The sequence below is a fragment of the Lissotriton vulgaris genome, chromosome 12 (genome assembly GCF_964263255.1).
Source record: "Lissotriton vulgaris chromosome 12, aLisVul1.2, whole genome shotgun sequence".
NCBI classification, from domain to species: domain Eukaryota; kingdom Metazoa; phylum Chordata; class Amphibia; order Caudata; family Salamandridae; genus Lissotriton; species Lissotriton vulgaris.
The window spans coordinates 132,088,620-132,232,798 of NC_141700.1; the positions used below are offsets into that span (position 1 = coordinate 132,088,620).

Consider the following 144,179-nt stretch of genomic DNA (forward strand, 5'->3'; position numbering starts at 1 on the left):
TGCATAAATAAGAAACGCCGATTTCAGCTCAAAGCATCAAAAGGCCAAGTAATTTACCAGTGCTACATTAAAAAGTGTGGGGTAATTTAGAATAGAGCCTCGTTATTCATGATGCCTGAATAATGCATATGCAGATCTAAAACAGATTCAGTAAAAAAAAAAGTAAATCACATGCCCCAAAAACAGCTTTCCATCCATGCAAGTCATGAACTACACAACAACTGACTAACATATTGAAACTCTGATTCAATTTATTTTTTTCCCACATGAATAAGATGGACTTCAGGGACAGTGGTTTCTGAAAAAATGTAACACAGGACAGACTTATTTCTCTGACCAAAAACATAGCAATCATGCAACTCGACAGTGATGGTTAGCTATGAGAGGACAGAGCCTCAGTTTTCCACCACGCAACAAAAATACTTCTGATCACATGTACAATGATGGAAAACATGTATCAATTTAAGAAGAATTTCTTTGTTATAAACCAGGAACTCAAATGAGAATATTAAAAGGTTACAGAATGGTCAAACTATTGAACTCAGTGAAGCTCTCCTGACTGTCAAACGCTAACAACCAGACCCCACATTGGGAACCTAGCTGGATACCATCAAAGGGTACTGAAATATAATGGTCAGGGTAAAAAAAAAAAACCATAACAAAAAAGGGGATTGGGGATAAGTCATTCAAGATTCACAAATCCTTCAATTTTCTAAATATGTTTAACACAAAGCCATAGCCCCACTGCCAGGTTGTGAGAGAATAGTGCCTTTGGCGTTAGTTACTCCTTGATCATAATCCAAAGAAGTCAAGGAAATGAAGTCCTGCAAATGCAATAAAAATAACTGTCACAGAACGGTCGCCTCCCAAAATAGGAAAGGAAGGAAAATGCTGCAATCATCTTGGTGATGTTACACCTGGACAGGGCTGGGGTTCAGTTATGTCGATTGCAATAAAAACAAAAATCATAATTCAAGTCAAAATGTATTATTAAACGGAAAACTCTGGTTTAAAAAACAAACAAAAAAAATGCTGCATTTCCAGTACTAGCGTGCACTTCCCAGAAGCACCACAGCTGCATTGCTCGGGTCAAGCTTCCAGGGAACCCCAGTCGTAGTGGAATTAAACTGTTCCAATGTCTCCGAACCGAATGGGAAAATAAAGCTTCCAGGTATTACAGATGGGCATCATCCAACACTGTTACAACAGTCGAAGGGTTTGGTTTAAGAAAAATATATATATTAAAAAAAAAAAAGAATGTCTCAAACATACAGTATCAAAATACAGGGACAACACTAAAACCCGAGTGGTAGAATAAAAAGCCACATGTATGTGTGCTGACCCTTCCAGCACACATAAGAAGGTGGATGGCTACCTACAGTTTTAGTTTTGTCTTAATTAACTTCAAGGCGAACAGCTCAGTCATTGGCATCGGGGTCCGTTTGAGACATATAAGCGTCCAGCTCAGCATCCAAATACCCCTTTGTTTTAGACATGTAAGCATCCAACTGGTTGTCTAGCTGCTCTCTTGTCAGTATAGGGCGAACAGCTCCTCTTCCACGTCCTCTTCCTCTGCCACGACCACCAAATCCACCCCTTCCACGGCCCGCCAAGCCACCTCGACCTGTAAACAGGAACATTTAATTCATTTTTGTAATACAAACCAATGATTACCAAGTCAGACTGCAGTCACAGACTTATCATACCCACAAAAACTGGGAAAGCACCAACAGACCTAGATACCCTAGCACGAGTGCCAACAAATTAACACGATAATGGTTAGCAAACGTTACAAACTATCACTCAGTTAATCAACTATGCAACGTTCCGCTAGTTTTTTTGATAAAAGTAATAAGTACATTCAATCTTGCTAATTATTGTTCAATGATCTACATTTAAAAATAAATTGAAAACAAATGAGCAGTTTCATTTCGAGTAGTACCGTACACAGTTGTTATGCTTTGGAACTCTCCATCACAGTGGTTCGGAGTGGTTCGAATGGCCCTGGTGGAGCTCAGACGAACAACAATGTATTTTTGCTGAGATTAGAGGAAAAAGTGCTCTACTAGGTGAACCAGACAAAATCGAACAAGTTGCCATCTGCACAGTCTTCTTCCATGCTAGAAGGAAAACCTGTTTTCCTAAAGCACTGTTCACTGAGTTTTTCAAGTGATCCTTTATTCAGGAGCCTGCCTTCTTTTACTTTCTGCCTCACACTTCTTTTGTTGCACTGTAAACCGGTTTTATTCCCGAGCCTCAGCCCACTTGCACCACTCTTGTAATGTATACCTACAGTGCAGGAAAGGAAAGGACCATCGTGTACATGGTCCTTCATTTCTTGCGCTGGTGGTTGAGACTGTTTTTTGTTATGCTCTGTGTACATATACTGAAGTTCACATTTTGCACAGATCCCCAATTTTTTTCCTTCTCATCTGCGTGTCCCTTGGTCCCAGAATTCCACTCATGCCACATGCTCAGACAGGTTCTGTTTATAGAGACAGGGACCTAACAATCCTTCATGCATATAAATAACTTTGAAAAATCTGCCCTGTATTTGTATGATCGTATTGCACGCAAAATGGGAATAATCCTCAGAGGCCTACAGTCCTGATATGTACTTTCTAGATAGCAGAGGAGTGGAGTTGCTAGGCCCAGAGTAACACAGCAGACATTAACGAAAGATTTAAGCGGAGGAGCTAAATGTACAAGCCCCTGTAAAAAAGTAAAGAGCCAGTCACTGTGGATTTCTCTTAGGATATTAAAATCCCAAAGAGCATATGGCTCCTTGCTGGGGTACAGAACTATGCATCTGCGCCTTAGAAATGAGTCAGACACGGTTTGTATCCTTTTCCTAAGGCTAGCAACGTCACATGTATTTTAAGGAAGCACACAGCAGCATGCCAGTGTCCATAAGGGATCAGACACTGGCTTGTTTTTCCAACAACCACGAGGAAGTAAAGAAAAGTGTCCCAATTCGTATAGTTTTATTAGCTCTTAAAATTCGGATTCCTTTCAGTACTTTATAGAACCAAAACGTTTGAGAAGATGCAGTGAATGACCCACTTCTGAGCGTTTTTAATCCATAGTCAAGTAAAAGGAAAATGCTACCTACCCAGTATGCACCTGTTCTTGGCATGTAAAGCTGTAGATTCACATGCTTTGCATAGCCTGCCGTCTCTCCTTTCGGTGATAGTGTGCATGGGCATCAACTCTATTGTTAGATTGTTTTCCCTCACAGGGTGATAATGGAGTTAGTAAGAGTAGTAGAATAGAGAGATGTCCATGTGTATGTATCTAAGTAAGATATCACTGCAACAGGTATAGGTACCCGAGTGGGCGCATGTGAATCTGCAGCTCTACATGCCAAGAATAGATGTATACTGGGTAAGTATCATTTTCCGTTCGAGGCATGTGAGCTGTAGATCATATGCTTTGCATAGACTATATAGCAGTAACCTCGCAAAGCGGTGGCTAACCCGTAGCTGTTGCAGTAGTTTGAAATAGTGCACGTAAAAGAGCATTACTCTATTATATAGAAAGGACAAAACCTTTCCGTATGACGAAAAAAAATGTCTTTCGCTCCACTTCATAAAGGCAATCCCATATCAAAATCGGGTATTGGACAGAGGATAGTCAAATGCATTCAGACATGTTATGCAAAAGCAAAACAATCATTAACAATTGCCCCTAGAACGCACTCCACCCGCTAACTAGGGGCTTCTTAGGAAATATCCCCATAGAGGACATCTGAAAAGCTGCGACATGGGTCTACACCTCACACATTCACAAAACACTATTGTGTAGATGTGTTAGCAAGACAGCAAGCTAGTGTGGCCAAGCAGTTTTAACGTCTGGTGTGTAGAGCACGTCCTGCCACATAATCTGGTTGAGGGAAGAACACAGGCAACTCAACAGATTGGTTGATATGAAAGGCAGAAATTACCTTGGGTAGAAATGTAGGGTTAGGCCAAAGAACCACTTTGTTTTGGTGTACTTGTAAAAATAGTTCTTCTATGGTTAGTGCCTGAAGCTCACCTTCTCTCTTCAGTAATGTGATAGTTATGAGAAAAACTACCTTCCAAGTGAGAAATTGCAGGTCCCATCTGTGCAATGGCTCAAAGGGTGGACCCATCATTCTGGTGAGGACAATATTGAGATTCCACACTGGAGCAGGTGCAAGTCTTGGGGAATGACTCTTAAGTCCTTCCATAAGTGCCTTAATGACAGGCACTCAGAAGAGAGACTTTTATTTTGAAGTATGCAGCTATTGCAGCAAGATGTAAGCATCTGGATGTGTACACTAAATTTGAACGCTGTAGATGTAGTAAATAGCATATAATGTTGTGAACTGAAGCATCAAGCGGGTTGATTGGATTGTTATTACAATAAATCACAAATCGCTTTCACTTTGCTGCATAGCAAGCCCTTGTGGTAGGACGTCTAGCCTCTCTGATAATGTTCATGCAGTCTGGCGGAAGACTGAGGTAGCCAAACTAAGACTTCCGGTGTCAGATTGCAAGGTTGAGATAACTGGGATCTGGATGTCTTATTTCTCTACTGCTCGGCGTGAAAAGATTGGGTGCAAGATGTAGTTTTTGGTGAGGAACTAATGAGAGCTCCAACAGGGTGGTGAATCAGGGTTGATGGGCCCATGTGGGAGCAACTAGGATTAGTGTCAGGGACGCCTGTCTGAGCTTTCGAACCACTCATGGAATGAGTGGTAGAGGCGGAAAAGCATAGGCAAATATCCCTGATCAATTCATCCATAGTGCATTGCCTCGGGACAATGGGTATGGATAACAATGTGAAGCTTGGACATTTTGCGTTTAGGTGTGTGGCGAACAGATCTATGTGCAAGAAGCCCCACATCTGAAAGAATGGGAGGAAAACTCTAGGGCGGAGTTCCCACTTGTGGATCTGTTGTCTTTGTCGACTGAGTAGATCGGCTATTTGATGGTCTACTTCTGGAAGGCTTTCTGAGAGGAGATACATTTTGTGACTTTTGGCCCACCTCCAGATGGTCAGTGCTAGTTGTGACAGCTGGGGAGAATGTGTCCCCCCCTTTCTGTATGTAGTACATTGCTGTCATGTTGTCTGTATGTATCAGGACAGCTTTGCCTACTAGATGAACTTGAAATGCTTTGAGCGCTAGAAAAAAAATCGCTAGAAGCTCTAGATGATTGTGAAGATGCTTTTGCGGCAGGCTCCACATGCCCTGAATTGAGAGAGTTTGGAGAGGAGCTCCCCAACCAGAGAGCGATGCGCCTGCTGCTAGCACTGTCTGTGGAACCGGGTCGATGAAGGGCTGCCCTTTGAAAAGGTTTTGTGGATTCCATGACTGCAGAGAGCGATGAGTGCGGCCTTCCACCAACACTAGATCTGATAACTGACGCAGAGACTGGTTACACTGACGTGCTAAGCATCCCTGAAGGGGATGCATTTGAAGTCTTGCATAAGGTACTATTAGGATGCAAGACGCCATCATCCCTAGTAACTGCATGAACACTGGAGCTGGCAAGGAGTGTTGACGCTGAAACTGACATAGTAGAGTCTGTATGTTGAGGATTCTGGCTGGATTGGGGTAGGCCAGAGCCTTGTGTATCTAGAGTGGCTCCTAAGTACGCTTGTGTGTTGGAGGGTTGGAGATGGAACTTGGACAGATTTACTGTGAATCCAAGATTGTGAAGCAGCTTCACTGTTTTTAGAGTGTGTCGTAGGCCGCTTTGTTGCGAGCTGGCTTTTATAAGCCAGTCGTCTAAGTATGGGAAGCCATGATCGTGTTGTCTTCGTAGATGAGCTGCGACTACTGCCAGGCATTTGGTGAAAACCCTTGGTGCGGTAGAGACTGCGAATGGGAGCACCTTGAATTGATAAAGTTGGACCGCTATCACAAACCTGAGGTATTTGCAGTGATCAGGGTGTATAGAGATGTGGAAGTAGGCGTCCTTTAAGTCCAGAAAGTCGCCTTGTTGAAGGAGCGGGAGCACTTGTTGGAGTATTACCATATGAAAGTGATTCGATTGAATGTATAGATTCAGGTCTCGGAGGTCTAGTATAGGCCTGAGAGGGCAGTCTTTCTTGGGAATTAAGAAGTACAGGGAGTATACACCAGCCCCTTGATATTGTAATGGGGCTGGTTCTATAGCTTCTTTTTCTAACAGGGAGAGAACTTCTCAATTGCGAAGGTTGAGAGGTTCTTGCGACATTGCGTGTGACCTTGGAGAAATGTTTGGGGGAGTGTTTAAGTTCCAGGCCGTAACCATATTGGATAATTTGTAGAACTCATATGTCTGAGGTGATTGTATTCCAGACGGGTAGAAATTGGAAGAGACGTCCCCAGACAGGAGTGGAATGATCAGGGGTAGCAGAAGGAAGTCACTGTTTGGTGTTTGCAGGGGAAGTGCGTATTGAGTTGCCTCTGCCTCTTCCCTTACTGTTACCTCTAAATCCACTTCTAAAGTAACCTGGGAGATTCATTATTGTCCTTGTAAGAGGAGGAGGGATTTTCTTGTGAAATGTTTTTGGAGCCACCCCTGTAAAAGGAGTGACAAAAGGATCCCCTATTGTAAGGTAATTGCAAAGCCCCCATGGACTTGGCGACCTCAGTGTCTTTATTAGTGATTCATTTACCCCCCCCCCCCGAATGAGGTCATTGGCCTTTGTTTTGTGCTCGTCGGGCAGAAACTGCATTAATTTTTCTAGCTCATCGTAATTAGCTCTGTCATAGCGAGCTAATTGAGCTGTACATTTGCAATTCACCAATAATTGGCTGCTTGTGATGCTACTCCTTTGCCCGAGGCTTCAATTAATTTTGATTCTTTATCAAGAGGAGGGGCCTCACCTGTGGTTTGTGAATTTGCTTTCTTGCGAATGTTGGAAACTACAAGATGGAAATGGAAGCTGACCCTGCGGAGAAGTGTGGCTCAATGGTTAGAGCGGCAGACCCTGATGCAGAGGTCTAGCCTGGGACCAGGGTTCAATTCCCCGCCTCGGCGGGTCTTGGGCTCAAAATTCCACGGACCTGATAATTCTCGCCTCGGTGCCTATTCTAATCATAGAGTCCCACTCTGCAACTCTGAGCAATAGCTTGCTTAATCTCTACAACGGCCCCCACAACGCTAAGGATGCCTGGCCTCCACCCTGGGGGTGCCCAGGAGTGGACGCCTCACAGGGAAAGCCAGGACGGGTTCCACAGCGGTATTCGTACAAGCACCTTGAGACCCTTGCGGGTGAGTAGTGCGCTATACAAGTATCAATTTACATTTACCCTTGATGTAAGTGGGGTCAGTAGGTGCTGGCTTGTACTTTCTCTACCCTGGGCATAATCATTCTTGCCCACACAGGGTCTTTAAAAATGTTGTCCGCATGTTTAAGCATAGGTAATGTTTGAGTAGATCTCTGAGAGGAACTTAAAGTTTCGAACAAGAAATCCTCCTCAAGAGCCGCCTTGTGTAATTCAACCCAATGGTAATGAGCAGCCTATTAAGTAGTTCTATATACCCTATGTTGTCGTTGGGTGGTGAGGGTTTGGAAGGGTATAGATCCGGATCATTGTCAGTGTTAGGATCTGTGTCCTAGTCCTCCCATGGGTCATTAATGTCCTGTGGCCTATCTTCACCCCCATCCCCCTCATCTTGTGGATCAGGCGATAGTGGTTGTGGAGAATTTGTGAGTGTGATAAGCAAATTTGGGTTAGTGGGTGAAAGAGGTGCAATGTAAGGAGGGGAAGGGTTAGTAGCAACATTCTTGCGCTTTAAAGGAATGTGGTAGTCCTCCTGTAGGCCCATTCTCTTTTCTGGTAGTTTAACGTGAATATGGCCAGTGTCTAGACGGATGAGCAGTTCTTTTGGTTTCGGATCTGTGTTTGCAGGCAGAACATCAAAACGAGGTTCTTTTGATGGTAGTTTTTTCCTTTAGGCACCGTAGTTGCCAATTCAATTCAAATAATTTATATAGCGCGCTACATACCCAGAGGGTCTCAAGGCGCTTGAGGAAGGGAGGGGAATTATTTGTCGAATATCCAGGTTTTAAGTTGCTTTCTGATTGCTGGGTGGTTCTGAGTGAGGCGAAGGTGAATGGGAAGTGAGTTCCAGGTTTTCGCTGCCAGGTAGGAGAAGGATCTTCCTCCCATGGTGGTTTTGTTGATGCGAGGTACAGCAGCAAGGGCTTGGCTGGAAGAGCGTAGCTGGCGGGAGGGGGTGTAGAAGGAAAGTCGTGTGTTGAGGCATTCGGGGCCAAGTTCGTAAAGTGCTTTGTGTGCGTGGGTTAGGAGGCGGAATGTTATCCTCTTATTGACGGGAAGCCAGTGGTGGTTTTTCAGGTGACCAGAAATGTGTTCTTTACGCGGGATGTCTAGTACGAGTCTGGCTGATGCGTTCTGGATGCGTTGGAGTTTTTTCTGAAGTTTTGCGGTCGTACCGGCGTATAGGGTGTTTCCGCAGTCCAGGCGGCTTGTAACCAGTGCGTGGGTGACCGTTTTTCTAGTTTCGGTGGGGATCCAGCGGAATGTTTTTTTGAGCATGCGAAGAATGTTGAAGCAAGATGATGAAACGGCGTTGACTTGTCTGGTCATCGAGAGTGATGAGTCCAGGATGACGCCCAGGTTCCGTGCGTGGTCCGTCGGGATGGGTGCTTTTCCAAGGGCCTCTGGCCACCAAGAGTCGTCCCAGGCGGAGGTACCTAAGATAAGGACTTCTGTTTTGTCTGAATTCAGTTTCAGACGGCTGTGCTTCATCCACTGAGCTACTTCTTTCATTCCTTCATGTAGGTTGGTTTTGGCGGTGTTAGGGTCTTTGGTGAGAGAGAGGATTAGTTGAGTGTCATCAGCGTAGGAGATGATGTTGAGGTTGTGTTGGCGTGCGATGGCCGCGAGGGGGCTCATGTATACGTTGAAGAGGGTGGGGCTGAGTGAAAAATCCTTGTGGCACGCCGCAAATGACTCAGTGGCCTCAGACTTGAATGGTGGGAGGCGGACTCTCCGAGTTCTTCCGGCAAGGAACGAGGTGATCCATTCCAGTGCTTTTCCTTGGATTCCGATGTTTCTGAGGCGTTGTAATAGGGTGCTATGACAGACTGTGTCGAAGGCTGCGGAGAGGTCGAGGAGGATGAGGGCGACTGTGTCTCCATTGTCCAGTAGAGTTTGAATGTTGTCTGTTGCTGCGATGAGTGCGGTCTCAGTGCTGTGTTTGGCTCGGAAGCCGGACTGTGAGGAGTCGAGGGATTTGTTGGTTTCGAGGAAGGCGACGAGCTGGTTGTTGACAGCTTTCTCGATGACTTTGGCCGGGAATGGAAGGAGCGAGATGGGGCGGTAGTTTTTGAGTTTGGTGGGGTCAGCTGTGGGTTTTTTCAGAAGGGCGCTGAGTTCGGCGTGTTTCCAGCTTTCCGGGAAGGTGGCGGAGTTGAGGGAGCAGTTGATGACGTCTCGGAGGTGTGGTGCTATGATGGAATCTGCTTTGTTGAAGATGTGGTGAGGGCATGGGTCTGTGGGGGATCCTGAGTGGATGGAGTTCATCAGGCGGATGGTGTCCTCAGTGGAGATTGGGTTCCAGTCATTAAGGATGTTCAGCGTAAATAAATTTGGCTCCGAAGTTTTCGGCTCCGAAAAGTTACTCTTCGGAAGCGAGGGGATGGCAACAACAACATTCTTCGACGACTGTTTCTGTTTGGCACCGGCATGTGTCCGACTCGATCCTGAGCAGGAAGGCTTTGCATTGTGTTTGGGCACCAGGACAGAGTGCGGGGCGTCCGAAACTTTTCCTCAGTGCCGACCTTGGTCCAAGGGCAGAGGAAGGACTGGAGCCTTTTTCTTTGGCAAGTGCTGGGACAAGGGGGTATCTGTAATCACGGTACGCTGACCCGATGTAACTTGCTCCTGTTCTTCCATGACGGAGTCAGCCTTGGCCTCAGACACGGAGATGTGTTCTGCTTACTCTTCAGCTCCTTGAGCGTGAAACTATTCTGGAAAGGAATCTTCACCTGAAGATGTCCAGTGTGGAGCCACTTTGTTGTTGCATTTCGCGACGTCAAGCCTGGCTATCATGGAGCGTCTTATTAGATTGAAATGATCGGCACGCGTCGCAGTCCTGTTCGTCATGTTACAAGCACACAAGTTGCACACTTCGTGCAAGTCAGTGGGTGGAAACTTAGCACGAAACCTGGGACAGAGTTTGAATGGAGTCCGTTCCATTGACTGCTAGCGAGCCAGACGCGGGTAGGCCCAATGGCCCTCCACGAGTTTTGTGATCAAAGACTTTGAATCCAAACAATATGCGGAGAATGGATAACGCGATGGAGAAACAATACCATTGAGGGTAGTGGATTGTGTGTCGAGGGGAACCCGATAAACTGTTGAACCGGAGCGCCGCAATTCACACAATCGAGTTGATGCCCATGCGCACTATCACCCAAAGGAGGAGAGATGGCAGGCTATGCAAAGCATGTGATCTACAGCTCACATGCCTCGAACAGATAGTTTTACACCAAAAGGCAGTTTGCATAATTTACCAGTAGCTTCACCAAAACAAGCATTGCAATGCAATAGGTCTCGCATTAACGAGAGTTTAAGATATTGGCAATGCAACAGCTTAAACTCCTGTAAATGCAAGACCTTTTGCACTGCAATTAATTTTTTTTTTATTTTTAAAATCGGTGCCCATGGGGCACTTTCACATTTATGAAGGCTGTGACCCTTCCTTAAAACAAGCCACGTTTAAAGAAAGGGGCATGTCTGACATTTAAGTGAAACCATGACATAGGGGCTTTGACAAAAAGAAAACTATCTGTTTATCAAGTTGACAAACAGATTTCTTTTTAGTAAAAGTGCCCATGCCACTCATTTTAATATTGGCTGCGTACGGTTTGTGTAAAGAAAGGGGCGAAGCCTCTATGAATGTGTAAGTGCCACATGGGTGCTAGTAGACTAAATACCGTCCGCGCTGCTAAAATAAATAAAAAAACAGCAGCCACTATAGTTAAAGCCGACCGCCATTAGCAGAAATTAAAACAAAAATTGGCTTCGTGCGGCTAGGTGGAGGCTGGAATAGGGGAAGCGCATTGAATAAAATAGTGCTCACCGACTTATAAAGCAGTGCATGTAACACCTGTATAAGGTCCAGTCGTTATGGAAGGTAAATGCAAACAAAGCGGTAACAAGGAGGGACTAACAAGAACACTAACTACTCTAAAGCCAGTGTTTACGAAGGACAATGACCCAAGTCAGTTAAAAATATGGGCAGAGAGTGGGCAAGGCTTCAAAGCCATACTCCACTACTGCATGCCCTGCAGTAGCGCATGCGCTGCCCAGGCTAAACCTAAAAAGGCATTCCATCCAGGATTGTCTCACATCCTCACATGTGGACAGGACCCCCACATGACATGCCTAAATCTGCTGTTTATATTATCACGTTTTCCAAAGCGGACATGCCAAGCAGAGCATTGCCAATACAAGACCATTATTATCTTGCAGTTTTTGCCAAGAAAGATTCAAGGATAAAGACAAATGTATTTAAGGATTCCAAAAATTCTCTATTAGGAATTGTTGTAGTCCGAGGTATCAAGGCAACGTTCGTTCTGTATTAGCAGTGACACTGGTAACTGCACTATAGAGATAATATTTGAAGGCACACATCTGCTCCTCTTACGATGCTCTAAACTGTTTGGTCACCTAATTATTCTGTCATTATAAAGTATTCTCCTGGAGCATGCCACCATGATGTTGCTGCCTTCATTTGCTCCGGTTTTATACCTACCTTAGGCAGAATTGGATAAATAGAAAAAAGTGAATGCCAGATTTGATTTTTTTGATGGGCATTAAATGTTTATAGGCAGTTCATGGCAATATCATTCAGCATACAGCCGCTGCATCTGAAGTTCACTTGGCTGTAAAGTTTACCTCTTTGTTTATGGCCCAAGAACATTTCTAATACCATTCCTTACAAAGTTCATGTAAGAATCGAATGGCATTTAAAAAGATCATTCCCATCTAGCTACCACTATTGATACATTATCGATTTGGCTAGTTTTTGTATAGGGTAGAGGAAAAGTATGAAAATGTTGTTAAGTATATGTACCTCTTCTTCACTTCCAATACATTCGGAGAGTAGTGTGCTGGGAGTGCATACAATAATGATGGATCTTGATTCATAGGACAGTTGTTTGAGTAGATTAGGTGGTGGCTGCATTTGTTACCATACAAGGATGAAGAGGTCCATCACAGGCTTTACAGACCAGGGAGAAGAAGCATACGTGGTCAAAAGGTGCTCTAGGTTTAAGGATTTTAAAGGAAACCAATGACTTTGGGCAAGGGATTTTGAAGAGAAAACACACATCCACCCACACCAATACATATCTATATGCTTGTTGCCCTTCACACACAATTCAGTTGTGGGAGTTAAAGCTAAGATGCCATGTTAACTGCTGCCATTTACTTTTAGAGGTTGTGTTTGTTGTAAGCACTATTCGATGTCAGACAAACTAAAATTATCCATTAACTAGCACCATTGGACCCTCCCACCCTTATTTTATTGAATCTCTGGTATTTTGGCATTTGGTGGTCCAATGTCAAAGCATCAATGGACTTGAACCTTGAGGAGGATCTATGCCCCCGATAGGAATGAGTACGCTTATCCCCATGAATGATAGCCAACACATTAACAGTACCTCACTGTGAGAATCAACTGGCCCACCCAGTAAAGATCCCGAAAGACTGCACACATTAATAAGCATGAATAGCCAAAGCATGTAAAGAGTTACAATAGCATAATACATTAATAAGCAACAATTGGGTCAATTAAAAAGCATCTAAACTGGCTAGTGAGAAAAATCAATACTGTAAGCACGTAATGAGGCTCCAAACCAACATGGTAAAAAAGTGTCAAAGGTCCTATGCACTCATGCTTAAGTATCAACTAAGACAAATTGAAGTGATCAAATTCATTAAGTAGCACAGAACTGACCCAGCTGTAGTGGCCATTTATGGTCCGATGGATCCACAACAATCAATTCCGTCTGCCATACATCAGCATTAACTGTTCTTTGAATGCTGGGTTTAGCCAGACAGCTGAAAAAGAATATGTCTACCTCGGATATATTCCATATATTATAAACAAAGTGTCTTTACAACTGGGAACCTAGAACCTACCCTTGCACCTCCAGGTCAATGGATGGCAACCTTTTCCCTCTACACATCTTTTTTCTATCAATCACATAGCAAAACTATATTTGTGCCGAGCACAGACCACCAGGCAGATAAATGAAATGTATCAACACATCCCAATGCAACTCCAAAGAAGAAAATAAGCTACTTACAGTTACAGGTAGCTCTCCACTATTGGAATCTTTCATAGATTTATATGCTTGGATCAAGGCCAGTCGTTGAGATGGGAGTCTCTGGCACCACACAATAGTAATGCAATGTTAATACCAGAGCGTGAAGGACCTAGGCACTTGAATTTTGCAACCAATCATTCTATTTAAACAAGAGACCAAACTTCGATTACTCTCAATCAGGCTGCTTTGCCCCCTAGAACACTCCAGAGGCAAGCTCCAGTCCCTCAGTGTTTTTTGTCTCCTTTTTGGAAGAAAACTTGTATTTGTGAGGAGATTCTGAAGAATTGTGGCCCTTGTAAGTCCATGAGAGGTCTTTTTTGAGGCTTCTTAGGCTGCTCAATGGACTATCAGGAATGGGGTGTCTCCCTCTTATGAAATCTTCTAGAGGACGGAGAGGAATCTTCACTAACAGTCAGAAACTGACTCTTTTCTGGTCTTGAGCTTCTGAAGCCAAATCAGCATCCTTTCTTTCTCCTTCAAAGTTTTGGTTGAAAAGGTATGCCATACCTAATAGTCCTTGGCAGAATGATCTGGGTAAAGGCAATAAATGCAGCCTTGGTGAGTGTCTTCAGAGTGAAGTCTCTTTTTACTGCAGGTATTGCAGCCTAAGAAGAGACTTCTTTTCCTTGTCGGACATGAGGTTTAAAATGAAGACAGTCAGATTTAGGAGGAAAAACATGGGCAAAAAGGTAAATACTTTCACAGCACCAAGATATTAAAATATTTCTTGAAAGTATTCAAGTAGGAAATAACTGAGGAGAGGGAGTGTTCTAGAGCACAAAGCTGCCTCATTGGAGGAAGTCTTAGTTTGGTGTCTTTTTAAATGGACTAGGATAGGTTGCAGAATTGAAGGGCCTAGGACCTTCATACATCTTTAACATTGCATTGCTATTGTATGGTACCGGGGACTCCAATCTCGATGACTGGAATGATTGAAGGAAGTGAACCTAAGGAAGTTGCAATACTGGAGTAAAAAATGCTCATCGCAGTATTGGCACACGTTTTACCTCAAAGTGGCAGACAGACAGTGAGAGAATCTGACTTTGAATAACTCACTTAGGGAACAAAGATGATCCTATCTCTCTACTCTCCTTTTTCTTCATGGTTAACCTTGAAATGCATTGTTACCTGCCATATTCACAACTCTGATCATAGAATTGATCTCTTCTTCCACAGTGATTAAATATCCACACTAACCCTGTCTAAAACCTTATGTTCTTGTTGTTCTGCCTGCTCTCTACAGTAAATACACAATATCCTTTCTCCACACTAAAATTTGAAAGAACAAGGAGGGATGAGCAAGTCTCCCAATCCTTGCGAGCTTTTCTAGTTGCCGATTGCAATAGATCCTTCAACCTCTAGCCTCACTCTAAAGAAACAATGCAGATGTATGCGTTCCAAACACCCAAATGGTGGCAGAGATTTAGACATCATTAAAGCAGAAATGTAACAGTAAATGAATTCTGGAAAATAAAATGTTGTTCCGATAACAAGGAGACTTGTTTATACCCAATGCTTGTTATTAATGCTATATTTGGAAAGTACACAGCCCTGAAAACAGCATCATGTAGAATATTGCACAACAATGCATATTTGCATTCAATAAGTTTATGAAACACTTTCACCAGAATATTTATGTGTGGGTTTAGAATAGCAGGATGCCCTTCAGATTTAGTTCTGCAATCCCCCTCTTCAGAGGTTCCATAGAAGAATTTTGAAGCGGAGGTATTTTACTCCCAATGCAAGAAGATGGATGAAAAAGGAATTCCTTTTATGTATTTCGAAGCAATTGCATTTTAACCATTAATTTACGTGATTCATGCTCTATTTGCAAGCAGACGTTAAAGCAACTGAAACAAACGCACTTTCCCTTTAAAACGCCTCCTAAGATCGGACAGCAACATTGGTAGCACACCTTAGTGGATTGTAACTATGGAAGCCACTGATCTGGATACCCGATAGTGTAGTAAGGTTTGGATGAAGTTAAGTATATGTCCGTTTGCGTTTGGGGGTATTAATATTGCTCAAAGTAAAACAAGCCATTGCAAGGCTCACCTACTTGGGCTGTGTTAGTTATTCAAAACCTAATACAGTCACGTGGTGGCAGTTTGCCAGATTATTAGTTGTCGTTTGTGAATTTACAGATACAAGACTATGATGGTAAGACCAAACAATAAAAAAAGAAAAAAAGAGAAAAGAACATTAGAACAGTAATGCCTCATTATTGGTTGATTAGACATGTTGAATTATGCAGCAAAGTAACTATTCTACATGAACATCCATTGGTGTTATTACGTTCTCACGCTGCAGATTCTCTTACGGTGGGCTCTTAATTATTTGAAACCCCCCTCCTATAGGTCCATATTTTTTTATACAAAGCCATTCCCCCAAATGGTGCATACCTGTATCAATGCACTGAGCGCAAGAGATGAGCCAAAAACGTGCATGTTTTAATAAAGCAGCCCATCCTAGCATCCACTCTAAGATCTTTATTTTACATGCGTTTGGAAGTAGTCACGGTGTCAAGCTAGTAAACAGCACCATTTCTTTCAAAACTAGGATTATATGTAAACATGGTTCCTAGGTTTCAAAGTTCAAAGTGGGACTGGCTGTACCTTGCAGTCTAAAGGGCCTATGACATCCTTGGATAGTAAACATTAGTGGGATCACAACTACACAGTTTATAAATCCTGAAGTAATGCAAGATCGTATATTGACAACCTGTATAATTCACCTTCTTGATCTATGAACAGCTCCTCAGAACTAACTTCCATAAACTACAACATCCAGGGTTTTGGTGATAAGAACCATAGCAGTGGGCACCGTCAGCCCTCAGACAGCTAGCATCAGATGCTACTGCTTCACAATAAACCTTTGTAGCACCCTATACTGCACAACTGAATCTTCAGCATGACAGACAGCATATAAAAGCCAATTTAAGCAGCCACAGAACATGCAAGCAGCCTTGAAGCTACATGTTGTGCACATAATGCAATTCACCTTCTAAAGGAGAGAAAGTCTTAATACCAACCTCTTCCTCCAATTCCTCCACGCCCAGCAGGACCTCCTCTACCAAGTGTACCTCGGCCAGGGCCTCCACGACCACGGACGCCACCTCTTCTCAGGCCCATCCTGGGGGCACCCCCACGACCCCGGATCATATTCTGTCCTGGGAAGGGGAATGAAGGCAAACCTATGCACATAAGTCAAACGTTAACAGGCTCATTTGGAAAATGAGATGCACCAGATCAACAAGTGGGTTTAAGTGTTCAGGATTTGACTTACAAAGCTGTTCAGATCTAAATGGAATTCCAACTAAATCTGTTTTCTAAACAACTCCAGTTACACAATCCTAAGTGAAAAGCCCGAGTTACAGTAACACGAAACAGTACTCAAAGAACCTGTAAAGACTGCTTTATTTTTTACAAGACATTTAATTGCATATCCTGCAAAATCTCCTTCAACCTCACATCTACCTTCAACTTAAAGTATTTACATAGCTAATGCATTACTAGAAGTTCACTTGTTCTAGCTTTCACGTAACCAGGCAACATTCTTTTACTCTTTGTATCTCAATTTCAGAGCCACTGTGAACAAACTGACTAAATAAATTCCATGAAAAGTCGTTTTAATTACTCTTGGTGGTCAACCCGAAAACTGTCACGTTCTCTGCTGCCATCTGCACAACACCACGATGAGGTCAATGATTCAGATATTCATACAATAATGCAGATTCCCTGTTAAAATGATTTTAGATCACATTTTTAAGATGGGCCAGATTAGTCTGGTGTTATTTTTAACAATCATGCATTCTGGGAGAAGCATATAGAAACTGGAGGCCTAAGAAACACTATAGTACAATTTCCCATGGAAAGAAACACACATTTCTTGTATGGTGCACATGTAAATGTTGCTTTTAAACTGCCATCAAAGGGAACCACAGAAGATAGAAATACTAGTTTGCCGATGAAACAGTCCAAAATATATGGACACGGTTACTGTCCTACCCTTATATTTAGACTGAAGGGAATCAATTTCAACAGTTCCAATGCAATACAAAAGAAGGGTACAGAACGGTGAATGGGGGTCTATGCTATCCATACTCTGCACAGAACTCTCCTGCAACATGTCGTAAATCTTATTCTGGATTTGGAATGTATTATCCACCGTTAACTTGCACCTGTTCAACAGGATTGCATTAAATAATTACCAAGACAAAGTGGTGTTAGTGGGCAAACCCACAAGTTTCGAGACTTTCAGTAGGTGTTTAGGTCAATCAAAAGAGAAACAATCTGGAGGAAGACATCATAAGCTCTACAAATTAAACAAAACAGTTTGGCTGGCTGAAACCACAGAATAGCACAAATATTTTTTACTGTCAATAAATGTTATTCAAAGTATTAAATCCAGTACTCCTACTCAGATAGTCCCTTTATTCTTTTATGTCTAAAGAGTGGACATAGGCGTGGTCAAGATGGTGTAGTGAGTAGACTCACTCGCCAGAAGCTCCTCCGAGCCTGGGCCCTTAAGTCGCAGGAACTACGCTGATCTCCCCCCAAGTTGAAGCAAATCGGCAGGGCGAAGACGAGGGACCCTAGTGCCACTGCCCAGGGGGACAAAAGCGCCTGTGGCTGCGGTCGAGCGATCCCGGTGGCATTGCTGGGAGCGAGGGCGGGTTTGGACGCCGGCCGGAGGCGGAGCCGGGACTCGCCTCGCGGCGGCAACTCAGCCCAGTGGGTGTCTCGGAGCTACAGGACCTGCCTGACGGTATCGGCACCTCCTGCCCGATACTACGAGAGATCCCGGTGGTCCGGGCCGCCTGGCCCACGGGGGCGGAGAGCTGAGGTACAGGCCCCGCAGCGGGGCGCTACGTGAGGCCGGGGTTGCGGCCTGCACACCGGACCTTAGCGTTGCTGGGGGGCGCCCTCGACCAGCCGGGCCCCGCTGGAGGTGCCGCTGTGGAGCCACGCTGCATCCCTGAGGAGCCGAGTAACCCCGAAGGAGAGGTGGAGACCCGGGGGGAAGGGACATCATGCGACGCCGCGGCTGCACCTCCGGCGGCGCCCTGGAGGCAGATTCGGAGCTGGCGGACCTCCCTGACTGCTGCGGGGGTCTCGTTTTACTTGCCCTGCATTGAAGGCAGCCCTGATCGCTGTGCTAGCGTACAAGCAAAAGGGGCCTGGGTGACGTTCAGACTCGGCGCAGACTGTATAGCACACGCCCGCCCTGATTCAGCAGGGGTGCAGAGACATATTGAACAGCACGGACTAAGCGACCCCTCCTGTGCGAGGGCAACGAGAGTACAGGCAGGTTACTCGTGTGTGGCCTGAAGAACTGGAAATCCTATACTCGCTGTGCCTTATCAAGAGGTGACCTCCCCGCAGGGAGGGAAGCGCTGGTTGCGATCGCCCTGTTTGTTGGGTGCCTGGAAGACCTGGGGGGCTCACGCCTATTATACCGACTGCAGAGGAGGTACGGCCAATGCTAGCCGTGTGCCTAGATTGAAGGGCCCGCTGAGGCCGAACTCTGGGGTGAACGGACCATAGATAGCGGCGCGGAAATGCTAGGGGGTCTGGCCGGTGGTGAGGGCCGACCCGCTGGTTCTCTGGAGGTGAGGTGAGAGGACGCGGCTGCTCGGAGCGAGGAGAGTGCCAGCGGTTGCCCAGCGGCGCCACAGACCACCCAGGAGTGCACCCCCACGTGCAGAATGGCAGGCAACAGGGGGAACAAGAAGGGAGAGCGTACTTTGCCGGACATGTTGAGCAGGAGCAATGCGAGGCAAGATCGGGGGCAGCAATCTCCGAACCAGCCAGGTGGCTCCCAGTGGGCGAGCGGAGGGGAACCACCGGTTACCAAATCCTTCCTTGAGTCCCTCTTCGGCTCCCTGCGGGAGGATTTTCAAACACTAAAGCAGGAGGTGGCTGGAGAGGTCCGAGAGATGCGGAGGGAGGTTGATGGCCTCGGTGAGAGGGTAACCACGGTGGAGGAGGCTGGCCACGCCAGGGACGAAGAAATCACGCAGTTGCAACAAGAGGTGCTACGGCTACGGGACCAGCATCTTGATCTTCAGGCACATGCCGAGGACCTTGAGAACCGGTCCCGGAGAAACAACATACGGGTCCGGGGAGTTCCTTCCAGGGAGGAGGGGGGAGGATGTGGCTGGCTACCTGGGGGACTTATTCAGAGAGATTCTGGAGAATAGGCTGCCTTCCCCATCCGAATAGACAGGGCACATAGAGTGGGCCTACAACGCCGGTCGTCAGCGCCCCCTCCCAATATCCTAGCCTTCATGCCGGACTATCCTCTGAAGGAAAGGATCCTCCGCGAAGCGCGAAAAGGCCATCCTTGGAATTTCAGGGTCATCGGGTGGCTCTCTACCAGGGTCTGTCGGCAACCACGTTGCAGAAACGGAAAGCCTTCAAGATAGCAACTGACTTCCTGGGGGAGCATGGCACGCAGTACTTGTGGGGACACCCCTTCCGCCTCATTTTCCGTTGGAACGGGACTCTGCATCAGCTGCGTTCCCTTCAGGACACTTGCGGGGTGCTGGGCATCACTGCGACGGATGACGAGGCACGCACACCGCCGGCGCATCACTAGAGATGGCTGGCATTCGGTCCCTGGTCGACGGTCTTCTACTTCCTCGGCGCGACCAGACTCTCCTACTGCCCGAGCAGACATGGACGGTGCAGTGCGGGATGCGGCCAGTGACTCAGCAGCTAGTGAAGTTGCATTGACAGCATGAGAAATCTTCGGGGGGAGAACGATATCGCTTCAACTGTAATGCAGGTTTGAGGGTCCGGGGGAACGAGGCGAGCAGTGCTTTCTCTACTGGAGAGTACCTGGGCGGACATATGTCTTCTCCAGGAGACGCATCTACTGCCACAGGACACACATAGGCTGCGCTCTCATAAGTTCCCGTCACAGTTCTTCTCCTCTTGTACCACTAAGACAGTGGCGGTGGCGATACTGGTGGCCAGACACTTCAAGGGGGAAATCCTCCACAAATTCACCGAACAGAAAGGCAGATTGTTGGCATACCGGTTCAAGATAGGGGGTCTTCCTTTTACGATCGGGTCCCTGTATAGCCCTAATGAACGGCAGGATCGTTTCCTACAGGTAGCGGTCGAGGACATTACTGCCTCGCAGGATAGACCTATTATTCTCGGGGGCGATTTTAACATGGTTTTTGATGCAACAATGGACAGGTCGGCGCAGCGCTCCCGCAGGTCAGGGAATTCTCCGCTGACTGCAAGGCTCAGTTAGCAGAGGTGGACCTCCTTGATCTCTGGCGACACCTGCACCCCGCGGATAGGGACTATTCGTATTATTCCCACGCACATAAGACGTATGCGAGGCTGGACCACCTTTTGGTCACATCTCCGGTGCAGGCGCTGGCCTCGGGGTCGGCAATAGGTGTGCTGTCCCTTTTGGATCATGCCCCGGTCGAGGCCACGTTGTGTTTGCCTCCAGCAGTTCTCCCCCCAGGACGTGGCGCCTCTGCGACACGTTGCTGCATAGGAAAGAGGTGGTGGCCCGTATTGAGGGCGCGATCCGGGAATATCTAACCCACAATGACAATTCCGACACCAGCCGGGCCACACAGTGGGCAGCCCTGAAGGCTGTCCTCCGAGGGGAATTTCTAGCGATCTCCTCTACCGACAATAAGGAACGGCGGGCCAAGAGGGAGGAACTCACAGATAGGGTCCACGAGCTTGAGCAGATACTCCGTAGGACAGGGGCTCCCAGGATTTGGCGGCAGCTCAAGGAGGCGAAAAAAAACTCCTGGCGGCCCTAGACATGGACCGGGCGGAGTATGCTGCACTCCGGCTGCGCCATACCTTTTACACTGGGAGGGTCCGTTGTGGCAAATTGCTGGCTAATAGGCTCCGGGTGACACGCCAGAACCAACTGGTGAAGGAGATCTCCGACCCTACGGGGGAGGTGGAGACTGAGGACGCTCACATTGCAGCTGTCTTGCGCAGGTTTTACGTGGATCTTTACACTGGTGAACCACCAGATGAGACGGCCATGGCCGCCTACCTGGATTCGGTCACCCTGCCTTCTCCGGACCCCTGCAGGCGGAACACTTGAATCGAGACATCGGGATAGAGGAGGTGATTTCCGCCATTGCCAGGCTTAAACATGGCAAAGCGCCAGGCCCGGATGGATACACCGCGCTCTATTACAAGACGTTCTGCGCGACGTTGGCCCCTATCCTTACTCGCCTCTTCAACTAGTTTGCTGAACCGGGAGCCATTCCACCTGATCTTCTGCGGGCCTCTATCACGGTCATCCCCAAGCTTGGAAAGGACCCAAGACATTGTGGATATTACAGGCCGATATCTCTTCCGAATATTGATTTGAAGTTATACACGGGGATCTTAGCCGCCCGATTAGCTCCTCACTTACCCGGTTTCATAGAGTCTGACCAGGCTGGTTTTGTCCCGGGGAGACAGAGGGTTGACAATACGAAACGGATCGTCCACCTACTGGAGAAGGCCTCCCGGATCCCGGGAGAACGAATGATGCTGGCGGTGGACGCGGAGAAGGCCTTTGACCGGGTGCACTGGCCTCATCTGGAACGAGTTCTGGTGAAGGCAGGCATAGGGGATAAGTTCCGCTCCATGATTTTTAATTGCTACAAACTGCCGACTGCAGTTGTTCGCGTTAATGGGTATAACTCTGGGACCTTTGATATCGAACGAGGTACTCGGCAGGGATGCCCGCTCTCGCCCCTGCTCTTCGCTCTTTACATGGAGCCGTTTGCTCAGCGGGTGCGCGACAACCAAGCGGTGACTGGAGTACGGATGGGAGGGTTCACACACGCTATAAGCCTTTATGCTGACGATGTCATCTTATCGATTGATGAACCCCGGACGGCTCTGCCGGCCTGCATAGAGGAGCTGGACTCGTTTGGCAAGGTCGCGGGGTTCAAAATTAACATGGGAAAGTCGGTGGCTTTGGATATCTCCCTCGAGCCGGCTACTAGAACTTGTTTGCAACACCGGTTCCCCATGCTTTGGTCATCGGAGGCGGTACCCTATCTGGGGATCCAGATTGGCCCTACTTTACCGGCTATGGTATCGGCCAACTACCTGGCCCTGGGTACCAAGATCAGGGAAGAAATGGGCCGGTGGAACCGTGGAACCTTCTCTTGGCTGGGCAGGATAGCCGCCATCAAAATGACGGTCTTACCTCAGGTACTTTATTTGTTCCGAGCCCTACCGCTCCAACCGCCGGTCGGGTGGATCCCGCAACTTCAGGCGGATGTCTCGCGCTTTGTCTGGCAGGGGAAGAAACCCAGAATGCGCAGAGCCCTCTCGCTTCTGGCTCCTGAGGCAGGAGGTTTGGGAATACCTGATTTCCGTAAGTACTTCCAGGCAGCGCAGTTGCGTTATCTTGTGGAATGGAGTAGGTGGGAGTCCGATAAGCACTGGCTCTTCCAAGACCAGGCGGTGGCGGGGAGACCCTTGCAAGAAATCCCATTTCTGCGCCGACCTCACCGGCCCAAGAACTTATACGCCTCCTTTATTACAAGAGTGCCCCTGCGGGTGTGGGATGCCACTAGCATTATATATGGACTCACCACATTCCCGTCGCCGCTCACTCCGTTGGTGGACAATCCGGACTTTACCCCGGGAATGGAGAAGGGAGAGTTCACACACTGGAGACAGGCGGGGTGTAGGGCCCTGTGTCACTTGTATGGCCCTGAAGGAGTTGTCCCCTTCCTGCAATTTCGCCAGGAGTTCTTACTCCCGGAGACCGAGCGGCACCGCTATATGCAAGCTCGCCATTGGGCCCTCAGGTGAGAGAGAGGGCCGATAGGCATCTTCTTCCATATGAAAAGTGGTTACTGTCGCAGACATCGGACTCAAAATTGATCACGGATCTTTATAAGCTGCTGCAACCGCCTTCGACGCACCTTTATCACCCTGGGAGGGAGCGCTGGGAACGGGAATTGGGGAGGACACTGAGCCCTAAGGATTGGGAACACATCTCCTATAGAGCAAGGCACTCAGCATACCACATGGGTCTCACTGACACATTGACCAAGATTTCCACCTATTGGTACTACACACCAGAACGGGTCCATGAGTTTGATCATAGCAAGGAGGACACATGTTGGCGAGGGTGCGGACACCGGGGTACGCTCACACACATTCTGTGGGATTGCCCATTGCTGGCACCTTACTGGAAGGAAGTGCTGGATGAAATCGACTCATTTTAGCATTGAATTGCCACGCTTTCCCGCTTACACCTTGCTGGGGCTCCCGAATGGACTGATGTACCCCCTTAGATCCCGTAGAGGCAGGCAGATAACTATAGCACTAGGATCAGCAGTCCAAAACATTCTGATACACTGGCACACTGCTACGATACCCTCCATCACAGGTTGGCTCCATAGGCTATGGCATGTGCTAGGCATGGAGAAATTGTCTATCACAGTGGCGGGTGATATAGAGCAATTTAATGAGCTTTGGCAACCATTTCATTCCTTATTGCTCGCGGAACTTAAGGAGCTTACCTGTCCCAAATACCTCTGCCTCTTGCGGCTTACGAGCCCGGTAGCGCCTGCCCAGTGATTTGCTGGGGGACTCGTTCTTCCTGTAGGAGGCAGCTTTGATGTACATTTTGGATGGGGGCTGTGCCCTGGACGTGGGGTGGGGAGGGGGGGTTGGGAACGGGGAGTTGGGGTTTTGGGAGGGGTTGGCAATAAAAATGTCATTTCATGCTGAGACGGAGCGCACCACGTATCATTGTGATGGCATAGCCCAGGGGAACTACACCTGCTAATTCATCGCTGGGGATGGGGCCTGCCCGCCCTACTGTAACGCTTAATGGTGTTATGTCTTTGTCCTAGTATATTGTGCTGAATAAAAATACTTTAAACCTAAAGAGTGGACATAACTTTCAAGAGATGCCACCCAAAGGGGTACCCATAAGAGATAAATGCCCGAAATTTAATGCCACTAGAAGAAGATTGGATCAATCATCGCTCAAAGGGGAAAAGAAAAGCCTAGTAAGCAAGGCTTCATTTTGGATGAGAAGTTTTTTTCTCACTTATCTGAAAAGTCTATAAATGGGGACAATTAGAAAATTACATTTATCGAGATCGGTAACAACCACCACTGGCTGGTTGGCGCGATTTTTAGCTACAGCTTTTAGGGCACAAGTGCAGAGGATTTTCCTGCCACTTGGAAAGAGACAATAAGAGCAATTCTGATACAGGATGATCCTGTAGACCCAAAATACTATCGCCTTATTAGCCCGGGGTAAAAATTTACTCTAAAGCTATACTGGAATACCGGAAAGTTTGAATTGGGGCGTAGGATCCAATACCAATTGAACAAGGAGAGTTTAAAGAAGGGCACTCTACGATCGACATGGTTTCGGTCTTTGGGCGATGGCTCCAAAATCTATGGTAATCAGAGGGGGCTAATTTTGCTGGATTTCCGTGCAGACTTTAATTTAACTGACAGGGCCACTCTTTGAGGAAAAACAAAATAGTATGAAAACTCCAAGTACCTTGATGGCGATCTTGCAAGAGCTAAACCAAGGAAACTGTGTTAGAGTAGTGTTAGATAACAAGCATCTGCAATGCAAAATGTCTCGCCTTTACGCGAGTTTAAGCTATTGGCATTGGATATGACAATGCATTTTATTTATGTTTTAAAAGCCAAAACTTCAATAAAAGGCATAGTCATTTACAATGCCATTAGCTCAAACTGGCTTAAATGTGAGACCTATCGCATTGCAAATGCAAGCCACTGACGCCAGTGGGCTGGGGTTGGCTAAAGGCATAGACAACGGGAGATGGGGCACCAGGCACCAAAGCACGTCCTGCATGCAGTAAAAGAAAGTGAAGAAAATAGTGCTCACAGTCTAAATAACACGCACCCTTTAACAAACAAAAGTATAGGGGCCAGTCGCAATGGGAGGTGACAAATGAGGAGGCGGCGTTACTAAGGAGACTAACAATCCTATTTTCGAATCAGAAGTCAGCATTTCAGACGGACTGACACAAGCCAATGGCAACAAGATGAATGATGCTTTCTCCTTCAAGTCTGAGACACAAAAGAGATGCAAGGAAGTGTGTATGAGAGTGGTATTTTTTTTAAAGATCACAACGAAACAGAGCGAACAGGGAAAAAGAAGATGAAATGAGGAGGTAGTAAACCTGTGGATTGTAGGAAGAATGACGAAAGAGGCGAACAAAGAGAAGGAGTGAGAATGAGAGGAAGGGTGGGAGTGGAGACAGCAAGAAAGAAATGGAACAAGGAAGGGGTGAAGAGGAACAATGTAGGGAAATATGGCATAAAAGAGAAAAGTAAGAACAAAGAAAGATAAATACATAAAGAATATTGGAAAGAAAGAACCACAGAAATATATAGAGATAAAGTACATGTAAAAGAAAGGACGAGACCAAGATTGAAAAGTAAACTAAGGAAAAGGAAAGATAGAAGAAAGAACGGGAGGGCGACAGACAGGAAGAAAGAGACACAGGAAGAGCTGCCTTTAGCATTTTATGTCGGGCGCTTTGTCTCGGCCCCCGTCAGTTCCTGCTTTCGCCCGGACAATGCCCCAGACTGAGGTGTAAAGTCCCTGGCAGGATGAAAGGAAAGGCCGGGGTGCAGAGCAGGAGGAAATCGTCACCGGAGCCCAACTCAGATACCGGGCAGCCTCCCAGTCTCTGGAGGTGGAGGGGACAGTGGCCCCTCTGAGGACAAGAAGTAGAACCTGCCTGGCCGGGAGGGCCGTGGGGGCGCACAGACAATGCAAGCAGTTCAGGAGATGGCGCGCAGAAGCTCGCTCCACCACAGTCCAGACAGTGGCCTGTGTCGTAGATGTAACGCATTCATCTATCTGAAAGCACGTCATTAGTTAACTATTAGGATGAACCCCTCAAAAGACGAGCTTTAGCATTTGATCCCTTCGGCTAAAACAACCACATTCGAGCACTCATCAAACAGTGATTTCAGAAGTATTGCAGCTTCTAAAACACGGCCAAAATCAGTTTTAAAAATCTCTTAATCTGCGCCAACGTCAATGCAGTTGACAACAGCATACTGAAGACATGCCATGTACAATGATGACATCCATGACTGTGAAGTTTTCACCTGTGTACCTTTCGTGCAGATCACTACGCGATGCTGATGTTTCTAACCGCTACACATAAACGTTCCTAACTAAACAAGTAGAAGCACACCCTCCTACGTCACAGGAACAAAGATGTCATTGGTGTGTCGAAATGTTGGAAGGCAGTTGACCTTAAATCTGGGGGAATCGGGTTCCAGTCTCGGCACCCACGCTCAACGTCCTGTGATTCTGGGCAAATCACTTAATCTCCCTGTGCCTAACAAAAACAAGAAGAACCATCATATAAAAGCACTGCACGACTAACAAGGGTGAAATACAACCTAACTGACGTCGCTCTGGAGCCTGCAGTGGAGCCCGCCCTTCCTCTCCATGACCACGGTGCGGGACGTGCGGCGTCTTGACGGCCAGCTTCGCGCCCGCCCTTTCATCCTTCTCGGACGACTACAACCCAAACAAGTCGGCCTGGAGCATGCCTTGGAAGAGACGCGGGAGGGCAGGAGCGTGACGCCGTGAGCGTTGGCGTTCCCTGCGGCTCGCGCGTTCACAGACAAGTGTCTGCTCGTGCACCGGTCTGTACCACTTGGGGAGGCAACACAACAAGGCTCGCTAGCGGCATCGCGCTGCAACGCCAGGCGAGCCCTAAAAAGGGTTCACTTTCCCAGAAAATACCGAATAATAATGGGTATGGTAGGATTGTTTGCGGTCCCCCACCCTTTTTGTATTGCACCTTGCAGACCTTTCAGCAACTTTACAGTCTAATCGCTCGTTCTCCCCTAGAATGGGAGGGAGGCATATATCAGATCAACTCTACGATGAGGATTTAGTTATAGATGTAATTCAGGTAGACTTACAAAGGAAATTAAATGCTTTCAATAAATATTGTATTTTACCCTTTAAGACCACTGCTTGCGCCAACTGACGAAAACCTGTGGAGGCAATGTCGAGCGGGCTTTGCCTTCATGTCTTTGCGGATTAAATCAGACACCACCGGAAAATCCGCTCATGGTCTAACGCTCTCTATCACGCCATACCAAGTTTTCCCAGGCAAGGCCACCATCACCATCTACAACAACGGGATCATCCTACTCCAATCCACAGATGGGAACCTTGACCTACTCGACAACCTGTTCCCCACCTTCATTGAACATATCTCCAACCTGCGGTCCCCCTTTCCTAACACCTCAGACTATTCAACACCCTCTACTTCCAATCATGCCGGGGTTATCTCACAGGGGAATACCAGGACGGGTTCCCTAAGCAAGCGCTTAGAGACCGGTTGGTGATTTGCGCTATATAAATTCATTTACATTACATTTACAATCATCAATCTAACTGATCCCAACATCTGAACGACACACCTCTCCTCTCCTCTCAGCGCTGTAGTCAGTCACCCACTTGAGGTAACTTCTCCACTCTCCTCACTCACTGGCGAAGTTCACTCCTACACCCTCCCTAGCCCACACCTCACACCTTCTTCGAGTCCCGCAGAACCTACCTCCCCCCTGATCCTATCTCCCCCGCCCCGTGACAGGACCATCTCCCACTCACTCGCCGAGGAAGATCACTCCCCGTCATACACCCTCCATACCCCAACCCTCCCTACCCCCCACCTCTCACCTCCCACAAATCACGCAGAACTCACCACCGCCCTCTTTTCTCCCCTACCCTGCCACAGGTCCATCTCCCCCCCCATTCTTACTCCCCACTACCCCACTCTCCCAACTAGTCTCACAGAACACACCTCCACCGCCCTGAGCATATCTCCCACGTCCCGCAACATGACCAACTCTCACCCTATCTCCCCCCACCATTCTCACTCCCCACTACCCCACTCTCCCGGCCAGACTCACGGAACACACCACCTCCCTTATCCTAACCCCTTATCCTCTAGCCCCCCCCCATTCTTAGCCCCCACTATCCTACTGTCAGTCCCACCTTCTCCAGCCTACACTCATCCCTCAACTCACCTGCGCCGCCTTCCACCAGCGCCATCACCTACGCTACCAACCTCCCCCTTCCTCATCCACGCCCCTTACTCACAAACTCTCTCATCCATCGAATGCCACCCCACCTACTACGGCCGCTGAGCCCTGCACCGTTGCGTGCACATCCCGCCCCAATCGATCCATTGCCCACCCCATTGCCCCACTCAATCACTCACCCACTGCTCTCAGTCCCAATACCATCCCCAATCCAACCCTGGACATGATCAAATCCACCCTCCTACAAGTCAAAGAAGATCTTCACACCATCAAAGAACTTCTTTTCGCACACCCCAGACACCCCCTACCCACCACTTCCGCGCCCAACAAGTACACCACCCGCCCCTCTAACCATTTCACTCATCACTCCCCACGCTGGCCCTCTATCCCCGATCGCAAGGCCACCGGCCGCACCCGTCTCACCCTAACCCCCCTCTCTGATCGAGACTTATACACTCTACTCCGTTCATATGGCCCAGGTCCCACAGAACACCGACCCACCACACACCTTCCCATACCCACGATTCTCATAAATCCCCTCAGGCCCCCCACACTGAACAACAGAAGCTCCATCCCCAGTAATCTCAGAAAAGTCCCCCTCTCCCTAGAACACTCGTCCACTCTCCTCACCCCCAGACTAAATTGTATCCTGCTCAACTGCAGATCGGCCCCGAGACACTCCTCCGGCATCGCGGATCTCATCTTATCAATGGACCTCGATCTAGCCATTCTGACTGAAACGTGGCTAACTGAAGCCTCCACACCTATAATGGACATACTAGTCCCTCCCAACTATCACATTATTAGACTCGACAGAAATGGCAAGACGGGCGGGGAATCGCATGCATCTATAGGAGCAACCCCGCTGTTACTAAAAGGTCCCGCCCCCCTCCCTCACCTCCTGCGAACTCATCTGCCTCGATATTACTAGCGAGGGCAAACCTGTATGCTCCCTACATGTCATCTACCACCCACCCGGGGACAACCTCACCTTCTCCCAACAACTCATGGACACGATAACCGCCAACGCCGGTCGACAGATCACTCAAATCTACTTGGGAGACTTCAACCTCCACTGGAACGACCAGAAAGACGCTGTGGTGAATAGCCTTAAAACTTTCCTCAACGCGCTTGACCTCACCCAAATCTGCAACCATCCGACACATGAAAAAGGCTCTATCCTCGACCTTATCATCACCAAAGAAGACTCTACCCAGCTGGAGGCAATCCAACCCTGTGACTGGTCAAACCACCACATTATCACCTTCATCAACGAAAAGGTCAAACTTAACCCGGCTCAACCTACCAAAACCAAGATCTGGAAGAGGGACATGAAGAATCTTAACCCAAACTCCTTGCCTGCCCACACAGGCAGTCTCCTACTTCCCCCGACGGGCGTCTCTGATGTTCATTCTTTGACCGACCTCTACCTAGACACTATGACTTCAATAATCAATGAAGCCGCACCCCTGCAACTGAAGAGTCTCCACCAAGAACTCGAACCCATGGTATGATGGTAGACTCAATGAAGAAAGACGTGCTATGCGCATGGCAGAGCGCACGTGGAGATCTGACCCCTCAGCACTGCACCTTAAAACGCTTAAGAATAAGAGAAACGCCTACTTCAGAAAAATCAAACGCTCGAAATCAGTCTTCTTTAGCCAACAGCTAGACCAAGCAAAAAACCGACCAAGAAAACTGTTCGAGTTAGTCAAAACCCAAACCAAGACGCAACCTCTACAACCTAACAGCTCAACAAATGATATTCCAAGCTGTGAAGACTTTTCTGCTTTCTTCAAGCAAAAGACCGACAATATAAGAACTGATCTCCTCAAGGATGTAAGTCGATACTCCTGCTCCATCTGCACAACTAACACTCAACCTAAAAACAACGCTGCATGGACGACCTTCGACACCTATTCTGAAGAATCAATTCACAAACTGCTCGGCACCTTGAAGCCCGCTAATCACCTCACAGACCCCCTACCTGCCAATGCTGTTAAAGCCCTCACCCCCCTGCTCCTCCCACTCTGGACTAAAATCATCAACGGTTCCCTTCAACAAGGACTCATCTCAGACTCCCTCAAGATAGGGCAAGTCAATCCTATACTCAAGAAACCCACAGCTGACCCGGCCGACCTAAACAATTACCGCCCTATCACCAATATCCCCACTCTGGCCAAATTGCTAGAAAAATGCGTACAACTCCAATTGACAAAACACATTGATCAGTTTGACCTCCTCAACCCTCACCAATCAGGATTCAGAGCAAAACATAGCACGGAAACGGCTATGACACACAGAATTGATGACGCCCTCCAAATCCTTGATCACAATGAGTCCTGCCTCCTCATCCTTCTTGATCTCTCCTCAGCATTTGATACGGTCAAACACGAGAATCTACTGGAGCTGTTAAATACCAGAATGGGCATATCCGGGACTGTTCTCAAATGGTTCACGTCCTTTCTACACAACCGGTCTCAGAAGTTCAAGATCAACAATGCATTGTCCTCACCTGTGCCCGTAACACTAGGCGTCCCTCAAGGTTCCTCCCTATCCCCCACATTGTTCAACCTCGTCATGGAACCACTCACTACCTTGCTTCAAGCATCAAATGTACACTTCCATATGTACGCCGATGACACTCAACTCTACCTCAAGCTACAATCCCCGGAAGACATCAAACTTTTGAACGCCACACTAAGAAACACCCAAGCATGGCTGGCCGATAATCACCTCAAACTAAATGCTCTGAAAACTGAGTTCCTTCTGATCTCACCTCCTGCGAAAAAGGCCATCACCCAAACCTGGCTCAATCATCTAACCGCACTCAATGTCCAGCCCACCATCGTGGACTCTGCGAAATCCCTTGGCATCACACTTGAGTCCAATCTTAACATGCAGCAGCATATTAGCAAAGCAACTAAAGGAGCCAACTTCCAAATCAACACTCTGAGAAAACTCAAACCCTTCCTACCACCCAAGGACTTCCAAACTGTTGTACAAGCCCTAGTCATTCCTCGCATAGACTACGGAATTGTGGCTCTCAGCGGGCTCACCCCAACAACAACGGCACCACTAAGAGCCTCTCTGAACGTGGCCGCGAGACTCATCACTGGCTCCAGAAAACACTCGCATATATCCCCTGACTTAAAAGCCCTGAACTGGCTGCCTTTTGAAGCCAGAGTTCAGCTGAAAATTGCCTGTATGACACACTCGGCCGTACACCACAAGTCACCCAACTACCTCACTCACAAGCTGACTATATCAGGAGGCTCAAGATCCAACAGAAGCACAAAAAACCTCCTCCTGAAACCTCGTAGATTCCGGAAGGAAAATACATACAAACGCTCCTTCTCAGGAATGGCACCTAGGATCTGGAATGCACTCCCGCCAGAAACTAGGCTTATCCCCTCCACTGTACTCTTCAAGAAAGAGGTAAAAGCCATCCTTATGGCTAAGTTCACCTGAACCCTATTGTTACTGGAACAATGACATTACACGGCTCCTATATTATCGGCTACCTGAGTGTTTATCTGTGTTATACTCTTGTTTGATTGCTACTGGATCAAAGTCATTGCACGGATTCTATAATATTGGTTTTCAGATTGTTTATTAGGGTTTACACTACGATTTGATTGCTATACTAACTTGCAATCCACTTACTACTGACTACTATACTGTTTTCAACATTGTGTTTACTTACCCTCTGGGGTGCTATAATCTTATTCGATCGCTACTGGAGCAAAGACATTGCACGGCTTCTATATTATTGGTTTCCTGATTGTTATTAGTGTGTATACTCTTATGCGATTGCTACCCTACCTTGCAACTCACTCACTACCGAATATTATATTGTTTTCAAGAGTTTGTCTACCCTACCTCCTGTTTCTGTAAAGCGCTCTGATATCTGCAAAGATCTTGTCCGCGCTATATAAAACCTTAAAAATAAATAAATAAACAAACAAACATCTTACCACATCTGGCTGTCGCAACGCCCCAGGATCGGTAGTGAGTTGGCTGCTCAGACAGGAATAGCAAATTTGAGGGACAATCTCTTCCCTATATTGTCCAAGCGCCTACCCTCCTTTTCTGGCGGCGCAGAGGAATTTTCGGAGTGCCATTGCGCTGCTTGAGAGATGACAGACTCAGGCATGGGATGACTGATGAGGCAAGCGGGGGAATCATCTGTGGCCTTATATTTCTAGGCAAGGTGGTAGTGTTGCTATCATAGCCGATTTTTCATCATGTTTATCTTTTCATTCCAGATATCTATAATGGGAATGGATCTTTCAAAATCTCTGGCTTGCTCTTTAAAATTGTGTGGAGATAAGAGTCGGACTTCTTGACAGAAGTTGGCAGATGAAATTGTACTGCAGCTCGGTCCATCAGATTATGAAAACCCCAGATGTCCTCTGGGGGAAAATCTGCAGGATGAGGTGGCGGAGGGGGATGGAGTAGGGACCATGTAATCTTCCCTTTAGTCTCGTAATTGTTGCAGATCAGGGATCTCTCCTTCTCATTGTCTGACTAGTGGTCTACACCTGGTGCGATATTGGACGCAGGTGTTATCCTGGGCGTTACTGGTAAAGGGACGTTTCTTGGTGTAGTAGAAGAAACAGGCCGGGGTGAAACGGTTTGCTGGTCATGTGGAGGATCCGGAAATCCTCTTGTAATCCTGCGCGGGCATGTACATTTCGTCATGTCTAGGCTGCTGACGCAGGTGATATTCGTAGTATTGCTCTTCATCATCCAAGTTTTCCTCCTGGTATTTCACCTGGAGCTCTGAAGTACTGTATACATCCCCAGAAGGCTGTTCATTATGCGAATCGTCCACATCCAGCAAATGGATAGGAAGTAAAGGTGAGATCTTACTCAAGAGAGGTCACTTCACGTTTTAAAATGCAATCTTGGCTATTTTGGTAATTTTATCGTAATTTATCGTCGCCGGTACTGCCAATGACTTAAAAGTAAACTGGGGCGTAGGTGGTAAGAATTCCCTCGAAGGTACCATTGTCAACAGTGATTTAGTCAATGATGCAGTCCCCACCAGTATCACAGTTGACGGAAGGCAATTCCGCCGGTGGCTGCGATTTAGAGGAGATCACCTTGTTCGACGAGATGGGAGCATTAATTGTTGCCGTAGTCCAAGTTCTCGACGACTATGGTTTCGTTGATGAGACCGGTTACAGTCGTCATTGTTGATACGTCAACGGCGTGATGGTCTGAGGAGGGAGAATGCTTTCTTTCAGATTCCATTGTAGACATAGTAGAAAGTTGGGAAGGGGGCCGCCCCTGTGGAGAGGAGCTCAAGTTTCCCAATTCTTTGGAGGTCTTTATGGTGCGTCTTCAAGGTCTTTCTTCTCCCCTCCAAAGGACCATGGTCAGAGGATCTTGACCTTTTGTGGGGTCTGTCACATGAATCGCTGTCCTCAGATGAGCTGGAATTTTGGGATTCAGACTTCAGTAGCCACAGAAGTGGCCTTCTCTCCTTGGCTCTTAATGTCTTAGAAGAAAGTACAACAAATCTTCCACTCCTTTACCTGATGCTGGGGGTAGAAGCAAGAGTCTTTGTGCGGACCATCCACATGCAGCCTCTTCTTCCCACGGATTTGCAGGATCTGGCTCTGTATATGGTATACCACCAGGTGGTCATATCATGCACAGAGTCCAGAGATTCCCCCAGAAGTGAACAGGGCTAAATGTAAATCCAAAGTGCTCTATTTGTGGTAGTGTGGGAGAGCAGCCTTCGGCCTAACAACGAGGCGTGTAAGACATTTGTTATTCACACGCTGACTAATAAATGATATGTCTCAAAAAGACGATCCATACCAATTTAAGAAAAATATGCTAATTTCAAGATTTATTTTAAGACACAAAGGTTCGCAAAAATGTAAGTACGTTTTTTATGAAAAATACTTTACGCTTTAAAAAGTGGATTTTCAAGCTTTGCATTGTTAACCTATGGGAGGAAAACATGAATGCAGTTTATAGCAGGTTAAGTACTCTACTTACAGATTCAGTTTTCAGAGGCCTTGGTCAACACCAGGTAGGGTTCAAATTAGTTCCAAGAGATCACCACTAGCGGCACAGGGTGGCCGGGTGAGGAGGTCACATTCAAGGTTGGGCCCCCAATGTTAACCAATAGAGACTGGGGGTACTCGAAGAAGAGTTGCTCACAGGTTAGTAAAGCAGTATCAGGGATAGAACTCCTGGAGTTAAGGCAAGTACAAATGGGGCCAGGAGGCAGCACCAAACGTACACCCTCAGCTGCCGGGTGCAGAGTGCCAACAGAGCGTCAAGCGCCCAATGTTAACCAATCGGAGAGATCAGTTTCAAAGGCTGCAAACTCAGGAAAGGAGGCCGTACGTAGAAAACCCACAGCTGCCCAGGTAAAGATGCTAGTGGATGTAGGGACACCTATGGTTGAGGTCCACAGGGTCCAGGGGATTCGGTTGCAAGGGTGTCCTTAGGCATCGGAAAACTCTTACCGGGAAGGTCACAGTCAGAAGGGATAATTCAAGTTAGGCTGCAGGCCAGAGTAGGAGTCTGGCATGGGTCAGCCCACGGTGGACTCTGGATCAGAAGCACTGGAGAAGCTTCGCAGGACTGGTGGGCCACTTGGACAAGGGCCATGGGCATCGGGTGCAGAGAAGGATCCAAAGTAGAGTTTGAAGTTCCTCAAGGAAGAGTTCTTTAGCTTCAGAGTTAGTTTCTTCTTGGGTAGGTCCGCTGTCCACAGGAAATTTAGAAACATTTTTGAGGACAGGCAGTCCTCTCAGTGGTATGGAGGGCGCTGGACCTGCAGGACGAGTCGTCTTTTTGTAGCAGAGGCGAAAAGGCAGCAGACAGGCCGGCAGAGCTAGCACAGAGTGAGTCACTGGTCCTTCTTCTCTTGGGTAGGGGCTCTTCGGTGTCCATGCTTCGTAGGTCATTGACTATCTAATTTCAGGGATTGGTGGAGCCACCCAATTAACAGGGGAGCGACAGGTAGGGACCAATGGGTTCCTTACCTGGGGTGTTTACACCCACTATGCCACCCTCCAAAGGTATAAGGCTCTTTGGATGAAAAGGCTTGAATCGTGTTAATTCTTGTGACTGAGCAGATTTCAACCCATCTGAGGGCATATGTAAGAGAAAGTTCAAAGGTACTAAAGTAACAATACCTTACTTTTTTATTTTAAAGGTATTTTTATTTGGGTTTTCGGTCAAGTACAAAGATAGTAGTACAGAAGCAATATAATAAAACAAGACACTTAGGAACCTCATCACTTTTACATATTAAAAGGAAACAGCTATGGAATAGGAGAGAGAGGTGAGGCAACAGTCCAAGAGTCGCAGTGCTAGGTGACCAGTTAAGAGGGGTTGCAGTGCTGCCTGCCCTGGAGTAATGATTCCTTACTATGAACATCACAGAAAAGGTACCTCATTTCACTCCTGAAAGAGATTACTTCATGCTCCAGATTGTGTATTTAGGGAAGATGCACTGGTTGGCTAATAATGATTTGAGAAACCAGACAATTTAGTAGTCAACAAAGCAGAAGACTACAAGATGGCCTACAGGTGATGAGCACTGGCCGGGAGCTCCCGGCCAGGGATAGCCTTTTTGGGCGTCAATCCCTCGAATTTACCCCCTCCTTGGACCCTTTTCATTCACCTGGATCGTGTGGACAACTGTCTTAGTCTTCTCTAACTCCCGCGATGGAGTCTTGAGTTCCTCCAGATGTACCACGATTGATGTCCTGACGGCGGAGACCCGATCAATATGGCCGATGCCCGATGAGCTACTCGTTTGGTTATAGAGGAGACTGGATTGGGCCGTCACCCACCCAGCCGGTCATGGGGCACAGTTGTAGTCTCTCCACTACTATTTCCTTCCTCATCACCGATGATTTTTTGTCTACGGAGCCAGATACCGCATGGCGCCCCTGACCTTGCTTTTGCCTTCTGAGCCTTGGGAGGCGTGCCCTCCTGGTCCCCGCAGCTACCCCCCAATTTCCTACTCTGCTCGGACTCGCCTCATCTCTGGACTGGAAACTCATTTCTCGCCCCTCCGATTTGTTCTCCTTCTTCCCCTCTCCCCTCCGATAAACGATAAGGGGTTTGCCGCTGGAGGATCCTGTTCATCACTTTGATGCTTGACTGGGCTGCCCGGGATGCCTCTGGTGCGATCATTGGAGAGCAGCCCCCTGGCTGCCGCCTGCCCTCCGGACCTACGACGCGGGTGCCTTGCGTTTTCCCTTTGCCTCTCCTGGACTGCGGTGGGGACGCAGGATGCTCGTCACCCAGACAGAACAACTACGAGGGTGCCGAAATCACTGCCTGCCATTGTCTCCGGGCCTGTTTCTCCTGTTCTTCCTCAGATTAGGTTTGCGCTCCTGATCAGACTGCTGCCTTCCTCCTCCGAGGTTGCTGCCTCTGGGTTTGCTTTTACTGCCTCCGGTCTGCGTCGACCTGAGTACTGTCGGCGTCCTGCACCTTTACCTGCCAGATCTTGTGACAGTCCTCCCCTTCCAGCCATGCTTCAAGGGTAGGTTCTCTTATTGGTTTTTCGAACTAACTGTTTTCTTATCAGTTTTCCTGCTATTTTGTCCCAAAGTTATTTTTTTGAGGTCCTTGACCCAGATCCTCAGACCTGCAGTCTCCATTGACTTAATTCGAATCTTACCGCTGGTCTTCGCCTTGTACCCTCCAGTCTCTTCAACGCCCCAATGTATCCCTTTTTGGAACTCTTCACCCCCTCTTAATTCCCTACGATGTAACCAGTGTAACTAACTGCTTATTTTGTAACTTCTAACTCGCCGTTTCTTATGTAAAGCGCTCCCGATACCTCCAGGTCTAGCCAGCACTATATAAAACTCGTCAAATAAATAAAGAAGATATAACTATTTAAAATCCTCACTAAAGCCTAGCGTCAAACCTTAACACTTTCTTTTTAATTACCTGTTGGTTGTATACCTTCCGGCAGCCAAGATGAACAAATTTTCTTCAGGTGACCAAATATGTATAAGCTAGTTCCTACGGTTCAGCAACACATGCCGATAAGGAATACATTTTTCCAGCGGAACTAACCAATCTGGAAATGGATGAAGAACTGAAAGATGTTCAGCAAGAAGCTTAAGAGTTCTGTGAACTGTATTCACAAAACTCCAAAGAACACATCACATAGAAACAACACGTGCATGTAGGGCTGTAGATTTACATGCTGTGCATACTCCTGCCATCTAGGGTTGGGCCAGGATGTGTGCAAGTTGTTTTTCTTCTAAAAAGTCTTCGAGCCACCAGGTGGTGCAACTCCACATCTTGTTGGTAGTGTGCATGGTCATCTGCTACATTGTATGACTGTTTTCTGCGCAAAGCACAAAGGTTGGACTCTTACTTAAAACAGAGACAAAGCACCAGCACTAACCCTTTTACAAAACAACAATCCAAGAATACTCCGACTCAGCCTTTCCGTTCCTTCAAACACATTTCACACAATGAATTTATGGACCTGGTCAAAGCAAGCAGGCCTGCCGGCAGGATTTCTGACCAGTGTCTACAGCAAACTTTCAAGACAATTCTTTTAAAAACCTCAGCTGCCACTCCAGTAAGAATCATCATCACCAATTCCTTAGCTCCAGGAATATTTCCAGAAGAACTCAAAAAGTCATACATACGCCCTTTATTGAAGAATAACCTGGAAACACTGAACACTGACAACTACAAACCCATTACAAATGGACCTTTCTTGGGCAAACTGATCGAAAGAGCAGCGTTCGTCCAGATGTCAATTCATTGAAGACTATGCCATACTTTCAGGCTTCCAAACAAGATTTTGTCCGGGAAGAGACACAGAATCTGCCCTCCTTGCCATTTGGGATGACCTGAAGAACACAGTTGACCGCAACAGGGTTGCTGCGCTACTGCTCTTGGACCGCTCAGCTGCCTTTCACACAGTTGACCATGACACTCTAATACAAAGACTCTACGAAGCAGTCAAAGAGGGGACTGCTTTAGACTGAAACACGTCCTACCTTCGAAACAGAACTAATGTCATCCATACCCCACTTTTCTCGTCCAAACCGTACTCCACAAAAGCTGGGGTCCCTCAAGGTTCCATCATTTCGCCCATGCTTTACAACATCTGCATTAAGTCATTAAGGGTACTGATCAATCAATTTTAACTTATATGCTATAACTATGCAGATGACACGCAAATACTTCAACTGGAATGCCCCAAAGACATTGGAAACTCACCAATTTTCAGTTGTCTCAGAGCCGTGGATCAATGGATGACTTGGAGCCATCTGAAATTGAATGCTTCCAAAAAGGAAATACTCCTGTGTGGAGATTAGAAACATTACGACCCGATTTGACGCCTGGCCTTTTGAACTGGGATCACCGCCTGAAGTATCGAAGGAAGTAAGAAACCTCGGACTGACCATGGACTCCAAGCTATCGATGAATGCCCAAGTGGACAAACCAGCAAGATCAAGCTTTGTTACTATAAAAACCGTTGCAACAAATCTTCCCCCATTTGGGATTTCCACACAAGGTCCAAGCTACCATCTCCCTTTTTCTGTCCACACTATCACGCCAATAGCCTCTACCATGGATCACCTTAAACCATGATGAAGACTACAACGGATTCAGAACTCGGCTGCCAGACTACTCTAGCATATCAAACCGCGAGAGCACATCTCCCCTGCCTTGGCCCTGCATTGGTTACCGGTTGCCAGAAGATCCATGTTCAAGCTGCTTTGTATCACCAACAAAGTGATACATGAAATGGGAATAAAATCACCAAACACATTTGTCATAGGAACTTCCGCTCTAGAGTGGCACCTCGCCTCAAAATCCCAAGATACAAGAAAAAAAATACATGGGTGGGACATCCTTCTCTATTGAAGCAGCCAAAATATGGAACTCTTAACCCCCACCATCCCAACATTAGATCCACTAACAACCACCTTATCTTCAGAAAACTACTCAAGAATTGGCTCGCCCCCACATTAGCACCATAGACAAACAGAAATATACAGCATATCCCCCTGAATACAAGCATTTATTTGTACTATAGAAATGTACCTAGGTGTATTGCTTTGTATAAACATGTCGAATAATTATGCTTAAAAAAATATATATTTTTTTTTAAGTACAACACTAGAAAAACAGAGTTTATCGAACCAATCTTTAAACTACTTCTACTTCCTTTATGCATTTATATACCTTCCATGTACTTGCATCTATATATTTATTACTTTTCTACCCCCCAAAAAAGCATATTCAATGCACTACAGTATTTCTCACCCTATAACTATCAATATCTTTAATCTACATATACTTACTTCCTTTATGCATCTATAAACTTTCCATGTACTTATGGATCTATATATTTATTACTTTCTTCTAATTTAGCATATCAAATGCACTACCCTATTTCTCCCCCTATACCTCTCAATATATCTTCTACCTAAACTCCGACACATAACAAACCTCTTTCTACTACTCTTTCCAATGCACTACCCCATTTCTCAATATAGATCTCAACCAATATATCCTCTACATCCATTCTCATTCATCTCAAACCCCATACCACTACTATGATCCCCAAAATAGCCCATCTCTACCCCTCCTTGCACCATCTGACACCTCTACTATACTGATGCCCCAAACCAAGCCTTTCTAAACTCTTCACCCTCAACATCCTTTTTTACTCATCTCAAGCCTCCCACTACTGCTATGACCTCCCCATCCCCCAAAAACGTATAAGTCCCTTCTATCCCTTTCAATCAAAATAACAGACCAACATGTCTCTTTCTCAAACTTCATATCGCACAATACTAGTTCACCACTAATCTTTTATGGGTTCCAGAGTGCATTCTTCAACATCCCATCAGGGCTAACAAGCGATAGTGGTAGATATAAACCTTTGTCCCTCTTCTACCCTTCTCAATCCAAATAACTGATTAATGACCACCACTCAAATTACTTTTGCATTTCATTATACTAATTCAACACTAATTCTTTATGAGTTTGGGAGTATTTCTGTACATTTTATAATTTGCACAGGAAAAATGGCTATTACCGATTTTAAAGAAATTAGATTTAAAAAAATGCCGACCTGCGTTTTTAGCATTGCAACTTTTAAATAATGAATTTGTCATATCGTGTCTGATAAATTTTCTGAAAAGTGTGGTGAAACGCAGGAAATCAATACCATGATTGAGTATGATTCTTAAAAATCTGATACTTCTGTGAAAAAATTATATTTTTTAACTGCTAAAATTGTGTATATTAATATATTATTTTGTATGTGCTTTTATGATTTTCGTTTGCAGAAATCGAATAAAGCTTTTCTACTACAACTCTATTTACTACCTTTATAGAACATAGGAGCTCAAATACTTCAAAATTAACAGGTTCAATTCGAAAAAGGTATTGAGAGGTTTCTAGTATTTAAGTGACAGTCCATTTGAGATAGGACAAAGGTTCTTAGACTGCAAGTTATTCTCTTCTACAAGCCTTTCCTCTTAACAATAACCTGGGAACTATACCCTTGCTAAGCAATGCTGTAAATTATCTTACCACTGCGCATTGATACAGAAACAAAATTTTAAAAAGTAGTTTATCACAATTTCCATATTTATTATTGAACACAAAATGCATCGCGGAGGTAATAGAGGTATTCAGATAGCCAGATACATTCTAACAGTAAATAAGAACTTAGGAGTACCTTATTGATGGCTGGATGGGGATGAGCAGGTGAGAGGATGGAAAAAATAAACAAAAACTATGTGCTTTCAGAAAAGCAAGACATCTGGAGCTTTTCAAATCTCTTCAGGGTGCCGGCTCAAATTTGTGGCTAAAAGCAGGTAAATATTTTAAAGGTTTGCTTCTTTGTATCCTAATCCTTGTAAGGCGGATGTTGACAAAACACCAGATTTACTGCAGAAACAGAATGGTTGCCCAAAAAGTGCTAAATACAATAAAATGCAGTATGGTCACTTTTACAACGCAAGCTACTGTAAAGATAGAATTTATTCGACAAAGCAGATTTAGGAAACCGTGTCGAAAATAGCATTTGCCCTTTTAACCAAAATACATCATCATATGGTAATATAGACTAAACTACTGACGCTAGGTCATCAATTTAGACCTTGCAAAGAGGAGCAGCTGATTGATAGTTACTAAATTTGTAGCACAATGCTGAAGATCTTAAGAAGCAACAGGCTTCTGAAATTAACAGAAGATACAGCAGAGCACAGGAATAGTCTTTAAACGTGGTTAACTCGGAAGTAGGTGTACCAGGAGTTTCCATTACTGGGTCTAGAAGGACCTAAACTTGAAAGAATGGGTTGTGATCCAGTTACTATCTGTACTATCTGATTTCTAGCTTTATCAACATATGGGCAGCGCTTCATAAACAACTGACAAGTACGCAGAGGTTATGAAAGCAGCTACAGGAAACCAATGGTTTAAGTTCTTACACAAATTTGAGAGGCAACTAAAAAACAAATCTGACAACATGATAAAGACCAATGTAAGCCCTCTGTTGGAGTGTGTTCTCTAGTGTTCGTGCTTTATTTCTGTTCAAAATGTTTTTATTGAAGTTTATGCAACACAAGAAAACAAGTACAGTACAAAAAGAATAATTCCTACATATGTAAATGAGTAATTGAGCAGTAGAAACTGCAATAATTCAAAAAAAGAAAAGGAAGGGAAAGGGGGGAGAGAGGAAGGGATGTTGTATATTGTCAGGAGCAAGCATCTGTGTATGCTGAGACATTACTGATGGCTTCTCGACCGAAAGATGTATGGGGTCCTTTTGCAAGTGTATCTCCTGCGGGGGGAGGCTTTGACTGACTCGTCTCTGCTGCAGGTGGAATGATTGACAGAGGGTTGGAATGAGTCGCTCTGACACTGGGGGGGGGGGTCCTTTATTGTCATGACACTGTCTATATAATAAATGTGTACAGGCATCTTCTTTATATGATGTTCTTGCTGATGTGGCACACTGTGTTGACAGATGGAGCATCTCCTTCCTGCCTAATGATCTGCAATATTTTACTACTTCTATGTTGCCATGAAATGGTCCCTAATGTTGTTGTAGTGTTTGCCGAGGCCTGGTTACACCGCTGGAGAGTCCTGTTGGGATGATCTGTCACAGGTATTGCACCTTTTGAGATGATCTAGATAGAACGCCAATGCATGTGATCACTGCTGTCATGCTGTACGGCTTTGTACTTTTGTTATTGCTTGGAAACTTATATAAATAAAAAAATTAAAAATAAATTAATTAATAAAAGAATCTGGTCTCCCCAACCTGTTTGCTGGGCCCATTGGTCTTTCCAGCAGGGGTCTCATGTGGAGACGTGCATTCGGTGAGAGGAATATACAGGATGCCAAAGAGGCGAGGAGACCTTGCCACAGTTGGGTTAGACATTGCCATGAGAACATGAGCCTTTGGAAGGGACGATAAGCGCCTCTCCTCCGAAGGACAAAGTTTACTGTGCGAGTATCAATGGATGCTCTCAGATATTGAAGGCACCGAAGGAGAAGATCGGAGGCCCAACTGAAGTGCATTTGGCCTCCAGAAAACATGGATGCCTTGATTAGCCAATCATCTAGATGGGGATAGATGAACACTGTGTTTCCTCCGATGGGCCGCTACCACTGCGATGCATTTGGAAAAAGTCCCGAGTGCCGACTTCAGGCCAAATGGAAGTACACAGTACTGATAGTGGTTGTTCCCCAGTGAAAACCTCAAGAACTTGCAATGCTTCCTTATAATGGGAAGGTGGAACTATGCACCTTGAAGTTCGATTGTGCAGAACCAATCCCATCGATGTTGAGGAGAGTAAATTTGGTGCAATGCTAGCACCCCGAATCTTTCTTGCTGAATCTACTTGTTGGCCGTCCTTAGGTCAAGAAGGGGTCTGAACCCGTTCTGGTCTTTCTGGAGTATAGCTTGTGCCTCATTGTAAAGGAGGAATGGGTTCAGTCGCCTGTTTCTGTAAGAGAATGTTCGTTTCCAGTTGTAATTGGTGCAGTTGGAATCTGGATCGTTTCAGATGTATTGACAGTGGAGGGCTGATTAATCTGAGAGAATATCCATTGCAAACCATATTCAGCACCCAATTGTCTTGCATGATTTTTTGCCACTCTGACATGTAATGTTGGATGATTCCCTCTACCAGAGCGGGTAACGGAAGAGGGGGGAAGACAGGATTCAGGGTTTTGGCCAAGCTGGCAGCTTACCTCCTTGAGCAGGTTGTTGTCCTGATCTTCCTCTTGCTGATCTTTTCTGATAAGGCTGGTAGAAGCATTGGTACTGTTGTTGCATGCCTGGGGGGTTTGAACCCTCTGTGTAGAATACAGACGTTGAAAAGGTGTGAAAGATTTATGCTGCTCCTTAGGTCTATCCAAGACAACAGCTTTTAGCGTTTCCATTTCTACCTTCATCCTGGCCATCTCCTTATCTGCGTGAGTGCGAAAAAGAGTTTAATCTGAAAACAGGATGCGCTGCTGTGATTCAGGTTTAAGTGACGTAAGGCATAGCCATGAGTGCCGCCGAAGTGCCACGCTGTGGCAATACCCATGCGCAAGAAGAGATGCACTTATGAATTGATTTGAGACCAGAAGACCTTCTGTCAAGATCTCATTAAAGTCCTCTTTTGTCTCTAGGGAGGTAGTCCGCAAACTGTTGGAGCGATTCCCACAGTAACCGGTCATATCTGGCCAGCAAGGCTGTGGCACTAGCAGCTTTCATGGTAGTCGCTGCTGTTTTGTAAACCTTCTTACCCACAGAGTCTATTTGTCTGCTCGCTTTATCTGGTGGCACTGTCAAGGTTGGAGCCATGGCAGGTTGCATTTTCAACGCCACCACAATAACAGAATTGGAAGCTGGTCCATCCGTAGGAAAGTAGGGTCCTGCTCTTTAGGCCGGAACTTCTTCTGCAGCATGGATGGAGCCGACTTAATTGAAGAGGGTGTCAAAAAAAGTTCCATCGCTGGTTCCAAGAGACCCGGCACCAGAGAAAGCAAGAGACGTGAAGCTTGTTTTTGTTGTTGAGTCTCAAATATGATGGAAGGTGTTGGTGTAGGAGAGTACACTGCAATGTTTAATTTGGAAGCACCCTGCACCTGAACCTCTTGAAAGGTCTCAATATTATTAACTGGTGAAATCCGCGGGAGGAGAGTCAGACAGTGTAGGAGAATAGTTCCCAGTGCTAGAAGAGGAGGTGTCCCTGGCACTGTTCCCTCTAGGGCGCGCGCACCACCTTGCGTGGAGCGCGCACACAGGACGTCGCTAGAGAGAGTGTCGCCGCCAGCCGCTTTAAAGAGGCGAGCGGCGCGAACATGGGGCACTTTTCGTGGCGATGGAGCGGGTGTGAGGAGTGCAGGTAAGGAGGCGGGGGGGGGGGGGGGGGGGGGCTAGTGGGGCTTGGGCTATGTGGGAGCACGAGGCAGGGCTTTTGTTATCAAAGCGCGGGGCAGACTGTGGCCTTTAGTTTAAGTATTGCTGTTAATCAGAGTCCCTTCATGGGCTCCGATTGACAACAATACTTAAACAAAAGGCCACAGTCTGCCCCACGCTTTAATAACAATGGCGTAGAGACAGTACACGCTGTGTTTAGAAACTGTCTCTACGCTTTTGTTATTAAAGCGCAGGGCAGACTGTGGCCTTTTGTTTAAGTATTGCTGTCAATCTGAGCACGTGAAGGGGCTCTGATTAACAGCAATACTTAAACAAAAGGCCACAGCGGCTGGGGAAACGAGCGGAACCGAAGGCAAAAGGGGCACAAAAACAAGGAAAAAAACAAGTGGCACAGAGGGCAGAAAGGCACAAAAAACTAGTAGGACAGAGGGCAGAAGGGCACAAAAAACGAGGAGAAAACAAAGTGGATCAGAGGGCAGAAAGGCACAACAAGCATTTGAAATGCAATAGGTCTCGCATTAGGAAAGTTTGAGCTATTGGTCTTGTAAATGACAATTTTTTTATTTATGTGTTGGTTTTGAAAATAGCTAAATTAATAACTTAGATGTATTGATATTACAAATAACAATGGCTTTTAATTTTTTATAAATAATTAATACTTAAATGAAAGGAATTATAATGTATAATGGCAATAGCTTAAACTTTTGTAGATAACTTTTGTGAAGATTATGTTCAGTGTATTTTATTGTAAAGAAAATCCAAGAACACAAGTGAAATCTTAACATCTTTTTGTGAAATTTGTAATAAAGCTTGAAACATTGAGAGAACATATTTGAACCAGTTGTTGTTGAATGTTTGCACAGATTGTTGCAGGGGTGGCGCGTGGTGGTGCTGCAGAGTGATGCTGTGGTGGTGCCGAGTGATGCTGTGGTGGTGCCGAGTGATGCTGTGGTGGTGCCGAGTGATGCTGTGGTGGTGCCGAGTGATGCTGTGGTGGTGCCGAGTGATGCTGTGGTGGTGCCGAGTGATGCTGTGGTGGTGCCGAGTGATGCTGTGGTGGTGCCGAGTGATGCTGTGGTGGTGCCGAGTGATGCTGTGGTGGTGCCGAGTGATGCTGTGGTGGTGCCGAGTGATGCTGTGGTGGTGCCGAGTGATGCTGTGGTGGTGCCGAGTGATGCTGTGGTGGTGCCGAGTGATGCTGTGGTGGTGCCGAGTGATGCTGTGGTGGTGCCGAGTGTTGCTGTGGTGGTGCCGAGTGTTGCTGTGGTGGTGCCGAGTGTTGCTGTGGTGGTGCCGAGTGTTGCTGTGGTGGTGCCGAGTGTTGCTGTGGTGGTGCCGAGTGTTGCTGTGGTGGTGCCGAGTGTTGCTGTGGTGGTGCCGAGTGTTGCTGTGGTGGTGCCGAGTGTTGCTGTGGTGGTGCCGAGTGTTGCTGTGGTGGTGCCGAGTGTTGCTGTGGTGGTGCCGAGTGTTGCTGTGGTGGTGCCGAGTGTTGCTGTGGTGGTGCCGAGTGTTGCTGTGGTGGTGCCGAGTGTTGCTGTGGTGGTGCCGAGTGTTGCTGTGGTGGTGCCGAGTGTTGCTGTGGTGGTGCCGAGTGTTGCTGTGGTGGTGCCGAGTGTTGCTGTGGTGGTGCCGAGTGTTGCTGTGGTGGTGCCGAGTGTTGCTGTGGTGGTGCCGAGTGTTGCTGTGGTGGTGCCGAGTGTTGCCGAGTGTTGCTGTGGTGGTGCCGAGTGTTGCTGTGGTGGTGCCGAGTGTTGCTGTGGTGGTGCCGAGTGTTGCTGTGGTGGTGCCGAGTGTTGCTGTGGTGGTGCCGAGTGTTGCTGTGGTGGTGCCGAGTGTTGCTGTGGTGGTGCCGAGTGATAATGTGGTGGTGTGTGTAAGGAAGAATGTAGCGTGAAAAATAATGTACTGAAAGAGGATAGTGGAAAATTAGAATTAAAAAGTCACCATATCTCAAAATGTGGCGCGTGATACAGAGACAGCAAGACGTGGAATGGAAGTATGTTTTTGAAAGCAACGCAGATAAAGGGGTGAGAGACAGCCTCCAAAATAGTAGTTATTTCAGTATAACGAGAATTAGAGAAGGAAGAGATAGAGAAGCAGAGAGATTATAAGCTATTGCAGTGTGTGATGTTTTAAATCATGAACGGTTTAAAGTTGCTAAATTGAAATGCCATACCTAAAAACTAAATATTGTTAAATGTGCTTTAATGCAGACTTTAATTTCAATATAGTGAAAGGCTGAAAGTATTCCACCATGTTTATAATAAAATGTGACCACACTAACAATACTGTTTAGGGCAGTATCCTTTAAAAAGTACATGTTTTTGCTGGTTCAAAATGTCTGAGTAAAGCGTGAATTAAGGACATCAATAAAGGCGAAGGTCTGTCTAGCTCGTGCTCTCCTGGCGCCTCGGGTCGGTTTATTGTTAACACGTAATTGACAAACCCATCGTCAAGCAGGATGTCTCAGTCTATGTTGTTGCCTGCTGTCGGTTTCAAGCAGAGAGGAAAGAGCTGGATTAGGCGGATACACGCGTTTCTAGGAGAGAAGGGAGGGGATTAATAGGTGAAACGTAAAAATAATTAGAGAGAACACTGGCGCACATCTGCTTGAAAAGAATTATGCTTAGGTTCTTAGGCTGGTTGGACCACCATACCTTATCAACACTTTTTTTCAACTATTTAGTCTTTTTTATTTTCTTGAGTGGTCATTGTGTATTTAAACTCGGTCTTCAGGTTAATACTAATTACAGCCAATAGTACTCTCTTTGTGCCAAAGGGAATTATTTATTAATGTGATGTGCATTAAAACTAAAATGGGTTGCAATATCTATTCAAACTACACCTGCCTTCTAGGAAGCGCTCATAGTGTTCTATTATAATTATGTTCAAAGTAGTTTGTTTTTTTTGTTAGTGGTGCAAGCGGTAGTTAAGCGGTGGCTGCATTAATTTTGGTGCAATATGCTTGAAATAAACTAAAACATTATCCACTTTATCAGGTTGCCATTGCCAACCTGTTGGCTTTGCCAATGCTTATTTGTGAATCCAGTCTGCCCCAGATGTCAGCATTAGAGCTCTTATTTCAACTGCTTGCGAAACGTTGCCAATCAAATCATCACGCAAGTGACATAGAATGTATTTGAGGCAAAGAGCAAACCTATAATTGTCACGTGTATGCACACTGTACACTTGACAGCCAAGGTCTTGTCAGTATTTATCGCATGCGTGATATGCTTTCGCAAGTGTCCAAGAATGCGAATGGCATCGACAGGTAACGCATACATGTACCATGCGAGCTCCTGGGGAAAGAACGAAAGGAAAGCCAATCGGAGAGAAGTGCTACTATTCTAGGAGCTCCTTCAAGAGATGTGATCAGCGCTCTTCCCTTCATAAGACCGCCATTATCGGCTGTTGAGACACTCCCTCATTAGCTCCTGGATCAGGATAGGATGAGACCCTCCTTGTTTATGCGGAATATAATAGACAAGACCTAAAAAACGAGTAGAACAGAGAGTATAAGGGCACAAAAAAACGAGGGGAAAACAGTGGAACAATGCTAAAAAGGCACAAAAACGAGTGGAACAGGGCAGAAGGGCACAAAACACGAGTGGAACAGAGGGCAGAAAGGCACAACAAACGAGTGGAACAGAGGGCAGAAAGGCACAAAAAACGAGTGGAACAGAAGGCAGAAGGGCACAAAAAACGAGGGAAATACGAGTGGAACAGAAGGCAAAAGGGGGACAAAAACTAGTGGCACAAAGGGCAGATGGGCACAAAAAACTAATGGCACAGAGGCAAAATACAGAAATATAGGGGCAGCTAAGAACAGAAGGCAGAATGGGCAGAGAGGCACAGTGGCAGCGAAAGGAACAGAAGGGAAAACTGGGCAGAGACACGGGCAGCGAGGGGTACAGAAGGAAGGACCGGGAAAAGAGAGCACAGGGGAACAGAGGGAAGAACAAGCATTTACAATGCAATAGGTCTGGCATTATTAAAGTTTGAGCTTTTGGCATTGTAAATGACAATGCCCTTTATTCATTTGCATCAATGCGTAAACAAGCACTTTGTACTTATAGTCCAAGCTTATGAGAAGCAAGGCTAGCAGTCTCTTTTACAGCCAGCCTTGCTCATTGTAAGCAAGGACTATACGTTCAGACTATATGTTCCGAGTGCTTGTTTACGCACTGATGCAAATGAATAAAAGGCATTGTCTTTTACAATGCCAAAAGCACAAACCAGGCTTTATCCAGGTTTGTCACAAGTGAAGCCATGCAAGTAGCAGTGCCACCGTGGCACAACACGGGGGCATTGTTTAGGCCGGAAGACCTTTGCCACAGCCGTTCAGTGTTTTTAAACTGCCCACGTCATGGCACAAACCAAGATCCGGGTCCGATACTTGAAATTAAACTGGTCTTTAGCTAAGCTTCAGCAGAACCCTCCTCGGAAAGCACACAACGTGCCACCCCCAGGGAATGTAAGTGTAGCGCGCCACTATGGAGACATTTATACAATTTTGATAGGAAGTGGGGTGAGGGACAGGAGAGAGGGGGGGAGCGGTCACTCCTCTAGAAACCATGTTCCACTCTGCCTGTAACTTAGCAATTGAGCACCTCTCTGCAGAAAAACTGGAGTGCTGCTGGACCTTCCTGAGAGCAGGAGACGACAGTGCACTAAGTGTCGGAGGGGCTGGGGCGGAAAGCACTGGGCAGGACAGGTCTCCCTGCCCTTGTATCGCAGTGCCTGGCGTCGGGGCAGAATGGGAGGCGCACACGCGCACAGTGGTGCAAACATGCAGCATTAAATGCAGTCTTACCTGGGAAGGAGGAGGTGCATGGCTGCCTCGGGGGGAGAGCGGGTTTGTCCGTGGCTGCCCATGATGGAAGAAGAGCCCCTTCTCCTGCGACGGACCCCTGCACAGCCTCTATCCTGCCTCCAATAACGGGAACTACTAGTTCCCATTCACAGAAGGAAGTGGGGCTTCACGTGACTTGGGGGCAAACTTGTGTCACTGTTTGCTAAAATTGAAGTTAATAACATGAACCATATACTTTACATTATTTATACTTGAACCTTCATTTGTGAGAAACTTCTGCTGGAAGTGCCTTGTGCGACATTTTTTATCAATATGACACCCCTAAATAAATATGCGCCTTACGTGTTGATTTATAAACACGTACATCTGGCTCCGTAAAATGTTAAATAGGTCGGTCAAAAGCACTAGGGTAGTTGTATTCCATCAAGCGAGGGAACAGAAGGTCATAAACCGCAGCTGTTTCAGTCCCCAACGGCCAGAGCTGAAAGGGGTCCCATTTGGCCAGAAATGCCAAGCAGTCCCGAAACTTCCATTGAAATGTGCTGGACTGGGTGAAGGGGTGGCAGAACCCTTACAAATGATGGGAAGCGCTTAGAGGTAGAATGCCAGTGTCCCACGTAGAGCGTGGCCGGCCCTGAGGCTGCCAGACGCAGACATAGCGCCACTGTATTCCTGGCACGGCTCTTCCTTCCCTTCTGCCCCGGCTCGGCTGCCCAAACCGCGGTTCTTTCATTTCTACCCCGGCTTGGGTTGAGACAGGGGTGGGGCGAGCGACGGAGTGAAGCCGCCGCCGAGAGATAGAAACTTTCCCAGCCCAGCCTGGGCCGCGGCCTGTTCAGACAAAACAAAGCCTTATCAACAGCCCCCTAGCGACCCCATGTTGGCGCACGGTAACCATGTGATTTTTTTTAGGGTGTTGCTGGGAGCAGCAGCGGGCACAATCAGCAGCGGCGGAGCAAGCTGTGAGGGGGAGCCGCGGGGCCGGGCGCAGAGGCAGGACTAACCAGGCCGACTCAGAGGTTCCAGCGCTCTGCCTGACTTCTACACTCTGCTGAGCCGGGCACGCTGTGCCTCGCAGGCTGCTTCCTTCCTGCTGCCCCGCCTATGATGAGGATACGGGACGGCCCTACCGGCGGCAGTAGCCCCCGGCGGCATGGCAGAATCTACAGAGCTCACCGGGCTTCAGAATTTATTAAAGGTGAGGCGTTTCTCCCCTTGGACATCCTGCGCTCTCTCTCCCAGCTACTGCTACTCCAGCTCTGCCACTCCTACTTCTGTCCACAGCCCCCTGGCTTCTGCTGCACATTCCGTCTCATGGGTTTCAGTCACTTTTGTCTTCAAGAATCTATGCAGCATACCTTCTTTCCAATCACCTCCTGGGGCCCGAAATGCAAGCATGAGCGCATTGAGGAGACGGCGGAGAGAGAAAGTGAAAGCAACTGCCTGAGGCTTGCAAGGGAGACAGGAGATGAACAGCGCGTGACTAAGTCACGTGGTGAACGCGCGCGTCCCGATCCGATGCAGCCTGCGTGTGCCCATCTCCTGTCTCCTTGGAAGCAGAGCCGGTGACTATAGGTGCGAGACCTAAAAAGGGGCACGGACCACGTACAGGCAGCGGGGAAGACAGACAAAACAATGAAAATACAGACAATACATTTGCAAACTGCCCTTAAGACCCTATTTGTGGCTCTGTATTCGTGAAAATGCACCATCTTTTCACTTTTTAAAGTAAATGTTTTCAGTACCTTTTGGATGCCGCAGACACGCGCGGTTTGGTTCCTGGCGCAAATAGCCATGGTTGCAGCGCACAGAGACCCTCCACTGCCGCACACAGAGGACAAAAATTAGAGGGAACATTGGTCCCTGGTATGTCTGGAATGAGACCTTCCTCTGTGACGCAGACAATGTGAATAAGTAGAGGAGCCACTACAACTGTGAGACCAATGCCTCGTGTGAGAACTTGATCTGGTAGGAGGAAGGGAGGGAGGGAGGGAGGAGGAAGCAGTGTCGGAAGTCTTGGTTCCACATCTTGAAGAAGAGGTGGAGACTGCTGCGGAGGAAGCATTGGAGAGGGAACGTTCCTAGATGGAGAACATGTTCTGGAGTACTCCGAATCAAATGCGTAAATAAGAATTCTCTTTTTCCGGGCCTCCTGAAGCCTTGTAGAAGCTGCCAAAGTCCCTGAGGAAGATTTTTCTGTCCCTCTCGACGTCGATCTACTCACAGACCGTGACCTTGGACGTTGCCTCGAATGAGGATCTCGTCTAGACGTTGCATGATGGTGTCTCGACATCTAGTGCCAGCCTCTTGGTGTCGACCGAAAGTGGGAGTGCACCGCCGATAAACGGTGGTGACCAGACGTCGAGCGACTGTGGCGGTGCGATAAGGTCCTGACAGTGACCTGCGAGATATCACTGACTTTCCTGACGCGGACTGAGGTGGAGTCATTTGTGTAAGACGGCTAACAGGTCAGCGATGTACCTTCTCTCGACGTAATCTTCCTCGACCGGGACAGACTCCGTTTTTCAGCCCTTCTTCTTATGCTGAAGACAGATCCCTGGTAGAGGACAGGCGCTCTCCTCGCTCTGAAGTCTCACCTGAAGACCGGGCCTGCTGTTTACGTTGTACTTCTGCTCCTTTAAGTCAAAGCTTCTGTCACGCAGGGGGGCTTAGAGAAAGTTTCACAGAAGTCAGAAACATGAGTAGCAGGTAGACACTCTGTGAAGATCAGTCTTGGCCTTGTTCCTACCACAGTCTGGGCACTTATCAAACAGTGGCATTTTTGAGTGAAAACCGCCAAATTTCCTGGCTGAAAAAAACAAAAATGTAGGGGGAAGACAAAAGACGTTGAGGGAAGTACCTAAATGTTCAATTCAGAAGTGAATTTTTAAGAAAAAAACAAATTTGGTCGAGCTCAATGCTCCAGAGTCCTGATAGCAGGAAAAAAGAACTGAAGTAACTGCCACTAGCTGTGCATGATGGGATACTGGCGAATCCTCTGGATTCTTAAAGGTACAGCTGCTATTTTTAAGACATATAATGGCAGCCTATGGGGCTACTCTGTCCTCTCCTTTAATCTTGTTCATGAAAAATTCAAAAATGATTCAAAATATAGTATACTTGCTCCCTTTTACACTTCAAGAGGAAGATGCGGCCAGTGCAGCCTATTTATTTAGGCTGCAATATGGTCTCTCTCAAGTGTCTTATGCAGATCTTCCTGAAGAAAGGTGAAAAAAATCCCACTTAAGATATCTCTAAAGAAGTCCTCCGTAGTCCCTGCACGTTGGCGGGACTACTCAAGTGCTTATGACTATACATGGAAATCCCCTTCAAGAGAACTATCAGATTCTTCATCACCAGTGATACACATTATCCCCTACTCCCCACCATTACTGTAGCTACTCACATTGAGGCCAACTGAAAGTGGATAGTAGTGCTTGACAAAATCCCTAAATATATTATGCATCATAATTACTGTTCCCGGTTTTATGTTTTTTTTTTATTTCCGTCTGTATTTATCCATATTTATTTTTTGCTCATCTTATTGGTATTTATCCATATTTATTTTGTGAATATATGGAGTCATAAAATAGTATATTTACACACTTATTCAACTGATAAACATGCACTCATACTTTGCTGCTTGTCGTTTTTTATTAAATTAAGCAGCCAAATATAGCAAAACACTACAGCTTCAGGTAAATTTGAGAATTATATATATTACCATAAACCTGAATTTAGGGAAACCTCAACCTATTCTTAACTTCCCATGCTGTCTATCTGCTCAGCTGTTGTCCTAGAAATCACAAAAAACAACATGGAGAGGCACCCTCAAAAAGCACATTTTTCAGCATTTCGACTTTTAAAAATAAATTCAGGCAGGAAGTACTTTGCTTTCTGTCTGTAATTATCTGTAAACATCCGTAAAAATGGAAAACCGGGAGCCTTAATGATAATTACTTGAAAACACCTGTTAGTACATACCTGCATGCATTTATCTAATAGTTACATTGGAAGATTAGTGTGCAGGCACAATCCGGTCATCATATCCTGGCAGCTACTGGGAAATCACAGCAGCACATCTAATGTGCAGTTAAAAAGACTTCACACTGACTGACGTCTTTTGAGTAACAGTGCTACAATGGCAAGGCAAGAGGGGATGAACATCCACAATGAGGAGCTGGGGAACATGTACCCTCATTCTGACATTAGGGTGGCTCATAAATAAAAATCAGCATGGCCAGACAGCAATTGTAGGCTTTTAATCTGGCAAGGTTCCTCCTCATGTCACAGATGTGGAATGATGGTGGGGTTATAGCTAGTGGAAAGTACACATAATTTTAGCATAAGTTGTGCAGCCTGGCTATGTCTTTGGCCAGTCACTTTTTTAAAGTGATGCTTCCTCAAAGGTCTTACATGGACCTTTAGGACGCTGGCTAAGTCAATATTCACTAAACACAAAAGTTACTTCCTACTCCATTCAAAGGTTGTGAATTCAAAACCAGACATACGCTGGGATTTTCAATTATTTATGTGGGAACATGGATAGATTCAGGAGAGCATCACTGGGGCGCCATGTAGGAATAATGTGAGATAGTAACACTGGATACCCCAAACCTATGTTGAACCTTGCTGACAACCAACCCCCATAGGGAACACCAACATGTGCCCGAATACTCATGAGCGCAACAGATACAATCAAGCCCATTTATAACCTACTGTAAAAGTTTACACATGGAGAGCCAGGAGGGGTGGGGGGGGGGGGGGGGGGGGGGGGGGGGGGGGGGGGAGGGGGGGGGGGGAGATAAAGAAACCTCTACCCACTACTGTAACCAGCTGTCACCGTTTAGTATTGTTAGACCTTTAGCTACCAATGTTAAAAGAGGTATAATTTAGTTAATGGTACTTATGGCATAGGTACTAAAGAAGGTCCTAAGGGCTGCAGCATGTATTGTGCATTCCTAAGGAACCCACCTCCAAACTTATGCAGACTGCGTGAAATGGTGCAAAGTGAAAACACGACATGGCACACACCCAGAGTTCCCATGCCCAGTCACTGCATGCAATATGTTATATGTAAGTCACCCCTACAGCAGGCCTTGTCGCCCTTAAGGCAGGGTGCATTACATTATATGTGTAAGCATATCTGCATGAGCAGATATGCCACTGTGCTGTCTAGTTCAATTACTAGGTCATCCAAGTGATAAGGGAAGCCAACTTAAGTATATGTACTGGACACTGGTCATTACGAGTTTCCCAGCTACATGATGGCTTCAATGAAACCTAGGGTGTTTGGTATCAAACACCTTGTCTTGATAAATCCATACTGATGCCAGTAGTTGATTTATGAAGGTGGTCACCTCAGAGGTGCCCCCTGAAAACTTACTATCCTCTAGCGTGCTGGATGACTGGTGTAGCGCAGACTGCCACCACAGACAGATTTCTGGCCCCTGCAGGCGAAAGCTAACAATATGAGGCCAGAAACAATGCCTGCTCGTGAGAAAGGTGTTCACACCTCCAGCAGGATGGCTAGTGGTTTAGCATATCCTTCTGAATCCAAATAACTGACTAACATATCCACCACTCAAATTACTTTCATATACTAATTAACCACTAATCCTTTATGGGTTCCAGAGTAGCGTGCTACTCACCGAAAAAAGCGATTTGATACCTCGTCAGGGGGTAGTAAGCGCTATATAAAGACAATTAAAAGACAATATCAGGGCCAAGGACTTCAAAGGCCCTGCCACCCTTGATATGCAATCCTGGCTTCCCACAGACCTGGAGGATGCCACCCCCTGCCCCGATACCCACTTGGCACCAGGACAAGCGGGAAATTAGATATGCAGGGAGGCGCTGTGCACTACCAGGCCAGTCACTGCCCCAAACGTGGGATGCCTGATGTGACCCACGAAAGAAGGATGCCGCCATCTTGATTTTGGTGGAATTAGGAACTCTGGGACGGGGTTATGCCTACTACCCACAGGATGTGGTTGTGTAGTGACCCCAAGGGTAAGTACACCATTGGCTACTCCCCTTAACGCCACTAAATTCAGTATTTAGGTGGCCCCATAATACAAGGAACTCAGATTCGACTAACTCAAAAAAAATCAGGACCAATAACAGCCATAGAACAAGAACGGTGGACCAGAATTGGTGCCAAACCAAGTCTATTCAGTCAATATGGAACTATAGAGGGTTATAGGAACCAGGTTGCCCTCCTCTCAATAAGTCAACTAACACACAAGACCTGCTCCTTAAGGCTTATTCTTTCTTAGTGTGGGCGTGAACGAATAGTTTCTTACCTGTCGGTGTAGTTTTGCAGCTTGAAGATCTTTCAGGATTCACTATGCTGTGCATTATTCCGCGATCTGGTGGTTGGGTCCGGATTCGTAGTCTTTTTTCTCTTTTTTTTTGTAGCCCAGGTGGGCGTCGACGTCCCACCATTTGGTGCACCTTCGTGACGTCGACACGCTTCCTGCGGAAGCTCCCACCCTTGGGCGCCATTTTCGGATTCTTTTTTCTTTTGTGGTGAATCCATGGCTATGTGTATTAAACTTTCCTTCAACGTAAACTTCTTCACGTATATTTGTCTTTGTTAAACGTTCCTATCTTACTCCATGTCCTTCCACCTTCTCCAGCCTCATCTTTCTGGCGGAGGTGGGTGGGTTCGCTATTGAATCCAGAAAGATCTTCAAGCTGCAAAACTACACCGACAGGTAAGAAACTATTCGTTTTGCAGCGTGAATCTTTCTGGATTCACTACGCTGTGCATAGATTTCGTAGCGGTTTTGTCACTCATGTGGCGGCTGGGTGGAAGATGAGCGTTGGTTGTTAAAAATATGTTGAAGCACTCTTTGGCCCACTTGTGCTTCCTTGTTCATCTGCACATCTTCGCAATAGTGTTTAGTGAAAGTGTGCACTGAAGCCCATGTTGCCGCCAGGCATATGTCGTGGATGGGCGTGTTTGCCAGGAAGGCGATCGTTGCCCCTTTTTTTTCTGGTTGAGTGGGCTCGTGGCCCCTCCGTGAGCTCTTCACCAGCTTGCATGTGGCAGAGCTGTATTGTTTTGGCAATCCATCTTGCTATGGTGTTCTTAGTCACTGGTCTACCCAGGAGACTCCTTGCGAAAGACAAAAAGAACTGTTTCGTCTTCCTGTGTTCTTTCGTCCTTTCTATTTAGTGCATTACTGCCCGCCTTGCGTCCAGAGTGTGGAGCGCCCTCTCCGCGTTTGACGTGGGCTTCTGGAAGAAGCTAGGTATCTGGATACTTTGGTTCATGTGGAATTTAGATACTACCTTGGGCATGAAATGCGGGTCTGTCCTCATCACGACCCTGTCACTGTGTATTTGTATGTACGGTTCTTGCAGCGTCAAAGCTTGTAGCTCGCTCACTCTGCGTAGCGATGTTATTGCTACTAGAAAGGCTGTCTTCATTGTCAGCATTTGTAGTGACGCTTTATGGATGGGTTCAAACGGTGGCTTCATGAGTTCCGTCAGTACCACGTTCAAGTTCCATGCCGGCGGCGGCATCCTCTTGGGTGGCGCTATTCTCTTCGCTCCTTCCAAGAATCTTTTCACTACTCTGGAAGTGAAGAAACTTCTTCCTGTTTCTCCTCTTGTGTATGCCATAATCGCTGCCAGGTGAACCCTCAGGGAGGACGAGCTTAGTTTAGCTTTGATCAGGTGCGTGAGGTATCGGAGTACTGTAGACTCTCGTCAGTTTTCTCTCCAGGTTTTTCCTGTGGCACCACTGCGTGAACCTCTTCCATTTCTCCCCATAGCACTTCCGCGTGCTGGGTCTCCTTGCTTCTCTCAGCAGCCGAAGTGTGCTCTCTGGTAGTTTTAGATGTGCGAACTCTAAGTCCTCAGGAGCCACGCTGACAGGCAGAGGCTTTCTGGTTCTGGGTGTAGAACTTGTCCCCCTTCCATGGAGAGAAGGTCTCTTCTTTTTGGGAACTTGTGTGCTCTGCCCTGCGACATCTCCATAATCTGAGAGTACCAAGTCTGCCTCGCCCATTGGAGAGCCACCAGGATGAGAGTCATGTTGCTCGACCTGCACTTGTTCAGGACTCTGGGGATCAGTGGCGTCGGTGGAAAAGCGTAGGCAAATTTCTTTGACCAGCTTATCCATAGGGCATTCCCATGGGACATTGGTTCCTGTTCCCTCGATGCAAAGTGTTGGCATTTTGCATTCTGGCGTGTTGCAAACAGGTCTATTGTTGGTGTGCCCCACCTCCTGAACAGGTTCTCTGTCTCTTGGTTGTTCAGTTCCCATTCGTGGGACACCGATGCTTGCCTGCTGAGCCAATCCGCTTCCACATTGTCCTTCCCTGGCAGGTGTATGGCAAGCAGGTCTATCCTGAGTGGGATCGCCCATCTCCATATTTCTTGAGCCAAGCTCGACAGAGGGAATGACTGAGTCCCCCGTTTCTTGTTGATGTAAAACATCATTGTGGTGTTGTCTGTCTGTATCATCACCCTTTTGTTGTAAAGGTGCTTTTGGAAGGCCTGGAGGGCCAGCAACACTGTTTTCAGTTCCAAGTAGTTGATGTGCTTGACTGCATCTCCTGGGTTCCACAGACCCCTCACTCTGAGCCTGTTCATGTGTGCGCCCCATCCTTTCTGGGATGCGTCTGTGGTGATGGTCACAGTTGGGTCCGGTGGCGTTAGAGGCTTCCCCATCGTTATATTCTCCTTCGTCCACCATTTCATCTCCTCCTGCACATTGTGCATAACAACCACTAGATCTTCCCAACTTCCTTCTGCTTGTGACCATTGCTGTTGCAGCCACTCCTGTAGTGGTCTCATCTTTAGCCGAACATTGGGGACCAGGTGGATGCATGACGCCATCATCCCCAAGATCTTGCTCACCGTCCTCACTGTCAGAACTTGCCCCTTCTGGTAGTGACGTCTCTCCCTCAGCAGGCTGAGTTCTCTTCTCGCTGGGTGTCACTCTGCACTCAACCGTGTTGATCAGGGCTCCCAGGAAGATTTTCACTTGTTCTGGGTCCATGGAGCACTTTCTCCAGTGGATGGAGAAACCCAGGTTTGTGAGCGTTCTTGTGACCTGTTCTGCGTGAGCTTTGCATCTCGTGTAAGAGCTTGCTTTCACGAGCCAGTCGTCCAGGTAGGGGTACACGTGTATACCCTCCCTTCGTAGGTGTGCGGCCACCGCCGCGAGGCATTTGGTAAAGACCCTTGGCGCTGACTTGAGCCCGAAAGCCAGGGTTGTGAACTGGTAGTGGTCCTTGTTCACCTTGAATCTTAACATGTGTTTGTGTTTCCTGTTCATGGGGATGTGCAGGTATGCGTCTTTTAGGTCTATCGTGGACAAGTAGTCCCCGGGCCTTATTTGTGGGATGACCTCTTGCAGGGAAGTCATCTTGAACTTTTGAGTTTTTACGTAGGTGTTCAGGAACCGTAGGTCCAGGATGGGTCTTCGGCTTTCGTCCGCCTTTGGTACTAGGAAGTAGTTTGAGTACACCCCCTTGTTCCGTTCTCTGTGCGGGACTTGTTCTATGGCCTCTTTGAGGAGCAGTTCTCGAGCTTACTCTTGGAGCAACTGCAGTTCTTTGCCCTTGTGACCCCTTCTCTTTGGCTTTCTGCTTGGTGGATATTTTTCCAACTCTATGCAGTATCCGTGCTGTATAATGTTTAGTATCCACTTGTCTGTGGTTATTTTTCTCCATTCGTGTAGAAAAAATCTCAACCTTCCCCCTACTGGTGTTGTGTGTTCTCTTGAGCCGTGTCTGTGCGAGCCTCCCCTTAGCTGTTGGTGCTCTCCCCCATGAGGCTTTGGGTGGGTGAGCGCCTCTTTCTTCACGGAGTCACTTTTGGGGGGGTTGATCGCCACCTCTCCGTCTCTGGCCCCGTCCGTTTCCTCTCCCTCGAAAGGACTGGCCCCTATTCTGGGAGTTCCAATTCTGCCTCTGTTGACCCTGGTGCCATTGGTTGTCACTCTGTTGCCCATGGTGGTGCGACTGTTGCGAATGTGATTGCTGGTTTCCCCCTCTACCATTTGGTCTCCTTGTGGGGGTGCCTCTCCGCATCCCCCTGAATTGTAGGGCTCCCATTGATTTGGCTGTCTCATTGTCCTTCTTCAGCTGAGCCAGTTTGTCATCTACTGATGCCCCGAACAGCGTCTCCCCGTTGAAGGGGGTGTTCAGGATGTTATTTTGCACTTCTGCCTTGAAGCCTGATATTCTGAGCCAGGCTTGCCTTCTCTCCGTGATGCCTATGGCCATCAGCCTGCTAGATGTTTCTGCCCCATCTAGGGCTGTATTCAGGCATGCGTTTGCTATGTCCTTTCCCCCCTCCACGAGGTGGGCTGCCCTCTGCCTGTACTCCTCAGGCATGTGTTTCAGCAACTGGCTCATCTCATCCCAGTGCTGATATTGGTGTCTATTCAGGAGTGCATTGGAGTTTGCCATCCTCCAATGCATAGCGGCATTTCTTTCAATTTTCCTTCCAGTGAGGTCCATCCTCCTGCTTTCCTTATCAGGTGGTGGCCCAGATGTGGTTAGCATGTTGGCCCTTCTTCTGGCCGTTGCCGCGATTATGGAGTCAGCTGCCACGGTGCCCTGGATACAAGGGGGGTCCTCGTAGGAGAACTTGTATTTCTTCTCCGTCCTCTGGGTCACTGACCTGCATGTGGCCGGTTCCTTGAAGGCTTCAGTCCCTTCGGCCGTGACGCTCTTCAGCATTGGCAGGAAGCTGCTTTTCGTCTGTGAGGGGAGCAAAGTCTCTAGCAGGAAGTCAGCCTTTGTCTGTTCCTCCTCCAACTTCACATTGTAGACTGCTGCAGCCTTCTTAACGACCTCATAGTAAGCCCCGATGTCGTCTGGTGGCGAAGGCCTCGAAGGGTATGTCTCCACAGGTTCCTCGGGGTTATCGGCCTCGAGATCCTGCCATTCTTCCTCTAGCGACGCAGAGGATTCTGAGTAGTAGCTCTCGCGGAGGTAATCTCCTTCCGAGCGGTAGAAATCCTCCTCTTCCTCATCTGTGGGGTTTGGAGTTTTCGGCGGCTCCTCGGCTTCGAAGTCCTCCTGCACCTCTACCTCTTCGGCAGTCGCAGCGGTCTTCGAGGGAGTCGAGTATGTCTTCGAGGGAATCGTATAGTTCTTCATAGTTTCCTCGAAGGCTCTCTTCCTCTGGAGCATACTCTCCATTTCGGCCTCGAGCCTTCTTCTCTTTTTCTCCATCTCTGCCGCTTGCTCGGCGTCAAGCTTTTCGGCAGGTCTCTTCGACGGTACCTTCGACGTCGAGGCCGTTTTGAGCGTCTTCTCGCTCGAGGGTCCCTTCTCGAGGGCCTGCCTCGACGACCTTTGCTTTTCGCTGGTCTTTGCCATCTGGGAGTCCTTTTCAAAGGATCCGCTGGGCCTTTCGGAGGATGCGGCTTTGGACGTCGAAACTTTCGTCGCCGGCGCTCCTTTCGAGGACTTAGCCTCTGCTTTTCGGGGTTCTCCCTCAGGCTTTCTCGGCCCTGTCTGGGTTTTCGGGGTCGTAGACTCTCCTACCTTTTTTGAAGGTCTCACATCGGTCTCTACGACCGTGAAGTCAGCTGGTCCCTCGGCGATGTTCTCCTCTTCGTCGGAGGAGGCACCCAGCTGGTAGAGGCTCGGCGTGGTCCCTTTCCCTTGCATCGTGTGGTGGGCCACCCTCTGTCTCTCTCGAACTCTCAGAGTCTTCGGCGTGAAGATTGAACAGGCGTTGCAATCCTCGCTGGAGTGGTCGATCGGCAGGCAGAGGTTGCAGACCAGATGCTGGTCCTTCTGCGCGTACTTGTGGTGGCAATTACGGCAGAACTTGAATGGGGTGTTGTCCATGTGCTCGCTCAGGGGGCCCCCTGCCCGCGCTTTCTCCTTGGCTGTCCAGTACCACGAGGTTTTCTCCTCTTTCGTCGTTCTGGTTCTAGGAGGTCTTCTTCTCCGACTTCCCTCGGTCCTTTTCCCTCAAAAACTTGGTGTATTTCCTTCTTTTCTCCTGAAACTTCTCCGGAGCTTCATGCGACGATCCAGACCCAACGGCGGAAAAAAGAATCTGAAGATGGCGCCCAAGGGTGGGAGCTTCCGCAGGAAGCGTGCCGACGTCACGAAGGTGCACCAAATGGTGGGACGTCGACGCCCACCTGGGCTACAAAAAAAAAAAAAAGACTACGAATCCGGACCCAACCACCAGATCGCGGAATAATGCACAGCATAGTGAATCCAGAAAGATTCACGCTGCAAAACTAGCTTTCTCTTAGTATATACGTAGATTACTTCTTCAATTTATCATAAGTTAGTATCAACCCACTTTCCTTGCCTTTTTCTCCCAAAAATGTGTCTTTTGTCGAATGACAGTCAAAACCCATCTAATAATCTTTAGAGGGATCACCTTGGTGTATTTACCAAAACAAACACATCCTTATATGCGTTATAATAATCCAAAAACGTGCAAAAATAGTGAAAAAAGCAAAATGGCACCTCACGTGTGCACCACCAGTGGAGCTTTGCTGATTGGTACTCATCAGCTATGCTCACTCTTATCGCCCACCATTTTTCTAAAAATTATAAGAGTGCACCAAATAAAGTGATCAGATTGATTCAAAAACACACCCTTGGTGTTTTTTGCGACTACCACCAAAAAAAAAGACCCAAAAATAGTATAAAATCAGTAGTAAACCACACAGGTTCACCAACTTTATTCTTTCCTTGTGTGTTTACTCAGATTTAAAACCGGTTGCATACATGCAAAACCAGCTGTTCATTGCCGACATGTTTCATCGCCATAAAATCTTCAGGCAATTTAGTCAGGGCTGGGTCAAACGTCGCTAGGACGCAGGAGCATTTTTCTTCAAATGACTGTCAAATGACAAAATGACACAATAGCCTGGTTACTACTACCTATACTATCCTCACTACCCCTTCAACAAGGGAAGAAGAAAATGGGGAAGGGGATGGACTTATACATCAATTGGGGCCACATCATTCGCCATAAAATCTTCAGGCAATTTCGTCAGTGCTGGGTCAAACGTCGCTAGGACACTGGAGCATTTTTCTTAAAATGACTGTCAAATGACACAATAGCCTGGTTACTACCACCTATACTATCCTCACTACCCCTTCATCTGGGGAAGGGGATGGACTTATACATCAATTGGGACCACATCATTACCATAAGGAGGCCCGGGTCAGTCGTACCAGCTCTCCTCTATGTGAGGGGGATCCTATTGTGAACACCTCCCTTCAAGGGCAAATCCTACATATGGTTTCTAAAAGTGGAAATAAAAACATTAAAAGACCATCATTAACCTCCATTTTGTAACCACTACTTTCAACTCCTTTCCTCGACCTCTATCATGACCCCTTTGCTCTTTTAGCGGGTATCTATGCTCATTATATGGACATCGTAACTCTATTCTCCTCGATTTATACTTTATCCATACTGGTTTCATTTCATCAAAGACCGCTTTATGTAGCCTTATGGGGGATCCCAAAACTCTGGTTTCAACCCGCCTTCCAAAATCACAGTAACTTGATATGAAAAATCTCGCAATACACTTACTTCGAGAGACACTAACTCCAGTGTGCCAATCGCACACAACGAGTCGATACATATAGCACAGATCCTTACCTGTGTTCTTTTGTGTGGACTAACGTTATAAGTGCCCTCATATAGGGAGTATCTCAAAAAGCCCATTGCTCACCGCCCGTCTCCGCAATGTGTGCCTCTTCTCGTCCCTCGCTACCAGTAATCTCAAGACGCCGTCTTTATAATCAATACTCTATGTTCGGCGTCCCACGTGACCTACTTCCAATCACGTGATATCATTTTGGAATCTTGTCGGCCATCTTATAATATCATTGAGCCTATGCTGGAAGGTCTATTATACTTCATTCATCTAGTTAGATCTCCATTATTTACATCTCAATTCCACTCTTTTTTTAAACTACACTGATGTAAATATCAAATGGTGAGAAAAAAAATTGAAAAATATTTGTAGAAAAAATAAATACAAGTGATAATAATACTACCACTAATCTAGAGTATTGTTCAGCTAAGTGAGTCCTTTAACCTTCGACCTTTTGAGCCAATTTATGTGTAGTCATATATTCTTTCAACAAGCTTTATTAATTTGTGAGGAGGTTATTCGCGCGTTTTAATCACTCCTCCAATTCCTGTAGAGTATTTATTCAATTATATACGGACTGCGATAATACATCATTATAGCCAATCTAGATGCAGTCCTGTGTACTTTCAACAAACTTTACTGTACCCCTCAATTCTCTGTGTCCCGCAGAATATAACTGTCGTTAGCCTCAATGACCTGGGGTACCACCCACGATTCTGATAGTTAGGGCAATGATGTATGTCTGCCTGTCCATATCCATGGCCTGTGTCTCCACAGTAAACGAAGAGGCTAAGGAGGAGAGAAGGAAAATAATCATAACTCATGGACACCAAACCCATATCGGTACTCAGTTCAATTCCTTATTTTATTCCACTCAATATAGTCGGTAAGCCCTATACGGTCACATTCTTCTTGATAGATCCATCGCGCTTCTCCCATCGCTAGGATCCTTCCCATATTTTGCATTTCTCCTGTGACCTTCTCAAGTACCACCCAAGTAAAGGAATGTCTGTTGTCCTTATAATGTTGTACCAGTTTTGTGGATAGTTTACCTGCCCTTATAGTACTCAGATGTTCTTGTACTCTTATTTTAATTTTTCGTGTTGTAAGGCCTATGTAGTGTAATCCACACTCACACGTCAAGCGATACACTACATTCATAGTGTTACAGTTGCTAAACTGAGTCAACCGCCACACCCGTCCTGATCTTAACGCCACTTTTGTGGTCTTTTTAGTCAATTTACACACCGAGCACTTTCCTCAAGGGTAGTGCCTGGGAGGTACTGTAGAATCAGTGTGTGTAGGCCTTGGGCGAGAATGTACCAATTTATCTTTCAGGTTGTAAGATGTTTTAAAAGCAAACCTAGGTGGTGGCATTTTGAACTCCGCCGTCGACAACAAGGCCCAATGCTTTCTGATCAATGGTCTGATTTGTGTTGCCAATGGATCAAATGTCATCACAATAGGAAGACAAATCTGTTTTGACCTTTGTATTTCTTTCTAGTAAAGCACTGCGAGGGGTGTTCAATGCTCGTTTCCCTGCCTGCTTGACAACTCTTGAGGAATAGTTTCTTCTTTCTAATTTCTCACACAGTTCTTCTGATTGGGACAAGAAGGAAGTTGTAGTAGAGCAATTCCTGCGGTACCTGAGAAATTGACCGACCCGTAGATTATCACGTAATGCTCTCGGGTGGTATGATAGGTAATGAAGTAAGGAATTTTTATCTGTCAACTTCTGATGTACTTTCGTGTCAAGCCTGTTGTTCTCTGCTTTAATATCCAAGTCAAGGAAAACTGCTCCCTGATTGCTGTATTTCCAAGTGAAGCGAAGACTGGCGTCCTGTCCATTCAGCCAGTTCAAAAACTCTGAGAGATTCTTCATCCCCGGTCCAGACAACTATCACGTCATCTATATACCTCTTCCAGAGGAGAATGCTCCTCTGGAAGGGGTTAGACTGGTTGTAAATGCAGTTGTCCTCGAACTCGCCTACATAAATACAGGCCAAGCTCGGTGCCACGGTTGGGCCCATTGAAGTGCCTGTAGTTTGCAAATACAGGGTGTCTTTATAGCAAAAATAATTGCGAGTAAGGGCGCTCTCTACACATTGCAATATGAAAGACTGGTGTATCATAAAACCACTCCTGCTTCCCCAGGGCGCGTGGCTGCCACCAGCGCAGCGTCCTGAGGAATACAGATGTACAGTGATTCTATGTCAATCATCACCAAAAAATCCTGTAAGATATTCAGAACATCGGTGGTGTCCTGAACAAAAGAGCTCTGATTTACCACAGATTCCCTTAAGAAAAAAATCTGAGAATTGAGACAATGGTTCTAGAACCGACCCAATTCCCGAGACAATCGGTCTTCCGAGGGGGAGGGACGACGACACATATTGGTCGATAGTGGTTCCGTGCTACCAACCACTTGTGCGTGACCCAGTAGGTGAATTACAAAACATGATAAAGGAAATGGTAGGAGTAGCTAAAGAGAAAAAATGGATTACAACCAAGGAAGCCGAGTTCTTAATTAATAACAAGCCGTAAACTCCGGCTTTCTACATCCTACCGAAAATTCACAAACCACAAAGGCCCCCCCCCCCCCCCCTCCCCCCTCCAGAAGATCGATTGCTTACAAACCTACTAGGACAACTTTGCTCGGCGGATCAGCTATTAATGCTGAATCCTCGGTTCAATCGCCATAGGCTAGGCGGGAACTCCTTTGTCCGCAAAGCAGGCTTGGCCTGGAATATGTTACTGTTGGCTCTTCGGAGTGTTCATGACCCATTGCTTTTCAGGAAAAAATAAAAACCGCTGCTTTTTTAGCTTTGGTTCTGAGTGTGGATGAACTTTTCTGGAGTTAGCGCCGGGACACTTTTATTAGCTGTGCGCTGTATAAATTAAATATAACATAACAGTGGTAGTATTATTATCACTTGTATTTATTTTTTCCACAAAAATATTATTCAAATTAAAATTTTTCCCCCACCATTTGATATTTACATCAGTGTAGTTTAAGAACAAGCATTTACAATGTAATGGTCCCTGCATTATTAAAGGTAGAGCTATTGGCATTGCTCATGATTTTTTTTTTTATTATAAATAAATGGCATTGTCATTTACATTGCCAATACAGGACCTTGTGATCTGGACTGTAAACCCACAGGTGCCTCATGGGAAGCGAAGAGCACCCACTCACCGACCCGTCCAAGCTGTGTAACTAAGACCAGACACCGGGATCGAATGCCAAGCCCCGGGCTGTCGGCTTCATGGCTTTCACTCTTCCGTAGCGTCGGACCCCACGCCCGGAATGGGTCGCCCTTCTCTGGGCTCCGCAGCCCCCCGCCTGAGCTCCAGATGACCCCTGGGTGCTCTCTGCGGCCGCAGCCTGTGCGCCTGCTGCGGGCAGAAGATGATCCCTTACTTTTCCGAGAATGCCGTCATCTCCCAGAATGCCATCAACCAACTGTGAGTACCCTAATATCGAGCTATTGCCCCCAACTGGGTAAACTTAATCAGACTGCGGATATAATGGGTTGCTAACACTAAATATGTGCCACCAATAGTTCCAGCACCATCAGACTGTCCCCGCCAGCTCTTTCTCCTGATCTTGCCGATCCTGACTGCCACTGCCCACCACAAGTCCCTACTGGAGTCCTAGAGCCCGGTGCATATATATATCACTTTGGGTGCTTCTTTGTGCCCACTTCGAGTAGGATGCCACTCTCATCCCTACTTCACCACCACTATCATGAAATGCCAGAGGTCGCATGGTTTCCTTTTATACTTTCTTCTTTTGGTTTGCTGTTAATGCCGGAACTCATTGTGTCTGGAGTTCACTTTGTTTCCTCCTTGTGTGATTCATCCCAGTTTGTGACGACATTGTTGGTGTCTGCGCCGTGTTGTTTGTAATCTGTCCTTTTAATTGCAGCGATGTCCGATAGGCAGCCGCATTACTTAGATACGCTTTTTATAGGCGGCTGATTTCCTGTGCGCAAGCTTGGTTTTTGCGAGAAAGTTTTGTTTTCTTCACGCATCCATGCACTTCTCTTATGTTAATATAGCTTTCATAAGCTTATGCTTTCCACAACCTTTAAGTGCAATATAAATAGAAGCTATCTTTATTGTTGTGGAAGCGCATTTGTTTGGTGGACTTTGGCTTAGTGTGGTTTGTAAGTGTTGCTGCTGTTGTCAGGCGCATTTCAATTGTAGCAGGAGTTAACTGAAGCATGTGCTGCTTTGTTATCGCAGATGGGAGCTGCTGTGATTAGCCGCACGTGGGTTGGGTGACCGGGGACATAATGAATTTAACAGGGTCTATTGTGTGTCCTGAGGAGGCATTCACTGGCCGGGACTGCCGCTGAGGGGTCCTTCGTCTGTCATCTGGCGCATAGAGGAACGAGGACATTGCTTGGTCGGATTTTCTACTGACTCTGTCCCGGTCCCGGTCCTACCGGCATGTCAGGAAATCTCCCTCGGCCAGATCATCTTTGAGTTTATTTAATGCGATTTTATATAGCGCTAACATTACCAGAAGGTGTCAGAGCGCTTTACATAAGAACCAGTTGTGATACATAAGGATTCAGGATTACATGGGTTACATAAAAAATACAAACAGAAAAAATTGCAAATGTACAAGTTGTAAAGTCACTCAAGGAAGAGATACAAACAGAAAAAAACGTAAAGGGCTTCAATACACTTGGGCCGAGTTGGTGCTATATAAAACTTTAAAAAATACTCTCCGCACATGTGTATGAATGCATCTCACCGGCAATAGAAGCTCTTGATTGGCTCCCATCACTAGACACCAACCTTCAAGGTCGTCTGCAAAACCATAGGCTCCTTAGAAGTACATGTCCGACTTCATGCAACTGAAGCTCAACATATATTGACAGAATAGAGCACTCTGGTGTAAACTGACAGCACAACTTTCAAAAAGAACAGCACATGGAAAGACGACTCCTCTGTTGAAACAGCTTTACTCTGAAGCCCACCTATAGAGAGCATAACCACCACGATTCAGCGCCTCATCAGGGCTAAGAAGCGCTATAAAATTACAACAACTAAACAATACAGATGTTTTTTCAGTAGACAGAGGGGAGCTGAGGCCATATCTTACATTCCCTAGGCCCACTCGATTCCCTGGCTCGGGTCTGTGGAGCGAAGGCAGGATGAACGCTGCCCCTCGAAGACAAGCCGGCGGGTCCTGCTTCGTGTACTCTTGAAACAGAGCCCCGCCACCGGGGCAGAGGGCGGAATGCAGCCACTTAATCTCCAAATTAGCGGTGACACGAGCAGACGCTGGCGAGGCCCCTGTGTTTGAAAGCCCGGCTCTGCCTGCGCGCCATGTGTGACCTGCCTCAGGAAGGAGACTGAGTGGGGGTGCTGCTTCACGTCCCTAACTCCAGGCACCCCTCTGCCGGCAGACCCACTCCCAAAGCACTGGTTCACACAGGGTGCCCTGGGCGCCTCACAGCACGGCGGACAGGAATAGCAGCCGGCCGAGGGACAGAACTTGTCAATCATTTGTGGTGGGGGGGCCAGAGCGCGAAGGGGGAGGGCTGTGGGCAGAGAGAAGGGGGGAGGCGAGCGGATCCGAGCAGCTCCAGAAAGAGCAGAAGTACGGCGGAGAGAAGACTGGGGGCAACACCACCAAGAGAAACACTTGCACACACGCATGCAATCTTGCTTGGATATTCTGCGTTAAATGTTAAGCCCCCCAGCCCGGCCTCAAACAACAAAACAAGTAAATGACGTAGCATGCACGGGAACTTACCAGTCATTCAATGGGTGCAAACAGATCCGATTAATTCGGAAGTCGAGGAGCTTTTCAACCGCACTGCATAAAATGAAGGGTTTGGATTCGGGGACGTGTTCGTGTTCTAAAAGGGGGCGTGGCTAAAAAGTGAAAAGAACAGCACGAACACGCCCCCGAATCCAAAAGAGATGGAGCTTCTTTCGAGGGATGCCTCTCCTCCAATGGCTGGCCTCCGTTTAGGGAGCTAGCCAATGGAGGAGAGACGGAGACGAAGAGAGAGGCGGGTTTAAAGCACACACAAAGCCAGCCGTCGGTCCTCGACCTAAAAAGGAGTGGAATTGAGATGTAAATAATGGAGATCGAACTAGATGAACGAAGTATAATAGACCTTCCAGCATAGGCTCAATGATATTATAAGATGGCCGATAAGATTCCAAAAGGATATCACGTGATTGGAAGTAGGTCACGTGGGATGCCAAACAGAGTATTGATTATAAAGACGGCGTCTTGAGATTACTGGTAGCGAGGGACGTGAAGAGGCACACATTGCGGAGACGGGCGGTGAGCAATGGGCTTTTTGAGATACGCCCTATATGAGGGCGCTTATAACGTTCGTCCACACAAAAGAGCACAGGTAAGGATCTGTGCTATAAGTACCGACTCGATGTGTGCGATTGGCACACTGGAGTTAGTGTCTCCCGAAGTAAGTATTGCGAGATTTTTCATATCAAGTTACTGTGATTTAGAAGGTGGATTGAAACCAGAGTTTTGGGATCCCCATAAGGCTACATAAAGCGGTCTTTGATGAAATGAAACCAGTATGGATAAAGTAAAAATCGAAAAGAATAGAGTTACAATGTCCATATAATGAGCATAGATACCCGCTAAAAGTGCTCATGATAGAGGTGGAGGAAAGGAGTTGAAAGTAGTGGTTACAAAATGGGAGGTTAATGATGGTCTTTTTAATAATGTTTTTATTTCCACTTTTAGAAACCATATGTAGGATTTGCCCTTGAAGGGAGGTGTTCACAATAGGATCCCCCTCACATAGAGGAGAGCTGGTACGACTGACCCGGGCCTCCTTATGGTAATGATGTGGTCCCAATTGATGTATAAGTCCATCCCCTTCCCCAGATGAAGGGGTAGTGAGGATAGTATAGGTGGTAGTAACCAGGCTATTGTGTCATTTGACAGTCATTTTAAGAAAAATGCTCCAGTGTCCTAGCGACGTTTGACCCAGCACTGACGAAATTGCCTGAAGATTTTATGGCGATGAAACATGTCGGCAATGAAGAGTTGGTTTTGCACGTATGCAACCAGTTTTAAATCTGAGTAAACACACAAGGAAAGAATAAAGTTGGTGAACCTGTGTGGTTTACTACAGATTTTATACTATTTTTGGGTCTTGTTTTGTGGTGGTAGTCGCAAAAAACACAAAGGGTGTGTTGTTTTTGAATCAATCTGATCACTTTATTTGGTGCACTCTTATAATTTTTTAGCAAAATGGTGGGCAATGATAAGAGTGAGCATAGCTGGTGAGTACCATTTTGCTTTTGTCACTATTTTTGCACGTTTTGGGATTATTATAACACATATAAGGATGGGTTTGTTTTGGTAAATACACCTAGGTGATCCCTCTAAAGATTAGATGGGTTTTGACTGTCATTCGACAAAAGACACATTTTTAGAAGAAAAGGGCGAGGAAAGTGGGTTGATACTACCTTATGAGAAACTGAAGGAGTAATCTACGTATATACTAAGAGAAAGCTAGTTCACGCCCACACTAAAAGAATAAGCCTTAAGGAGCAGGTCTTGTGTGTTTGTTGCCAAACCCAGTCTGCCTGCTGTCCCGACAATTGCGAGAAGACATGAGCTGCAGCTGTGCACCCTCCAAAACTATTAGAGAGCTGCCAGCACTTAATTGGAGTATAGGTACTACTCCCCTACATCCTACAGGCAGGAACGGTAAGCTCTAGTTTACCAAACTGCGGACCACCGGACTCACCTATTCATCAACTACTTAGGAGGTGTTCAGTGCTCCCCCGAGGTCAGCCCAGTCTCCCCAGGGAGTAACGAGAGGCTATATCCTTCAGAAGCTATCCAGCACCAATATCCTGGGTACTGGATCCCTTGCAGCAGAAAAGACTTGGTGGTTGTCCAATCAGGACACCAACCCTACAGTGACTGACCAAACGCCGAAGGATGTCAGCACCGCAGAAGCCAGCCCAGAGAGTAGCCCGCACCCTGAGACTCCCCAAGATCGTGCTGGGCTGCAAGTTCCACCGGACTGGTTTCCCAGTCTCTACCTGAAGTGTCTTTCTGCAAGCTCTAGGAAACAGAATGCCTTTGACTGTTGCGATCTGCTGGACCAAAGACCACTGCACACGAGCCCAGCAGCCCAAGTTCAGTCCAACAGAGGGTGCATCCCAGCTCCAGAGACCTTAAAGAAGCGAGCACTACCCCAACATGTGCCCCCCAGGTTCAACCAAACCCATCCTCCAGGCCCCACTTGCAGCTTCTTTTTTTGGGTACCGGTCTCCATTGTCTTCAACGGGGCTCCCAAAACCTAAGAGCACTGCTGCATCCGGGCGACCCAGAGCCAACTGAGGTGCTCTGTTGGAGCTTGACACCCTACCTACTTCAAGGACAGAAGAACTGTCCTGTAAGTCATTGACAAGTGGCTTATGCAGTAGGATTTTCTAATAAGGATTACATTACCATGTTACTCTGTAAAAACAGAATTTTTTTTTATTTCTTGTAAAGTCACCATCTCAAAAAGTACTTACCCAAGATTGAAAGTTCTTGTGATAAAAAAAATAAAAATAAGTGTTCTTTTTTCAAATTGGTCTCTAATTCCTTCGAGTGTGCATCTCATTTATGGACTGTGTTCATCAAATGCATTAACACTAGCCTCTGATGAGCCTATACTGCTAACCCAGACTACCACAAAAGAGCGCATATGGGATTATTAAATTTAAACCCTGTAAGCCAAGGAGGGTCGTCTGGACTTTCTACAGAGTGTCTTTTTGGTACACCACATAAAACGTCAGCTTCCTACATTGGTGGATCAGTGGTGGTGTAATAGACTTTTGCATTTAGCCGATATCACTATGTCAATTGGCGATTCCACGAAGAAACCTACACTTGACTTCAGAAAAAAGTTATTTTAGAATTTTTTTTCCATTTTTGGTTCTTTCCATATGTTACAATTTTAACTGTTAGGGCTTGTGTTAAGGGGATTTTGTTCAGGATCTGGGCCTGACCCCTTATCTGCAGCTTAAAAGTTGCCGGTTTAGGATCCTCTGTAAAAACGATAACACGAAACAGGCTCAAACCCGATAAAATAAAAGGTCCAGGAGCTTCTTGCAGAGTTTGATGCCACTCATCTTACAGAGGACACTGGCAACCCTCTAAATGAGGAGGTAGTTGGTGAAAGTGAGCCTGGAGACAGTACTTCGGCGAGGGGTGGGGTGGCCTCCAACCTAACTAGAGAAGATGGTGAGGAAATCATGCACATCTATCTTTGAGCTGTACCTGTAGTGCCTGCCCCTACTGGGGGTAGGCCAGGCCACTCAGGACAGCATGAAGAGCTGGAGAATTGGGACTTCGTGCTTGTGAGATTAGCCAAAAGAGCAGCCCTTGAGGTGAAAATCGTGGCCAGGGAAAGCTCTTAGTTGGTTTTAGGATCAAAAAGTGGTGACAGTAAAATGAATTGGGAGAAAGAAGAAACTTTTGATGACATCACCAAATGGTTTACTGCCTTAGAGAGGGCATGTAAAATGATGTTACGCCAGAGATACTGGGGCTCTCTACTTTGGGAGTTGTTCTGCGTAAAGTGCAGGGGATAGACTCCGGACACTGAATGAAGCTAATCCTACAGACCTCATGGAGGATACCCTGATTGAGAGCTTACCACGTAATATAGAATTACGTTCAGGGAGGCTCACAAAACCTTGAGTCAGCCCTGGGCTGATTTTGAAGTTTACAGTCCTAACACTAGGTGGTTGGTAAAAAGGGAGTACAGTGCAAGACTAAGATCTGCTTTATAATTTAATTTTAAAAGAGCATCCGTTAAGTAACTGTACTTCTGAAAAATTGCATCAATACTTGGTGGACCTGGGTTTAGTCTCTCTTCAGGAATTGAGAGAAGGCTGACCACTGGGTCACGACAAGGGTGTCCAATAAGTCTCATGGAGAGGGAGACCAAAAGTAAGGTGTTGCTAATCCACACCACCCGCCCACCCCCCACCTCCCACGAAAGACATGGGACAGTCTAAGGAAAAAGATAAAGAGCCTTCTAAAGGTCCATCAGAAAGGTAGGCCCAGAGACACTTCACAGTCCAAGAGTAGGTAAGAACGGGGATCCCAAAAAGTCTTAGTGTTTCAATTGCAAAGCCAATTGACACCATACTGGGGACACATCCTGCCTCAAAAATGCTCCCTCTAGTGCATCCCCATTTACGGCGGAGGTGGTGATTTCCCAGGTGGAATCCTTAGTGTGCCCTGACCAGGTCAAAGAGCACACTGAATCAACCTTAATCTCAGGGGTTAGGGTGGATGTAGCTGACATGTATGGTCGTCCAGTCCCCGCCTGCAGCCTCCTTCTGAAACGTCACCGGAACCGGGCACCTCCGACCACCACAACCCACCGGACCATTGCACAAAAGCCACACAGCCAGAGTCCAGTTTAACCGGCAGTGAATCCAAGCTCCAGAGACCCTAAAGAACTGTGCTTCTCTTTGGATTCAACCGGACTGGTACCCCAGTTCCCACTTGCAGCTTCTTTTTACAGGTACCCTTCCCCATTGACTTCAACGGGATTACAGACACCTAAAGCACCCCTGCACCCAGAGCATACTGCGGTGACCTGTTGGTGTTGCCCTGGACCTTGGCCCCTACTTACCTGAAGTCCAGACGCACAGTCCTGTAAGTCACTGACATGTGACTGTATGCAATATGTTTTTCTCCATAGAATAATATGAACACGTATTCTGCAAATACAGTGCATTTCCCTCTTCTTGTAAATCACTATCTCAAAAAGTACTTACATAAGATTTAAGCTCTTGGTGTTAAAAAAATATTTTAAAAAATACATGTTTTTTTTTTAATTGGTCCCATGTTTCTTTTTGAGTGGGTTTCATTTTTTGACTGTTTGATCAACAAATGCTTTAACACAACCCTCTGATAAGCCTAAACTGTTCGCCCACACTACCACAAGAGAGAGCATTTGAGAGTGTAAATGTAAATGTGTGTGTCTTGTAAAGCGCACTGCTACCCGGAGGAGTCCTGGCGCTATAGACAGCTGGGGAACCCGTCCTGGCTTTCCCTGTGAGATGTTCCCTCCTGGGTATCTCCAAGGTGAAACAAGGCATCCCTGGCGTTTGTGGGGGGCCGTTGTGGAGATGAGGCAAGCTAATGCCCAGAGTTGCCGAGTGTGATCCCTGGTTAGAGTAGGCACTGAGGCGAGAATCATCGAGTCCGCTGACCCTGGTTCACGACCCTGCCGCATCGGGGATCAGGGGTCCCGGGCCCTCCTCTGCCTTCGGGTCTGCCGCCTCTAACCAGTGAGCCACATGTAAACCCTGCAAGCCAATATGGGTCGTCTGGACTTTCTACATAGCGTACCTCAATTTGGTACACAACATAAAAAGACAGCTTCCTACAATGAAGATAATATAAAAGCAAAGCAAACTTTTTGGCCCAGGCTAGGTCAGATACATTGAGGTGTTTCCTTTAAATAGAACTTCATGAATAGAAAGACTGACACCATTACATATTTAACGCCAAATTCTTCTGTGACTGACAACGTAGCACACCAACAATATCGGGGGGTGGAGGTAATCAGTCGACCAGCCAAATAAAACACTGAAAGGTGCTGAAAACCATCAAGGATCAATATTTGTTGAATCTACGAGTAAAGGTTAAAAATCAGATTAAGTAACCAGATGTCACAGACCTCTGAGCGCCATTCCTCCTCTGGGCAGTCCCCGCACTCCTCGAACTCCGCGCACACCTCCCCTGGCCAAGCCACGAGGTCCTAGAACGGCCCCTCTTCCTCCAATAACTCCACGCGGCAGAGCTCCTACTGGCCGTCCTAATCGTGCCTGAATGTTACTTTTACCCAGGCGCTGCTTTAAACTCTACCAGAAAAAAAACATTGGATTAAAAAAATAAAATAAAGAAAAAAGAATCAAGGTAATTACTGCTCCAGTTCAAAACAATTTATATGGGTGTAAACCCAAACTGAAGACAAAAGTGGTAAACATTTTCACTTGCCACATGATTTAATCCTTAGGTTCAGATATACAGGGATCAGAAATAAAATTCAACCATGACCCATTAATAAAATGTGGAATTAGATAGAGGGGGCAACACTGTCAAATAGGATTATAACCCATTACTTTCATAAGACCAACTCATGTACCAACTCTAGCTGGGATAATTTGGAAAGACCATGGACACGGTTATTGAAATGCAGATATTCCAAAGAAACCTTTGGAATATCTGCATTTCAAAAACAGCATCAATAGATGTATGAAAATGTTTTCAGTGGAATAAAAATACATACATGTGATTTAAGTTGTCTGTACACAGGTGTAGCTGATTAACTACCATCTCCTCCATACTGTGTACTTCTGCTGAATTGTGTGGCCAATGTGGAATAGTTTTGCTTATACTAGATGGCACGCAAGTTGTTGGATCCACTCCAGACAGTGTGCTTGTTCTTTTACTGTTCTCCCTACAACTTTGCCTCACTGAGGAAAGGCAATCATCTGCTGCCATTTCCACTCAGACACACTCTCACTCACCTGTTTCAGTTTGAGAGCAGCCTGCACAGAAGGCCTGTTCTCCATCTGCTGGGCCAGTCTTCTGTTTCTGGCACTGGCTATCTGCTGCTGCTGCATGGTAGCACGAATATTCACTGGCATCGGCTGTTTGTTCTTCAGCATATTAGTAAAGCTTCAAGGTCGAACAAAATGTGGATTTAAATCAAGCTGCATTAAACACATTCAATGGCATTGAATGGCTCGAGACTGAAGTGCCACATGCCATGTCATTTATGTAAAACACTGTGGTACACTTCGATCATGCCAGACGAGCGTACGCACGCTTTGGCTACCACCAATGTGCAGGAAGAAAAACCTTTGGAATGACGTTATATGCCACAAAGCAATTTGAGGGTGATAGAGAGAAATAAAGTACCTTTGCCAGGCTATTTTAGGTAAAATGAAGACGAACAAGCAGATATGGCAGAGCAGAAAGGGGTGAAAGGTTACACACAGCAAGACAACTAAGACAAACTGAATTTCAAAAACTTCTCAACTCCTCACAAGAAAACGGCGTGGTAAAACTCATAATTTAGAATTGGTGATTACAGATGTTTCCTGGGGTTTGCCAGTCTAACAATAACTGGAAATGTAATATGTTCTGGTAGTCCTTGTGCAAAAACAGCCTTTTTGGAAAGCGCCTGCAGCAAGACTTTAAATGCAGCAGCATTTAAGAGAAATCTGATCAGTACCCAATTCTTCAATCATGTTCCTATTCTGGCTTCTCTGCCATATATGAGCATCCTCAGTTGTTGTGTTCCTCTCTCCTATACTAAACATCAGGGATTGGGCACAATGAATGTCAATAGAGGATTCAACAACTCATCGGAATACCCCCATAAAATGAAAGGATTAATAAACTACTGAGTATTGCAGCCACCAGGGAAAAATAATGCATTTTCTATGCAAACCTCAAAAATATGCTCAAGTACAAAACGTTTAAAGTACGTTTTCAGGTTGCCAATTTAGAAACAAAGTCAAAACCTTTAAACAGAGCGAGTCGCCATTCCATGTGACATACCTTGCCAGGAGTATGGAGTTCAATTCCTATTTCTAAAAGATGTATGAAAATCATATTTAGATACTACCAATAGATGCAAACCCCATGACTCTCTGAACTACCAACACTGGTCAACCATAACCTACAATAAAGTGAGTCACCACTCAGCAAGCATTCAATACAATATGCACATTCATGACAAATTATTAGTCGACCAAAATTCTATTAACACAAGCAAAAATATAAGGAAATCATAGAAAGGAAACACTTGATTGGGTGGGGTAAATCAGATTGGCAGAGAATACAAGAGGGATGGGTATAAGCAATGGAAATGAGGAGGATACAAGAAAGCAAAGCATTTGCCTCTTACAAAGCCCCAGAACTGAGTTAAAGGGCTTTCGGACTGGTTTGGGCCCTGCATCATGCCTCTTACAGACGAGACCACACAAGAGTGTGTCAGCCTTGGACAGAGCAGGAAGCCCTAAACAGCACAGGGTAACATGCTACCCAGGCTGCAGCTGTAAATCTATAAATATAAAACATGTGGAAGAAAAAAAATAAAAGGAGGGTGTGAGGCTTTCTTTTCAAGACACATCCCACCACATTAATTTTTCAAATACCGTATTAAAGGTTACTGATAACATCCATCCATATAAATGCCCCTTTAATGCTCCTGTGTCCCACGCCTGCTGTGACGGACAGGGATATGCCATCTGCTTGCATTTAGTTAGATTAATGCAGGGCATAGTTGTTCAGACACCAAGAATGCAAATGTGAATTTGGTATTTATGAGCTGAAGTTGCTTTTGGCTTCCTCACCGCTCGTTGAGTGACATCTTGGTGGTGCTTTTTAGCACTACTTTGGAAGCAGAAGGGGCTGCCATCTCAGGAACTGGAAACCCTAAAAGAAGAAATTACATTTAGTCAACTGAATTAGACTATCGTATTAAACTATCACATTCAATTACCAACTGCTGACAAGAAACTCTGCATTTAGATAGTGGGTTAGTTACAAAAGCCTGCCAGTCGATATGCTACGAAAAAGTCACACAAGACTGGAGGGCCGAAATACATTAAGTCTAAAACTTAAACAGCACTTTCAGTACTAACATTTGCGATCAGTAAGCAGTTTATAGTATATCAAGTTAAGTCGGCAGCTTACTTTACTAGCAACTAAACATTAAAACAAAGGTACACATAACTTCGGTGATATGGGTCAGGTTATGATAGTGCTGGTTTTATTAGACATAACTGGATATTTTACGTGCTGCATGACATAATACAGGTACACAGGCAAATAATCTCTAAAAGATTACTGATGTTAAAAAGAATGGTAGTGAAAGTGTTGCGGCGCAACATACTGCATGCTAGTACATTGATGAAGATATACATAGAATGTGAGTAGAGCCTAGTCTCACCAACAGTTTTTACTCAAGTACAGTTTATTGAATTTTCAAAAACATTACAGTATGATTGCAGTTAGAAGAAAAAAAGAAAGTACTTTACATAGCGGTAGCAGTACACTTAAGATCAAATACAAGTATTACAATACAATAGTGAAAGACTCCTGGAAGGGAGAGGGTTTAAGATATACACGTGAAGTCGTATTAAGAAGCTTAGGACAGCCTAAGGAGGGGCCCTTCCTCTGCAGTCTTTTGATGATGTGGGTCTATTTGAAGAGCGAATCTACTGAATATACAACAACAAAAAATAGGGTGAAGGAAAAGGTGGAAGAAGATTATAGTGTCCCCAGTCAGTGTCTCATGTCCGTGAAAGTGTAGGAAATAAAAAGGGGAAAGCATTGCTTGCTGCGAAAGCGTATGCCAGCAGACCCATAAGGGGGCAGGGAGAAAGGCTTTTCATTACCCCGATGTATTAAACAGGAGAAGTGCACGCAGTCTGGGATTCTGGAAGCACAAACATTCTAAGCGGGACATATATTCAATAAGAGGTGTCCAGAGGCGTAGGAATCTCTTATCCGTGAGGGACAGTTTGTGTGCCATCTGCTCCAATGTAATGGTGCGCCAGAGTTGTGTGAACCACTATGCTGCTGAGGGGGAGCGACCAGGCTCCGGATATGAGCAGTGTTGCCACACTGGTAATGTGGCGACCCAAATACCAGCCTGCGTGGGTCATGGCAGTCACAAATGTGGGGCAGATGCCCAAGATGAGCACATGTTAGGTATCTGGTAGCTCAGAGTGCCCCTAATATAACTCAGGATCTCCTTCCAAAAGATTTTTATGGAAGGGCACACCCACCATACGGGATGGAAGTCACCCACTTGTGTTCCACATCGCCAGCACCACCGACTCAGAAATATAAGGTAGATGTACAGCCCAGTAATACTCCAGGCAACTTAGGAGCTATGGTCTGCCTGTACTAGTTTAATGTCTTCAGAGGGGATGAAGTTGGGCAAGGACTGAAATAGCTAAAGAAGCCGGGGAAGAACATTTGTTTTTACCACACTGATGCAGCCTAAACAGATGTGAAGTGTTCTCCAAAGCCAAAGGTCCTCCAGGATTGCCTTCCGGTAGTGTGGCCAATCCACCAGCGTCCCAATGGCTAAAGAGTTTGTGACCGTGAGGCCTAGGTACTGTACAAAGTTGGAGGTCCTCTGAAAGGTGGAGCACGCTACAGCAAGGAGAATGTTTCAAGCATATAATAGAACTTTATGATTGTGTCCTCCAAAGGGAACAGCCTAGATATCAGCTGAGTGTTGCAGGTGGATGGCAAGCAGATCTACCACAAGGGCAAATAGAAGTGGGGGAATGGGGGGCAATATGGTCATGTGCTACAGGACAGAGGGAAAACGTTAGTCTGGCCATTGATGCTGATGGAAGTGGCAGGTACCAAGTATGAGGCCATGATCTTGCAAACCCTGACCAGGCCTAATCCTACTTTCTGGAGGACCACTTAAGAAAACCCAGCTCACCCAGTCAAAAGCCTTTTCCGCATCAAGGGAAAAGGAAAAGAGCGGGGATTGGACCTTTTTGATTAGGTGTGTAAGGTGTCGAATGTGGTCAGATCCCTGTTGATGTTGTGTAAAGCCCACCTAATCTGGGTCTATTTTCTCAGGAAGAAGGTTTTCGAAACAGAAGGCCCACATCTTAGCGTTAAGTTTTGCATTTGTATTCAAAAGAGCCATCAGGCAGTAAGATGAACAGAGCGTTCGGTCTTTGCCCTCTTTGGGGACCAATGCAATTTTGGAACTGGATCGGTGTAAAACCTGTGGCATGGGTGAATGAAATGTAGAATGTGAACAGATGAGCTTGCTGTTTAGGCAGGATGACCATGTAAAAGGCCAGGGTGAGGGCGTCTGGGCCAGGGGGAATTTACCTTTGGGGAGTTTGTGGAGAGCCCTGTGAAGCTCTGCAGAGTAAGGTTCTTCTAAGTCACGAGACTGGGAAGGGGCTTGGGGCTGCCAGGGAGAGCAATGGAGGTACGTGGCAATCTCAGTTGAATCCTCACCCCTCTTAAGGTGTAAGGGTTCTGATACCAGGCTTGAAAATCCTCGTTCATTTGTTTGACTGACAGCCCAACCAGAGTAGCCCATCTGATTCTTAGCAATGTGTGACCTTGCGTGCTGGTGTTGCAGTCTACGTGCGAGAAGAAAGCCCACCCTATCTTCTCCCTCATAATATTTGTGTTTGAGAGCAAGAAGGGAGCACTTGCCCTTATTAACCTGATGTGCCCAGAGTTAGGAAATGGAGGTCATCACTCAGCGAATGGTGACTTTAAACCCGTCCGAGAGGACATTAGGGGGAGGAGGGTGGGGGGGGATAAGGTGGAGAGTAAATTGCAAAGTATTCTGTGATAGAATCTTGTATAGCTGCCTTGTCAACAGGGTCCCTCAAGAGTTGAGTGGGAGGCACCAGCGTGCGGTGTCCATACAAGTATAACATGCAAGCGATCCAGGATGGAAATATAAGATATCTGCGCAGAGGTGAGGGTATTCAGTAAAGGGAGCGGGGGTGACAAACCAGTTGTCAATGTAGGAGTAAGATAACCGCATCTTTGAGCCAAGTATCTCAGACATTGCTCCGGTGCCCTGTACATGTGTTGTATTACTATCAAGTGCAAAAACCACAGTTGATGGACAGAATGCAGGACAATGTCATACATTCACCCCAGTACAGAGATCTGGGCCGAAATCCATCGTTTTTTTGCACTCCACACCACCCCAGTTCAGACATGGCCATATGCAAATCAGTCTGACCCTGTGCCTCATGGGAACAGCCCAGCCTGAACTGCCAAGCCATGCCTTCCCTGGACCGGAAACAAGCTTCCGAGGACCGGTTTCTGGCATTACAGCCGTCTTCAGCCAGGCTTGCTTGAATCCAGTGGCAAAGTGAGCAAGGGACTCACGTCTGAGCATAACCTGCCAACTTATGGCGAACAAAGCGGTACAAAAGGGGGTGGTGTAAACCCAGATCTGTTGACTGGGTGTGAGTGTTTGATTGGTTCAGATGCTCCGCCCATCACCTTTGGTATTACTATAAAGAGCAGGCCTCAAACCAAGTTAAAATATCTTCTCCCCCCCCCCCCATCCCCATAATTTCACCCTTAGTAGTTCAGAGTGTGTGTGACCTATAAATGCATTTTGCACCTAGTTTGGATTTTGGAGGTTGAAAAGCATTAGGGTGTCTTTACCCCTCTCCATAGTCAAAAGTGAGGAATCTCCAACCTGGATCTCTGGTCAATTTAATAACTTTTGTGTAGTAGCCCCTCTAACAGAGTATGGCAACTCCCAGGGTTTTGGAGTTAGTGTACGCCCAGTGTTGGTATGGATACTTAGAGTGAGCCATACAGTGGCAATCAGTGTGAAACAAGTGAGTCTCCTGCAAGAGGATAATGCCGGGTTTGCACTGCATGAGTTAACGCCAGACCTGGTGCTGTTTGCAAGGAAAGTTAAGCCCACGGAAGTAAAAGGAGAGTAGTTGCAAGTCATGTGTGGTGGTCATGTAAGAGATTAAACACTGCACGCCTGTCGATAACCGAGAGCGATCTCCGGAGCAGGGTTGGTGGAGAGAAGTTCCCCTGTGCCTCCTACATATCGTAATGGTCACAGCAGAAGTTAAGAGCCCTAGTGGGGAAGGGGAGAATGTAGGGATATGCAGGGAGAAACTAAGGGGCCAACAGGGCACAACTGTGTGAACCACTACATAGTGGGTGAGGGGAGAATTACCAGACCCTATCGCGGTGTCTCCCTCGACGGAGGAGAGCTTGTGAAGGGAGGGGGCGAGAGGCCAGGAGCAAAGCTGGTAAGCTGATCCTATGGTAGGAAAAAAGATAAATGTAATAGTCAATAAACAACTGGAGTTCGAGCTCCAAGCCCTGATCCCTGCAGGTGAGCCATTGTTAGGAGGGCCGGAGACTAGCTGCTACTTCGCTGTTAAAGAGACTCAAGGGACACAACCTATGTCCCAGAAGCTGTATTGCTCAGGAGTTGTTCCAGCACCTCTGAGCAGAAATTTAGGGCAAAGACGAAGCTTTAAGATGCTTTAGGGCCAGAGGGCAGAAGAAGCCCAGAACTTCCACGTCCTGTACCAATCCCGGTCAAGCCACACACCCTCCCTGACCGTTTTTAAATATCAAACATGAAAAGATGTACATGTAAATGCTGAGGAATGCAAATTTATAATGGAGGTGTTTTCAACTGAGCAAATTGCGCTTTTTATGGGACTCTACAAGAAGAATGGAAAGAGAAATCAGTTTGTTATCAAACATTTCCGTAAACTATTAAAATCTATGGTGGGGAGTAAAATCAATAATGTGAAATATCATTGTGTACCAGGTGTAGATTGGACTAGATGGGAAAACAACAAGGTTAAGCACTTTACGGCAATGTATTTGTTCAGGAACCCATGCAGTGAGCTATTACATTGACTTCCTTCCTCCATCATTAGTACCAAATGTTTTAATTCAACTTTATTTATTGCTATTGTGCAACAAAGTACCTTTGAGTACAATAAGGAACTAGCATTGGAAATGCAATAGGGCTCGCATTAGGAAAGTTTGAGCTATTGGTGTTATAAATGAATTATTTTTATTTATGTGTTTTTTTTAAAATAGCTAAATTAATAGCTTTATCATTTACAATGCCAATAGTTATAACTTTCGCAAATGTGACACCTATAGCATTTGCAATGCAACATGTTTTGTATTTACGTGACTTAGATGTATTGATATTACAAATAACAATGGCTTTTATTTTTTTAAAATAATTAATACTTAATTATTTATTTAATTTGTAATGGCAATAGCTTAAACTTTTGTAAATAACATTTGTGAAGATTATGTTCAGTGTTTTTTATTGTGACGAAAATCCAAGAACAGAAGTGAAATATTAACATCTTTTTGTGATTTGTAATAAAGCGTGAAAGCTTGAAAAATTGAAAGAACATATTTGAACCAATGATGCTGTGGTTGCGCTGAGTGGTGTGTGCATCGGTGTAGCTGTTTGGTGGGTGCATTGGTGGAGCTTAGTTGGAGCATCGGTGGAGCTGTATGGTGGGTGCCACGGCGGAGCTGTGTGGTGGGTGCATTGGTGGAGCTGTGTGGTAGGTGCATTGGTGGAGCTTAGTGGGTGCCTCGGCGGAGCTGTGTGGTGGGTGCCTCGGCGGAGCTGTGTGGTGGGTGCCTCGGCGGAGCTGTGTGGTGGGTGCCTCGGCGGAGCTCTGTGGTGGGTGCCTCGGCGGAGCTCTGTGGTCGGTGCCTCGGCGGAGCTGTGTGGTGGGTGCCTCGGCGGAGCTGTGTGGTGGGTGCATCGGCGGAGCTGTGTGGTGGGTGCATCGGCGGAGCTGTGTGGTGGGTGCATCGGCGGAGCGGTGTCGGTGGAACTGTGTGGTGGCTGCATCGCTGGAGCTGTGTGATGGGTGCATCGCTGGAGCTGTGTAGGTGGAGCTGTGTGGTGGGTGTATCGGTGGAGCTGTGTCGGTGGAGCTGTGTGGTGGGTGCATCAGTGGAGCTGTGTGGTGGGTGCATCGGTGGAGCTGTGTAGGTGGAGCTGTGTGGTGGGTGCATCGGTGGAGCTGTGTCGGTGGAGCTGTGTGGTGGGTGCATCGGTGGAGTTGGGTGGAGGGTGCATCGGTGGAGCTGTGTAGGTGGAGCTGTGTGGTGGGTGCATCGGTGGAGCTGTGTGGTGGGTGCATCGGTGGAGCTGTGTGGTGGGTGCATCGGTGGAGCTGTGTGGTGGGTGCATCGGTGGAGCTGTGTGGTGGGTGCATCGGTGGAGCTGTGTGGTGGGTGCATCGGTGGAGCTGTGTGGTGGGTGCATCGGTGGAGCTGTGTGGTGGGTGCATCGATGGAGCTGTGTGGTGGGTGCATCGGTGGAGCTGTGTGGTGGGTGCATCGGTGGAGCTGTGTGGTGGGGCATCTGTGGAGCTGTGTGGTTGGGGCATGTGTGGTTGGGGCATGTGTGGTTGGGGCATGTGTGGTGGGGGCATGTGTGGTGGGTGCATCGGTGGAGGTGTGTGGTGGGTGCATCGGTGGATGTGTGTGGTGGGTGCATCGGTGGAGGTGTGTGGTGGGTGCATCGGTGGAGGTGTGTGGTGGGTGCATCGGTGGAGGTGTGTGGTGGGTGCATCGGTGGAGGTGTGTGGTGGGTGCATCGGTGGAGGTGTGTGCATCGGTGGAGCTGTATGGTGGGTGCATCGGTGGAGCTGTGTGGTGGGTGCATCGGTGGAGCTGTGTGGTGGGTGCATCGGTGGAGCTGTGTGGTGGGTGCATCGGTGGAGCTGTGTGGTGGGTGCATCGGTGGAGCTGTGTGGTGGGTGCATCGGTGGAGCTGTGTGGTGGGTGCATCGGTGGAGCTGTGTGGTGGGTGCAGCTGTGGAGCTGTGTGGTGGGTGCAGCTGTGGAGCTGTGTGGTGGGTGCAGCTGTGGAGCTGTGTGGTGGGTGCATCTTGGAGCTGTGTAGTGGGTGCCTCGGTAGAGCTGTGTGGTGGGTGCCTCGGTAGAGCTGTGTGGTGGGTGCCTCGGTGGAGCTGTGTGGTGGTTGCATCAGTTATGTTATGTTATTTATTATTTGTTAAGCGCACATACGCCCGGAGGCTTCTTGGCGCTGGAGAGAATCAAACATAACAGTACATAAAAGACACAAATCACTATTTACAGTAAGCCTGTGAAAAAAGAATAGTTTTGAATGCTTTCCTAAAGGTAAGGAGGTCCCTACTGTGTCGCAGGGTCAGGGGGAGTGAGTTCCACAATGAAGCAGCCAAAAATTGAAAACTGCTACCTCCCTGACGTTTCCTTTTGAAACGAGGGACCTCAAGTAGGTCTTTGTGGGTAGATCTCAAGCTGCGAAGGTTGATATTTACGCAGCAGTTGTCTAAGAAACATGGGACCCTTGCCCTCCAAAGCCTTGAACACAATACAGCCCACCTTGAATGTTGCTCTCTGTTCCACAGGCAGCCAGTGCAAGGTCTTCAGTCCATGTCTAATCGATTCCCACTTCGGGACTTTACAAATAAGTCTCGCAGCTTGATTTTGCAAGTATTGCAATCTTTTCAGTTGGCCAATAGGAGCCCCCAAATAGAGGCCATTTGAAAAATCGATATGAGACAGGACTAGAGCACTGACTGTCTGAATTAAGGCCAAACCTGTGAGGAGATGTGCTATTTTCTTGATCTTCCTCAGTTGGAAAAACCCCGAGGAGACCACTGTACCAATTTGACTTTCCAAGGAAAGGTCCTCACTGAGAGTCACTCCCAGACTTTTTATTGTACGGGATTTCTTTGGAGGCGAGCCCATGTCCGATGGCCAAAAACAAGGGCTCCAACTGATCTCACTCTTCCCAGGTAGAATGAGCTCCGTTTTTCCCGGATTTAACTTAAGGTGGTTTAGAGACATCCACCTTTGGATAAAGGACATAGTTGCACGAAAGTCCTCGGCCACATTCTGTGCGTTTAGTACAAAAACCAACTGCAGGTCGTCTGCATAATTATATACATCAACCTTAAACTGTCGTAGGGAAAACAAAAGAGGCCGCATATACAAATTAAATAATAAAGGGGACAAGGAAGATCCTTGGGGAACCCCACAGAAAGAAATGTTTTTAGGGGCTGTAAAAGAACCCAGTCGAACCGACTGGGTACGTTCTGAAATAAAGGACCTGAGCCAAGCCAAGGCCGAGTCTCGAAGTCCGGCCTGTTCGACACGGTTGACCAAGATGGTATAGTCAACCGTGTCGAACGCGGCAGACAGGTCCAATAACACCAAGGCCTGGTGCAGGTCCCTGTCAGCGTTAGACCTCAAGGTGTTCTGAACGGCCAATATCACTGCCTCAGTAGAATGACCAGGCCGGAAACCTGCCTGGTTAGGTTGTAAATAGCCAGAGGCTTCCACAAAACTTGATAGGCAATTGGTCACATGGGCCTCCAATATTTTGGATAGATAAGGCAGTAGAGATATTGGCCTGTAGTTTGAGAGGTCAGAGGAGTCGATACCGGGTTTCTTTTTTAAAGGGATCAACAAGGCCTGTTTAAAACTATTCGGGACAGTCCCTGACATGAGGGAATTATTAAGCAAAGGGAGCAGGCTATTAGGGAGTGCCCGACCAATTTCTCTCATTATTTGAGGAGGGCAGACATCCTGAGGAGATCCAGATTTAACTCTAGTGAGCAAATCTTGGAGGATTTGGTCAGTGATTAAAGGGAAAGAATGCAAGGTAAGGGGATTTAAAAAGGTATCATCTATCGGAGCACAAGCTGGAAGCTTGGATAGAGTATCCTTAATCAGCACTATTTTATCATAAAAATAGTCATTCAAGGAGTTGCAGAGCGGTTGTGAGGGGACGACCGGGGGAGAAGTTCTTTCGTCATTGCACAGCTCAGTCACAATCCTGAAAATTTCTTTCGACTTATTAGTCGCGTTAAGTATTTTAGAAGAGAAATAATCAGTTTTGTGAGTGTGCAGCGTCTTTTGGTGCATCAGTGGAGCTGTGTGGTGGTTGCATCGGTGGAGCTGTGTGGTGGTTGCATTGGAGCTGTGTGGTGGTTGCATCGGTGGAGCTGTGTGGTGGTTGCATCAGTGGAGCTGTGTGGTGGTTGCATCAGTGGAGCTGTGTAGGTAGATCTGTGTGGTGGGTGCATCGGTGGAGCTGTGTCGGTGGAGCTGTGTGGTGGGTGCATCGGTGGAGTTGGGTGGTGGGTGCATCGGTGGAGCTGTGTAGGTGGAGCTGTGTGGTGGGGTCATCGGTGGAGTTAGGTGGTGGGTGCATCGGTGGAGCTGTGTCGGAGGAGCTGTGTGGTGGCTGCATCGATGGAGCTGTGTGGTGGCTGCATCGGTGGAGCTGTGTCGGTGGAGCTGTGTGGTGGGTGCATCAGTGGAGCTGTGTGGTGGGTGCCTCGGTGGAGCTGTGTAGGTGATGCTGTGTGGTGGGTGCATCGGTGGAGCTGTGTCGGTGGAGCTGTGTGGTGGGTGCATCGGTGGAGTTGGGTGGTGGGTGCATCGGTGGAGCTGTGTCAGAGGAGCTGTGTGGTGGCTGCATCGATGGAGCGGTGTGGTGGCTGCATCGGTGGAGCTGTGTGGTGGCTGCATCGGTGGAGCTGTGTGGTGGCTGCATCGGTGGAGCTGTGTGGTGGCTGCATCGGTGGAGCTGTGTGGTGGCTGCATCGGTGGAGCTGTGTGGTGGCTGCATCGGTGGAGCTGTGTGGTGGCTGCATCGGTGGAGCTGTGTGGTGGCTGCATCGGTGGAGCTGTGTGGTGGCAAATACAACACTGCTAATCGCACACTCCCCGACAGTGCAGAGCACCACCCAGCCAAAAATGCACTAAAGCACCCCAAACAGGAGTATCAAACCGTATATAAATGTTACAAAACAACAGCAAAGACACATTATACACTTGGGTGTGACTGCTCACAGTATACTGAGACACACAAACACACAAACTACAACCATCATTCAACAGAACGCATGAAGACTTGACTCCGAAATTGCATCCAGCACAGCCCAAAGATGCAACTAGCCGGTTAATATAGCATCCATCAAAAATGAAGGCTACCACCAGATACCTCCAGACCTGCATCTGCTGGGAAATGGAAACACTTACTGACCAAGACTAATCGATTTACTCCAGCCTTTCTCTTTCCATTAAAAACCGAGAACTTTCATGGACAACTTGTTAACACGTTCACTTTCCACCAAGACATCACATTTCCATAGGCAGATTCAGAATGTGGCCTGGGGTGGAAACTTCCGAACCATTTAGTGCGTGATTCGTAGACTACTGGATGCACTGTGATGCCAAACCAATGTAACAATGCATGCTACATAAATGTAGCACATATATATATATATATATATATATATATATATATATATATATATATATATATATATATATATGTACAATCATTGGAAAGAAAGAATTGAAAATTAATATTTCCGAACTTACTGATTTCTCACACGAAAACCCTGTTGTGTCCAAGTAGCAGGGGGAAAGTAGACACTGAAACGGTACCTCACACAACTAAATAAGATGCAGGCCTGCAAATTAAAACTTTTGGAAAGTCTTTGCCAGACTGTCCATGAAACGGAATTAAAGGCAGAATGTACGGAACAATTGCACGGCTAATGCATTTTTCGAATATTTATGGATTTACTGCACTTGCCACGTAATACACAGTTTGATGAATAATTTACGAATATAAACACAAAAATGATGTTAAAATCTTAAACGTATCACGAGTTGCAAAAAAAAAAAAATATGTAAACCAGCACACTCGTTAGCACGTTGTTGAGGGGTTAAACTGGTACTAATGACGTAACTTTTGCCCAGACCTATTGTGTGTTAAATAAACAATAGTGAAAAATACTGAGTCAGCACGTATCCTGGGGTATCTAATATTCTCAGAGGAAGAAAGCCACTGCGATGCTGAAGCCAAGAAATGGATTGCCCAAGAGCCAAACCAGGAGTAAAACACATCTGCGAATCAGCCACACGGCAACGCATGAAAACAGGAGCCGGGTGCTGCAGAGCAGGAAGGGCGTTGCTAGTTTTAAGCCAATAACATGCGTTTGTAATTTTTGCACTGTTAAAATTCCTTTATTTTTGTAGTCCGGTTGGATATTAAAATGTACGCTGCAGCAGTTGTTTCTAACTTTAGATGCAAATTCACAGAACTTAAAAATTATTAGTGAAAGCGCTTTTAAATGTTTTTCCAACTAATAAAGGTTTTGAAACTGAATAGTTATTTCTACGACTACAGGGTTAGGAATGGCTATCTGCAATGTATTTACCTCTATAAAGTCTGTAATGGTGACACAGCCATATTATAGTCAAGCCAAGGGCCGTCAAAGTGAAAGTACGGCCGGCTGAGGGCATTGCTGTGGGGAGGGGGGATGAGAAATGCGACACGGCGGGCAAGGGAGGGGGCGGAGCGGGGAGAGCGGCATGAGGGTGTGAAGCAGCAGGGGAGGAGTGCTGCTGGTGATTGACTGGCGATTTGATGATGTGCACGCGCATTTTAGGTCAATGCGCTTGCACATTGACCTAAAAGCGCACGGGCACAGCATCAAATCGCCAGTCAATCACCAGTCTAGGTAAAGCTTATTTAAGCCCCTATAGAGCTTCGCCAGCTATGCGCATGCGCACAGCAGGCGAGCCCTAAAAACCTTTGCAAATGTAATGAAGTTGGGTTAGTAGGGGGAAGGTGGCGGGTGTAGTCAAAGGAGGACAAGATCCTACAATGTGTTTCAAAGAGTTGTTCTTGGCGGTAGTAGAGCTGAGTTCTAAGTACATTTCAGGCTTTTATGGGGCTAGTGTTCTTGGTCCTCAGCAAAATCAAGCAGGCTTTGTAGCTGGATTTACGGTCATTTTACATGTGAAATCCATTTGTCACAACTCTGGGGATTTCTTTGGTTATTATTTTTAGCAATCATTTATCTGCTTTCAGTTTCATCCACTTCTAAGCAAAGTGAGTCACCAGCGTTTGTGTGAATGTGGGGAACAACACCACCACTTGGGGGTGGTTGTTTGTCTATTTAGCACACTTCAAGTGCTACTAGTTGTCTGTGCCTTAATTCTTCAACGGAGGCCATGTAGTGTTGTCTTATTTATCATAGGTGTAAGACAGAGACTGACAGCGGCTGGTGTTTTAGTCGATACTTTCCCTAGTAGGAACAGCATCATCTCTTATTTTGAATGCCCGAGTCCTTGCACACTTTCCATGCATTCCTCTTCTGCATGGTCTTTGCTGTGTCCTTTTCACCAGCAAATAGTAAGAGTCATTGTTTGCCTACTAATGTACCCATGTTGAATTCAGGCTCTTCAGTTCCAGCCACATCTGGATTTGTGTAATTGAATTTATATAGTGCTTACTACTCCCAACGAGGGGCTGAAGCATTTTTTGGAGATTAACATGCTACTCCGGAACACAAAAGTATTATTAGTGAATTATTATAGGTAAATATTAAATTAATTTGAGCGGGCACATATGAGTGTTAGTTGTATTGAAAAGGAAAGTGGAGGGAATAGAGAGGGAAGGGTCTAGAAAGTGTTTATTTGGAGATCAAAGCATTAGGAAGAGGTTTGGGAAGATTAAAGGAGAGATGGAGAAGGAAAGTCTCTAGAAGCAGATTATGGAGAGAGGAAGTATCAGATGAGTCTAGGAAAGGTTTAGAAAGCTGTGTTTGGGAGATCTGAATAGTAAAAGAGGTTTGAGATGATGCAAGGAGGGAAGTGTCTAGAAAGTTATTTTGGCGATCATAGTAGGAGAATGGGATTTGGAATAACACAGAGTGGAGGTAGAGGATATATTGAGAGAGATATAGTGCAAATATATGATAGTGCATTGGAGATGCTGAATTAGAAGTAAAGTAATAAATATACAGATGAACAAAACTCGAACTTCCACAGAGACCTCCATGGAAAAAGGCACGGACTCGAGGTAGTCAAGGTTTGGCAAATATTTATTTTCTCAGGTCCTCCCTCAACCCCTGACATTAGAGAGATGCGTTTCGGCTTGCTAGAAGCCTTTATAAAGATAAATAAGTACATGGAAGGTAAATATGTATGAGGATCTAGATCTAAGTTATATTTAATAAACTCAGACTTTCATGTGTTGCTGTACTTTAAGCGAATTTTTTTAATTGTATTTTTGTCCCTTAAGTAATTCAATAGTGAAGCAACTGTAGATAGTTAAGATAAAAGTGTACTTATTTATGCAGTGGCCTATATACATATTAAACAAAATATTAAGTAATATGTACATTTGTTAAGCCGTCATAGTGAATATCTACATTTCTAAACAATTATTTCACACATTTATTCATAAGTATAGACATATTGATACATATAATCCAAATAAATTCTTATGTACACTAGGATTTGCTATACATTTATGTTCGAGAATGTTGGTTATGTGTGGGAAGAGCCAACTCGAGTAGTCTTTGAAGACAAGATAGCTATCTGTGGATCTCATGCTTGGGAGTAAAGAGTTACACAGTTTGGCTGCTTGAACCGAGAAGCATGTGCCACCTATGTTTTTAGGTCTCGGGCGTAGCATACAGTGCGCAGCAGTGTCGCGTAGCAGTGTCTCGCAGCAGTGTCGCGCAGCCAGAGTCCTTTTCCTGGGGTTTTGAAAATGGACCTGGAAATTCCACGCAGCTCGTGCGTGTTATTTCCTAGGTGTATTTTCATTGGCCTTTGTGTGCACTTTTAAAACAGAACACACCATGGGCGGTCGCGTAGCTCCGCCCATGGCCTATTGGTGTCTGTTACACGCACCAGAGGCCATATGTCTTCAATTACCACGGCCGCGATAATTGAAGACATATGCTCGCAGTGGCGCACGCGCACCACTGGCGGGCTTTTTTTTTTGTTTGTTTACAATTGGATCGCTTTCGCGATCGGCTGAAGTGCCGCTTGCTCTCCTGTACCAAAGGAAGGTGAATGAGCACGTCGTTGTCATATATAAGAAAGAATACTGGGAACTTGAAAGATCTGCATCATCAAATACAAAATGGAAATAACACACATTTGAAGGTGGCCGTGTTGCTCTATTCAACCAAGGCATGAGTTATGTAAGGTGGGGACACGCATGTCCTCCTACAAAATAAAGAGTTAAAAACAATCGGCTACCATCAATCATCGCGGCTTCCTTAGTTTATAAATCGCGCTAACAATACTTCTGCTTCTGGTAAAACATTAACAAAAAGCGACACGACCGAAGTTGCGCCCCCTCCGGCGTCCCTGCCCAGTCCACACGTTTTTTCTCGGGGCCGGCATTTTACGTTGACATTCCATTGGAATAGTTCGAAGTCTGGTACCATGTAATAGGGGATGGTTTCCCTGAGTGACAGAGGATATGTCGGAGGGTACCTTGAAAATCCTTTTCCAAGTTCTTATCTCACCCCCCCCCCCCCCCGACCCCCCCTCCCGAGATGGGGCAACAGCGGTAATAATTACCACCGGGCAGTACTCGGGGAAGGTCGCGTTCGTAGTGTGCAGACTACGACTATATTCAACAAACGCATCATTAAATGTGCACTGTATCTAACCGGATTATTAATGCACGCTTTTTGGCATGCGTTTGGTCTAACTCTGAACAGCATTACCCTCTTTCCTGAAAAGTATGTGTCATGCATTCCCAGGATCATTTGGAGATGTTATTAATTAGCCCTGCCCCCTCCCTCCGCCTGTCTGGCTCGCACAGCATGTTGTAAGCCCTGCGCGGAGGCCATGGGCTCAGGCTGGCTCCCAGCCCCGCTGCCCTCATTAGGTCTCGTTTTACAAAGGCAATCTCGAAAGCGATCGCTTTCAGTGCTGCTTTTTTTTGTGTGGAGTGGATTTGGGTAACTGTGTGTGTGCCGAGCTACTTTGTTTCCAGTGTCTGCACTAGACTCCATTTTAATCGCTTCAGCCGCCTCCACCTTTTGCATAGCTTTCAGTGCATTAACATCATATATGCCATAAGCACAAAGTGTGTAGACTTACAAATTATCTACCCGTCCATCTGAGGCGCTGCACGCCACCAATAGGGTCCAAACTACTACAACTCTGACGAGGAATAGACCTTGTTTGACATTCTAGGGCTATCTCTCCCTACGTAGACCAACAATAACTTACAAAGCTTGTTTTCACTGCCTGCATGCCCTTTGGGACCAATGAGGTGGAAAGAAAACAGACATACTCGGGCCTGGAAAAAGCTTCAAATTGACATGACGTGAAAAAGCAAATAGCACAACACAGCAGGAAAACATCTAGTGGGTACCGAAGCACACAATGCCAAGTGGGCAGGTGTACCCAGACTGACAAGGGCCGGTGGGAAGAGTACACCAGTTGGCGAGCGCAAGACTACAAGCCCCAGCACCACTTGCTTCCACTCCGCCCTCTGCTCTGGACTCAGCCAGGCTCAGACTCTGAAAGCGAAAGTGCTGCGGGCCGAGTCACCTTCTGAGCTGCGATCAGAGTGCTACGTCTGCAGGAGCCTCTCCTCCCACCCAGGCTGGCCAAAGATGGATGTGTGTGTGTGTGTGTGTGTGTGTGTATGTGTGTGTAGGGTGAGCAGTGTGTGAGTGTGTGAGCAGTGTGAGCATACTGGGGGACCTGATGAAGAGGGGGGGGGGGACTAAAGTCCTTCCAGGTCCTGAGGGCGGAATTTGGGCTGCACCACACACAGTATTTTAGATATGCGCAGCTGCGACATGCGTGGCGGGCAGAGGAGGCGCTGGTGGGGCCCTTACCAGAGTATGAACGGCTGGAGGGGCGACTGTTGCAGGAACACATCCCATGTAAGGCAGTTTCCCTGACTTACAAAACATTGATCAATAATATACCGGATGGGCTGGTAAAGCTCAGAGAATCGAGGGAGCAAGATGTGGGGGAGATGGATACGGTGGATTGGGAGACTGCCCTGATGCACCCGAGGGAAGTAGCCATCAAGTCCCGCCTGCAGCTTATCCAGTATAAAATCTTGCACAGGGAGTATTATGATAGGGTAAGTTTACACCACATGGGGAGGGCTAGCGACACACAGTGCCTCAGAGGTGGTCAGGAGAGGGGGGATTTTTACCACACTGTCTGGTTGTGCCCGTCATAAAGACGTATTGGGCGGAGATCCTGAGGGAGTTGGGGGGAGGTCCTGGAAGTCACCTTACTGCCAGATCCTAAATTGGTGCTGCTAGGCATAACGAATAATATTGACCTGAGCCGCCCCCTCATGATCTTCATAGTTCTGGCTCTAGTGGTAGCTTAGAGGGATGTGGCGCAGGCGTGGGGGGCCTCTACCCCGCCATGGACGGATGAGTGAAGGAGGGGTATGGACCTATACATGGCAGCAGAGAGGGTCACGTACAAGGCAAGAGGGTTCCCTAAGAAGTTCAATAGAGTATGGGGGAAATGGCGCCGATACCATGGCTTGGACGGAGGATTGTGAACCAGGGAGGGAGCGGTACTCGCCTGCTCTGGTTGGGAGGCGGGTCTAACTGGGAATGTGTTTTAGTATTTTGGGGCTCTTGGAGAAGCAATGTAAAGCCCGGTCGAGAGAAAGACGGGAGTATGGTTTCGTGGGAGGGAGGAGGAGGGCAGGGGGATGAAGGGTGGTGGCTGATGGTCTTCTGTGACATGCTTGTGTTTATGTACTGTAAAAAGCAAATAAAAACATTTCAACAAAAAAAGAGTGAGTTGGTGAGTGGTGTTTTTTTGTTGTTGCATTGTTGTGCAGTAGATATGGAAATGCAAAGTTGTGAAGAGTGGCATGTTTGTTTGGTTTGCATCTGTTTAGGGTGGACGGTGTACGAGTTGGGGGTGGTGGTGCAGCATGTGGGTCATGTTGCAAGGTTCTAAATTGTCAAAAGGGTGAGAGGCCGAGTTGCTATATAGGAGTTAGGTGTGGGGGCAAGAGAGAAAGCTTGGCAGTAGAGTTGGTTTAGGGTGTGTATTATTTGAACAGAAAAAAGGGTGAGAGTGGGTGTGTGTTTCAAGTTTGTGATAGAAAGTAATATGAGGTAGTGTGTGCGTTAGATTTTGTTGTGCGGGGTGCTATGTTTTGATTTTACACATCATTGAGCCTCGTGCCGGACGATCATTATGGTACCATCCATCACTGGCTATTCTATATAACTGATTGAACACCGATATGCCCTTGCTTACTCAATTACACGGATCTCACAAGCTGAGACACTGTACGCTCTACTCAGCCCTTAGCCTCGACATCCAGGCAACACCTTCAGCCAATGGGAACCCTAGCCCTAACCATTAAGACTAGCCCTAAGCCCTAGAACCAATAGGAGACCAAACTCTTACAGCCAATCAGAGCCTAAGCCCAATAAAAACCCTAGCCCCAGGGGCCAATCAAAACACCAGAATTATGATCCAGGAGTAGGAAGTTCAATCTTGCCATACAAAGAAGCTGGCTTTCTTCACTATTTAGGATCATGTGGTTGTATATGGCCAGTGGTTGAAGATACATCCCTACGGAGGATTTTTGCATTCACTGGTGCATTGCTCTTTATTGTATTCGTTTCATGTGCTTTTTTGTTTGTGATATTCTCTGTTCATTGCCCAATAAGGGCTCTTCCTCCAGAGGCCATTCTGCACATTCCTTTAGGATTCTTTTTAGTGACCGTGGGTGGTATTGTCTGACAACTTCTTTTCAACAGTGGCAGGCTGTCTGCTTAGAGCTCTTGGTGTAGGAAATTCCAAATTGTTCTTGGCATTCGGTCTAGTTGTTGGCTCAAGTAACGAAACCCCATATTTCGGCCCAGTAAAGGCAGGCACTTTCTATTTCAGATTTAACTATGCCTGGGAGATGTATCAATGATCCACTACCATACAGTTTGGCAAATCGGGTATCACCCTGTACAGCACTTCCACCTTCCTTTGGTAAATATTAGAGGTGGGTGTTCAAAATAAACTGTGTTGCTAACTTTAATTCCAGGAAACTCTTTATTTTTCTTGACACCCTTTTTGATGTTTCTACCCTTTGATTTGGGCAATAATTTTTCCACTCTATTTTTGTGTTCGAGGTGGAGCTCATAATCATCAAAATATGCCACTTGGGATGGCTTTTGCTGGGCATTTGGTACTCTTCCATGAAAGACCAAGACGTCTGTGTTTAGTGTTGAGATAATAGTACCCATTCTCAAAACAATCTGACAAAAGGTGGAGAGTTATGGGTGTGTCTGAAGACTTCTGAATAAGATGTATTGGGCTGCTTTAGTGCTCATTCTACTTTTTCCCGATTGGGGGGAGGGGCGGGCATATTAAACTGACAAACCTGCAAGTTAACAGCAAGCACGTGCATTGTTGAGTAACGTACCATAACACTAAATTTAGATTCCTTGCTGTGGTATACAAGACAAATTCAGTTCCGTTTTCTCCAATGAACAGAGGAACATATCATGCAATTACTTTTCAAAATTTTTATTTAATGCAAGAAAAAGAAAAAAACAAACTAAGAAAAATAATTTCTTGTTATACAAATATAATTTCATAAGTATCTGGGCATAAATTAACCATTAAATACAAGCAGAGGGTTACAATACAGATACTCATCCATATCTAAATCATGACAATGATGCAGATGTACAGGACTAAATCAAATGAACGTTCCCCATATTTTTACCCTCCCTTTCAATGCCTTAGGGCCCCTACACTTAGCCAATGAGAGCTCCATTGTATATATTTCATGAATAAGATTCCACCATTCCATGACACTAGGAGGTTCCTTTGAGATCCAAGTCCGCGCTATGACCAACCTGGCGCAGGCAAAAACAATAGTTATCAAGTCTTTATAGTTACTAATAGTATCTTGTATGTCTAACAATATCAAATTTGCAGAGAGAGTTGGAAATGTTATTTGCCTATTATTGAGTACCGTTATTATCCCTTTCCAAAAAGATGTAAGTTCAGGACACTGATAAAGCATATGTTCTATACCAGCAGCTTCCATGTTGCATTTTGGACATTTAGTACGCTCATTAGAAGCATTTCCAGAGGTCCAGCTGGCAATTCTTTGAGGCGTATAGTAAATTTGAGTGGCCGTCCTATAAAATTGTAGCCTTAAATTTGAGGATTGGACCACTCGATTTATTTGTCTGAGCGACCCTGCAATCTGGTTGGAGTTGATATTTATTCCTAGTCTGTTGGTCCATTTATCCGCCATTTTCACACATTCTCCTGCCCGGCCACTATTTAAATAAGCATAACTTTTGCTAATAAGTGATTTAGTATAGGTAGCATAAATACATTTTAGAGTATCCGAGTATTCTATTCTCTCGATTTTCATTTTATTAACCAAAAAGTCTTGAATCTGTATATATTTAAAGTACATAACATCACTAATTTTATAAAGTATTTTTTAACGTACTGAAACTCAAGAGGCCATCCGACCCATATAGATCACCTAAAGTATTTATGCCATGTCCTATACACTGCATGCCAGCACCATCAGAAAAAATGCTTGGCATCCCCGGGTTCCCCCAAATTTGTAGCTCAGCATTAAAAAATGGAATCTTATCAATGAGCATAATTTGTTCCCAGGTTCTTTTGATATCTCTTACGGTCCTAAACTTAACCCTCTTGTAGTAATTGGGGTCATGGACACGAAACAGAAATTGATTGCTATCCGATCCTAGCATGAATTGGTGATAGAATAGGGAGTTCTCTTTTGATAAAAGACTCTGTATACGTTGAAAAAAAGTTGCAAAAAAATACATTTTGAAATCCGGGAAATGTAATCCTCCCTTTTCTATTGAGAGTTTCAGTATCGCGATAGATCTACAGGGTTTTTTATAGCCCCAAATGTAGCTACTACATATAGCTTCTATTTTCTTAATGTATAGATTGCTCAGTTGCAAAGGAATAGACCTAAATAAGTACAATAGCTTGGGTACAATCTTCATTTTTATTAAATTTATCCATCCTACCAGACTAAGTGGTATTTTATGCCAAGTTTTTAGAGTAGTTGTTATTTCATTAAATAGAGGGTCATAATTTAGTGCTATAATTTTCTCTATATCTGCAGTAAGCTTGACTCCTAAATAAATAGCATTTGAGCAAAGCCCCAATATTGGTTGCGTAGGTTTATAATTAGCAATTACTTGAGTTTTACTCACGTTTAACTTGTACCCCGATAGGTCCCCAAATTTACTTGCTTCCTCGATTATCTCAGGGATAGCCAGTACTAAATCGGTGGTAAAAACAGCTATATCATCAGCAAAAGGTGTGATTTGCAGACTCTTGCCGCCATTCTCTACTGGAATTATATTATCTTGAGCCATTAGTGCGTTCAGAAATGGCTCCAGAGCTAAAGCAAAAAGCAGGGGTGATAGAGGACACCCCTGCCTTGTCCCCCTTTTGATAGGAAAGTTAGCAGAGTTGGCTCCTGCATAGCTAACTATTGCCGTCGGTGATTCGTTCAGAGATCGGACCCATCCGAGATATTGACTCTGTATGCCAAATGCACTCAATGTTGCCCACAGATACTCCCACCCCACTCGGTCGAATGCTTTCTCCGCATCTAACATTACCATTCCGAGTGGGGTGAGAGTAGTTGCGGCAACATCAAAGGCAGTCACAGCAGTATTGATATGGGTAGTGGTGTCTCTCCCCACCACAAACCCATGTTGCTGGCAATTAACCAAATCTGGCATAGTTGGATCGAGGCGGTTTGCCAAAACTTTGGCAAATACTTTCGCATCCGTGTTAATTAATGAGATGGGCCTATATGACCCCCGTTCCTCTGGCGGTTTGTTCTTTTTCAAAAAGAAGACTATTTTTGCAGTACGCCATGATATTGGGGCACTTCCTGTTTGCCCCATAGAGTTTATCACCGACTGAAAAAGCATGAGTAGCTCTTTTTCACGATTACTCTGGAAGACTTGGCAATATTCCGATTATATGTGGATTTAAATGACTCATTCCTACAAAATACAACAACGAGACACCCATAATTAACTGACAATATACACCTAAAAATGTGAAAAGAAACTAACGCAAACAATTATTTCACTCCACACAACACAAAATGAATGCACTGCGGGTGGATTAAATGACGGATGTTTTCATTATCAAGCTCAAAGTGGGCAACTGAGGGGTTACACACGGCTGCAACACATGCTAAGCCTCCTCGGCTAATGTGTCAAGAACAACCTCTTTTACAAACGACTCGCTCTGGGTGGACGATTAGAAAGAGGCCTAAACTGATATTTACAGATTGCTACCCAAGGTGACAGTCAAGAGTAGAGCTCCAAATTCACCTCTGGCTAGTACTAGGAGAAGCACAATCACTGTTGGCACTACGAAGGAGAGTGGGGGGAGGGGGAGACATCAGTAACTATTTAAGGCGGAGAAAAAAAGTTCACAATTGTTTCCTCAAATTCAACTGTAAGATCAAGCCCACCGTGGAGCAGCCCCCTTGTGTCAACTCTATACTTACGAGATATTGTTGCGGTAATGGAGTCTGGACTGAATGAAGGGGCACTGTGTTGTAGGATGCTGTTGGTGATAGTTGACGAACTAAAGTAATTCAGTTTACTGCAACCGTCAATTGGTGATGGAGCTGTTCGCTTGGGTGGGGTGCCTTGCAAGAAGACGGAACTGTCGATGCTCGACTGCTCCGGCCGAACGACCTACCTACCTACACCTGTTGGCAAACAAAACACTGTTAGACCAAAACATTAACCGTATAATTGGTTTAGATACTTTTTAGGCCGGCTTTGTAAACTGAACACGTCTGATGATTGATATCTTGCTTAAACTACATGCACAGCTGCCAAGTTTAGGAGCTAAAACTAACATGTCTGTGATCTACATCTAGTAAATATAAAATAGGGCCAGTCATACTGTTTACTTTATGGTGAATGATGAGTGGTTAACAATTTCACACGGCTCAGGACGTTTTTCCCCCATTTGTGAATGATTAGTTACGTGCATCTGAGGGCTAAGAAGAGTTCCCCCTTGTTTAGCCAATGCCTTCCACCACAGGCAATGCGTCCCAAAACGACAAGAGCGTGATGAGTTGAGACAGTCCACCGCACGTGCGAACAGCTGATTCACCCTGTTTGATCACTTACTCGAAATATACTTCAAAAGTATGTCGTAGATACGAACATACAGGCTACACGAACAAAATAGTCCCCTCTGTTACCAGGACACGGAACCTTCAGCTTAGAATACATCCCAAGGTTAAATGCAAGAGGGCGAACACCCGAAAATACCAACAGCATTTGTGTATTTTATGCCTTTGTTGAATGAGAAGTATGTCTATCTTAACATCTTTTTAAATTTAAACACAGCAAAAAAAGAGTACGCCCCAAATATCTAAACATTTTTCTGCATGGCATTTCAAATACAGTTAAAGCAAATGCCTTGATAAAGTGACACGCTTCTCTAATAAACGCGAATGCGTTTTCACAGATGAAAGAGTTTAGCTCGCTAACGATGGCTTAAAAGCCTGGCTCTACCTTACCAGTGCAGTTCTATTGACTTTCCCTGGGCATTGGTCTGTACCCCCTTCAGTCTCTCCGGCCCAACGCGGAGCGGATCCCTGAGACCGTCCAACGCCGCCACTCAGAGCAATGGATGGGGAGGGGGATGGGCGAGGACTGTGCTCGGACGGGCGTCTCACTTACCGCGCTCTCAGTGCAGGCCGGAGGCGGCGGTTGGAGTGGGGGAGCTGGAGCCGTGTAGGGAGGCGAGAGCGGGAGATCTCGGGCCGCACCCGCACACCGAGGAAACACGGCGCGCAGAGTCACGGACCGAGGCTGGGATGGCTCTCGGGCAGAGGAGAGAGGAAAGAACCGCAGGAAGTGACGCGCTCGTAACCCAAGTAGAGGCCGGGTGGCTCTCGGACGGTTGCAGAGCTCGAGACAGGCTGCGCTGCAGAGTGGCTGACAGCCTCCATCGAGTACTCGCTTACCTACCAGTACTCTGGGTCACGCGTCTGTCCGGTCGTCTGCTGTCCTGAGGCTCGGAGCCGGTCAGCCAATAAATCGTCAGCAGCCTGTACTTACATCACCAGAGCAGTACCAGGACGAGTCGAGAAGGGCCAAAGCTCAGAGGATAAATATTTATTTAATTAACGCATTTTTATAAAGCGCGGACTTTACCCGAAGGTGTCAGAGCACTGTACAATAGAACCAGTTACGTTACATGAGAGAAATGTTACAAAAATAGAAACAAATAAAAATAGCAGGATATTGACTCAAAACAACACAGGCAAAAGGAACACAATATTAAACACAGCAAGCACAGAATGTACAAACAAAAAATATAAATATATATGACAAATTTACAATGACTAAAGAACTTCCTGGCGGGGTCTGAGAAGGAGGGAATTAGTTCCGAAAGTGCCTTTGGAATAGAAGAGATTTGAGGTCCGATTTGAAGATCTGGATGGAGGTGGTGGCAGGGAGCAAAGGAGGAAGCGAGTTCCAGATTCTCACCGCATTATCAAAGAACGATTGAGCCATCAATTTTTCCCCTTTGAAGGAGGGAGGCTCAAGCAGGAACTTTTCAGCATTCCGAGAAGTTCTTGAGCCTCCTGACAATTTCAGTTTATTCGCCAGATAGCAAGGGGAGGAAGAGTGCAAAGCTTTGTGGGAGATGCACGCCGTTTTGTAAATAGCTCTAGCCTCGATGGGAAGCCATCGGAGAGAAGACAGGATAGGAGTGATGTGGTCACTTCGTTTGGACCCTGAAATGAAGCGAGTTGCTGAATGGAGGACGGATTTGAGGGGGGAGAGGTGACATTTGGGAAGGCTAGTCAGAAGAGAATTACAATAATCTAGTCTAGAGAGAACTAGCGATTGGACCAAGGTTTTTAGGTCATTCTCCGGGAAGAACCAACAAATCCCCCATAAAAGGTGCAGCTGATAACGTGCGCTCTTGGCAATGGAGTTGATGTGTGAGATTAGGTTGAGTCTTTTGTCAAGTATGATACCTAGGGATTTAGCGTAGTCAACAATGACGGGTTTACTGTTGAGTAAATTCAACCGATCCATCCAGGATTGAACAGGAGGCGGGGAGAGAGAGCTAGATATGAGGAGGAATTCTGTTTTGAAGGGATTGAGAATGAGTTGGTGAACTAACATCCAGTTGTGGTTTGAGTTGAGAGTAGAGTTGAGTAGTGAGAGATCATGAGAGGAAGACACCTTGAGGTAGATTTGGGTCTCATCCGCATAGAGATGGTAGAGGATTCCAGATTTGCTTAGGAGGTTCCCTAGTGGTTTCAGATAGAGATTAAACAGAGTGGGAGCAAGGATAGAACCTTCAGGGACGCCTTGACCAACCACCAGTGGAGACGAGAGACTGTTCGCAATCTTGATCATTTGGGATCTGTCTGAGAGGAATGAGGCAAACCATTTGAGTACTGTGCCTTCCACGCCCATTCTCTGTTGAAGAGTGTTAAGGAGGGTGTTGTGATTAACAGTGTCAAAGGCTGCAGAGAGGTCAAGAAGAATCAGAAGACACGATTCCCCCGAATCGAGTAGATGCAGAGCATCATTGATCACTCGCAGCAGGGCTGTTTCAGTGCTGCAGTTTTGAATAAAGCCAGACTGGAACATGTCAAGGAGATTATTGTCCATAATTTGTTGGGAAAGTTGTTTTGCCACGCATTTTTTCTGTGATCTTTGAAAGAAAAGGGAGATTGGTGATGGGGCGGAAGTTATTGAGGTTGTTCGCATCTGCAGAGGTTTTTTTTAAAGAAGGGGGTAACCTGTTCTGTTTTGAGGACAACTGGGAGGGATCCTTGACGGAGGAAGCGATCTAACTAGCCTGGTCCAATAGGAGAGAGTGTTGGTATAGAAATCAATGGCAATGACACTGAGTATGGGGTCAGAAGAATGGTTGGAGGGTTTGGTTTCGAGGATGCATTTGCGGAGATCATCTTCCGAGATGACGGCAAAGTTCTGCCAAGTGACTAAGGATTTTCGCTCCTCAATGGGGGTGGAGTGCGTGACCTGTTCCACCAGTGATTTTACCTTGTGATCAAAGAATATAGCGAACTCAGTTGCTTTCTTCACAGCATCCTCAGGTTTGATGGTTTGGGGAGAACAATTTGGGTTTTTGATGAAGTCAAAGTTTTTTTGGGTCTGTTTTTAGCTGAATCGAGGAGGGATCTGAAATATGATGTTTTTTCCTGGAAGATATGCTTGAGGTATTTGGATCTTACTGAACGTAAAAGAGAGAGGTTGGAGGTGGATGGAGATTGTCTCCAATGTTTCTGCAAGATTCTAAGGTTTTTCCTTTTGTCATAGAGAGCTTTATTGAACCAAGGAGCTGAAGGGGTGGGTCTTTTACTTTTGCTTTGGAGTGGAGCAACCTTGTCGATTTCGACTGCAAGGATTGAGAGGCAATGAGGAGTGAGATCGTTGACATCTGTATTGGGGTCCAGACTAGGAAGTGAGCGCATAGCAGAATCACATAGAGTCCCAAGATCAATGTTTTTTTGTGTTGGGGAACCAAGTAGAGGCTCTTTTAGGTAGGCCAAGAGGTAATGGGCACGTGCTCTCCCCTGCACCATATGGTTTAGGAGCAAGTGGTCCAGGGCTTTAAGTGGGTTCTCTCAAAGGGGCTCGGCCAGTGTAATTAAGGGTGTGACTTAAAAACACCTAAGCTAAAAATCTGTGCTTAGCCTAGTGTTGTATTTTGCTGTTTCTGTCATTGTATCCAGATATATGATACAACAAGTATCATACCTACAACAAGTCAGGACTATTGGCTTTGTCAATGGTTGTTAGTTGTATACGATAATTAAGCAGCAACTATGGCTGGTATATAATATTGAAAAAGCATCCACTTAAAGCCCTGGTGACACCAGGACAATATTGCTGCTTCTGAGGTTCAAAAAGAGAAGGGAAATCCAGAGAGAATATTACTCTCTTAAAAGTATTTCCCTTCCCCTACAACACTCACCTGGCATGAAGTCATGCTGTAACTTCTCCAATAGTGTGAGCATGCACACATCGATGTGCCTGCTGTCACTACGGTCCAGAAACAAGCATTTGCAATGCAATAGGTCTCGCATTTGCAAGAGTTTGAGCTGCTGGCATAGTAGGTGACATTGCCTTTTATTTATGTGAGCAGTACGTAAACATGCACTTAAACACATGAATGAAAGGTATTGTCATTTATAGTGCCGGTGGCTTAAATTCTTGCAAAGCGATACCAAAGGGGATGATAGACGGAGCGTTTGAGCAAATCAAACACTCCCCCCCAGTCAACTGATCTGGGTTTAATCCATCACCATTCTTTAGCTCACTCCAACACCCCAGTTCAGACATGGTCAGACACAAACCAGTCTGACCCTGTGCCTCATGGGAACAGTCCAGCCCGAACTGCCAAGCCATGTCTTCCCTCAACCGGAAACAAGCATCCTGGGACCGGTTTCGGATTCATAATCCTCACCAGCCAGGCTATCTTGAATCCAGTGGTAGAGTGAGCAAGGGACCCACGTCTGGGCATACCCTACCAAAGGGGATGATGGACGGAGAGTTTGAGCAAATCAAACACTCACCCCCAGTCAACTGATCTGGGTTTAATCCATCACCATTCTTTAGCTCACTCCACCACCCCAGTTCAGACATGGCCATATGCAAACCAGTCTGACCCTGGGCCTCATGGGAACAGTCCAGCCCGAACTGCCAAGCCATGTCTTCCCTAGACTGGAAACAAGCATCCTGGGACCGTTTTCCGATTCATAATCCTCACCAGCCAGCATCAGTGAGACCAAGGCTTAAGGTGCAGGGTGAGGCGGTGCTCGAATCGGTGCTGGCAGGTTGTGGTGCAAGCAACACAGCTGGTTAGCGGGAGCTGCCGTAGGTTGGCCCAGATTGCCGTGGAGACGGTGCGTCATTAAAGTTACTAACGGTGACCCCAGCCACGATATGGTCACAGGTGTCGAAGTCAGCAGCAGCGATGGCTTTGGTGAGACCAGGATGGCGAAGTGAAGCGAGGCGGTGCAGAGTTCGGTGCCCACAGGTCACGCACAGTGCAAGCCACGGTTCGGCACCGACGGTCGTCAATGAGACCCCAGTATTGCAGTGCGAGATGGGGATGGTGCCTTCTGCGGTGCCATCAGGACACAGAGCTAGCGACGGAGTCGGTTGCGTTTCACTTCTCTGTGGCAACTGAAACAGCTGTTCCAGAATCTGTGCCAGAGGTTGATGAAGGCTTAGCAGTCCCTGAGGCTTCAGAACAGGAAGCAAGCTCTACTTCAAGCCCTTGAAGATACTCAGCACAAGTAAAAGAAAGTTCATTCCAAACCTTTCCTTGCCCAAGGCAGAAGCAGCACCTGCAGGCCAACCCAACAAAGCAACAACACAGCAAAGGGGCAGTACTCCTCCTGAAAGCTCCTCCAGCTCTTCTTCTTGGCAGGTTCCTTGATTCCAGCGAGTTCTAAAGTGTTGGGGTCTGGGCCCCAATATTTATGCTCAAAATTTCTTTGTTCTATCAGGCAGAGTGTGTCTGTGCTTAGTCCAAACCAGTTCTGTCCTCTCTGGCCCAGCTTCCTGGCAGGAAGCAGAGATAGCATTTTTCAAGGTCAGCCAGGCCCATTCAGGTGCAAGGAAATCTCCTCCTACAACTCTAAATACAGCCCAGGTCTATTCAGCCCAGCCCTGAGTCATCCAGGAAAGGCAGGACACACCTCGACCCCCCCAGTGGCTGTCTGAAGAGAATGCACATCCCCAGCACCGTCACTCCAAAGCCAGACAGTTAATACACAAACCCAGCAGAAGCACACAGGATGGCCAAGCAAGAAAATACCTACTTTCTAAAAGGGGTATTTTCATACACAGAACATAAAAATCATCCTTACTAAAAGATGCATTTTTGCATTCTGAGTCCAGGCATACTAAACTCCATTTCCCTATCTTGTCCCAATGGGCAGTTATGCTTATAAGATGTTGGGCTATAAAAGGCCAGGATTAGGGCGTCTCAGCCCGGGCGTTGAGGCTCAAGGGCAGAGAGGACAAGGACAGTTGCCTGTTTGAGCCTGTTAAGGGCGGAGAGCACAAGGGCAGTTGCCTGTTTGAGCCTGTTAAGGGCGGAGAGGACAAGGGCAGTTGCCTGTTTGAGCCTGTTCGAGACTGACCAGGGCCAGGGCCAGAAATGCTGCCCAATATACATACTCCCATTATGCATCTTTATACTTTCAATGTACTTACGGATCTATATATTTATCACTTTCTTCTAATTTAGCATTTCCAATGAACTTCCCTATTTCTCAGCCTATACTTCACTCAATATATCCGCTACATCCACTCTCTCATTTAACCCCAAACTCCATACCACTACTATGATCCCCAAAATAACCCTTTTTAGACTCTCCTACTCTACCCCTCCTTGCATTATCTTACACCTCTTTTACTACACAGATTCCCCAAAACAAACATTTCTAAACTCTTCCCTCTTTTCTACCCTCATCAGGGGTAGCAAGCGCTATATAAATACAAACCTCTTTCCCTTCACTATCCCACCACCTACCCTTCTCTACCCAAATAACTGAATAACCTATCCACTACTCAAATTTACTTCATATTTTACTATACTCATTTTCAACACTAATCCTTTATGAGTTCCGGAGGGGCGTGCTACTCGCCAGAAAAGCACTTCAACATCCATCAGGTGTAACAAGTGCTATATGAATGCAAACCTTTCTTCCCCTTTTTATCCCTCCTGTTAGACCTGTCAGCCCTAGGGTGGTCTTTCCCTGTGATTTTTTGCCCTTGCCTCATTTTTCCCACCTTCTTTTTGTTGGCCCATAGGTCTTCGGGCACCTTTTCATAGCTAATCTGTGTAAGGGTGCAGGTGCTCTCTACTTCAAATATGGCTGCCACTGGCCCCTGCTACTGCAGCGTGGTCTTTTAGTGTAGCACCCTAGCTGCCAGGAGCAGGCTGGATCCCCATACAATGTTGCAATACCAGTCACCCAGCCTCTGTCCTTAGGTAGAGTGGGGAAGCTCCTGGAACCTTCCAAAAGAAAGGCGGAGTTAGGTTTTCCCGCCTTAGAGAGTGGTCACCTGACCTGGGCATACCTAAGCAAGGGAGGGAACTTTTTCTAGTCAGTTGGGGCATCACTGACCTGGGGAACCCACGCAGGAGTTTTAGGCGGGAGGGCCTAGTTAGGAACTTATACTACTGGGAGTGACAGAATTTAGGTGCTGCCTCTCAAGCTGGGTGAAGTGTCCTAGTCTAACCCCCTGATCTGGCCCAGCGGTAGGGAACCCCAGGGTCCATCTGCAGTGAATGAGGAAAAACTCATCAAGCCTTCAACTCAAACCCCCCCCCCCTTCTTAGCAACTTCAAGTAACTAGCATCCAAGGGCGCAGAACCAACCAAGCGCCAAGAAGTCTACTTTCCTATGACCAGAGATTGCTGGGGGATCGACCAGGTACTGGACTTGTGCTGCCCTGCGCACCCCCTGCCTTCATTGGGGTCTGACAGCCCCACCTGTCTCCCCCCTGACTGACTCTCTCTGCCTGCCATTCTGCTTACATTGCTTGCTGCATCCCTTGAAAAGCGCTATAAGTGGTCCCCACCTCAAGTGCTGTGTCAGAGACTGTCTTGCTCCCCTGCCTAACTACCTGGACTGCCTGTCAAGCGCTCCCTCTACCTAGCGCTGGAACACTGTTAAAACTGGAGTGCTGGGCCCCTGCTAAATTGTGCCCCTGTGAGCGGCGCTGTGCCTACTCCCATTACCCCCGTCGAGTGAACTGCCCCCGAGGCCCTCCACCCTGGAAGTGCCATCCTGGTTGAGGCGCGCTATATGCCCCCGTGTTAACCCAAACGAAATTGCCCCCATAGCGATGTGTGGAGAAAGCGCGCTGTTGCACTCACTGCCGCAGCCCGGCCAGACGTGGTAAAATCTGTGGGGCGGCCCCCAGTGCCAGGAGAGGGCCGCCGCGATTGCCTGCGTCTTCAGCCCCCGCTTGTGACCTGCTGAGGCAGCCCCCGGTGACGGAGGAGGGCCGCCGTGATTCCTGTCAGGCCGCGAGGGCCTGAGGCCTTCCTCCCCCTGTCACGTGGTGGGGGTTGAGGCATCTTTGGACACGCCCCCTTGGGCGCCGCGACCGCTGCCTGAAGCAGCCCCGGACCGCTCGCACCACCGCGAGCCTTGGACCAGGGAGACGCAGTGCTGGGGAGGGCTCCGTGAGCACTCCGAGCCCCTCCCTCCCCAGCGTGAAGCCAGCGAGGCTGCCCCGAGGCCCGAGGGAGGCCCGTGAAGAGCGCGCAAGTCAAGTTTCCGCCTCCTGCACTGTGTGTGTCCTTCCTATAGAAGCTCAGTGTGAAGAGAGCACATCATCACACAGCCAGTAGACAGACGCACCGTGTGACCTTGTTTCAGACTCGTGCATCACACGGCCAGCAGACAGACGCACCGTGTGACCTTCTTTCCGCCTCCTGCACTGTGTGCACTTCCTATAGAAGCTCAGTGTGAAGAGAGCACAGCAGGGCAGCGGGCGGGAGCAAAGACACGGACAGCGGGCGGAAACGAGGACACGGACAGCGGGCGGGAGGGGGAGGGAACAAAGACACGGACAGCGGGCGGAAACGAGGACACGGACAGCAGGCGGGAGGGGGGGGCGGAAACAAAGACACGGACAGCGGCCGGGAACGAGGACTCGGACAGCGGGCGGGAGGAGGCAAAGCCAGCCTGTTTATCGGTGCCGCGCGCCCCTCTGCAGACTCCCCCTGCCCTTCCCACGCACGCTGACTAAAACCGAAACCTAATGCCTACCAAACACAGTCACATGAACTGTTCACGAGGCAAGTCATGATCCGATTCTTTGTGCCATGCTGTCTACGGCAGAAGCTCACGCGCGCGACCTAATCCTATTGCAAAATGCTGCACGTGGCCAGCTCTTGTCTCCACTCGTTGTCGGCTGAGCCGACAGCTATAGTCTCGCGGTGAGAGCGCGCTTTCGCCAGGGCAAGACCTAAAAAGGGGGCTAAGTGCCGACCCCTGAAGGACGCCACAGCTAAGGGTTTTTTTATCTTTTCAAAGATAGGGCCGACACCAGACCTGTTGCGTTCTACCCATTAGGAATGATCTTATCCAGGCCAGGAGAGTGTCTCGTATCTCTACATTATGGAGTCTATCCAGCAAGATGGAATGTGAGACGGTATCGAAAGCTGCGGACAGATCGAGGAGCACCAGCATGGCTACCTCGCCTCTGTCCACGCTCTCCCTAATAGTCTTGGTTACCTCCAGCAGAGCTGTCTCCTTACTATACCCGGATCTGAATCCAGATTGCGAGTCATGGAGGAGTTTTCTAGACTCCAAATAGTCGGCCAGCTGTTCTTGCACGACTTTTTCCAAAACCTTGCCTGGTTTGGGGAGGAGTGATATAGGCCGATAGTTGCTGAATACTGCCGGAACAACCTTGGCCTTTTGTAGGATGGAGATCAGCATGGCCTGCTTCCATAATGTAGGAAATCGGCCTGATGATAGGGAGGAATTCCAAATTGAGATTAAAGGGACGACAATGACAGGTGCCAGGGTAGTGAACACCTGGGCAGGAACCAGGTCTAGAGGCTAACCTGATTTGCACCGCTGTATTTTCAGCAGGGCAGTATCCAGTGAGATTGCTTTGAAGGCAAAAACATCTTTTCGCAGGGGGAGGTAGTGTCCTGTAAAGGACTCCCCTCTCGAGTAACCTCAGTCTGTTTAAAAGAGGAGAAAATATCAATAATTTTATTATGAAAAAAATCAGAAAGGCCATTGCAGAGTTCTTGGCTAGATTTTGTTGCGCTAGTAAGAGCTGTAGGTTTAGTGAAGTCCTTCACAATGTGATATATAGATATATTTTCAGATATTGTAAGAATTCGGTGTCTGCTGCCTTGTTGTTAAGCCCATTTAGGTTCCACGAGCATAATTTCAGAAGTGGTGTGGCCAAATGCAAGCCCGCCTCTCTTGAGTTCCCCTGTCATTGTGGGTGACTTAGAGTATTCCTTATTCTAAATAGCCGGAGATCATCTAGATTGTCCGAATTGGAATACATCGAGCTCTTTTGGGTGAATGTTCCCTGTGTTTTTGTGGGTGATCGACCCAGTGCACACCTATGCACTGACGTAATCTTAGAGTTTTTTGTAGATGGACCGTACAGAGGTCTTTCGAGCAGGGGGAGCGGATATCCTATGTTATGATGTAGGGCAGATTTAATCCCCCAGGTTTTACATTTTTTTTGCTCATCTAGGATCTTATTTACAATTTCAGACGAAGTCCAGGTCGCTTTTGTAGCTTCCTTATCCTGTGTTCTGTCAGTTTTTATGAATTCTACTGATAAAAGGTCAGCTGAGCATAAGCCATTTAAAGATGGTACAGTGCTAAGGAGACGGAGTAGATTACCTCTATTCAGAATATCGAATGGACCCTTTGATTCGTATTCTGGGGTAAAGAGGATAATAGTAGAATTCCTATTTTGATCATCCGACTGGGCTGTTGGGGGGTTGACACGCACTTGGATTCCTCTGTTGTTAGTGCTGAACTGCGGTAAGGTTTCTGTGATGGTATCACCAGAGGAGAGTTTACAGGATTCAGAATCAGAGGGAGCTGTGAGGTCGCCCACTATAGAGGAGTATAGATGGATTTGGGTACATGGGGGTCCTGCATTCTTCAGTTCTTGAGCCGGGGGTCTTTCACACAGAGCGAAGGTAATAGCTTCTCGTGCCGAATCGGGCAGTGATTTGGAGGGGCCCCCCTTGATGCGGATGTCAGTCGTAGTATGGGGGGGCTAGCGTCCTTCCCTTTTCCGGGACCACGATTTACTTTGATGTTTGAATTACCGGTTTCACAGCTGGGCGGGGCCCTACCGGCCTCCTGTGTAGGTGCCTCTAAGATTGCTACTGCGTGCTCCCCTTTTGAGGAGGCGCTGAGCGCAGTGGAAGTTTGTTCTATGCTTGCGTTATTTGCTGTCGTAGGGCCCAGATCTTGCGGCTCCTGTCTGATGCCAAACCTAAAGAGTGGGTAGACTTCTGGCGTACTTGAAATTGTTAGTTTGTTACGACCTTTCCTTCTTTGCTGGCGGCGACCCTTGGCTTTCTGGGTCGGTACATGGTCCTTGGGAAGTGAAGGGGAGCGTATTGACAAATGACCTGCTGGAGGTGCCAGTACTGTTTTGTCTGTGTTGTTAACTGTGATGACCTTTCCTTTTGGGGGTTCGAGATTGGCTGTTTCGCGGGGATTGATGTACTGGTCCCTTGCATAAGGCCCTTTTGGCAGGCCTTCTATCAAAGTAGATACTATTTCTGGAAGTGCTGCTAATTTGTCGATGATCGGACCGCAGCTGCACGACAACTTAGCTTCCTGAAGGGCTCTGCCGATTAAATAATTTAATTGGCCGAATTTCTCATCAATTCGCCCCACATAGACCTCCAAGGTATCAAGTAGAGTCAACTGTAAGTCCATTTTGTCAGATTGAAAGTGGAGAGTGTCTACGGTTCGTTGCATGGTGTTTAAGAGAATGTCCCAGGTGTTTGACACAGTTGATGCTTGAGTCCTAGTTTTGGGCCTCTTTTGATTTGAGGATTTGTTGGGTGTTGAGGAAAGAAAAAGATTTTGTGAATTTATTGAATTCGAGAGTATAGCCTCCTGATCGTAAGCCTGTTTAGTCGACTGGTTTTTGGTGGTTGTTTCGTCTGTGGACAGAGGTAGTTTAACCGGTATAGCTGGGATGTAGGAAGCAACCAGATCAGCCCACTCCTGTGATCCCAAATAAGTTAGATTAACAGGGCCGTCACACCCGGTGTTTTGTGTGTTTTCCACGGCCTCCTTCCGGAATTCTTCGGAACTCTGTTCTTCTACAATTACTTCGATGGGCAGTTGGCAGATTTTTGAGCCGTCCGGGTGGTGCGAAAGGATATTGGCAATCTTTGGCGGGTTATTTGGATTAAACCTGCTGAGGTCTTCTTGCCATTGTTTAGAGTCCTTACCACTGCAGGCCGTGATGTTGCGACAGGAATGCCTTGCCTTCTGACTAGTTGAAGATGAAGTCGTTGGAGTAGGTGAGGAGTTAGTATGCTTGGGAGAGGGGGGTGAGCATAGGGCCGGCCTAGCCCTCCTATAGCCTGAGTGCGGAGTGAGTGGGCTGCTAATAGCCTTGTTCATGAACTCCCCTTCTCTCACTGGCACTATTTTATCATGAGCAGGTGGCCCCTGTGCAGATGAGCCGTCTGTTAAGAAAGGAGTGTTAATGATTTCCGGGGTTTGGCCCGAGGGTTGATCTTTTTGCGATTTCAGAGGGAATAGTGGGAGTAAGGAGTCCAGCAGGCCCAGAATTTTTCCACTGGACGAAAAGATGGTGGAAAGTGGGTCCTTTAAAAATTGGAATTTTGATGTGATTTTTGGTTGGCAAAGGTTGGGGTGACGAATCACGGCCTGGAGGGCTTGGTCGCTGCATACCCCAACTTCGTCTAGAGATGAGTCCGCGGTCCCACTGACTTGTTTTTTGTTCTCCTTTTGTTTGGCCTTTGTCGTGGACTTCGACTTGGATTTAGACTTAGTCTCGGGCTGGGCCCTTTTCTTGCCTGACCTCATGCTTAGAGGTGGCTTGAGAAGCGAAGGAGATGTTATAAGGATGGTGGATCAGTCGGGCTTCACACAGGGCCCTTTGCAGTACCCGGTATCGCAGACCCCTGTTGGGTTTGGGGACTGCGAACCTTACTAATGTACGCGACTTGAGGCAGTAAAGCCTTGGAGCCTTCAGGCCTTGGAGATTTGGTAAGTCTTGGGAAACCGAGCTATTGTGGCACAGTTAAACGTTAAACGATGGTTAGTGGCTAACTGATGGTCGGATTGTAATAGGAGTCAGAAAGATCAGTGATCCAGGAAAGAGAGAGACAACCAGCCAGCCAACTTCACAGCAGGTTGCCGGTTAGAAGCTTGTGCTTGGGCCTATCCTCCTCCTTGGATCATGTGGCATAAAGGCTTCAGGCCTGGAAGCAATGAAGCTGCGTGGATCTGTGCTCTAAAAGCTATGGTCGGTTATCTTTAATTTGCCCTCCTTAGTTTCGGCACCCGACCAGGCTCAGCAACTCAGCAGCTCAGGAGCCCGATCTGGTGATGGTCCAGCCATCAGACAGTTCTGGTCAAAAAGTGGGGCTGTGTTGGGACTGTGTTAGGACCTCGATGGGAGCCAGCTGAGTTTTCCTAGTCTGAGCTAGCTAGCCGGCCTCGGTGCTCACAGTAAAATGCAATCCGTGCCCCCCACCCCACCACCGGGTCAGGATCTCGAGGAACACCCTCGCAGTCTAACAGTCTAACCCCCTCTGTCCTCTGGCCTCTTCCTCTTCTGTTCCTCTTTTGTGCTGTTGGAACAGCAGAACAGCGGAACAGCAGAGCATATCAGCTGAAGGGTATTGGGATTGGCAAAAAGACTCAGTGTGCTGCTGTTGTTTTCGTCGTTGTCTTGCCTTTCGCCTCCGCCTCGCTCCGCTGTACCCTCTGCGCTCCTCTGCTCTCCTCTGTGCCTGCCTGCAGGACCAAGCCGAGAATTTGTTTTTTCTCGTGCCACAGAAGCTGCGCCGCCCTCTAGCCGGCCGCCTACTCTGAAGCTCTACAGAGTGCACTCCGAAGCCGTGCAGGATGCACCAGACATAGCAGGCTGGGCAAGGCAGGCTGTTTTCAGTGATAGCGATAGCAGTTGTGGAACAGGATCGGGAGCGATGGCGGCGGCGGCAGCACCGTGCTTGGCTGTGCTCTGTGTTCTGTGCAATCCGCAAAACCTAGCCTGGATTCGCTGGTAAAGTGTTTGGCAGTCAGTCTTTGGCAGTCTTAGCTTGGCTTTGGCTTTAACGCTCAAACTTCAGCTCTCAAAATGAAGTTTGGGGCATGGAGTGCAAGATGATCAGGTGGGGGAGGCCAGGGCACTGCGCTGCTTACGCCCACCGCTCTGCTTGCACCCGCCCGCTGTCGGTTGTCAGTCAGGTCGTGACAGCCGGGACATTGCCCGCAGGGTACGATGAGGCTCCCACAGTTCCAGCGGCGTTACAAATAGTGAGGGCGCAGGGTACTGAGCGGCAACCAGTACCAACGCCCACTCGCCACGAATGATCAAGAGACAACTGTAGCCCACAGCTGTCCACCGCTGAGCAATCCGCTGCTGGGCTGCTGAGATGCTAAGGCGCCTTCTCAGAACTGCAGTCTGCCCCCCCGCAACCTCGCCCCGCTGCCTTGCTTCCTGGCCTGCCAGCTGCCCGTCTCCCTGGCCTCTCACCGTTCGACCACTACAGCGGGGGGAGGTCAGTGGGGAGCCGAAGCCAGGGCCGGGGGCCGGGTCCGAAGGAGCAAGCAACATTTTTCGGCGTCTGCTCAGCCGCGGCGTCTGGCGTGTCCTCCTGCTCCTGCTGCGGTCAACACTCTGTAGTGTGGATGTCGGCATTTATAAGACTATTACAAACAAAACAGAAACCTGAAACAATAAACAAGCCCAGTCGGGCTATCATGAGTAATGCCTACCCCCATCTTCCCCCACACTTCATACTTGCCCCAGAAGCATCTGTCACCCCTTAATCAGAACTAGATAACATGTCTTAAACTGGTCTCCCAATTTGAACCAGGCGCTGGTTTCTCATTAAAGAATATAGCAATGCAGGCGAATAACTGCAAAAGTCATCAATCCAGTGCTTTCAGGCCTATGGAGGAGTCCAAATCGAATAGGCGGAGGGGCTGTGAGACTCTCTGAGGCGCCCCATTGTTACCAATCAGGGTTCGGTCTGAGTATCATCCAAATACGACGACTGTTGTCTCCTGGGGGTTGTTGTCTGTCTCCCATCTACGGATATTTTGTGCTGTAGTCAGGTTTGGCACTGTATTTCCGTCCGATGTACCCCAGAGGATGGTCTGTTTGCTCTCGAGGTGTCCATGTTCCGTTGCCCAATCCCACACTGCCTCTAGTGTATCAAAGAAAGGAGTTTCGGATGAGTGGATCACTTTAAGCCTTGCTGGCTAATGAACCTTGTATTTCAGTTTCAGGGCCCGGAGCTTCTGCTTAACCATGTTGTTGCACTTGACATGTGTAGTCTGAGAAAATCATTAAACGTTGAGACTAGAAGGTAAGGTCCCCCACTTGTGCCTTTCGCATGATTGTATCCTGGTCTTTATAATTAAGAATTTTCACTATGAGGGGATGCAGCAGAGCTAGGGACCTGTGGGCCCGTCCGATAACGAAGTAGGAGGACAGTTGATCCGCGAGTATCCAGGATATAATCCATTGCTCCAGAAAGACCTCCAGAGCGCACCCCTCTGGGAACCCCACATAGCGAAGGTCACACCCTGCTTTTGGCATCTTCCACTCTGGTCACTAAGGTTTGTGATATGTTAGAGAGGGAAGATATGGAGGTTGTGAGTTCTTTTACCATGTCTTCTAAATCCGAGACCCGGCCTTCTGCTTTGGTGACCTGTTTAGTCACGCCCCAAAGGTTCCGTCGAAACAGAGACACCTCAACTCCCCCAATATTTGTGTTAAGGGCTACGTGAAAGGCCTGGATTGCTTGCAGAATGGTGGTGATGTCACCTTCTAACAGAAGCTTGAGGTATGTACCCAGTTGGTCTGGCAGCTTAGCTCGTTCCCGCCACTGGAGCCCCGAATTTGTCAATTTCACTTTATGTGTTAGGAGCCCCCAAGCTTGTCCCATGCCATCTCAGGTAGCGCTATGTGTCTTATCGCGCCAAAAGCACGTAGCTAATCAGTTGATATTGTGAAAGGTCCCCCTCTGCTGATGCCAGGATTACTGTCAATTTTGTGAGTGCCAGTGGGGTTGGGCAGGGTAGCCTTTTAAGGGAGGGGCCCCCAAACCCACTAGCACGAGCAGTCAGGGGGAGTTGGTCCCTCACCCTGGCAGGAGCAAATATTAGTCAAGGGGCTTGAGGCTCCACCATCCATGGTCTAGCTAGTACTTGGCACATGAAGTCAAGGTTTCTGAGTGAGCTCCCAATAAGGAGGTCCTCAGTCCACGTGGGCTCTGATGTTCTCGGGGAGACTGGGAGGAAGCCCCAAGTGTGAGGCGCATCCACTGTCGTGCCCAGCCTTCTATGTGGACAACTTACTGGATATTCACCCCACAGATGCGCCCTAGCTGGGGATCCAGGTTGCCCCCACCACCCCCACTCATCTACTGGGCCATCGCGCAGGCTCCGCCATCCTTTGCTATCCAGGCGAGGTACCAACAAGGAGTGCCTTCCTTTGGGCAACCTTGCTGGCGGGTTGCCAGTCACTGAGAGTCGGGCCGCCGCCTCGGGCCCAGTACTACAAATAGATTACCCTGACGGCATGTTGGACGCCTAAGCTCTCCCAGCAGGGTTCGGCCATGCTCGAGGTCTGGTGCCACCTCCCACAAACGCACATGTGAGTCACGTATGGACAGGTAAATGTGCCTAAAAGGGATTCTTTTCTCTACTTATGTTCATGTTTTTTGAGCAATCATCAGTGGTAAGCTCTACACAGTAGCTTACGGAAAGTTATTTCCAAGGCTGAATTTTTATTACAACGTGAACAAATCTGTAAGAAAATACTTCAAGCGGGTGTATGCTTTTCAAAACATAAATTTATATTGCAACAATATTTAGGGGTACAAAGATGCTATACATATACACATATATCAAGACAAAGTGACTGAGATTTGGGGATCTATTTGGATACTATAGTTTTTTTTAAAACTTTATATATATTTTAATTCAATGTGGACACAGTTACATAGACAGGGCAATTGCACAATCATCGTCATTGCTAAATACATATAAACATCGTAGTACCATGTTAGGCGGGCACAAGGCACGAATTTATCTGCAACATAGGCATAGTACACAGCATTTAAAACATTATTCAGTAGAGGAAATACATACAAGAGTGCATAAGTAAATGACAGTTTGCTCATGGTCCGTTCCTGTGTAAACTGATTTTCAGTACTGTAATTCACCTTTAGCTAATATGACTGTGTGATGGACACTTCGCATGTGTGTATCCAAGCTAGTGTAAAGGGCTTTTATTGAATTGTGTCTGAGATTCTACTGTTATTAGTCAGGAGGTGTGGTAGTATCTTCATCAGCCACCTCCACACTATTATCAGGGGTGTCTGTGGTGCTAAGTAAGTATACTTGGAAGGGTCCCCAAATATCTTTAGGTCTGCATCTACTTTTTGGATACTATAGTTGTCTCATTGTCACTAATGTGGTCACCTATTCCAAACAATATATAGAAGAGGAAGATTGTGACTGATTAAACAGAAAACAAATCCTTTTCGTGAAGAGATTCACAGAGGAAATAGGCTTAAATGTCGACGTTTCGGTCTATATAGTGAAGGCATCTGTTAGACCATCTTAAGGACTGTAAATTCATATGTTGAATGAACTTAGAGAAACTATATTCGTAGCTTATAGTAGGTGTCGAAATGCGAGGCTCACGGTGGCATTAACTCCTCCAACGGTCCACTGAGACATGGACTAACAAGTGCTGGTGTGACCGATCCATTCAATTATTAATCAATGACGGGCACTACTCTGTACGGCGGTCTGCTGCTCCCGCGGTCAGCAGTATTCTTTTCTGCTAAATAGAAATCAGTCTTCAAAACTAGAGTATACACACAAATTCTATAGCATCAAACCTTTAAAAAACAAAAAGAAAAGGCTTGAGCAATCATTGGTTTGCACCCAGTTTAAGACCTGTCTGCCTGTAAGGGGGGGGGGGTTGTTTATCATTTGACTGTCGTGGGCTAATTTGAGCAGCACTTCAGTTAACCCAAAAGATAAATGTTATTGACTTTTCTTGTACGTTGGACTTGCAGTCCTCTGGCCAGCATTAGATTATTGATCCTGGAAATGTGAAGTGCACATGTAGCCTTAACCCCTCCCATGCTCAGCCAAGGTGGCCGTGTGCTCATGACGAGCTGAGCTCGTCATAACGGCCATAACGCTCGCACGCGGGGCTAATTCCCCCGCTGTACTGAGCGTTCTAAAAAAACGGGTGTGACCGTGACAAGCTGAGCTCGTCATGAGCACACGGCCACCGTGGCTCAGCTCGTCATGAGCAACTGGGCATTGTGCGCGCCCCCCCGCCCCCTAGCACAGCGGGGGAATTAGCCCCGCAGGCAAGAGGCTAAACGTCATTGGTGTCAATCAAACTAAAGCAATTGCTAGTTGTTGTCTGGAGGCATACAACATTGGACGCCCTGAGTGACATGGTACAGAGTCATCCACTGGGGAAGTAAGGGCATGAATGCAAGCAAGTAAAATACCCCAGAACTCTTCTTTCAAGCAGTGGTGCTCTCCCCTGGAGCCAATGGAGTGGCCCTTCCACTGATGCCTCTGATTGGGCTGCAGTTTATTCTATAACTACAATGATCCTATCGGACACCTCGGATTGAATAGACTATCCGCAGTATGGCAATGTTGATTTAAGGATTTACCTCTTCAGTGGAAATATACTTTTGCTATGTAATATGATTTTCAGACAGGCTTTATTGTAAAAGAGTTCGTCTATGCTATGGGGCTTTGCTCCATTCTTCTTCTTGTATAAATTCACACTCTTTCTGAGCATATTACTGCACTTATTGAAGCGACCACTGTATGCAAATAGTGTATTTATACTGTTGACTATCAATACAAACTGAATTTCATGCATTTAAGTGTATTTCTCTTTGTATGATGTAATTTCTGTGTACTCCTCCCTTTTCTCAGAAGTAATACCTACTCCTGTCCAGTGGATAGGTCGTTCAGATTCATTTGGAATGAATCAGGATACGTTAATTGATTTAGCCTATCCGAGGTGTCTGTATGTATTGTGCTTTACCTAGGTCCTTTGGCTTTGTATGTCACCCCATTATTGTGTAATGGTTTATCCTATAACAGCACATCTGTGCAGGCATCTCCTGACAGAACAGAGAGTCACCTGGGAGAGGTCCGGAGCAGGCACTTAGCACATGTACCTCACTCTTGGGTGACTTCTGCCATCTTCACGCTACCCTGCTTAGAAGAACTTATTTTTATGAAGTGCTTCATACCGCACGCCTGTTGTCTCTAAGCACTGAAAGTACCACTAACCTCAGGCCAATGAAAGCTTGAGTCAGCTGGGATTTCATTTTATGAACTGCAGGTCACTGCAGAACCAAGCAGGTGTGGTGTGGTGTGGATGTGGGGGATGGTGGGGTCACTGTAATAATGCAGCAACAAAGGATCAAATTATGCCACAGAGCTGATTAAATTATATGGCAAGAAAATGCCATTTATGCAGTGTTGTGAGGCAAGATTCTGTGGCAGCGCTATTAACACACATTGATTTTTGCAGCGCTATGAGGCAGATTCTGTGGCAGCAGGATTAACACACATTGATTTATGCAGCCCTGTGAGGCAGATTCTGGCTCTAATGGCTGTGGAAGTCAAGTATTATGCCCAGCCTCTGTTAATAGAGAAACTGATTTTTTTTAAACTACTCTCTCATTTAAAATATGGTTCCAGGAAGCTTGCGGCAAACTAGATAACGTCTTGGATTGCTCTTTATTATTCCATGAATATATGAAACGAAAAAGCTGCTTTATGACTTTTGCATTGATGAACTTTGGGTGTTTGACTGGGCAGATAGAAACATCTTGAAGAGAAATCCATCACTCTTTGTTATTAGCTGGGGCACGGGCTGAGTCGCTGCGGCGGCCATTTTGGGTAGGGCTTCCCTCCCATTGGGGCGAGAGTCGCCACTATAAAAACAGTAAAGTGCTCGTACTCGCGAGAATACTGCTATTGACGCTTGAGGCTTGAGCCGAGCGGTCACTCGTTTAATTTCTTTAGCTGTTTTTAAAAATTACTCTTTGTATACACTTGCCTTTGTGTCCTATCCCCCACTGCACCAGCGTGCGGAATTAGCGCGACGCTTGTCTGTCTCCACCGATTTGAGGGTGAAGGCATCCATCTCAGTTCCTAATTTTAATTCACATTACTTGCACTTACCAAATTTAGTGCTGCCTTCCCACAGAGAGTCCGGTCGATTTCAGGGCCGTTCTAGCTGGGGCACGGGCTGAGTCGCTGCGGTGGCCATTTTGGGTAGGGCTTCCCTCCCATTGGGGCGAGAGTCGCCACTATAAAAACAGACGGTCATGGCTCTGCGCAGCGGACGCGTTCAGCGGGCGCGCCGCATTCGTGCCGGAGTCAAGCCCGTCTTCGCCCGTCCGCGACAGACCGGGGCGCGGGGCAGGTCCCCCTTGTCCTTCTACGCCACTTGTCATCTCTGGACCAGACAGGTATCGTTTACAATACACTAAACAAGAGCTACTATCTCTACGCCCTAGTGTGATAAACAGCTGCTACCACTCATTTCATGCTGACTTTTTACCCCCGTCATGCGGTATCTGTGATCAGACCTTTCAACTCCCTAAGAGGATTACGCATGAAACATCTAAATCCAACATGTTATTACTAAATTGTAGGTCATTGAAAAAACATAAGCTGGAAATATATGATTTATTAACTACAAATTGTCCCGATGTGCTTTTTCTCACCGAGACATGGATGGATGAAGATTCGACCCCTGAAGCCCTCGAGGCCATCCCTCCCGGCTACTGTCTACTTCGTTTAGATAGACATAAACAAAGAGGGGGGGGGGGGGGGGCTAGCCCTCATTCATAAGACTGAGCTATAATGCACCTTAGTGAAAGACGCGATACCTAATAGCGAAAGTGGCCTATTCACTATTAAAATGGGACCTAGAAACATTATTAATGGTCTGCTGGTGTACCGCCCGCCTGGTAGTGCGGGACAGTTTGGAAACCAGCTTTTAGATTTTATTACTCAGCCTGCTCTCCGTTACAAAAAATTCATCATTTTAGGCGATTTAAATATCCATTTGGATGATAGTGAATGTAGGGAAGCTCAGGATGTGGCTGCAGCACTGACATCTTTAGGGCTTAATTTACAATCCACTGCCCCTTCGCACCAACTTGGTCACCTCCTGGACCCCATCTTTGCCAACTGGGAGGGCATTAAAGTCTCCTCTCCAGTCCGAGTAATCTGGTCAGATCACTATATCATCCCGTTTTCTATTGATATAACGCCTTCAGATAATAGAGTTACCAATCCCCCCCCTGTGAGGCGGAGAAAATGGAAACATTTTAATCAAGAAGCATTTCAACGCGCCCTACTAGAAAATCCCCCTCCCCAAAGCAGCTCTCTTCAGGAGGCTTGGAACAGCTACGAAAAATGGGTGACTACTCCTCTGGATGTGATAGCTCCCTGGACATCCAAGCCCCCTGCTAGGCAATCTAAAACCGTCCCCTGGTTCTCGGAAAAACTTAAACTTGCCAAAGCCAGATGCAAAAAATTGGAACATAGCTGGAGGAAAAACTATAACCTGGAGGATAAACTACATTATAAAAGGGAACTGAATAAATACCAGAAATTAGTGAGATCTGAAAAAAGCTGCCACCTTAAGAGCAGAATCGATCAAGCGGATAACCCCACTAGAGAACTCTTCACCATCTATAGAGAACTTACGGTCCCGACTAGACTTGATGCCCAATACTTATACTCCAAAGAACTGTGTGATTCTAATGCTTATTTTTTTGTTGGCAAGATCGATAAAATCCATGCTACCTTCACAAAGGATGAGTACCACTCGAGCAAACCTACAGAAACCGAAAACACCCACACGGGGAATTCTCGTCTCACATGCTTTCCTGAGAGACAGGAATTATTAAGCATTGTCAACAGCATTCAATCTGGATCGCCTTGCTATGTCTGCCCCCCGACTCGCTATAAAGGAGTTATGGAGAATATGATAATTGACCAGATCAGTCTCATTGTATCACTTTCCTTCCAAGAATGCCTAGTACTGGATGCTTGGAAAACGGCCCAGGTCATTCCCCTCAAAAAGAAATCCAACATCCACATTTCCCAATTCCAAAATCTTCGCCCCATTTCCCTTCTTCCCTTCTGTGCAAAGATTGTGGAAAAGGTAGTGAATAGACAGCTCATGAGATATCTGGAGGAACAATCTCTCCTGCACCCCACTCAATCGGGTTTCAGAGCTGGCTACTCCACGGAGTCAGCCCTACTCTTTTCCACTGAGTGCCTTAGGCAAATACTGGATGTAGGTGAGACAGCAGCGTTGGTTCTATTAGATCTTAGTGCAGCCTTTGATACTGTGCTGCACTCAACGCTGCTGTCTCGGCTGGCCGATATGGGTGTGGAGGGACGGGCACTAGCCTGGATTAAGTCCTTCTTGGCTGACAGGAGCTTCCAGTTGCATTGCCCCCCTTTCAAATCCTCTCCAAGGAAAGCAAGCCACGGGGTTCCACAGGGCTCGAGTCTGAGCCCTACTTTATTTAATATCTATATGGAACCCCTGGCTCGCATAGTGGAAGCATTTGGGGTGGGCATTGTCAGCTACGCTGATGACACCCAACTGATGTTCAAGCTCACGCCTGACCACAGAGAAGATGCCACCAACTTCTACAACTGTCTATCATCAGTGGCAGCATGGATGAACAGCAATTGCCTGCGCCTTAATGGCGACAAAACCGAACTGCTGGTGGTAGGGAAATCCGCTTCAGCATGGTCACACTTGTGGTGGCCTGCGGAACTAGGTATCCCACCTCGTCCTGCGGACTCAGTGCGCAATCTCGGCATCACACTCAACTCAAATCTCTCCTATAAGTCTCAGGTCAGCGAAGTGACAGCCAGGTGCTTCAGCACACTGAAAGTTCTCCGCAAGGGCTTAGACATCCTCCCCATCGAATCCAGAAAGACCATAGTCCACGCCTTGGTGACCCCCCACCTTGATTATGGGAATGCTCTGCTTTTGGGTTTGAGCAAAAAAGGCCTTCACCAACTCCAGTGTGCTCAAAATGCCGCCGCTCGCCTTGTGCTCAGACTCCCTCGCAGAGCATCTGGGAAAACCGCTTTGGCTAAACTCCACTGGCTCCCTATTAAGAAGCTAATTAAATTCAAGTCCCTTTGCTTTGTGCATCGCATTGCCCATGGCAAAGGTCCGAACTACCTGAAAAATCTTTTCACCATACATCGCCCCATCAGGAACCTGAGATCATCCGGAACCGATTATGTTTAAACTCTCCAAAGTCACCAGAGCCAGGATGGGTGGGTGTTCGTTCAGATACCTGGCCTCCAAATGCTGGAACGAACTCCCGCTCGATCTTAGGATGGAACCCTCGGAAACAAGGTTCCGGGGAAAACTTAAAACTTTCCTTTTTCCCCCGGTATAATTCCATCGTCATCCCTCTGCACCTTTTTGGCTCTCGCTCGCTCGCTTCTCGGGCAATTTAGCAGTATTTAGCGCGGGGACACACTGTTTTGTGTAGCCAGGCGCTTTAAAAATGGTTTTATTATTATTATTATTATTACTAATTAGCAAAACATTGCCATAAGCGTGTCAAATGCACAATGCTAGATGAGATGAAGAGGTACGGCCCTCGTGTTTCAGACCCTATACTGACAAACCAAGGCCTTCTGGAAAGGTAAGTTTTCCCCTAACTGGTATTTGGCTTATTAACAGCAGATTCAGGGGATTTACCTTTTTAAGGCCAAGTATAGATACATCAAAGTTAGGAACGCAGCCAATCCCATGTCTTTAATGTGCAGATGATAGCGTGTTTCTTGGGGTTACTGGTCTAAGCCTTCATAGAGCTATGTATGCATTACAGACTTCTGTTACAGATACCATCCTGGAGTGTGATTCTTAAAAAACAATAAGTATTATATTCGGTGGGAATCATAAATAAATAAATAAATAAATAACTACAGGAACACGGCTCCAGCACTTGGGAGGTAATAATTCAGCACAGTTATGGTGAACAATTACTTGGGTGCTTTGCTGGAATAAAGAGATGGTCTCGGGCGTCCTCAGTTCAATTTCACGCAACAAGCAAGTAGCCTTACATTTGCCACCAGTAGGCTATTCTATTTCATAATAAAGCCAACTCCATCACGTTGGCAATTTTTCAAATCATTGAGGCGCGTTTTTTTCCTGCGCACACTTGTGCTTCGAAGCATTCTCAGTGCTTCTTGGTGCTTGGGTAGACAGAGCCCAACATCAGTTGTTTAAATCAATATTTTTTGGGCTCTCACTCTTGAGAAATATGCATGTATACAGCTTGAATTTTCAGCCTGACTGCATTTTTTATTGTAAAGCCCAGCTTTGTTTATTGCAAAGACTTTATTTTAGAGCCACAGGTACCCATCCACAAGGAGGGATATGGAGACACAGTCATACTCGGCGTGTTGCATCATTTGTGAAATCTGTGGTTAAACGTGGAATGCGAAGGTCTCTTATACAGGAGGCTTGGCGAAGCTTTCTGATGGAAAGCACGCTAAGTATGTAGTGACCTCATATGAATGGAATTGGGGCAGCCCTGAGAAGGCTTAGGAAGTGCCAGCAACTGCACAGAATACCACGAAGAAACCTTGGTTCACATTTGGCCCCTGTTCCCTCTAAATTAAAGAGCTTTTGCTTCATCCGAAGCCAATGTTTGTTGCCATTGAGCTTTGTGGAGTAAAAGATGCAGTAGAAAATTGTAACAAAAATAAGTTTCTTATTAGCAGCAAGAAATACTTTGATTGAGAGAAGCGGTACTCCAGCTTTGAGCAGATGGTGCTCACCAATATTTTGTTATGAGAAGTGTAGCTTTTATGAACTGATTTTAATGGAATACTATTAATGCCCAAAGAAGGTGTTGCATGCTTTGTGTAATTGGTGTAAACCTATGTTTCTTCTAATTAGAAACATAACTTGATTTAAATAACTTTCTTTTTTTTGCGATTACTTTTTAATTTTCTCTTTAAAATTTGGCCACAGCCATTCTGATTTTAAATTGAAAGTAATTGTTATTGTTCTTATTAACTGACAATAAAATGTAAACATTCACACAAATTGGTTAGTTTACTAGTATTTCACTGATAGTAGCATCCTGTGTATGTGCATACAGCTTGGGTGAGTTCGCCACCATCTGGAGTATGCCACGAAGGTCATTCAAAGCTATAATTCCCATGGTTTAAAAAATCTGATGTAAGAGTGAAATCAGATTTTTAATAACTTAAAGTAAATTTGTACTGCCTGAGAACTGGCTTAAAAACCAGTTCTAGCAATGATGGACCGATAGATGCACTCAATTCAATTTCGTTCAAAGAAACAGTCAAATGTGCATGCTGTTTTGGTGTGTTCACTCTCCCAAACGAGCACACGTAATGAGACGCTGTATTTCATTGAAATGTATTGACAATGTGTAGATGTTTGTTAAAGCAATGTTTTGTTGGGTACTATAAGAAAGTACGACCTGCTTTTATGGTTGCCCCCACTTTTTGCTCGATGCAATGCTGTTTCTGAGTATTCTGACTGGGATTCTGCTAATCAGGACACCAGTCTCTCTACTTTCTCCCCTAAATTGCTATGGTAAGTACGTAGGCACATCCCAGATTGGATACTGGGAGTACCCTTATAAGTCCCTTGTATATGGTACTAATGTACCCAGGGCATAGGTACCCTAGAGGTCCCCCATAGGCTGAAGCATGTATTATGCCACCTATGAGAGACTATCACTACAGGCCTGCCATTGCAGCCCGTGTAAGCTGGTGCTAGCACCACTTATGAAAGATATAGGTTTCCCTATATCTAGGGTCACTGCGCTTAAAACCTATAAGTCACCTCTACAGCAGTCCTTTTCAATCCTGAAGATAGGGTGCTTGGTTCTAAGTTTGAGGGTGCCTCTGCATGAGCAGGACACCCCTACAGCCTTCGGAGTCCATTCTCCCGGGTTGTAAGCGAGACAGCCATATAACATACCGAGGTGGTCATTACGCGATGACCATCTCGAAACTGGATGTAACAAACCCTGTTATGTTTGGTATCAAACATGTCGGAATCATACTCCACCACCGTAAATGGTGTGGGATGTATGATTCAAAGCACTGTAAAGGCCCTCCATTAGGCCCTCTCTGCTCCCAGTACCAGTCTTCTAGTTCCGGAGAGCACAAAATGGCTGCTGCCAATAGGAGACACAATTCTGCCTTCCGGGTGCTGAGCCAAGCTCAAGCAGGGGAAGGCAGGACAATAGGTATCCTGTTGCAGGGAGGTGTGTCTACCTCCCACATAGGGATTAGTGTATTTGGGCAGGATAGGAGCATTTGCCAGCGCCACAGAGTCTACGTGACAGGGGACTATCCTCCCACTTGTCCAGCCCTCCTTAGAGAGGGACCTCTGGATCATCCCAACCCATTCCTTAGGGTACTTAAGGGCTTACCTGAAGGTGGGTCCCTAGATTTGTCGTGGGACATGTTCCAATTCAGACACCACTTGAACTTCGACCGTCTGGGCACTTTTGACTTCGCTCTGGGCATCAAGGCTGCAACCAGGAAGACTCCTGCTACTCCTGATCTCTTCACCCTGCTCGTCTGCTGCAACGCCCGAGCCCTCCATACAGTAAACCGGCCAAGGCATGTGGGCATCCAAGACACCTGAAGGAATCTCCCTTGAAGTGAAGGAGTCACTTCCCTGCATCTGCAGGCAACAAAACTAAGCTAACCGGTCAGCTGATCCTGGGTCCCATTCACTCTGAAAGGCTCAGCAACCCAGGTGGTGGTTCTTCACGTCCCTTGAGGCCTGCCCTGTCCCCTCACCAAGTTTGAGGCCAGTATCCCTCATTGGAGCTGCATAAACCAAACCCCTGTTCACTGTGTTGACTTTCCATTGCAAAGGCTTGTTGGCTTCCTTCCATCAAGATCTTGGGCTCCAAGTAGCCCCAACCTCAAGCATCTCCTGTGACCAGAATGCTCGACCACACCGCATTGCTTTCACTATGGGCCTGCTTCTTTGGTAGCTGCTCAAGGTCCTCTGGCCTCCGGCCTGTGGGTCATGTTGAGGGTCACTATTGAATTCTTTTCGGCTCCCCGGATTGCTCGGGCCTGCCCTGACTCCTCTGCTTGTGGTGAGTCTCCTGGACCCTGCTGGTCCCAACATTGCACCTTCTTCTAATCCTTTGTTGGTTGCAGTTGAGAAGGCTTGTTGGTGCTCCCGCTGGACACCGACCCCATAACTCTCGACATCCGACATGGGACAGCTTGTGTATGACTCCTGGTCTTCCACAGCATCGCTTGGTCAACACAATTGAAGTTTCAAGGTCACCGTCAGCTCCCCTGCAACACCCGACATCGGTGGGCATTCGTCTTCTGTGTCTTATAACATGAAGAAAATAATTGAAGAACCACCCCTTTTTTAAAATACAACCCCTGTGTGCTCAATACGTCTTCATTTGCTGTGTTTTGGGGGATGTACCCCCATTCTTCTTCTGTTTTTATTGACAGCCACTGTCTCGCCTTCTCTGTCTGCGTCTGTCTTTTTTTTTTATTTCTGTACTTCGTTGTTTGTTTCACTTATCTATTCCTTCCAGCACCCTTTACTCTCCTCGTGTCAGCCTGGCCAGCTCTCATGGTCACTCCTGAGTGGCATAGACTCTGTCCTATCTGCTTACAGGTTCTTCACATCTTGAATCCACCTTTGGGTTCCAACGGATACTTTCCCCTTCTCCAACAGCAGCACATTCCTGAAGTCCTTCATTGCGTTCCACAGCGGTTTCCGACGCCACTTCACACCTATGCACCCAGCTCCCCTGGTGCAGATATCCTGGTTCCTAAGGTATCCACGGGTGAGGTGGCTCTCCAACCGTGTCTTTCAAGGGTTTTCTTCAGGGTCCACTGGGACGGGTCCTTCTTCTTTAAAATTACAACAGCAACTTACTTATTGACTTGCATTGATCTCGTGGTCATGTTCCCACTCTGCACACAGCTTCTTTGGGGCTCCTGGTTACTTACCTTGGATGGTTCCTTGGGTCCCCGGCACTTTTACGTCTTCTGGGTATAGTCTTGACTCGAGTCGTGGTTTGCATACCACTATTATAGTATATGGTTTGGTCTCCCCGGGGACCACTATGTATTCTGTGCTAGTTACCTGTTACTATTGCAAAGTATTGTGTGCATTTTGTATAACTCCGGCTAGTGGATATCTGCATGTGTTAGTGAGTTTTTTTATAATAAATACATATTTTTTTATAAATACACTGTATGGTTCTTTTTCACTTAATCTATACCTATAAGATTATGTTATGGTAAAACAAGCTGCTTTACACTCCTTCTGGACTAAGCCTGAAAGCTGCTCTCCACAACTACCACTTTGAGAGCTTTCTAAGGTTGTCTAAGACCACTAAAATCACCATAAGGGTTGTCTGGATCAGTGCAAGGTGTCCACTTACATAAGTGCACATCATATACTGAGACAGCCTCTCATAGATACCTTAACATAGTTTTGTATAAATATGATTGAAGTATTAAAATTTAACATCAGAAGAAAGTTTGGGTTTAAAGCCAATTTATTTATCAGCAATTTGATTGAGTCCACAGGCCTACTTGAAGCAGTGCACCTTGCGACTGGCTAGCAGGTGTGCTGCCAGTGATTTTTTTATTAAACCCAGTTCTGCCACACTCACCCCTCTCCAGAGCAGTAATATACAGCTTGGACTGGGAGAGTTAACAATCCTGGCTGAGAAGACAATAGCCAGCCTCGGAATAACGGGGCGATATTAACTACTGGCCATTTAATTGGGATCAGCCAACTGGGAGGGGCGCAGGACACCTGGAAGAACAGAGGTTCGCCTTAGCACCTCTCCTTTTGATTTATGAGCTTCAGCTCCCACGCATTCTCAGAGCCCAGGAGAACTGTTGGCTTCAACCCAACGCCAGTAAGGGGAGAACCAGGTCTGACCCTGACTTGTGGGAGGAACGCTCATCTAAACAGGGACATGGCTTTGGAGTTGCAGAGAAGACTGACTATTGGTGGAAAGTTTCTGTCATCTTGAAATAGTGGCTTCTGGGTAAATTTATAGTAAGGCAAAGAAGAATTGATGCAAAGAGAGGTGAGCATAAGGCAGGATAGTAGTCAGGATTGGGTCTGGAAAACTCTACTTCTAGTGCACATGATAAGACTGGCACCTCACAACCACCTCCTCAGTACATTCCTGGAACCTAGGAAGACTTTACCTGATGAAGTTAGCTGGGTCTGGTGGCTCAGTGGACTAATTCCTCCACTTCAGGGACCAGTGTTCAACCTCATGGGCACAGGTTCAAATTCCGGCGGGTCGACTCAGCCTTTCATCCATCTGAGGTCGATAAAATGAATGAGTACCATTGCGTTGGGTAGCAAGAAACATCTGTTATTCAGCGCCAAGATACCTCCGGGTGAACGTGCGATTTACAAATACACGTTATGTTAAGGTGGCACTCCTGTTTGAAATAAGACTTCTCACTACTGCTAAAGGGGACAAAAGGACTCAAGAACTCCTGCTGTCATCCAGGGTCTGGAACAGCTCTCCAAGGGTCAAGTGATTAGTCTCTTGTTTACCTGCTTACAGGGATGCAAAAAGTACTCCTGGCTCCAGGATGGCCCAGCTGACCACAGAGGACAGGACCCTGAAAGTGGACTGCGAGGAGAAAGGGCTGCTACCTGTAAGCGTGTATTGAGGAGTTGGGGTCTGTAGTGACCAGAAGAACATTTCCAGCAAATAGAGAAAAGTGGGACAAACATTTTTTTCTACCCCCAAAAGACTGCTGTGGCTTTCCCTGTGAGGTCAGACTTACAAGTAGGACAACTAGGTATGTCCAACTAAGCTTGTTGCTGCACTAAAAACCTGGTCAGCAGGACCTCATGTTAAAGATATCAGGGCTCGTGGATCCCTGCCTGGCTACAGCTCTCAGCCTTGCCCTGCTAGAGGATTCTGAAAACTAAAAGATTTAACTATGGGCCGGATAAAAAGTTTGACAGACAGACACATTTGTTGCCCTGTCACAGAGGATCTGATCCGTCTGTCAGTCTGGTGGTTAACCATCTGCAGTATTTTTGGTGTGGGCTGACGGACCACCATTGGTCCTATTGAAAGATGGTTCAATGACGGAACCTCAGTCCTCTGTCGTAGGCACCCCGATCCACCACTAACAACCACCACTCTATCAATGTTGGTATGGTAGACATCCATCTGCTATGCTTAGAGTTGTCCACATGCAAAACAACAGTTGATGGACAGAATGCAGAATAATGTCATACATTCACCCCAGTACAGAGATCTGGGCCTAAATCCATTGTTTATTTGCTCACCATGCCATTCCAGTTTGAACCCAGCCAAATGGTCTTAACTGCGGTGGCATGGTGATCAAAAGAATGATGGATTTATTCCAGATCTCTTGACTAGGGGTGAAAGTATTGATTTGTTCTGCATTCCGTCCATCAATTGTGCGTCTTTTGCTTTCTCGCCCTAAATGCGCCAGGTATGCCCAGACGTGGGTCTTGGGCTCACTGTGCCACTGGAATCAAGCTATCCTGGCTGAAGAGGGGTGAAACCCCGAAACCAGTTCTAGGATGCCTGTCCGGTCCAGGAAAGACCTTGCTTGGCAGTTCGGGCTGGACTCTTCCCATGAGGCACAGGGTCAAGACTGATTTGCATATGGCCAGGTCTAAACTGGGGTGGCATGGTGAGCAAAAGAATGATGGATTTAACCCAGATCTCTTGACTGGGCCTGAATGTGTTGATTTGTTCTGCATTCCGTCCATCAATTGTGTGTCTTTTGCTTTCTCGCCCTAAGTGCGCCAGGTATGCCCAGATGTGGGTCTTGGGCTCACTGTGCCACTGGAATCAAGCTATCCTGGCTGAAGAGGGGTGAAACCCCGAAACCAGTTCTAGGATGCCTGTCCGGTCTAGGGAAGACCTGGCTTGGCAGTTTGGGCTGGATTGTTCCCATGAGGCACAGGGTCAAGACTGATTTTCTTATGGCCAGTTCTAAACTGGGGTGGCATGGTGAGCAAAAGAATGATGGATTTAACCCAGATCTCTTGACTGGGGGTGAATGTGTTGATTTGTTCTGCATTCCGTCCATCAATAGTGTGTCTTTTGCTTTCTCGCCCTAAGTGCGCCAAGTATGCCCAGATGTGGGTCTTGGGCTCACTGTGCCACTGGAATCAAGCTATCCTGGCTGAAGTTGGGTGAAACCTCGAAACCGGTCCAAGGATGCCTGTTTTCGGTCCAGGGAAGACCTGGCTTGGCAGTTTGGAGTGGACTGTTCCCATGAGGAACAGGGTCGAGACTGATTTGCATATGGCCAGGTCTAAAATGGGGTAGCATGGTGAGAAAAAGAATGATGGATTTAACCCAGATCTCTTGACTGGGGGTGAATGTGTTGATTTGTTCAGCATTCCGCCCATCAATTGTCTGTCTTTTACTACCCAGCAGGAAGAACGCTCCTCGGCAGATGGCTCTGATAGCCCCAGTAAGTCCTCCAATTGTAAAAATTAATATATATTTCCCTAACTTTTACTGCTCCTTAATATGAACTATTTTCTACCTGTTTCCTACTTTTATTTTGATCCCAAATCCTCTTTGATCTATTCTTTTCTAAAATCTTGTTATCCCTGCACTCTCCTATTATTTACTACGTTATTTTATATTTCCAGTGTCTGTATTACACCTCAAACTTCCTCTGTCTGTAGCTTTGTGTCACGAGGGCGGCCAGTCCGGAACCCAGGAGAGAAACGAGATAAATGCCAGAACTATACCGGTCTCACCTCTTTCCCCACAGCAACCCGAAAACCCAAAGACTTTATATTTTCGTTTAAAAATGGCTGCTAACAAATGGCTCACCCCGGCAGTGTCCTCCAAAGAAGATATTATGGACAAAATCTGTTTGGAGCAATTCTTGGAGACGCTACCATATAACACCCAGAAGTGGCTGCGGCAGCACCCCGGCCTAACAACAGAACAAGCCGTGGAGATTGCGGTTACATTCGCCAGAGCTCAACCCCGGTTACCACCCTGGGAACCAGACAAACCCTCCCGAGGATCTGCGATAAGGGTGGAGAAGAAACCCCGACCAAGCAGTGAAACATACCAACCCCGTCCCCACAAACCAGAGATTCCCAGCTTCTGGGGGCCGCAATGTTTCGAGTGTGGGACATGGGGCCACATCACCAGACTATGCCCTCAAAGAAAGACGCCGGAAGAGCCTATGGAAGTGGGATATCTCCCTAAGACTGTTTTGTACTCCGCTGAATTAGGAGGAGCCCATCACATGAGAGTAAGGGTGAACAGGGAAGAAGTTAGGGCACTCCTGGATTCATGCTGCAAACAATTTGTGATAAAAGGGGTATTCGTCAGGGCTAACCAGATCCTCCCCAACTCCTGGGTGTATATCAAGTGTGTCCATGGGGTTATAAAAGAGTACCTCGTAGCCCACATAACTCTAGAAATGACTGGGGGAAAGGCCTAAACAGTGAAGGTGGGTGTTATCGAGACTCTCCCTGAAGAGATAATTATAGGGACAGACAACCTCAACTTTCTAGATTTATTCACTCACACCCTATATCTATCTGCTTCCCAGAATCAAAAGGAAAACCAAGATCCCCCTTCTGTTCCAGCGTTGCTTTCCCCCGAACCCTAGGCCACGGATAAAAGTTTTAAATTTGCCCAGGCTAATGACACCACTCTGTTCAATGCGTGGGAACAGGCACACATAACACAAGATAACCCTGACCCCAGGTTTCCCCGCTTTCTTATCAAGGAAGGTCTCCTCTACAGACAAGGTGATAAGGAGGCTCCCCATCAGCTTATCATACCAGTCTGTTTTAGGGAAAAAATCATGTTCTATGCTCATACACATCTGCTAGCTGGTCACATAGGGAGCAAGAAAACGACTCAAAACATATTAAGGCATTTTTATTGGCCAGGAATATATAAAGACATCAAGATCCATTGCCAATCCTGTGATGTATGTCAATAAGTACCCACGTCCACCCGCTGTACCCCTGCAAACACTCCCAATAATAGGCACCCCGTTTGAAAGGGTGGGGATGGACTTGATAGGGCCCCTACCTAGAACCAGGAAGGGTAATCTGTACGCACTGGTCATCGTAGACTACGCCACCAGGTTCACCAAAGCTTTCCCCCTGAAAGCCCCTACATCCCGAGTTATAGCTGAGAAGCTAATTGAACTATTCTCCCGGGTAGGGTTCACTTGGGAAATTTTAACTGATCAGGGCACACCCTTCGTCTCCAGGCTGATGCGGGAAGTATGTAAAATGTTAGACCTCCGTCACATTAAAACATCAGCGTATCACCCGCAAATGGATGGACTGGTTGAGCGCTACAATGGCACCCTCAAGTCCATCCTCAAAAAGATGCTGTCAGTAAACGGGACGGAATGGGACCGCATACGGCCCTTAGCCCTGTATGTCATCAGGGGGCAAACCCAAAGTAGTCTCGGATGTTCGTCATTCGAATTGTTGTACGGCCGCCAACCACGAACACTCCTCGAGATGACCAAGGAAGTATGGGAAACCGAAGAAGCCGGAGAAGAATGCACTGTCCTGAAATATAGCCAAACCTTGAAAAATCAACTGAGTAAAAGAAGAGAGCTGGCCTACTCCAGCTTGGCGAAGAGCCAAGAGAAACAAAAGAAAATCTATGACAAAGGGAAGCGCTGGAGAAGACTAGAAGTGGGTGATTGAGATCTAGTCTTGCTTCCCTCTAGTGCAAAAAAATTCCAGGCAGAATGGATGGGGCAGTATAAGGTGATGAGAACAGTAGGAAAGACGAGCTATAAGATCCAGCTCTCCGCCCAGAAAAAACAGATTTATCACATCAACTCCCTGAAAAAGTGGATAGGCCCTTTACCCAAGAGCTCTCATCTTGGTATACCCACGAGAACTCCCTCTGCGTCAACACTAGAGATGCTAGTGATAAACGACGAACTAAGAAAACAAGAACAAAATGACTTACAGAATACTCTGCTCCCTTTTGCCCCCTTATTTTCCGATCTTCCAGGGAAGACCTCCATAATTGAACATCGAATAGAAACCCCAACCGTGGTAAAACAGAGGCCGTATCGGATACCTGCAGCCAAAAGAGCGGACATACGTAGAGAAGTGCAGGAGATATTGCGTCTGGGGGTGATTAGACGATCCAGGAGTGAGTGGTCCTCACCAATAGTGATGGTTCCTAAACCTGATGGGAGCACCAGGTTTTGTATGGACTTTAGGGCCTTGAATCTTATATCATCTTTTGATGCTTACCCGATACCCCGCATCGATGAGCTCATAGAGAAACTCGGAGAAGCCAAATATATAAGCACATTAGACCAGACCAAAGGCTACTGGCAAATGCCTTTAAAAGAAGAGGCCCGGAAAAAGACAGCCTTCGTAACTCCTGACGGGCTCTATGAGTTCAATGTGCTACCCTTCGGCCTACACGGAGTGCCCGCAACGTTTCCGTGCCTCATGAATGAAGTGCTACGGGACCACCAATCTTTCAGCTCCGCGTACCTAGATGACATCATAATCTTTAGTCCATCTTGGGAGAGCCACCTGAAGCACCTACAAACCATTCTAGGGTCCTTGGAAGAGGCTGGCCTTCACGTGAACTCAAAAGAATCACTCATTGGCGAAGGTGAAATATCTGGTGTATATTTTGGGTCACTGAGTCATTGAACCACAGATAGAGAAGGTACGAGCAATTGCAGAAGGTCCCTTTCCCCAGAATAAGAAAGAAATGAGGGCCTTCTTAGGCCTCATCGGCTATTATCGCTGATTTATTTCAGCCTCCTCCCAAATAGCAGCCCCTCTAACAGACACACAAAAAAAGGTCCAAAAACACCACCTATCATTCCCCTACCCCTGCCATGTGGAATGCGTTCAACACCGTCAAACGAGCCATCACTACCAGTCCAGTTTTAACTTCTCCCGACTTTACTTGTACCTTCCTTCTACACACTGACGCAGCAGACTATGGGGCGGGGCGGTCCTGTCCCAAATAAAGCCTGAGGGGGTAGAACACCCTATACTCTACATAAGTAGGAAACTGTTCCCTCTGGAGTTAAAATATCCAACCATTGAGAAGGAATGTCTCGCGATCAAGTGGGCAGTGTTGAAGTTAAGATATTATCTGGAAGGACATCCTTTTACACTCTACACAGACCACGCACCCCTTAATTGGATGAGCCAGAACATCTCCCAAAATCCCTGAGTCTTGAGATGGTTCTTATCGTTACAACCCTTTTGCTTTACCGTCTGCCATCAGAAAGGAACCGATACTCTTAATGCTGACTATCTCTCTCGATTCCCTCTCCACAATCGGGAAAATCCAAGGGGGTGGTGTGTCACGAGGGCGGCCAGTCCGAACCCAGGAGAGAAACAAGATAAATGCCAGAACTATACCGATCTCACCTCTTTCCCCACAGCAACCCGAAAACTGGAACCCGGCAGAAACGAAACTCTTCCGACTGCAGGAGGAAGCAGGACCATGTTTCTTTATGTGGGCCGAGTTTGCGGAAGGCCCCGCCCCCTGGGACGTCACTGGGTCAGAGGCCCCAAAACCCGGAAGGACGGAGAAGGAGGTGTGTCCGACACCAGGGGAGGAACGCGAGCGTGGAGGAGGTGCCGAGCAAGACGAGAAAGGACCGCGGATGGAGGAATCCTGAAGAGACAAGTCCCTTCAACGTGCGGCAGAGCCAGGAGGCCAATGATTCATCGCATCGCCCAGCCACACGTCAGGAGACGCGTGGCTCACCCCGGTACGGACGCGTGTCTCAGGGTGGGCAGGGAGGAAGGGTTTCAAACTCCCATAACCACACCGGCAAAATCCAATCACCCCCGCTCCCTGAGCACTATCGACACGGGGCAACCATTTACCTGTTGTTTGCATTCTTTGTTATTTGCGCACCATGTGCCTCCTCACTACCCTTCCCTATCACTGATTGAGGCAAGACCTAAGACTGAATCCAAGTCTTTTTTTTTTTTTTTACTTGCATTACGGACCGGCGACTGGATGTATGACGTTACCACGCATACCATTACAACGCATACCATTACAACGCGGTATTTACAACGCATACCGTTACAACCCATAGCGCTTTGAGGTGCTGGATAGTGGTAAGTATAATTTTATATTCCAACTCCAGTCCCCGTGGATACTAGGGAAGGTGTTGGATATAAAATTAAACTTATTCCCTATCCTAGAGCGCCCCCCAGCGCAATGCGTTGTAATGGTATGCGTGGTAATGCCTGCGTTGTAAGTGTAGTGCGTGGTAAAAAATGCGTGGTAAACGTTGTATACCCTGGCGACTGCCCCGGAAGCACCCTGGAGTGGAGGAAGAAAGGAAAGCCCTTTCTGACAGGACGTCTATTACAATGTCAATGTCTACAGCCCTGTCTCAATTAAATATTGAGGAAAAATTGGAAGAGCTTGTCAATAAGGCTCTTGAGAAAGCCTTGGGCTCTATTGATGACACAATAAGTAAAACATTTGAGTCCATATCTAACTTATCTTCTAACCCCTCCACAAGTAAACTTAATGCGGCATCTAAGGCTACTAAAAAGAGGGCTATTGGAGGAAAACAAACCAAGAAGGGCGCAAAAAAAAAACAAACCTCCACTTCTACACGCCTTCGGGGTGGTGAAAAGAATGGTGCCCCAGACTCCCCAGTTGGGCAAGATAAAGACCCAGAACTTCCTATCCACATAGACAGCGACGAGAGCTATGACCAAGAAATTGAGCTATCCTGCTCTTCTGGTTTTAATACTGATGTGGAAGATGAAGAAATGAGGGGAACTGGAAGCTTGGAAGAGGCATCTAAGGCCTCAGGGTCCAACATAGTTCTCGTGGACCCATTTGGGACGAAATGTTCAACCCTTTACTAATAAAACACCCCTTATTTTCGGAGTGGACCCGATCTGAACACATTGCGGACTACCTCTCCTTCTGGCTAAGAAAGGAAATACCCCAAGACGTGAGATCTAGACTTAGGTCTGAATGTCCGCGCCCCTCGCTACCCAATAAAATTGCTATGACCCCAGAATTGGACCCCTGGGTCATAGCTTTCATAGCAAAAACAACAAGGACCCCAGGAAAGGGTTGGACAAAGGATTAAAATCCTGTCAAGATCACCTTCTTGAGGCCATAGGACCACTCACAAAATTATTTGAGATGGCCGAATCAGCCTACCTGGGGAATAATCAAATTGACGCAAAAGAGCTCAGAGAATGGGTACAGAGGGCTATATGCCTTTTTGGCAACACAAATACTGCCATTTCCACGAAAAGAAGAAAAGGGGTACTATTAAAAATCAATCCTAAACTAATAGAATTGGCCAAAAAAGATGGAGGTGCTGACTTTCAAGGCCTTCTTTTTGGTGAGGATTTCATTAAAGAAATGGCTAAGTACGTTAGCGCTTTTAGCTCTATCCAAAAATCCCCAAAACAAATACAAAAAGTATTCCAGGATAGAGTTTTTACCAGGGCCGGGAGAATGTGGGGTCGTTTCCCCGGCCGTGGAATACACTCCTCAAGACCCTTTATCACCAGTGGCGGAAGAATTTCCAACAACTACGGCTCACATCAGTTCTATCCACAGAGACAAAGGAACTATGGACGTCCCTTCAGAGGCAAACCTTGAAAGAGCCTTCAGATATCCCTCCAAAGGTGGGAGGGAGACTACCTCAATTTGCTGGGAATTGGAATTTAGTAACACAAGACACTTGGGCCCCACCTACAGTAATGGGTTACAAAATAGATTTCACCGATATCCCATTTCAGACGCGGCGCCCACACAAGATTATAATCTCACTGAAAGACAAAGACCTAGTCTCTCAAGAGGTAAAAGACTTATTAAAGACAAACAAATGGGATTCCTCAGCAACATGTTCCTAGTGGAGAAGAAAAACAAAGAACAGAGACCTGTAATACATCTAAAAGATTTAAATCACTGGGTAGTCTACCATCACTTCAAGATGGAGGGTATACACCTTTTAAGGGACATCTTAAGAAAAGGGGACTGGCTGACTAGACTAGACTTAAAAGACGCCTACTTGACAATACCTATCTGGGAACCTCATCAGAAATTCCTCCAATTCACTTGGGAAGGAAGTTTATACTAATTTTGCAGTCTCCCCTTCAGACTATCGTCTGCCCCTTGGTGCTTCACCAAGGTATTACGCCCCGTGACTGCTTGGCTCAGGGAAAGGGGAGTGAGACTAATCATATACCTCGACGATATCCTTATAATGGCCCAGTCAAAACAGACTGCATCCCTTCATACGAACCTCGCAATTCATCTTCTAGAACATCTAGGTTTTATCATAAACAAGAAAAAGTCTTGTACAATACCGAGCCAACAAACACAGTTTTTGAGTTTCATGGTAGACACGATAAAAACAGAACTGAAATTACCTGCAGAAAAGGTAAGGAAGGTGAGGAAGGAACTGAGAAAGACAATCGCAAAAAAGACCTTCTCACTAAGAGTCCTAGCAAGGATTGTGGGCCTTCTATCCTCCACAATTCAAGCTATCTTTCCGGGACCCCTCCACTATCGAGCACTTCAAATGCTAAAAGCCGCGGCTCTAAGATCGAACCATTTATAATCCCAAATGATATCTTTAGAGCAAGAATCGAGGACCGAACTCCTCTGGTGGTTGAAGAATGCAGAGGCATGGAACCGCAGAGCCATTTTTGGGGATGAACCGGATCTAATAATAGAATCAGATGCGAGTTTGGAAGGATGGGGAGCGAGATGAGGGAACTCCTCAACAGGGGGTCGCTGGACTATCCAAGAGAAGAAGTTGCATATCAACTGCTTAGAATTACTGGCAGGTTCCTTAGCAATTCGCTGTTTTACACCGAAATCAGTGAAATGCTGTGTGACATTACAGATGGACAATGTGTCAGCAGTTCGTTATGTCAACAAACTAGGCGGACCCCATTCCAAAGGACTAACGGACCTGGCGAAGGGCTTCTGGGAATATTGTTTGAACTAAGGAATATCGGTTATAGCGGAACACATTCCTGGGTTGAGCAATGGTGTAGCGGATTGATTCTCCAGGAATTTCAAGGACTCCAGAAACTGGAGACTAGACAGACAAACGTTCTTGACTATCCAATCCAAATGGGGTCCCTTCAGAACGGATCTTTTTGCGGACTGATTGAAAACTCAACTGAAGAAATTCTTCAGTTGGAGACCGGATCCTCAAGCTCAGAAGGTGGACACCTTCCTCCAAGATTCGAGGGGCTTTAAGCCCTATGCTTTCCCGCCTTTTGCAATGCTACCTCGGCTTCTTCTTCACGCTCGGCTTTACAACGAGAACATAACTGTAATAGCTCCCCTTTGGAGATCCCAAGCCTGGTTTCCAATCAATCTGGAAATCAGCATAGACTTCCCAATCCTAATACCCTAGTTCAGAGAAATACTCTTGGGTCAAGAAGGGGAAGTTCATCCCCTCGTAGATCAGGGTTTCCTGGTTCTGACGGCATGGAGGATTTCAGGAGACAGAGGCAAATCCCAGGGCTTTTGCCAAATGCTTTCAGACTCATTTTTGAGCCATGGGTACCTGGAACAAGGAAAGCATATCGACTGGTGTGGAACAAATGGGTTCGCTGGTGTTTTCAACGAGGCTATGATCCCGTTTCAGTTGATCTAGTACATGCTGTTAATTACCTATCTGAACTCTTTACTTTAGGCCTCTCTTACAGAACCGTCAATGTCTATAGATACGCAATTTCTGCAGGCCACTGCCTAGTTAATGGCCTTTCTGTCGGACAAAATTTAATAACTAAAAAGATAAAGGAAAATATGAGAGTCCTCAACCCTTCAATCGCTAAATATTCCGCCCTTTGGGACGTTACACTTGTACTTCGTACCCTATCTTCCTGGGAAGGGAACTCCTCTCTCTCTCTAAAACGCATCTCTTTTAAACTTACTGTTTTATTATGTCTTGTATCCTTCAGAAGAACTTCTGATGTCAAAGCTTTAGATATTTCTAGCAGATCCTTTCAACCAGAGGGTGTTTGTTTTTACCTCAAAAAAAGAACCAAATCTATGTCCTCCTCAATCTTTTACCCCTTTTTTCCTCAGAATGAAAGACTTTGTGTGGTTAAATGTCTGAAAGAATACGAGAAAAGAACTGAAAGTCTGAGATTGAATGAGACTCAATTATTAATTTCCTCTAGATTTCCTCATAAGGGAGTTTCCTCACCAACCCTAGCAAGGTGGGTGAAGGAAGTTATGTATGAAAGCGGTGTAGACACCTCTATCTTTGAGGCACATTCTCTCAGAGGTGCATCAGCTTCCAAAGCCTACTTTCTTTGTGGGGGGATTACAAGAAATACTTAGTGCAGCAGATTGGTCAAATGATAATATGTTTAAGACTTGCTACTTGAAGAACCGGATTAACCCACTTACTGGGTCTCGGCGGCGGGGGAACCGCCCAGACCTTCCATACCCTTCAAACGTAGTAAAAGGAGACACAGGAGCCTTCGTCTGCAGGAGGAACCCAGATTTATTCAAATAGCCCGGGCTATGGAACAGAGTCCCAAGCTCGTCAGAAACAAGACAGAGGACGCTGCTGCTTTACTCCGCAGCTTACAAGCCTTTTATACTTTTTCATCTCAGTCTTTTGGCTGTTAGTTCATAGTTCAATCAGGGCAGTGTTTGTAGTTGATAACCAGATCCAGACGTTTGTAGATGGTGACCTGGTCAAGGCTTGGTACACAAATCACTGTTCACTCGGCTTGATCAAGGCTCAGTCTTTCAGGTCATTGTTTAATCACCTTGATCAAAGCCCGGTCTTTCAGGTCATTGTTTAATCACCCTGATCAAGGCCCAGCAGTCAGACCATTGTCCAGATAACCTGATCACGGTGTCAAGGATGTTTACCAGGCTGTGAGCAGGAGATGGAAAACAAATAATTTACACAGGGTGTGAGTGTCTCATGGCTGTCTGTTGATCTGCAAGAACAGGGGGGTTTAGTTGTGTGACAGTTCCTGGGCAGAAATGCAGGCTGCAAGATGGCTGTTGTCGTGTTAGTTAGATTTTCCTCAGGCATCAGCAGAAACGACCAGGTGGGTCGTGTGGAAGTGTTTGACACGAGATGGCAATGAAAAACAATGGAGTCTCGGTACAAATGATGCCGATCAGAAGATCACTTTTCCTCAGACTCTGCTTTTGCCATTGAGTGGCAAATACTTAAAGAAATTTCAATGTTCATAAGGCCATCGGTTTCTTGTAGACAAACAGCGTCACCACGGTGGCCATGAAGCATTTACTATGTCGGAGAATGACATCTTGTTTCTGGATTCGGGTGGTTTGGACGGCTGCCATTGTGCTAAACCAGGGACCTCTAGTAGCTGTCTGTGATTGGTGGTTGCTTCACTGGGCGCAGGTGCCAAGGGCCCTATTGCGTACCTTAGTCTGACACACCAGCACTACTCTAACCCGGGGAAGATCACTGCCCAACAGCCTATGGGTACTTGGTGAAGTCAAGGGCAAGCCTTTCCTTGGGGGCGCAAGTTGTATCGGTCGGAAGTAGAGACAGTATGGTCGGGAAACAATTGTTCTTGGTGTTGAGCAGAGTTAAGGGAGGGTTCCACCCTTCCTTTCAGTATGCTGTCACTCTCTGCTTCCGTCGATGTAGAATGCAGGCTGGCATCGCTGAATGGGACAAACGTCGGGACGGTTTTCTGTTTCTGAGTCTCCTTGTCCTTTCCTCACCCACTGATCATAGGGGAGGGGCAGAGGCACACGCCTGCAATGCGACGAATGCACTCAATTCTTGCAACCTTCTACTTTCACTGCGGTGCGGGTAGCCAGTAACACCTGACTGGGCTGTGTTCAGCGGGCTTGAGGCTCTAAGTCTGTTGAAACTTTTTCACCAAGACCCAATCCCCAGGTTGGATGACGTGTCCTGGGCCCTCGCTCTTGTCAGGAATGGCCTCATGCACCTGGTGATAAAGAGTACGAAAGGTATTAGTCAGACTGTACAGATAATCAGTTATTACAGGGTATTCAACGTCAGACAGTTTCTTAGGCTGCGGGACACCCCATACATTGGCAGGCCTCCCGCACACAATCTCATGGGGAGATAGCCCTATCCTGGTGTGGGCCGTTGTTCTTGTGGACAGTAGGGCTAAGGGCAGAGCATCAACCCACGTGACACCTGTTTCGGCTACTATTTTGGCCATTTTAGTTTTTACAATGTCATTGTACACCTCCACTAGACCTGCTGACTGGGGGTCTTTAACTGTATGAAATTTTTGTTTTATACCTAATGCTGTACAGACATATTCCATAATTTGAGCCGTAAAGTGGGTCCCGTTGTCACTCCAGACCAAGCGGGGCAAACCGAATCGTGGGAGGTACTCTTTTAATAGTACTTTGACGGTAGTGATAGTGGTGCAGTCTTTGACGGGGTAGGCCTCCACCCATCGGCTGAAGGTACAGACCACTACCAGGACATATTTCAAATTGTTACATCTGTCCATCTGGATGTAATCCATTTGGAGGACTTCAAAAGGGAAGGTAGGAGGAGAGAATCCTTCCTTAGGAGTAACTGTGCCTTTTCCTAGGTTATACATTAGGCAAATCATGCATGTTTTGACCAGTTTGTCAGCATATGCTGGTATCTTAGAGTTGTACCTAGTAGGTTCCAACAGTTTACATATCCCTTTTGCACTGATGTGAGCAGGACCATGGTCCATCGTAGCCACTGGTAGCACGTGACTGTCAGGTAACATCCATTGTCTTTCCATAGTCGTACGATCCCAGCAACCATCAATTCCCTCCTTTGCTAATTGCTCCTTCACACCCATAGTTCCTCAGGAGTAGTATGGGACTGAATATCAATCACACTCTGTACTGTGTTTTCAACCACGCCCTCGTCTGCCACCCACCTAGCGGGACCTCCTACATACATTCCTTCCCTTTTCCTAAGAGCTGTTTGTCTGGCCATCTGGTCAGCCAGGGCATTGCCTTTCCCAACATCATCTGTCACTTTCTTATGGGCCTTACATTTTATAATGGCCACCTTTCTGGGGAGTGTCAGGGAGTCTAACAATCGGTGAATTAGGGGGCCATGTTGAATCTTGGTCCCATGGGAAGTAAGGAAATTCCTTTCTTTCCATAACCTCCCGAAGTTGTGGGCCACCCCGAAGGAATATTGGCTGTCAGTATAAATATTTACTGTCATCCATTTGCTTAACTCACAAGCTCTAATGAGGGCCACTAATTCTGCTGCTTAAGCAGAGCACTGCGGAATCTGAGCTGTTTCTACTACTCGCCCTAATGTCGTGAGGGAGTAGGCGGCTGAGGTGTTACCATCTGGCCCTCTGAGACATGATCCGTCCACATACAGTGTACCTTCTGGTTTTGCTATCGGGATGTCCTGTAAGTCAACCCGTCCCTTCGTCTCCTCCTCTGTCCTTAATATGCAGTTATGTAGGTCTAAGCGGGCATCCTGAGTATCCAGTAATGTGGCGGGGTTTAGTACAGTGCATCTTTTGATGTTAATGTGGCTGGCAAAGAGTGTCCGTTCATATCCTGTGAGTTGTGCGCTAGTGAGGTACTGTGTCTTGGTGTTAAGGAGGGTATCTAAAGAATGGGGGACCATCAGAGTCAGGGGGGAGTTCATGACGATCCCCGCACTCTGACGGACCATGAGGACGGCCGCAGTGGTCGCCCGTAGGCATCCTGGGAGAGCCCTTGCAACAGGATCTAAGGTGACCTAAAAATAGGCACATGGCTGATGGTGACTTACGAACATCTGGGTAAAGACAGCGCATGCACAGCCGTCTGTTTCATGTAGAAAAAGAAAAAATTGTTTGTTATAATCAGGAGTACCGAGGACTGGAGCAGTACACAGAGCCTTTTTTTAAATCATGGAAGGCCTGTGCATGCTCTCTAGTCCATGGAAAGGAACTGTCTGATATGTCTTTAGTGGTGAGAGCAAGAAGAGGTTTGACCATGGCCGAAAAATTGGAAATCCACTGTCTACAGTATGAGGTTAGGCCTATGAAGGCTCGCACCTGCTTTTGTGTTCGTGGGGCCGTCATAGCATTGATAATGGCTACAAGATCAGCGGTGAGCTACCTTCCCTCCTTCGAGAGGAGATGACCTAAATAGGTCATCTTCTCTTGACAAAACTGAAGCTTTTTTAAAGAGACTTTGTGATTATAGAGGGCAAGGTGGCGTAACAAACAGAGTGTAGCTTCTTTACATGCTGGGGCAGAATTTGCAGCAATGAGGAGGTCATCTACATATTGTAATAGTGTGGAATTATCAGGGAGTTCCAAGGAATCTAGCTGACTTTTTAGGGCTTGACTATAGATACTGGGGCTCTCGGTGAAATCTTGAGAGGCGCGGCAGAATTTAAAGCTCCGCCCACCACGGAGAAACCAAAAAAATGTCTGTCAGGATGTATAGGAATGCTGAAAAAAGCATTGTTCAGGTCTATGACAGAAAAGTGCGTGGCGTCAGAAGGGACCATCTTTAAGAGGGCTGTAATGCCGGGGACAACAGGATATTGGGAGATTGTTATTTTGTTAAGG

At 46.7% G+C, this 144,179-nt stretch overlaps 1 protein-coding gene across 6 annotated transcripts; it reads right to left on the minus strand.

Annotated features, from left to right (window-relative positions):
* Positions 1-226: 226 nt before the first annotated feature.
* Positions 227-100,611, minus strand: CHTOP (chromatin target of PRMT1). Of its 6 annotated transcripts, none has more exons than XM_086947566.1 (7): positions 100,422-100,611; positions 99,227-99,433; positions 77,661-77,742; positions 75,825-75,975; positions 74,972-75,155; positions 16,358-16,519; positions 227-1,624 (listed from the first exon to the last, which is right to left on the minus strand). In XM_086947566.1, exons 3-7 carry the CDS (start codon positions 77,723-77,725, stop codon positions 1,419-1,421), a joined length of 768 nt encoding a protein of 255 aa, XP_086803692.1. In that variant the 5' UTR covers positions 77,726-77,742; positions 99,227-99,433; positions 100,422-100,611; the 3' UTR covers positions 227-1,418. The 6 variants fall into 6 exon arrangements, with proteins under 6 accessions (XP_086803692.1, XP_086803694.1, XP_086803695.1 ...); XM_086947568.1 differs by having other exon boundaries at positions 16,358-16,495; positions 100,422-100,600; XM_086947569.1 differs by lacking the exon at positions 99,227-99,433 and having other exon boundaries at positions 16,358-16,495; positions 100,422-100,593.
* Positions 100,612-144,179: the final 43,568 nt, after the last annotated feature.

What these genes read in the sequence shown, in the direction of transcription:
- CHTOP (XM_086947566.1), bottom strand. Translation starts at nt 77,725, where the DNA reads ATGGCAGCCCCTTCTGCTTCCAAAGTAGTGCTAAAAAGCACCACCAAG. An exon ending in CTGCTCTCAAACTGAAACAG is followed by an intron (nt 75,156 to 75,824) that starts GTGAGTGAGAGT and finishes TTTTTCTGGTAG; the next exon opens with AGTTTAAAGCAGCGCCTGGG. An exon ending in TGGAGGAATTGGAGGAAGAG is followed by an intron (nt 1,625 to 16,357) that starts GTTGGTATTAAG and finishes TCCTGTTTACAG; the next exon opens with GTCGAGGTGGCTTGGCGGGC.